General features: G+C 40.0%; 7 protein-coding genes and 1 pseudogene across 14 annotated transcripts in view; 4 read left to right on the forward strand and 4 right to left on the reverse strand.

The window, feature by feature from the left end:
* otud3 (OTU deubiquitinase 3) overlaps positions 1 to 9,352 on the forward strand; it is a 10,092-nt gene extending 740 nt beyond the window's left edge. The window contains exons 1-6 of one of the 4 annotated variants that reach the window (XM_088331524.1): positions 3,259 to 3,359; positions 3,923 to 4,129; positions 4,387 to 4,535; positions 6,350 to 6,462; positions 6,551 to 6,673; positions 8,898 to 9,352. In XM_088331524.1, the coding sequence (XP_088187650.1) occupies positions 3,930 to 4,129; positions 4,387 to 4,535; positions 6,350 to 6,462; positions 6,551 to 6,673; positions 8,898 to 9,056 (744 nt within the window). In that variant the 5' untranslated portion in view covers positions 3,259 to 3,359; positions 3,923 to 3,929 and the 3' untranslated portion in view covers positions 9,057 to 9,352. The other 3 variants (XM_088331525.1, XM_088331523.1, XM_088331522.1) reach the window with 3 other exon arrangements.
* A 12,329-nt stretch (positions 9,353 to 21,681) lies between these two features.
* Positions 21,682 to 25,002, reverse strand: bcas2 (BCAS2 pre-mRNA processing factor). Its single transcript, XM_088331527.1, has 7 exons — positions 24,807 to 25,002; positions 23,984 to 24,076; positions 23,852 to 23,922; positions 22,496 to 22,657; positions 22,357 to 22,407; positions 22,199 to 22,279; positions 21,682 to 22,105 (listed from the first exon to the last, which is right to left on the reverse strand). Exons 1-7 carry the CDS (start codon positions 24,897 to 24,899, stop codon positions 21,979 to 21,981), a joined length of 678 nt encoding a protein of 225 aa, XP_088187653.1. The 5' UTR covers positions 24,900 to 25,002; the 3' UTR covers positions 21,682 to 21,978.
* Positions 25,003 to 30,228: 5,226 nt separating this feature from the next.
* On the forward strand, positions 30,229 to 73,937 carry trim33 (tripartite motif containing 33). Of its 3 annotated transcripts, XM_088331528.1 has the most exons (21): positions 30,229 to 30,848; positions 39,967 to 40,085; positions 41,418 to 41,571; positions 43,131 to 43,263; positions 46,321 to 46,437; positions 46,536 to 46,650; positions 47,392 to 47,538; positions 52,927 to 53,044; positions 55,238 to 55,494; positions 57,185 to 57,379; positions 60,821 to 60,877; positions 61,093 to 61,293; positions 63,267 to 63,399; positions 63,563 to 63,626; positions 64,290 to 64,440; positions 68,056 to 68,324; positions 68,412 to 68,523; positions 68,590 to 68,664; positions 68,754 to 68,906; positions 70,127 to 70,177; positions 73,387 to 73,937. In XM_088331528.1, the coding sequence occupies exons 1-21, from the start codon at positions 30,278 to 30,280 to the stop codon at positions 73,612 to 73,614; spliced, it is 3,420 nt and encodes a 1,139-aa protein (XP_088187654.1). In that variant the 5' UTR covers positions 30,229 to 30,277; the 3' UTR covers positions 73,615 to 73,937. The 3 variants fall into 3 exon arrangements, with proteins under 3 accessions (XP_088187654.1, XP_088187655.1, XP_088187656.1); XM_088331529.1 differs by lacking the exon at positions 70,127 to 70,177 and having other exon boundaries at positions 30,230 to 30,848; XM_088331530.1 differs by lacking the exon at positions 60,821 to 60,877 and having other exon boundaries at positions 30,231 to 30,848.
* On the reverse strand, positions 34,672 to 38,255 carry LOC148369497 (uncharacterized; annotated as a pseudogene).
* On the reverse strand, positions 48,574 to 51,982 carry LOC148369498 (uncharacterized). The gene is made up of 2 exons (XM_088329657.1): positions 50,972 to 51,982; positions 48,574 to 50,455 (listed from the first exon to the last, which is right to left on the reverse strand). The coding sequence occupies exons 1-2, from the start codon at positions 51,980 to 51,982 to the stop codon at positions 48,650 to 48,652; spliced, it is 2,817 nt and encodes a 938-aa protein (XP_088185783.1). The 3' UTR covers positions 48,574 to 48,649.
* Positions 73,938 to 79,635: 5,698 nt separating the features above from the next.
* Positions 79,636 to 91,320, forward strand: slc66a1 (solute carrier family 66 member 1). The gene is made up of 8 exons (XM_088331531.1): positions 79,636 to 79,782; positions 80,907 to 81,100; positions 81,173 to 81,302; positions 81,853 to 81,940; positions 83,989 to 84,140; positions 85,932 to 86,024; positions 88,621 to 88,806; positions 90,631 to 91,320. The coding sequence occupies exons 2-8, from the start codon at positions 80,910 to 80,912 to the stop codon at positions 90,715 to 90,717; spliced, it is 927 nt and encodes a 308-aa protein (XP_088187657.1). The 5' UTR covers positions 79,636 to 79,782; positions 80,907 to 80,909; the 3' UTR covers positions 90,718 to 91,320.
* A 16,603-nt stretch (positions 91,321 to 107,923) lies between these two features.
* nr1h5 (nuclear receptor subfamily 1, group H, member 5) lies at positions 107,924 to 131,739 on the forward strand. 3 transcript variants are annotated; one of them, XM_088331533.1, is made up of 10 exons: positions 107,924 to 108,357; positions 111,655 to 112,038; positions 116,256 to 116,396; positions 122,423 to 122,517; positions 125,780 to 125,878; positions 125,953 to 126,049; positions 126,130 to 126,249; positions 127,496 to 127,564; positions 128,934 to 129,047; positions 130,606 to 131,739. In XM_088331533.1, the coding sequence occupies exons 1-10, from the start codon at positions 108,261 to 108,263 to the stop codon at positions 130,809 to 130,811; spliced, it is 1,422 nt and encodes a 473-aa protein (XP_088187659.1). In that variant the 5' UTR covers positions 107,924 to 108,260; the 3' UTR covers positions 130,812 to 131,739. The 3 variants fall into 3 exon arrangements, with proteins under 3 accessions (XP_088187659.1, XP_088187660.1, XP_088187662.1); XM_088331534.1 differs by lacking the exon at positions 127,496 to 127,564; XM_088331536.1 differs by lacking the exon at positions 116,256 to 116,396.
* Positions 131,740 to 132,241: 502 nt separating this feature from the next.
* brpf3b (bromodomain and PHD finger containing, 3b) overlaps positions 132,242 to 144,179 on the reverse strand; it is a 17,715-nt gene continuing 5,777 nt past the window's right edge. The window contains exons 5-13 of the mRNA XM_088331532.1: positions 143,565 to 143,693; positions 143,101 to 143,413; positions 141,915 to 142,190; positions 139,436 to 140,011; positions 135,689 to 135,770; positions 135,525 to 135,613; positions 135,352 to 135,446; positions 135,101 to 135,255; positions 132,242 to 133,314 (exon numbers count right to left, since the gene is read on the reverse strand). Of these exons, the coding sequence (XP_088187658.1) occupies positions 133,131 to 133,314; positions 135,101 to 135,255; positions 135,352 to 135,446; positions 135,525 to 135,613; positions 135,689 to 135,770; positions 139,436 to 140,011; positions 141,915 to 142,190; positions 143,101 to 143,413; positions 143,565 to 143,693 (1,899 nt within the window). The 3' untranslated portion in view covers positions 132,242 to 133,130. The remainder of the gene's footprint in view (positions 133,315 to 135,100; positions 135,256 to 135,351; positions 135,447 to 135,524; positions 135,614 to 135,688; positions 135,771 to 139,435; positions 140,012 to 141,914; positions 142,191 to 143,100; positions 143,414 to 143,564; positions 143,694 to 144,179) is intronic.

Genomic DNA, 144,179 nt, shown 5'->3' on the forward strand with positions numbered 1-144,179 from the left:
TTAGGGCGTAGGGACACCATTTCCTGTGGTGTGTCCTGGGCAAATACAGAAGGTCCAGAAAGCACACTCTAATATCAATTTCTACTGAGTATAAACTGTACACTGAACCTAAAGTTACATTTTCAGGATTGAATTTTACTCTGGTGTGAATTATTGTTTCACACTTCACTGTACAAAAGAGCGTAAGTCAAATTTTACACTAAGTGAAAAGGTACATCGTCTGTATCGATAAAATTTAACATTGAAGATTTCAGAGTTGATATGACTTTTGCAGTGTAAAGCATATTTAATACTATTTGTTTAGATAAGTCCAGTGTTTTTTTTTTAACTCACTGTTATCAGTGTTAAATGTGTTCAAGTGTATGATGACAAACCACAAAATTATGCATTGTTTAGTACAAATCTATTTAGAGTAAACATATTTCAATAACAGGCCCGCATAGTGGGAGGGTGGTTAGCATGTCAGTCCCATAGTGCAAAGGTCCAGAGTTCAATACCAGATAGCAGCCTTCCCATGCAGAGTTTGCATGTTCTCCGCTTGTCTGCGTGGGTTTCCTCCGGACACTCTAGTCTCCTCCCAGATTTCAAAAGCACGCATGTCAGGTTTATTGGTGGGTTCGAATTGTCTCTAAGTACGAATGGGTTGATTGTGTGTCTTTGTGTTCCCGGCGACTGGCTGACAAACAGTTCAGGGTGTCCCCTGCCCACAGCCTGAGGATGGCTGCCAAGGGCTCCATCACCCCAGACATCATAGTGAGGATAAGTGGTGCAGTGGATGGATAGATCGACGTTTCAATAACATGTAAAAAAACAGTTGAACAAAGAAGAGGAAAAAGCGGGTCCAACATTTTGAAATGATATGACATTTTCCACTCAAAAGAGTAAAATAATATGCTAAAAAAAATAATTTCACAGATTTAACTAAGATCTTCGGAAATTTGACAATGTCCACCGTGTGAGTCACTAGTTTAGCAGCCGAGCCATTTCCTCAAAAACGCATGGGCTCTCCTGGACTTGACCTATATCTACAGTATATTGTAAATGGTAGTCTGAATAAAGTTGTGTATGCTGCAGCAACTGGTTGTATGTTGTGCCTAAAAAAGCTCATCAAAAGCGCCCAAAGAACTAGTTGACTTGCATGGTTTGGCCTGGTTGTCCAAAACTCATGGACGGTGCTCCTCTTCATTCCCACAGTCAGATGAAACGGTTGAATGGCACATTTGATAGAATCCACGTGTTCTTGAATACTTGTTCCAGTCTGAAGATGAGGAATAAGCCTAATTGGGTTTAAACTCTCAAACTAATTGGGGATTTTGTTCCCCATTTTAGTAGGCAAACACACATACCTTCTTAAATGCTCTCAAGTTGATTCAGTAAACATTTGGTATATTTATTATTGTATGATACACCAGGAAATTTATTTTGATGTAGTTTAGTGAATCATGGAAATTGTTTATTTTTTAATTTGAAGTGATTCCAGCCCACGTTTGCTAACATATAAAACATTGGCACTGATGGTACCTCAATAATGCAGGTTTCCGTTATTTAATAGAGTGCTTCGAGGTCCTAAGATTGCCCACAATGCATTGCTGGCGCCCATTTTGGAAGTCCACAAAGCTTTTCACTTCATTGTTATTGTTCAGCGAACCAGTTAGATTCTACATTGTAATGCCGAATACGTGCGTTATTGTTGGCTGTTGTAGCCGAGGGGAAAAGGGTGGGAAGGGCTTCTTTAGACTTCCGAAGTGTGTTTACGATCAGGGGATTGAAGCTCAGGAGAAAAGTGAACGGCGAAAACGAATGTGGCTGGCAGCTATCAATCGATCGAATTTGCCAAAGCTTGACTGTATTCGTGTTTGTTCTGACCACTTTCTGACAGGTAAATTGAATTATTTATGATGTAGAAAGAAATTTTAAAAAGGTTATGGGACATGTGTACTTCATGACAACAGCCTGACGACCCCAAACTACTTTTATAACATATATGTGAGGTATTTCGCCGAAAACGACATTTAAAAACCGAACAAAACTTCGTTTCTCATTCGTACACTATTTTGGTGGGGAAATTCTACGCGGTTTCAGGGAAAGAGAGTCTCCTTTCCTCAGTCAACTCGCGTCAATAGAGGATTTAAAGCCCCCGAAAGCTAAGCTAACTTAGCCACCGGTGCGCCGTTCGGAGAAGCGTTGCCTTTCCCGGGTTGTTCAACATAGAACAAAAGGGAAGCAACATGAGAACAACATTCCCCTAAACCTGCAACACAGTTGCAATGGGCACACAGAATCGATGATGACTTGTCAACAATGATCCATGGTTGTAAACTTGGCTGAGACAAACTCTGAGAATGTAGAACTTTCCCTTTCACAGTCTTGTTTTCATCACCTTCGCTTCTGTGCACAGACACACCCCGAACCCAACCAGACACAAATCTGTCGTAGGCTTCCATACTTTTGTAATTTTGAAAATCCTTCAGTTCACAAAAGGGACTTGGGTGGAAAATAAGATAGTTAACAAGTTCGATGTAAGTCACACACGGCAACAAATCGGGATCAGACTTCCAGACCTTGTTTTTAATTTTGTAGGGATCCAATTTTCCAATAAAATGCAACTTCGCAGCGTACCGCTCGCGTGCTTGCTTGTCTAAACTCTCCACATAGTTTTCCATAGTGTTGATGGACAAAATCCGTACACAAACGAAGCTAGTTGAGTAAATAAATAGACAAACTGAGTAAATATTTGCTCCTTTCGCTATCACCGCTTGTAATCGACAGACTTCCAAGATGGCGGCACGAAGCCGTGTTACTATTTTTAGCACAAAGCGCGGAGCCCTTTATAGTGTAATGTAAATGGGATATTGTTTCATCAAGGACATTTGTCTTTTGTGCCTGTTGAAAATTAAACATTACTGACAGCGACGTATGTAAATATTGCTTTATTTTTATGACCATAATCTAATTTATTTGTTAGCTTTTTAGAAGTTTGGATTAGATTAGCTAGAATGAATGAGTCAGATTTCCCCCACAAAAAAAAAAAAAAAAGTTCGGTACAGGGCTTGTAGCTTATTTGGCCCTGTTTTATAGAGTAACTGTACGTTTTGAGTGTCTGGAAAAAATGAAAATCACTAATAAGCCAGAGACAATAAATTGTATTAAAAAATACAGGGTTATGCCCGTGGTAAACTATAAAATGTGTTTGTTGTTCGTCCGATCTTTTTTATACGTTAGCGAAAGCATATTGTATTTAATTGGCTTTACTTCCGGGATTGCGTATGCGGAAGCAAATCAGCGTTTGGAATGACGTAGGAAGACGCTCGTAATCGTATCCGTAACTACACGCATTTATCACCTAAAATCGAATTAAAGTGAGTAACCATGAAACCCGCGTGTGATGTTATATTTTTTTGTATATTATTACTAAATTTCCTTCACGGCGATGTACTGTGTATTCCATAGCCGTCTTGTGCTAGCTACTAGCATAGGTGTGAAAGTTGCTCTTTAATGCATAATTTAACCCAACATTACCAACGTGTTCCCTTATCAACACATATGACGTTATTACGTGATTGTCTTCTTAATTTTTCAAGAAAATCGACATGCTTTTCTTAATAATATTTCAGCCTCTTGTAAAAAATTATGTGAGTAAATAAGTACTGTATTTTCTGTATAAACAAATTAAATTTCCGTTTATTGTAATGACAGATAAAACGTATTGCAGAAATCATTCGTACCACATGCATTTACATTTATAAACGTAGCTTTGTTCATATGCAGTTTTTAAAAGACATGATCCTGTTGCTTTGATAATTTTTGCTGGGAGATTAAGATTCCTATCACACTTTTACCTTAGAAATCAGTTTTCAGTTAGTCTCTTTCCATTGCATGTCGCCACCCCTTGACTACGCTTATTCTGTGACTTGTTTTGCAGGGTTGAAATGTCAGCAAAACACACAACCAAGCGTAGCAGCAAAAAGATTGAGCTAGAACGAAAGCGAGACGAGCGGTCTGCGCGACGAGCCCTTGCCAAGGCCCGTAAGAATCTTTCTCAAGATGATGATGAACAAGCAGAGTTTATTAATTTTTCCAACCAACTGGAAGCAATGGGACTGAAGCTGAAAGAAGTCCCTGGTGATGGGTATGTCGCTGAATATTTAGAAGATTACTAATGATGTGCCCAAAGAAGTAGCCTTGGTATCTGTTGTTCCTTGCACTTGGACTAAAAAAACCCACCTGTGAGCATTGTTGCATATCTGTTTATCTTGGTGTCTGTCTTCAAATAGCCATTGATTGAAAGGTAATAACACTGTACTATTGTTCCTAATTTATTTAAATTTGTTTGTAAATGAACTTCACGCATACGCTGAACTTTTATTGCCAAAATGTTACTTGCAGGAACTGCTTATTTCGAGCCCTTGGTGACCAGTTGGAGGGTCACTCACGCTCTCACTTGGAACTACGTGAGGAGACAGTCCAGTATATGTTGTCCCACCGACAAGACTTCGAACCCTTTGTAGAAGATGATATTCCCTTCAAAGAGCATAGTAAGAACATATCCCCATCTTTGAAAATGTTGCATTTGATATTGAATCAGGTTTCCCGAACTAAAATTTTACCATGGACTGGTTTTCACTTAATAACAGGGTAAACTGAGACAAACACGATTTTACACTTACATTCACAACTGGAAGCTTTATTATTCATACACTATTTATCATAGGGAAAACTATTTTTGAACGATATCTGTTTGTGTAAAGGAGGGTTGCTTTCCCCTACTACTGCAGACCTCTGAATACTTGCTAATTCATTTAGATTCAGATTTGTTTTGAATGAAATAAATATGTATACATTTGGCTATTTTACTAAAACATAATGATTATACTGTATGTGAAATTTCTCTTTTTATGGCCTAGTCCTCTCTTTTGATTTGGAAAACATCGGAATTGTGTGTTCAGTGATTTTTTTTATAAACTTTCTGATTTTCCTTTGAATTGTAGTTGTAACTGTTTTATCGTGTGACTTTAAACCCTGACACAATTTAAGTTGAAACTAAAACCCAATCATAGTGCATGAGTGTATGTTAGATGATTTATAATAAGTTTATCAACCAAAATTGGAGTGAATTACCGGCCATCAAACAGAAATAGAAATAAAAAGGGTTGGTAAGCCGAGATAAACCAAACTTATGATTTCTCATCAAACACCTTAAACCATATAAGAGGGTAATTTTACTGTAATTTATGTTGAATAGTGTCTATTGTTTTGTCAATTGTTCATTATTGTATTTAAAATAAATTTGGCTCTGTTGTTTCCTCTATTAATTTCGACAACTCATCAAGCTAAAAGTAGTCCAGTAATTTTTCTTCAATTTATTTAACTTTTTTATTTTTTAAATAAAGAAATGTGTATCTATTTTACTAAAGATCCATTATCTGTCAATGTACCTTTTAGTGGCCTAATTCTGCCCTTTGCCAATAGCAGGTGTCAATTGTTTCTAACTGAAATATAAATCTTTGCAACTAGATGGTTGTGTGTGGATTTAAAAAAATATATTTTTTGTTAACCCTTTAACAATCCGCTGGCCCGCCGCCAGACAGTTGATAAACAAAGATGTGATTTCACGATGTCACCAGTCACTGAAAAATTTCATGACACATATCATTGGAAAGCTTAAAATTTTGAGGATTCAAGTTATGATTACATTTTCAAAATGTTCCCGACACAGAAACATAAGTCAAAAACAAGATACCAGAAAACTATGAAGCTGGCATAGCTCACCAATTACGTCCCCTGTTAGCCAGCTCATGAGACGATTCCCAGCAAATATGGACTCGTTACATCCAGGACTGTCTAGTAAATCCAACCATTTAAAATATTTACTCCAAAACACAAGATAATGCCGACAGATAAAAAAAAAAAAAATCTGCCTAAAAGCATTTCTGCATATTTGGACGTTCCTTGTTGCACTCATTATGTTTCACCCCATAATTCCTGCTTACAAATAAACAAACTCGTAAAATGATTTCCAATATGTAAAATTAGCCTCTGACCTTTTGATTGACACAACTTTCGGCCAATTGCAGGCTTTTTTCACAGTCCATAGCCCGCATTAGCTTATAAAGGCCTGTATTGATAAAACAGAGATTTCTTCCTTTTCTTCAGATATATTTAGCCAGTAGTAATTGATTCAAATGATGATTTACGGTCATTTCCAAATAGCCACTTTTGGAAACGCCTAAACCTTAAATATTAAGTCCCATACACGCGTGTATTCATGTATATGTACACATGTACATGTTTGTATGTGTGTGTACATATGTCCGTATGGACCTTTGTTACTTGTTCTTTCCACACACAGTATCCAATCTGGCGCAGCCTGGAACCTTTGCAGGAAATGACGCTATCGTGGCTTTTGCTCGCAGCCAGCAGGTAAAAGTGGTTATCCATCAGCTGAACGCACCACTTTGGGAGGTGAGGCCATTATCTTTTAGTTTTTACTAACTTATATGCCAAGATAACCTTAACTGTTTAGATGTTCCTTTTTTGTTCTGGCTGGCAGATAACCGGCACAGAGAAGCACGGGTGTAGAGAATTACACATTGCGTACCGCTACGGGGATCATTACGACAGCGTGAGGCGCATCGGGGAAAACGCAGAGAGCCGTAGTCAGCCAGGCATTCAGGTATAAATGGCATATTAAATGTATTAAGTTTATTAAGTTATTAAGTGTTTCATGCTTGTGGTGTTCCTTATCCTGACCAAGCACTAACTGTTGGATTTTCAATATTCTTCATTGAAAAATTCCTTTACTTAGACTTATAATCTGAAAAAAAAAAAACTAGTAGCAAATTTTTGTTTATTTATTTGTTAATTTTCTGTACTATTTTTATACATTAAAACACAAACTCAATTAGTTCAATAAAGACGAAACTTTACGTAGATTAATAGTATCCACATTGTTAAAAAATGAAAACAATTAATGTAAAATAATGTTCATAATTATAAAATTTACATATTTTTATTTGTCAACAGTTTAAAACAGCTTATCATTTAAAACAGTAGGGTATATCCATCCATTATTTGCACATCCCAGCCGTCTTCGGGCTGTGGGCACGGGACACCCTGAACTGGTTGCAAGCCAGTCGCAGGGCACACATGGGCAGACAACTCACTTGCTCATTCCCACCTAGGGACAATTTTGACCCGCCAATTAGCCTGACATGCATATTTTTGGAATGTGGCATGAAACCGTATTGCCCGGACGAAACCCACGCAAGCACAGAAAAGGCCCTTAGCTGGATTAGATCCCATGACCTCAGAACTGTGCCGAAGACGTGCTAACCACTCAGCCGCTGTGCTGCCCACAGTAGAGTATATTTAAGAGAAATGAATTGTTATTCAAAAAATAATAATGAAACCAGATATAAACTAACCAAATGTTGAACATTCATAAAACAGTAATAAATATGGTCTTAAAGAAATCTTATTTAGTCAGTATAAGACATTTTTTAGTCTTTTTATTTTCGATGCAGCACCATTTTAAGGTAACACAATACACATGGACAATATTGTTGACTAAGACCAATATTTATTTTTTAAAAACTAGAAAGATCAAAATTAGCCATTACTTTTGAGTTGTTCAAACAACTATTAATGGAAATTAATTAACAGATCTGTACAAAAATGATGATGCAGACAGTTTTAAATTTTGTTGCACAATTAGGCAATCAAAACATTTCTGTATCTGTGAATCTCATTTTGGCCCACTCCTCTTGCAAACAGCTTAGGTCTTCGATCTGGGTTCATTGAAGCACACTTAAGATTACTGTAGTCTGATATGTTCTAAGAGCTTTCTCGGGTTGCATGCTTTGGAAGACACGAGACTGAGCCCAAGCATCCTTGCTTGTGTGGTACACACAGTGTTAACTCAAAGAATGGTAACTATTTGTCACTTTTTAAATAGGTTGACTGAAACTTGTGATGCTGATTAAACAAACACGCCAGGGATAAACAATTCCTTCTAGTCAAATTTGTAATCTTTTAAATTACCATCATTTTCCTATACCTGTTTCATCATTATAATTTTTTAAAATAATTCTGTCAAGTGATACTACTAAAGTGCTAACAATTTTATCCACATCTGTATTTCACAATACTTACGTTTTAGATCATTATATCCGGAGAACTTAGAAAAAAAGTTCATTCCGAACGGTTGGTTTCACACAACCTTTAAGTGAATTATTTTGACTGTTTTTGATAGTTAAATATACTTTAATCAAGACACACACACTCAGATTTATAGTTTTCTTTTACTAATCTCCTACAGACAAAAAACATAACAAGAAAATAAAACGAATATCACAGTTGGGATCTTAACAAGGCACCATTTAGATGGAAAAAAAACGTTGGTTTAATTATTACATCATTGTACTTTGATGGAATTCCCCCATAACGTCAAACCGATACTTAGCACTACGAGATGGACTGTGGTCTAGGGAACGATTAAGGTGAAGGCCCAGTCTGGATGTTCTAGGCGGCAGAGCGGTGAGGAATCCTCAAGGCTGGAGATGGGATGCAATGTGTGTTGAAGCTGTGGTTGGGTGCTGACGGCTGGAGGTCGCTGGCTGGGTCCCACTGGATTGACCAATGGCTCGATCAGACTTGCAAGAAGACACATCTCACGCCCAGGCGTTGAAGCATAGTATTCGGTGCACATGTTCTGACATTGTTTCATCATTTTTTGACATTGCAAAGCAGAATTCTGACCCAACGTTGAATGTGCTACAATGGCGACTTTCCATACATTGCTTGAGGTCTTCATTGAATTCTTGCGAAACACATTCTATGTGCTGCGAGACAGATTTGTAACTTCAAAGCAATTGAACTTTGTTGTCTGCAATTCCCAGGTGTCCAATAAACAGAGAAAAGAGGGCAAGAGACACGAAAAGAAGCGACGTCAGGGGGAACGACACAGACTAAAAATTCTTAACAGCAAAGGGGACCAGAACCAGGCACGACCAGATGCTGTCACTTTAATAACAGCTATGAACACACTGAGCATATGAGAATACCACATGGACAGAAAATGAACTTCTGGTGAAAGATGCTTTCCCACAAGAGTTTGCACAGTACATTTTAACACAAGACAGGAGAACTTTTCTACAACTCTTCAAAGTGCCTGCTACCGTGACGTTTGGAAAAGACAGCAGGAATAAACCTCATTGTTGAGGATTCCTATGGTGGAATCAACACTTGATTCGTCAACATTTGGGTGAAGGTGTTGGATCAGAGTAAACAAGGGGATATATAATAAAGCTGCTATTTTGTTCGTTGCAGAGACTAAATAAATTTAGATTTTCTAGATCATTGTTCCATCTGACCTAAATGGACTTGTGATCGAGATGCACACTTTTCGACATACTTTAATAAGTCATACATCTTCTAAGCTCATTTGTAATAATACGCTACACACGAGTGAATAAAAACCCTAGCCATTTCCAAATAATAAAAATAAATAACGAGGGACAAATTACACTGTTATTTGCCCAGTAGTAAATGTTCTACAATGTAATTCTTAGAGGGGGTGGATGTTAAAAAGATCACAATTAGAGGAATGATAATTTTATTATGTAAGCATTCTCAAACCAGTTTTTATCAATATTCAGCAATCAGGAAATGAATTGAATTTGTTGACGCTGTAAAAAAATGTTATGCAGCCATCTATTTAATTTAGAATCCTATTTTGGTAAGCTCATTCAGATTTCAATTAAGGTGGTTGTGATGACGCTAACCATCGAAAAACAACAAAGACCAGACGATCAAGGCTCTGTATCTGCATCCGATCTAGAGGCTTCTCCTGCTACTGGTAACCATGGAAACCAGTCTTGTTTGTTTCACGTGGGGAAGCAAACCTTGATTCCAAACCGGGAGAGGGATTGTTTCCGCCAGGCTGTAACTGCCTGTGTTGCCCCTACTAAATGATTTGATTGATTGATTATTGCTTCAGCGAAGGTCGGGGGGTCCCGTCCCTGTGTGTTGAGCCGACCAGATGAACCAGGTTTTTCCAATGCTGGCGGTCTTGTGCCAGCTGTTCTGCATCCTCTACAGCAGGGGTCGGGAACCTTTTTGACTCAAAGAGCCATAAAAGCAAAAAAATATTAATTTTATTTTGGGAAAGAGCCACGCCATATATTATGAGACAAATGTACTAAATTGCTAAACCCGCGCTCCAGACAAAAGCTTAGTCTTCAGCACATTTATTTTTGATGATTTGATAAAAATTATGAAAAGAGAATAATGCCAGAGCCCCTGTCCCAAAATCAACAAACATACCACTTTAAACTTGTCTCTTTCTTGCAATTACTCAAGATCCTTTTGACCCTTGTTTTTCATATATATTGGTTTCAAAACCAGATGCAAGCAGTTATTGTGTAAAAACGTCACAACATTCTGCAAATAGGGAGCCTGATGAGCTCACTTTTGGCGCAGACAACGTAGGGCGAGAGATGGGAGAGGAGTGCTTGCACTTTTTGCATAGCTCCACCCATCCCTCCCACTCACCCAATCAAATGACTAAGTTCTCTTCCGGTGTTTTGGCGTATTTACAGTTCTGTGGATTCATCATAAGGTATCTGAACACTGAACACAGATTATATAGTGAACTTTTATATAAAGGATTCATTAGCGTTGTACAACCAAAACGAGTTTTTTTCCCCCTTTTTTTGTGTGACACCTAGACTGTAAATTGTAGTGAAAAACGTGCCCTATATATATATACTGCAAAGTAATGCCATGTTACTTAGCTTTGGTTTGGCTTTGCGTGTATCAGAATAGGATAGACATCTCAAGTTTTAAACATGATGGAGAAATTTTGCATGCAATCAAATTTGTCTCTGAGCCACAGATACTCATAGAAAGAGCCATATACAGGGAGTGCAGAATTATTAGGCAAGTTGTATTTTTGAGGATTAATTTTATTATTGAACAACAACCATGTTCTTAATGAACCCAAAAGTCTCATTAATATCAAAGCTGAATATTTTGGAAGTTGGAGTGGGGCTTTTTTAGTTTTAGCTATTTTAGGAGGATATCTGTGTGTGCAGGTGACTATTACTGTGCATAATTATTAGGCAACTTAACAAAAAACAATTGTATACCCATTTCAATTATTTATTTTCATCAGGGAAACCAATATAACAGCTCAACATTCACAAATATACATTTCTGACATTCAAAAACAAATCAGTGACCAATATAGCCACCTTTCTTTGCAAGGACACTCAAAAGCCTGCCATCCATGGATTCTGTCAGTGCTTTGATCTGTTCACGATCAACATTGCGTGCAGCAGCAACCACAGCCTCCCAGATACTGTTCAGAGAGGTGTACTGTTTTCCCTCCTTGTAAATCTCACATTTGATGAGGGACCACAGGTTCTCTATGGGGTTCGGATCAGGTGAACAAGGAGGCCATGTCATTAGTTTTTCTTCTTTTAGACCCTTTCTTGCCAGCCACGCTGTGGAGTACTTGGATGCGTGTGATGGAGCGTTGTCCTGCATGAAAATCATGTTTTTCTTGAAGGATGCGGACTTCTTCCTGTACCACTGCTTGAAGAAGGTGTCTTCCAGAAACTGGCAGTAGGACTGGGAGTTGAGCTTGAGTCCATCCTCAACCCGAAAAGGCCCCACAAGCTCATCTTTGATGATACCAGCCCATACCAGTACCCCACCTCCACCTTGCTGGCGTCTGAGGCGGACTGGAGCTCTCTGCCCTTTACCGATCCAGCCACGGGCCCATCCATCTGGCCCATCAAGACTGACTCTCATTTCATCAGTCCATAAAACCTTAGAAAAATCCGTCTTGAGATTTTTCTTGGCCCAGTCTTGACGTTTCAGCTTGTGTGTCTTGTTCAGTGGTGGTCGTTTTTCAGCCTTTCTTACCTTGGCCATGTCTCTGAGTATTGCACACCTTGTGCTTTTGGGCACTCCAGTGATGTTGCAGCTCTGAAATATGGCAAAACTGGTGGCAAGTGGCATCTTGGCAGCTGTACGCTTGACTTTTCTCAGTTCACGGGCAGTTATTTTGCGCCTTGGTTTTTCTACACGCTTCTTGCGACCCTGTTGACTATTTTGAATGTAACGCTTGATTGTTCGATGATCACGCTTCAGAAGCTTGGCAATTTTAAGAGTGCTGCATCCCTCTGCAAGATATCTCACTATTTTTGACTTTTCAGAGCCTGTCAAGTCCCTCTTCTGACCCATTTTGCCAAAAGAAAGGAAGTTGCTTAATAATTATGCACACCTGATATAGGGTGTTGATGTCATTAGACCACACCCCTTCTCATTACAGAGATGCACATCACCTGATATGCTTAATTGGTAGTAGGCTTTCGAGCCTATACAGCTTGGAGTAAGACAACATGCATAAAGAGGATGATGTGGTCAAAATACTCATTTGCCTAATAATTCTGTACTCCCTGTATGGCTCGCGAGCCATAGGTTCCCGACCCCTGCTCTACAGCAACTCCGTGTTGTTGGAGGTCGCCCGCAATGACGTCGAGCCATCGAGTGCAGGGTTTCCCTCGTGGTCGTCTCCAGCCTGCGGCCTTTGGGTCAAACTGGAGAATGGCTCGTGTCGGATGGTCTGGCGATAGACGAAGGACATGGCCAAACCAGCAGGTGCGGCGTTGTGCGACCAAGGAAGATGCTCGGGGCTGGCACGTGCGGGCTCTGAGCTCTTTATTGGACACTCGCTGGGGTCACCTGATGTTCTCGATGGCTCTGAGAGCCCTGCTATCAAAACCGTCGATTCTTGTGGACAGGGTGTCGTTCAGGGGCCATGTTTCTGAGCCATAAAGCAGGATAGAGAGTACGGCGAGGTTGTAAATGCGGAGCTTCGTCTTGCGTGCGATGGTCTGGTGCCGCCAGAGTGGTTTCCAGAGAGACTGCAGAGCAGATGCTGCCAGGGCTCTTCTGCGGAGAATCTCTGGTTTTAGGTCCCCATTGTCTGTCACCATGGACCCCAGATACACAAAGCTCTTGACAGGCTCTACGATGTCGCTACCAATTTGGATGGAAGGTGGCTCTGGTCCATCACCGACATACATGAACTTGGTTTTCGTCCAACTCACTTGGAGGCCAAGCCGCGCTGCTTCTTCCCTGTAAATGCTCAGAGCGTCTCTCAGCTGGCTGTAGGAAGTGCTGAGCATGATGGTGTCGTCAGCATACTCCAGGTCAGTCAGGTAGTAGTTGCCGAAAGACACTCCGGGGATGCGCTCACTAACCCTGAACATCAGATGGTCGATGATGCAATTAAAAAGGTCGGGAGCAGCCACGCAGCCTTGACGAACGCCGCTGGAGATAGTAAACCTGTCGGAGTCAATGCCGTTGATGCGGAGACAGCTCTCTGCGTTGCTGAAGAGCAGCTTAAACAGGGCTATGATCTTGGGTGGTGCTCCGAGAGCTTGGAGGATGTTCCACAGTGAAGAGTGGCAGACGGTGTCAAAGGCGGCCTTCAGATCAACGAATCCGATATACAGATGGCGATCTTTACGGAATTCACGGGTCTTCTCTATCAGCAAACGGACGGCAGAGATGGGGTCTGTTGTGAAGCGGTTGGGCATAAAGCCAGCCTGCTGGGGACGGCGGCAGCTTCTGATTGCTGGAAAGGCACGGCTGAGCAAGATCCTGGTAAAGACCTTGCCCGGGATGGAGAGTAAGGTTATACCTCTGTGGTTTCCACAGACAAGCCTGTCACCCTTGCATTTCCAGAAGGGCATGATGACTCCTCTGGTCCAGTCGGTGGGCAGCTGCTACGATTCCCACACCTGGTTGAATAGGCAGGTTAGCCACTCCACCATGCTATCACCGCCGGCCTTGAGCATCTCACCGGTAATGGCACAGATGCCGGGGGCTTTCTTGGTGTTCAGCTTCTTCAGAGCAGCTCTCACTTCCTCGGGTGTTACAGGGTCTGTGCAGCAGGCGTCGCTAGGAGGTGCCGTGTTTGCAGCCACTAGTAGGGTGGGATCAGCCGGGATGGTGCTGTGCTGCAAGAGGAGGCTAAAGTGCTCCTTGCAGCGTGCGAGGCAGTTGGCTTCTGTCATGATGAGGTTGCCGTCTGAGTCTTTTACCAGGGCTGTCTTCATGTTTGGGCCGCTACGGGCTTGGCGTAGTAGACTGAATACGCGGCTCATGTTGTTGTTGTTGGCCGCGGACTCAAGCTGTCGGGCTTCTGCCTGCCAAAATCTCTCCTTATCTTCAGCGATGGCCACATTGCGCAGGCGGTTCAGTCTCCGATACTCCGAGAGGTCGCCTCGAAACCGGGCCTCACGCCGCTGGTCTATGATGTTGAGTGTCCTCTCTGATATCCAGGGCTTTCTCGGGGAGGATCGCGGGCGTTCGAGGACATTGTGAGCAGACTGGAGGACACTTTCCTTGAAGGCCGCCCAGTCTGTCAGCTTGTCAGGAGCCAGGGCATCGAGAGTGCGGCGGATGGAGCAACTGAAGTCTCTGGCGATGTTGGGGTCGCTGAGTCGGGAGGAGTCGGGGCGAGGCAGAGTCTTGTGCTGGTTGGCTCGGAGCTTTAGCTTGAGCTGGGCCACCATCAGACGACGGTCTGTGTTGCCAAGCTGTGCTCCTCTAAACACCCTGCAGTTGGTTACAAACGACTTCCAGCGTCGTGATATCAGGATGTGGTCCAATGCCTTCCTGGTTCTGCCATCTGGGCTGTACCACGTCCAGTGATGGATGCGTTTCCGGGGAAACCAGGTGTCAGCAACACAGAGGTTGTTTTGGTGGCAGAGGAGGAGGAGGCGGTTGCCATTGTCGTTTGTTGTGCTGTCAACGAAGGTGGTGCCGACAGGTGAGCCGGGGGACCGATCATTGCTGGATAGAGTGGCGTTGGCATCAGTGAGGATGATGGTGACGTCGTGTGGTGAGGCTTGGTCGACAGCCTGGTGGAGTTGGTCAAAAAACGTGTCCTTCGCATCCTCATCAGCGACATTGGTGGGGGCGTACACGACAATCACTGTCATCTTGCCGTGATGGTGGAGGAAGCGAGCAGACAGTAGTCTGTCGCTTATGGGTGTCCAGCTGATGAGGGACCTCCGGAGGGCTTTTGGAATGGCAAGAGCCACACCATAAAGGCCGGTCCGACTCTCTGGGCCACTCCAGATGTAGCAATAGTTGCCAGCTGTTGTTTCACCATTGCCTTGCCATCGTACTTCACAGAGCCCTGCCAGGGTGATGTTATAGCGACAGAGCTCTCGGGACAGCAGGGTGGCAGCTCCGGGGCGAAGGAGTGTTTGGACATTCCAGGTGGCGACACGGGTCTTACGACGAAGGTCAATACGTACTCGTTGGTCGGGGGCAGGCTGGGGTCCGTTACCGTGTTAGTCAGTCCGGCTTCTTTCTCTGGTCAGTTTCATAACAAAGGGGGTTTCTCCTGGGTGAGTTGTTAGCCCTCCGCAGGATAGTCGGTTGGTGGGGCTGCCACCTCTCAGCGTACCGACACGCTGGGGTCTTTGTTTGTCTGGAACCTACCCTGGAGACCGGCCCGCCATGGGTGACCCTACCAGGAGCAAGCTCCCGACGGTATCGCTCTCTAGGGTCACTGGAACACGCAAGCCCCCTCGCCGCATCAAGGCCAAACCCATCCGAGGGGGCCTACTAAATGGTAAATTGTAAATGTTCTGCATTTATATAGCGCTTTTCAAGTCAATGAAGACCTTCCAAAGCGCTTTACAATGTGCTTCACACTACACAAGTGGTTAATGGTTATTCAACCCTTTTTGAACACTTTTATTTATAAAAAAGTTCAGAGGCACACCGTCCGTCGAAAATGTTTAAAATGAAGTTATGTCAAATATTTCACTGTACTACTTCATCACCAGATAATTAGTATATAAAAAGAAAATAATACTTAAAATAAAAAGGAATGATGTGCTTTATTTATGTTTCTATTTTTACAGTGCAAACTTAAACCACTTTGTTAAACAAATTAAGTTATTAAATGTACTGTGCTACCTCATGAGCAAATAATTAGTATATAGAAATTATATAAAAATATACTGCCACCTACTGATATGGATGACTATTCCAGTTCCTCGTCTGAAGATGGCAAAAATACTGAATAGATGGATAGATAGATAGATAGATAGATACTTTATTCATCCCCGAAGGGAAATTCACATTTCCAGCAGCATCCCTGAGCTGAGAACAGTACAATAATAAAGCCAAAAGAATACAATATACAAATACCCAGTGTGACGTGCAAATGCCCACTGTAGCGTGTTATATAGAATAACTAAATAGTGCTACACAGAATACATATTGCAGTAAGATTCGGTAATATCCAATGTAGGTGGTGTGGTTTAATGTGGGCCTTTACTCTGCCGGGTGGAGTTAAAGAGCCTCATGGCATGAGGAAGAAAAGATCTCTTCAGTCTGTCCGTAGTACAAGACAGTGACAGCAGTCTGTCGCTGAAACTGCTCTTCTGTCTGGAGATAATGCTATGTAGTGGATGCGATGGTTTGTCCATGATTGACCTCAATTTAGAAAGATAAAATTGGGCAAACTCTAGACAAGGTCTCATGGCACAATGGTTGAAAAACACTGGGTTAATGGACCAGAAACCCTGACTAAGTAGTTATTGAGTTTTGTCTTGTAAATTGTTTGGCCATGAAAATACTATGAATGCTACTACTTCCCTGCATTTGGACACAAAGTAACTTTTCAAAAAGTAACTTGTAAATTGTTTTTTTTTTTTGTCATTGATTTAAAAATTGTAAAACGTTGTATGTAATGAGATAAGACATCACTCAATGAATGACTCAAATGTTGTTTTTTTGCTAAACCACCCACCTGTCTCTCTACAATTCACCAGTTTAATGGTTTTTGTTTTGGGACAGTGACTGCTGTATTGAAATGCACTCTGTATCTAATGACCCTCTTCGGGTACTGTAATGTGTAATAGCACAGACAATTATGAGGTTGTGAGAGTCATCATGCAGTGTTTAAAGTACTACAATTATTTTATTTCCAGTTATATATTCTTATTGAGTTATTTCAGTGCTTAATTTACATGAAAAAAATTGATCCAAAATCACACTACTACTACTACAACCATTCAAGTCATGTTTATTTGTACAGCTCTCAATCACAAGGGGTCTCAAAGGACTGCACAGACCACACACTATTATTACACCTTCTGATCTAAAACCTACATGAGGTTAAGGAAAAACTCAAAAACCTAAGCATGAGATAAATTAAGAAATCTTGATAGATACTTTATTCATCCCCGAAGGGAAATTCACATTTCCAGCAGCATCCCTGAGCTGAGAACAGTACAATAATAAAGCCAAAAGAATACAATATACAAATACCCAGTGTGACATGCAAATGCCCACTGTAGCGTGTTATATAAGGGATAAGGGACCACGCATTAGGTAATCCCCCTTCCAGGATGACCAGGCTGCAATGGATGTTGCATTAAGAATAGAATTAAAAATAAAATACAATTAAAGTATGATATAAAATAAAAAGGTTGACCAGGTTTATTATAGGAATCGTATGAAATTACTTGTTTGCTTATCTGTCATGAGCACATCAGTTGTAGTTAAGGCAACTAAGGAGGCTGTAACAGCACAAGTGTAATGGACCGAAGGACAGAGTCCTCTTGATATGAAGCAGCATAACTCACTTAATTCATCCTACTGGAAACCTAACCTAATAGGACACGATAGACTCTTAGCGGAAACATGCCAGTTTCACGTCAACAGAGATGCGAGTCATTGGACTGGGAAGTGATGGTAATTCTTGTCACCTCACTCAGCTAATTGAATTGTACGCCAGCATGGAACACAGGTTAAATGCACTATTACACTACACAATTCGAACATATAAAGCATACTGTATAATGACATACAATTATTAACATTCTATACTGGTCCCCAAAAATTCTGAGAAATGTAATCATTTGACTGTCAATACTTGCAGCGTCATCGCTAATTATTTGCTTTGTCCACCTTCTTAAGTCATTGAATACCCCAAATTATGATAAAAATATCTATACATACACATGTTCATCAATCACCAAGAGCTTGAACCTGTCACCAAATGTAGTCATATTATAAAAGGGGTTAGGACCAGAAATCATTGCCAGATTAGCTTAAACCACATCTTAACTTTCCATTTTAAAAGCAATCTGAAGTGACATGAACATTTCAGTGAAATGAAAACATCGGACTCATGCATGCGCTGGCTACTTCCATCTTCATCTTTGCCCACAAGGAACGGAATTTCACAGCTGGAAATGAAAATTCGGGCCATGAAAATGCAATGCTACAGGAAACTTTTGCTACAATGTGACAAATGAAACGGTGCACCGCACCAACAAAGATTTCACTGGCCCCTATAAAAATCTATTGTCTACCAAGTGCAGACAAAATCTGCAGTGAGAAGGTCATGTCACAAGATCATCTCAACTGGCCAAAATCATTGCCCAGGGCAGTCCAAGGGGGCAAAAGGAGAGTCAGATAGAAAAAAAATAACTGTGCCGTCGACATTAAGGAATAAATCTATCTATCTACCCTGGTCATATCCCTCGAGAGGGGTGACCAACAGCAAAACCAACACATACAAAAACAAAGTAGCAAAAAACACACACAAATTTTTTGGACCATGGCCAACCCAAATGCCTAAACACCCAAACAAGTTAGGCATCTCGGCACCCAAGTTGGTCATGCTTTCGTCCCTCCAGATGAAACGGGACACAAGAAAGCGGCCTGTCACTCGGGTCAGGGTGACACAACACACTCTTCTGTTCAACAGCAGGGCCCGACAGCTTTCGCTGGTTTATCCCTGCCGCATCATATGGACAAAATAGGTGCCTATATTGCCACAACCAAACTTGGGCCAGAAACTGTAAGCAGTGGAGAGAGCTGTCTAGAGCAGTGTTTTTCAACGAGTGTGCTGGGGCACACTAGTGTGCTGTAACACCTTGTCTAGTGTGCCACAGGAAATTGCCCAATTTTATTAGTATTTAAAAAAAAAAAAAAAAAAAAAAGCTTTCTGCCATTGATCGCCCTGCTGTAACATTCATCTATACCGGTAGGTGGTAGGATTTACTTTCTCCCTTTTTATAAAGCAATTATCTGCTCATGAGACGGACAGGTACATATATTGATCACTTATTTTGTTTTTAATGAAGCTGTTTAACATTTTCCAACAGAAAATAATAAAATAAATAGGATAAAGTAAAAATCATAATTTAAATATCTTGATATTTTACAAAAAAAAAGACTGTAAGAGTTAGATATACATAATGAAACATGTTTGGTTCTACTAGAAAATCATTTTTGCTCATTTTTAGTTTGTTATTTTTCTAGAAAAACATAAATGACAGTAAAACTTGTAACATGATCCCAAATCACAGCAAAATTATTAACCAGAATGAATAACTTGGTTTACCTCCTTACCCACAGTGACCAAAAATGATGATGAAAATGTTAATGTAAAATGTAAAGTACTGTATTTACACAGCACTTTACAACAGTCCTCAAGGTGTTTATACTTATACTTTATACAGTCGTTTTGGCAACATGATAATTTAAGTAAAAAAAATCAACAACATGAAACTGATACTGTCAAGTCATCTTTAAACATTTCCTACGGGCAGTGTGGCTCAAATTTTCTCAAGAAAATAAGTGTACCTTGTGTCAAAAAAGGTTGAAAAACACTGGTTTCGAGTCACGTCCTCAGTGGTGCCTGATGACTCAAGCAGTGAATCAAATCATGAACAAATACTGTAGAATATCTTATATTGACAAAATGAAGTTACACTCATTTATCATGTTGGGATGGTATAGAGCCCATTTTTTTGGCTTTAACATTAATTACACCAGTAACTAATTTTTGATTAACAAATGGTAAAAACCTCTGAGACATTTTTTTGTTGTACGATACAACTTTTTTTTTTCTGATTTCTCGGAGTAAATTTGAAATTGTGTCAATAAATAGTCCTTTTAGTATGTTTAACAGGCAGTGTGGAGTGCAACCCAAAACAAGTTAAAAAAAGCACAAAGAAAAATACAAACGATGGCGACTCAAAGTGACCTAAGAACACCAGTCGTTTGTCCCTGCCTTTCATGAAGTTTTCTGTTTTTCAGGTACAGTTATGAAGCCATCTCTAGGTGAGGCTAATGTAAAATAAATTTATTTTTTTTTTCATTGCATGAGTATCTAGAAAAAAAAAGCATGTTTGTAACATAATTCGTGTATTTAGCTTGTCATCAAAATCCAGTTTTTTATTTCAATAGATCAAGTCTTTTTAGCAGTAGAAAGTACTAAGTAAAACACATTGTCCCTTTAAATGAATGCATTGATTTTCTTAAAAAAAGAAATACATTTTTAAGGATGGTTGTGAAAACCTTTTATATCCCATTTAAAAAAAAGCATGGGACAAAAACAATGGCACAAGTTGTATGTCTGATATAGAGCTGCAATGGGCCTGTAGAGGGGAAAAAACACTGTTACCTGATTATTACTTTGTTGTTGTGGAGTCCAACACACACACACACACACACACATTTTGTGTTTTAGAAAAGTGATTGTGTTTTGTTAACTGCTTCTATGAGTTCATTCTTTTGCACATTGAAAAAGGAAAAGTTTTTTTTACAGGTTTGCTGCTCCTAGTCCTGCCTCCAAGGGTTTATCCCCTGATCCGGATTCCGCATACGTGAAAACTGATCAATTGAGCATCCATAAAAAGAGGCCGTGGCCACCCCTTGAGATTTCCATCAGGTGTTCCCCACCCAACTTACTGTCTCTTTATTTGGTTCATTTTGTGCTACCCGTGTTTTTGCTCTTTCAAAAGTTTTTGGGTTTGTTACTTTGAGCTTTGGGCAAAACATCTGATCATTTGACTCTGCTTGGTCCCGTTTTGATTGGACACCTGCGAAGGAGATTTAGTAGAATGCCAGTATCTTGTTTTGATGATGACATCATTGTCACTATCAGCCAAGTATGCTGTTGTTCTTTGATTTCACACTGTATGTTCCGGTCCGGAGCCTACGCTCTGAAAATGCTGGTCGACTAGTGATCCCAAGAGCCAAGAAGAGATCCGCAGCTTCGAGAGCGTTCTATATTCGGGCCCCGGTGCTGTGGGATGCTCTTCCCCCTGAGATTCGATTTTCAACCTCAGTGGAAATGTTTAAATCCAAGCTTAAAACACACTTCTATTCTATAGCATATGAAAACCCTATATTTTAAGTTGACAATTTCTGTATTATTTGCCCTCATGTAGGTTTTAGATGAGTGGATGGTGTCATAATAGTCTGTGGTTTGCAATAATCTGTGGTCTGTGCAGCCCTTTGATACTCTTTGTGATTAAGGGCTATACAAATAAACATGACAAGACCCTTCAGGGTGGATCAGCTTTTTGTAACCAAGGTGGTTTGATTAAAAAGGGCTCAGGGGACGGCTTTTACAAGAGCTTGTAATTTAGCGGTGTTTTTTTTTTCCTGTAGTTTCTCCTTTATTTTCAGTGTCTACTAGACTAAAAGCTTTTTATCTAGATAAAACATTTTGGATCATTTGTCACCACCTGCCTGGTTCACATTTTTCTACCCTCTTGTAAAATCTTTCATGCCTCAATTGCATGTAACCTTCACAGTGTCTTTCAATAATAAGGCTACTTTTGTATAAAAAATTTAATTAAAATAAGCACAGTGAAATTGTTGAATACAGTTGGTTGAAAGCTGAAATGTTGACTATTAGATGTCATAAATCGGTTGGCTAATAAACTGTAGAGGAAAAAATCTATCAATCAGGTGCCATTCAGAGATTATGTCCATAGCTTATAAGCAAAGTCAAGTCATTCGGATTCAATAATTTCCCTACTTGATCTGTTTTCAAAGACTCACCTTCTCAAATTCTACTTTATTTTGCTATTGTGAAAAAAAAAATAAAAAATGACGTATTCTGCAAGGAATTCAGAAATCCTGCCTAATGTTCTCCTTGTTCTCATCCCCCTGCTGCTGTTTGAGCTGACCAATTTCGTTTTCCAGTTGTACAATGGCTCGCTCAATCTCGTAGTTCTTGCTCACCAGCGACACCCAGCTGTTTTGGACAAAACATTGAAAATCCAAGTTTTAAAAGATACAAAAAAATATATCTAATCAGTGAAATACATTTAGCTCAATAGCGGCATACTTTGACTCCAGCTCTCGCAGTTTGGCTCCTCCAGCTAGCTGGTCATTTTTACGCTGCCAATTCAAGTCTTGAATTTTTTTCCTGTGTAAGTGAATTTAAAAAAAAAGTTAAATATTTTTTAAGTTAAATGATAGGGACTTTTTCAAGCGAGTGTTTACCTGAATTTCTGAAGTTCTTTTTGAGCCATCTCGATCATGAAAGCCAAGGTACTGAGACAAGGCAAAAGAAAAAAAAAATTCTGGTTATCTCCATTTAGGTGAAAGTTGAAACAAGAAAGGGAAAGTAAGTTTTCAATACTCATTATAAACTTTCCACGCGTTGGTTCCATACTGCGACATGAGCTCTAGATTCTCAATACGAACTGCCTGATGCTCCAGCTGGGCCATTGAGTTGTTCACACATTCCTGCCAAGCTGTAATGTCATTCTTTTGACCTGAAGAAGGCGCTGGTAGCTCATACCTTCATAAAAATGACATAATCATAAGGTATGTTTTTACAAAGGAGCTTCAACCGCTAATATCAGTGTCAACCGGCCTTTCAAGGTGCGGCGTGGGAGCGATGGGTGACTGAAGGGTGCACAGTTTCACAGTGGGAGGCAGCGACAGGCGGATTACGCCACAATTTGTGAATTGATTGTGGACGAGGGGGCTAGCGTTTCTGCTCGAACACTCGTTTATTCGTCACAACAACCGGCACAATTCCCAAGGGGCCAGACGGCACGGAAAGCGACTCGGAGAATGAAGCTTTGCCGCAACGTTTCATGTCGAGGCGGAGGATTAAAAGTTCAAGGGCTTTGTGTAAAAATGTGAATATCAAACGTTTTGGTTTTTTTTACAATTTAGTTTTATTTGGGTGTTTTACTTTGTGATAATTACTTAATAAACCACAATCAATTGTTGTGGTATCAAAAGCGTTCACATGAGACTCGCGTCTAATAGGCGAGTGCGCCATATGAGCCGGCAAAAAATGTATTTCTAACAAGGAGATTGTGCCCTTTAAAACAGTGCTCCCAGGGTGCGAAAATACGGTAAATATGATTGCACGCGATGGTAAGTGGTGAGTGAAGCTCTTTCTTAACCAAAGTATTTGCTATTGTAACAGCGCTTTTTATCATTTGTGATTGGAAAATGAAGGTTTGCACCAGCATTTCTCACGCTTAAGCTTTATATTATGATAACCTACACTCTAAAAGTTACATTCAGAATGCAAAAAAACTTAGCTTAAGGTGCTGAAGTAGTTATTTGTACTTAATTTATTGTTCCTATGCTATTTTGTGAGTTTGCAGTTTGCATTAACTCTAATTGAAATTACAGTATTGGAATTCTAGTTTTTGCTTTGTTATACATAAAAAGTTATTAATAACTATACGTGTTTTAGTCTTGGTGATGGATAAAAATATTGAAAATAAAATGCTTCAATATTTGTTTTATAATCTTAAATAGTTTCCAAGAATCGTAATCAAAACGTGCAGTACCCAAAGATTCCCACCACAAGGTATGATAACATTGTCCCTAAAACTGGCCCGGTGACTAAGTCAAGCCTTAGAAGTCCATTCTCCATTGCGAATATGAATATGCGTGTAAATATTGTAATTATTTTTGTAAAATTACGAAGTTGTAAAAGAGTTTATTCTTTCTTTCTAGCAGAACTGACCTTTTCATGCTCAGAAGATCCATGGGTTGTCGTGCTGCCAGACGATCAAATTCATTCTTCATAGTTTTTGTCTGTAACAAGACGCAAACATTTTGTTTTTGCGTGACCTCTAAACACCCAGGAGTATCTCACCTCAAAAGCAGAAAAGTCAGGAGTGGGTAGGTAACTCAGGTAGTTCTTTGTTGGTCTATATCTTCTGGTCTCCTCCTCCACTAATGCTGCAGCCTAAGAAACACATCGAATATTTGTTACCTATAGATGAGTGAATTGGTGTTTTAAATCGACTGGTTCAATCCGGGAGACTTTGTTTATTTCCCAAATTTACACTTGAAGTTTTACGTGCTTGCCTGAAATTAAAAGCAATTCGCCGAGTATGTCCCAGCTTTACAATTATAAAGTGAATATCCATCCATTCATTCATTCATTCATTATCTTCAGCGCCTTTCCTCAGTAGGGTCGCGGGGGTGCTGGAGCCCATCGCAGCCATCTTTGGGCAGCGGGCAGGGGGACATCCTGCACTGGTTGCCAGCCAGTCGCAGGGCACACAAAGACAGATAACTCCCTTGCTCAATCACACCAAGGGACAAATTGGATCGGCCGATTAAGCTAAAATGCATGTTTTTGGAATGTGGGAGGAAACCGGAGTTCCCGGAGGAAACCCACACAAGCACGGGGAGAACATGCAAACTCCTCACAGGAGGTTCGATTTCATGACCTCAGAGCTGTGCCGAAGACGCGCTAACCACTGCCCCGCCGTGCTGTCATGCATTGAATAAACAATGGCTTGACCGATTGGAGATGCTAAAGGCTGAAAAACGCAAAGATGCCGGTTTTTGGCTACTGTAAAATAATCAGTTCACTTAACATAAGGTAATTGCCTTTTTTGAAACACGTTGCCAACCGATTTACATGCTAAAGTTTAGCATACTTGTCTCAAAGAAAACGATTTACTTACAGCTTCTCTGACCCCAGTGGCATCATATCCTTGGTCAAAATAAGGCAACGCATCAACAAATACTTCACCCGCAACCGATGCAGTCCCAGACATATTGATCAAGATAAAATTGCTCAATTATCAACATCAACCACTTGTTCACTTATGTCGCTTTTTGACCCGTGTGTGTGTTTATTTCCGGGTATTTCTTCTTCGTGTTGGAGCTAAGAGATTAGACGAACTATGGAGTTAGATCACTGTCATCTAGAGGCAGGAATATTTTTATTTATTTATCATAGTTTCAGATAATGCGATTAAGGAGCGAGGACAACATACAAACGAGTAGTTGCGTAAATTTAATTGCGCTCATTCCACTCAACTATCAACTTTTATTGTTATTTCAACGAAATACACACATTGTTTGTCTTTTAGGAGGGAACAATTCAAAATACTCAAAATAGCTGCAAATTAAATTCAAGAAGACTAATAAAGTTAATCTCTGACGAGCGGGATGAAGCTTTACACTTAAAAATAACGGAGACCAGATGATGAAGGTGCTGTACCTGGATCAGGACGTGGGGGACCAAACCCATACCCCCCCCCCCCCCCACCCCCACCCCCCCAAAAAAAACAAAAAAATAACGCCGTATGGAGGGTTGAGCGTTGTGCCCCGATGACCCTGGCGGTTATGGGATCTGTGAACCAGGAATTGTGTTACACAATTCGTCAATAATTCATCCAGTTATTTAATCCATTTTCAGATGCTCGTTCATCAGTATTAACATTTTCCTCGAAAATTGCAGGCACAATGCCGAACTTAAAGGTGGGGTTCGGAGTTTGGGATGTCCTCAAAACGTTTAAAATTAAATATTATCTCTAAGTATGTGTTAACAATACCCAACTGAGTTAAAAGAGCCTTTTTTTCACTGTGCCTATTTGGTTTTATCTTAATTTTATCATCAGTGTTCCGGCCTCAAATCGCATTGCGCTGAAGAGAAGGAGGCGGGGCGTTTGGGGGTTGGGGGTATCTCACAAAGTGACATAATGTGCGTGGTCGTGTTTTTTGTTTTCAAATTGTAGGATGAAAATGGTGAAAGTAAGAAATGGATTGTTTCAAATATAGTCCAAATGCTAACCCAAACCCCCATAAAGATAAAAAAAAGTTAATTCGAGTGCATCTAAGAATTTCGCATACTTGCGTGCGCAACAAAAGGAGCTGCAATGATTATTTCAGCCAGAATATTCAGTCAGCAAGTCGAATATTTTTGAAGTTATATACACCAACTTTACCAATAACAATTGTTTTTAATACAGCTAACCAAATTGAAGTACAAGTAGAAATCAGTCACGTGAGGTGAGGTTTGTGTATGGTGAGGCACAGTCAGATTTACAAAAAATAACCCTACAACATCAGACAACTAACAACCTGTAAAATGGTAACTTGCTTTTGGGCTTTCGAACTACCCATTGTGTTTAACAGAAATAGTCCCTGTGCAAAATTAGATTATTTTGTTTGTCCAAATTGTATGTCATTGTCATGAGCTTTCTCTCTACCGGTAACCAGCACCAATCATCTCCCTGCTCTGTCACTGCACCCGATCAGTTCCACGTGTCCATTCTTGTTTACCGCCAGCTGTTCTGAATTCCCGGCCAATCAAGCTCTGTATTTAAAGCCCTGCCTTACAGCCTACCTTTGTCAGATCGTCTGCAAAGCCTGCATCCGGAACCTGCTTGTCTGTGCTTCTGACTCTGAACCTGGACGTGTTTGACCCTTCTACCTTCTCTTCTGCCCCAGTCTTCCAGACCTGTGGTGAGTGAGCCTGGACTCATCTCCTCCTACTACCCCCAACACCACTCCGTCACTAGAGAACACACACACACACACACGGACATTCTCTCCCGTTTCCCCTCTTGTAGAATGTAGAATATAACTAATGATCAGGGAAGTTTAACCGGGAATTAACTTGAACATGCAGTATTGGAGCTAACAATAGTCTATCATGTGTAGACATCTGGCGGAAGTCATGGGAGGATGTTGTTTCAGGAAGTAACAAGCTGTTATGCTGAGTGAGCCGGGGCGGACGACCATCATGAGATATCACGAATCGTTTTGAGCACATTATAAAGGCCAGTGTGAGAAGACAAACGATGAACGTTCCTTGAACGTTTCGGGAAATCATGAACTTGTCTCGAATGTAATAAAGAGCGTTCCCTTTTTGCCATATCTCCTCTCTGCGTACATTTTGGGGCGACGCCCAACAACGTTCTCTCCAAAATCCCCATCCCTAAGTAAACCTACTTAACGTGACGCAATTGTGGTCCTCGTCTGTCTGACCCTTGACAGTCATCCTTGCATATTACCACTACCTTGCCTATAATCATCAAAGGTACTGACAACAAGTTAAGAACGAAAGCCGATCAACATAACAATACATGTAAAACTCTGAAAATAAAATTCAAAACGAGCATATCTTTTCATTTAATCGTGAATGAGGCCAAATGATTCTTCATCTGTTTGTTTGAATCTACATTTAGGTCACATGACAGGTAAATAGAAACTCTAGAGTGAGCAGCTTGAGTTTGATATTACATTAAAATAAAGACAGCAGAATTATAAGGCATTGTGAGTGGGAGACAAAGAGTGGGAGACAAAACAGTTTGGAACAAAAGTGACAAATAAAACTCTCATACAAACTTTTTCTTTTTTAGAGGTGCTCGTATAAAGAGGTACAACTGTACAGTATACGGAACATATAGTGCATTTGGATTGTTAGAATATTGAATTGTGACCTGAATGTAGATTCAAAGACACACAAAGAAATGAAATGAAAATGATCTGCATTTATATAGCGCTTTTCAAGTCAATGACTTCCCAAAGCGCTTTACATTGTGCTTCACATTTCCCAATAGCGGCCGTGATCTGTGCAGCCATGTAAGGCGCTAACCTGCTTATTGGGGGTATTGGGGTTTCAGTGTCTTACCCAAGGACACTTCGGCATGTAACACGGACAAGCCGGGATTCGAACTGGGATCCCTTAATCCTAAAACTATCGCTCTACCTCCTGAGCTACTGCCGCCCCAAAGAAAAATCTGGCCTCATTCGGCATTGCATGGAAATTATACTGTACGCACGCTTGAATTAATTTTAGTTTTACAGTTATGACTGTATTATGTTGAATATCTTTTGTTTTCAACTTCTTATTCCTAATTGTAGTCAGTCCAATTTTGAATAAGGACTGAAGATGTTAAACACAATGGGTAGTTCGAAAAACCAAAAACAACAGTTAACATTTTCACAGGTTGTTACTTGGCAGCTGTTGTTCTCTAATGCACATACATTTTAATGAATTGATTAAAAACAATTGTTCCAAATTCTATAAGTGGTCGGACCTAGAATGACAACAATGAAAAACCAAAGCACCTACCGGGAGGGATGGTTTCTGGCAGTCCTTGAGTACCCAGTGTTGTGTTTTTTCCCCCAAAATTATAAATATTATTAATACAATTAGTATGTAACGTATTACGGTGCAAAGCGTCTAGAGATGCAGCGTGAGGCACGCACATCTCTTGTCTCATGGCATAGGGCGAGAGGGAGACCAAGGATTCTGATTTGGCGCATACCTCAGCACCAAACACTCAAATAAAATATGAAAAATTGTGGTTCTCTTTGGGCTCGTCCCTCATATAGAGTTAATTGGTCAGACTCAGGGTTTTACCACTAGGGGGCCTGGTTTGGGTCAGGCTGTATTTTTTTTAGGCCCGATTTTATTTATACTCTGAAGCAAGTTCTCATAATAGACTTGCATTTTATTTCATTAATATCTTCTCATTTATTTTATTACTGTATTTTTTGTTTAATTACTAATATATATATATAATATATAGGGGCACTGGTCATGAGATCAAACCTTCCTGTGTGGAGTTTGCGTGTTCTCCCCGTGCTAGGGTTTCCTCCGGGCACTCTGGTTTCCTCCCACATTCCAAAAACATGCATGTCCAAATTGTCCCTAGGTGTGAATGAGCGAATGAGTTGTCTGTCTCTAAAGATAGCTGGGATGGGCTCCAGCACCTCTGCGACCCTACTGAGGATAAGCGGTACAGATAATGGATTGATATATATCAAGATGTATGTATGTGTATATGTATGTGTGTGTATATATATATATATATAGATATATATATATATATATATAAATTTCCAGGCACTGGATAATATCCGACGCAGTGTTATTCACGCTTTTGTTTAATTTTTTTTTTTTCATCTTAATTAAGTCCATCCTGTCATTTATTAAGGAAAAGACAATTTTGAAAATGGGCTGATTACGCTCATGGTTTTTAATAATCAGGAAGATGTGTTTCATAGCTATTTTGGGTTCACTTTGATGCTCTTGGGAAGTCGTGGACGGACAAATTAGTTCTTAATTATTTCATTTTGGGAAAGCTTGCTGTTAAATGAGCAATTCTAGCTACGAGCACGATCCTGGAACGAATTAAGTTCCTATGAAGAAGTACCACTGTTTGTGATGCCAAAACTGAAGCCCCATAAAGCAGTGAAGCTCTGCATGGAAATGCTCCGCACACACACACACTCACATAAGTCTTCAAGGTGATTAATTTCCTTGACTACGCCACCATGTTGACAAAAACGTGTTTAACATGCTTGGTGCATGCCATAATACAAAAAATCTATATATATATCATCTCATTAGCTGCACCGCTTATCCTCAGTAGGGTCGCAGGGGTGCTGGAGCCCATCCCAGCAATCATTGGGCAGGGGACAACCTGAACTGGTTGCCAGCCAGTCGCAAGGTACACAGTGACAGACAACTCGCTCGCTCATTCACACCTAGGGACAATTTAGACCGGCCAATCCACCTGAAATGCATGTCTGTGGAAAGTGGGAGGAAACCGGAGTGCCCGGAGGAAACCCAAGTGCTTATTCATTGCAATCAGGGGATGGTGTAATAGTAGTCTGTGGTTAGCAATAACCTTTGGTCTGTGCAGCCCTTTGAGACTTCTTGTGATAAAGGGCTGTACAATTGAACATCACTTGACTTGACTTGAATCCGTCAAGTTATAAACGTCACTGTTTACGTCATCAAGACACACACCTCGACTCGCGGTTCATGAACCACTCATCTAAAATACTCCGCACACGCTTCAGGGATTCGAGCCGAGGAGCACATCACTAACCACTGTACTTAAAAATTATAGTAGAAAGAAAACAGCACCATCTAGTGACTCAACAGTGTATAGCACTAGCTTTACTGTTACTATTATTTTCATTTGTTTGCATCATAATACGAACATGATGTCAATGAAATGGCGTTAGAAATTATTGAATACGCCAAATGTACGTGTATTTATCAGAAACGCTAAACATAGATAAGGAACGTTGGATATAAACGAAAACTCACGAGGCTGTCGCTCTGACGTCATGACGCACGCAGTCGTCACGCACGACGTCCAAAGCGGTTCAAAGAGGAAAGAAGATGGCGGATAACAAAGGCGTCGATGATAGGGAACCGTCACCAATCCCGGGGCCTCCTTCGTCGGCGCCGGAAAACGTGCAAGCGGAGACCTCACTTGAAACTACGCCAGCGGTCGTAGAACCCAAAACAGAGGAAGAGGAAGAGACGGAGCCGCGTGTTGGCCCTAACAAGGCGACTACAGCTACCGCCGAAGGAGGCGTTGAGGTTAGCATCAGCAATGTTAGTGGAGGCAGCGCCACCAGCCCAATGGATTCAAGCTCAACCAATGCCGAGCCGACTCCTGCGGAAGCTCAAGCGGGTGGCGATGCCGCTGTCAGCGGGCCGGCCTCGGAGATGTCCCCGCCATCCACGGCCCCACCGGCACCGCCGACCGCACCTCCTACACCGGTTCAGACTCCCATGAATTTATTGGATACCTGTGCAGTATGTAAACAAAGTCTTCAGAGTCGAGAATCCGACCCTAAACTTCTACCCTGCCTGCACTCGTTTTGCCTAAAATGTATCCCGCAAGCAGACAGGCAGCTCAGCATGCAGATTCCTTCATCACACGGGCTAACCATCACGCAGCTCGGTAAGTTTTGTAACATTATCCGCCGTGTGCCGAATGAAACTAGCTGTTGTTGTGCGTCTCTTGTGGCTTTGGTGTTTGACAACAAAAGTATGGCACTGATGTTCGATTGCAGTCCTGTCGAATTGTCTGTCGGAGAGGCACTGGAACTCTTTTGTGAGTCTTAATGCAAGACTGTCATTGCCTTATCAGAAATATATTTATGTGTGATTTTATCCCTTAGTGATGCATTTTTCAAAACCTAAAGCATCACTATATATACCATGTAACAATACCTTCTACTAGGAGTTCGTACAGATACTTGAAATACTGAAATGCTTGAATTATTTATTTGGAGGATAAAACAATGCTTGAATTTGCGTAATACATTTTTAAATGCTTGAAATGGTTGCAATTTTTCACAAAAGGTCTGCTTAAAAATGATGCTGACACTTCTCTCTGGTGGCTTCACTTTGCCATTCCATTTCTTCTTCACTCGTGATTAATGGCAGCTGGTATTAGTGTGTTCGGCATTGTCCTATCAAGTGTCATGGTCCCTGAGCGTCACGCCCAAGAGGACAAGTGCATGCTACATTCAAATGGGGAACTATGAGAGTCAAGTCACGTCATTGTATTGCCCTTAATCACAAATAATCTCAAAGGGCTGCACAGGTTATTGCACAGAATATTATTTCAGACTATTAGTACACCATCCCCTGATCTGGAAACAACATGAGGGCAAGGAAAAACTCAAAACAGGGATGTGATTTTTCCGCTAATTCGCGGAATTCCGCTTTTTTTATCTCCAAAAATAAAATTTTAAAATTTCCGGTGTTTTAATTGGTAAAAAAAAACGATTTCGTCTCGACAGCATGCCATTTGAGTGTTTCCGTAACTGAAATGAAACGTACTTGCGATTGGTTGAAGTCTCGTGTTGACCAATAAACGCGCTTGTTATAGGAGTGTGCCATTGTTCATTTCTCACACGTTTTTGCCGGGTGTTTAAAGAAAGATGTCCGTGATCGAACGCAAAGATGCTCCGCGAGCTAAAGAAATTGATAAGATTGTAAAAAACAAGTTTCGATGGGACTGGTTGGAGAAGGAATTATCTACGAATGTTGGAAAGAAGACTGTGACGAATTTGTTCAATGACTTTATTCGGAAGATCGATCGTGCCGGGAAAGCACTTTGCATTTGGTGTCATGATACCATCGACTATGGTGGGAGAGGTTTCAAAGCTCTTGAAAGTCACGCAAAGAGCAAAAAACACGTGAAAGAACTCCAGTCAAGAACGACAAATTATTCCATCGCTGGAAGTTTCGGTGCCCAAACGAAAACTCCAAAACTTTACGGCCTCCATCCCTTATTGACATCACAATCGGAAGCGGTAATAAAGAGACGTGATCCACCCCAACAACCTGTACCAGTTGCTGATAGAGTCGTGAATTTTGAGGTAGGTGGTAAACTTTTCAAATTTATTTGACAGTTTTCCCATTTTTTTCGAAAATATTATAACGTAATAAAAATGGCCATAAATATTTAACAATTACAATAATAGATTTTCATGTGTACATTACACCAACACTTTACTGTAGGGCCTATACTTATTGTACTTTCATTTATCAAATACTTGGATACGCTGCTATTAAAGAAATAAATTATTACATTTAAAATATGATTTAGGAAATTTAAAAATATTATTAAGCCTAATAGTAATCAAAACTATTGTCAGTATTTATATTTTTTAAATTAAGTACTTGTATGATATTCTACCATTGATTTTCTTAATGGCCACGATATTATTAGAGTCCAGACTAAGAGTGATCCCAAAAGCTGGTGGCGGCACGCTTTGAGGCGGTTTCCTACAGACCTGGATCCCGTTAGCCGCCTGCAGTTGTAGAAAGATGCCGGTCGTCTAGGGTCTCCCTTGCCACTGGAACCATCTTCTTTACAATTAAGATAGTGGCGTTGGGGAAATGTTTTTTAATGTGACTGATTTTGAGTTGACTTAAACTGTAATTTTATATGGGATAGTTCAATATACATTGAAAATTTATGCTGTTGTCTTGTCTATTTCTTTGTCATCTGAGTGCATTGAAAGTACTTAAAAAAACCCATGAGCTCCGGGGGGGGGCTTCGCCCCACTTTTCCCCCCACCAGGGCACTGCCCTGGTCCTACCTGGTTTCCCCCCCCCCCCCCCCCCAGCTAGCAATCACCCCCCCCCCCCCCCCCCCCGCTAATTTTCAGATAATTTCACTTTGGTCAAATCACATCCCTGTCAAAAACATGAGGAAAATGAAGAAACCTTGAGAAGGGACCGCACATGTGGTATCCCCCTTTCAGGATTACCAGGCAAAGAATGTTGTAAATTCAAATAATACGGAGATATTGTCCACAAAAAGTATAGGTTATTCATATTATTTAGAGTAGAAGTGTGTTTTAAGCTTGGATTTAAACATTTCCACTGAGGTTTCTGATCGGATCTCGGGGGAAGAGCATTCCACAGCACCGGTGCCCGGATGGAGAACGCTATCGAACCTGCGGAACACTTCTTGGCTCTTGGGATCACCAGTAGACCGGCGCTTTCAGAACGAAGGATTTGGACCGGAACATGGGGGGAAATCAGATCTGAAAGATATGAGGGAGCAAGTCCATGTATGATTTTGTATAATACTAAGAGAACCTTGAAATCACATCTTAGGCGAACAGGGAGCCAATGCAGGTTAGCCAAAATCGGCGTGATGTGATTGGACTTTTTTGTCCCAGTTAAAAGCCTTGCTGCAGCATTTTGTACCAGCTGAAGACTCTTGATTCTGGACTTCGGGAGACCGGAGAGCAGTGCATTACAGCAAATCGAGACGGGAGGTTACAAACGTGTGAATTATAATCTCCACATCCGACTGAGACAGCATAGGACGAATTTTAGCAATGTTGCGAAAATGGAACAAATCGGTTCTAGTAATTTTCTTCACATGTGTTTGAAATGACAGATCGGGGTCAAAGATCGAGGTCAAATATGACACCTAAAACTCTGTGTGATGTGACATTTGTCAATATTCACAGCAGTTTTTGAGAATAAGTCACGGCATTTAGATGGACCAATAACTAACATTTCAGTCTCTTCAAAGTTAAGACGCAATAAATTGAGTGACATCCACTCTTTTATCTCAGTGAGGCAGGCCTCCAAATTTCCCCAATTTAGTGTGGCAGATTCCTCCAACGGAAGATATAGTTGAGTGTCATCTGCGTAGCAGTGAAAACTGATATTATACTTGCGAATAATCTCACCCAATGGAAGCATGTAAATGCTGAAAAGAAGGGGGCCAAGCACTGAACCCTGCGGAACATCACAGGTAACACTGAAGGGCTCAGATGTCATTTCGCCATATTTAACACAGTGCGTCCTATCTGAGAGGTAGGATCTGAACCATAAGAGGACAGTTCCTGTGAGACCAATCCATTTTTCCAACCGTTCTAGTAAGATATTATGGTCCACTGTGTCAAAAGCAGAACTAAGGTCCAGAGTCCATTGCCAGTAGATCGTTATCTTAATCAGAGCTGTCTCAGTGGAGTGGTTAGCCCTGAATCCTGATTGCATTGATTCAAAAAGATTGTTCTCGGATATGTAATCATTTAGTTGCTGTGCCACTACTTTTTTAAGTACGTTAGAAAGAAACGGTAGGTTTGACACAGGTCTACAATTACATAAGCTTTCTGGATCAAGGTTGGGTCGTTTCAGTGTAGGTTTAATAACAGCGGACTTAAAAGCCACTGGGACTACACCTGACAAGAGTGATATGTTTATAATATTTAGAACTGAAGGTCCAGGGACCTCAAAAAGACCTTTTAATAAGCGAACCCGGAAGTGGGTCGATCAGGCAAGTCGTTGGTTTGGCCGTATTCACCACCTGTTTAAGATTATCGAGTGACAGTTCACTAAATTGGGACAAATTCCCTGGACAGCCACCCTGTCGTGCATCTATAGATTTCAACCCTTTAATATGTGATGTATTAACATTGTCTTTAGAAATTTTTTGCTGTATGCATTGAATCTTCTTATTATAGAAGACCATAAAGTCGTGGGCTGAATGGGCAGATCTATCTGGGATAATCTGTTGCCTTGTAAGCGATGCTACAGTGTCGAAGAGGATTTTGGGGTTGTTGTTTTGTGACGCAATTACTTTCGAAAGGTAGGCTGATTTTGCAGAGGCAAGGGCCGCTTTATACTTCAACAAGCTGTCACACCAGGTTTGATGGAAAACCTCAAGCTTGGTAGCGCGCCATTTTCTTTAAGATTTCCTGCATTCTTGTTTAAGGGATCTAGTTTCATCAGTAAACCAAGGCGTGCGTCTTTTAGGTCGTTATTTAAGGAGTATGGGCGCTACTGAATCCAGGACACTAGTCAGGGTAGCATTAAACTTATTCATGAGTGAGTCGATAAAACCTTTGTATGAAGGAAAGGACGCAACTGCTCCTGAAAGAAGATCAAAGAGCTCAGAAACTGTGCCAGTGCTTATATTGCGTCCGCTAAGTCCTTCAGCTTTTTTAGTACTACATTTAGCTAGCACCTCGATTGTGACTAAATAATGATCAGAAATAACCGTAGTACACGGTAACACCGTCATGTTTGAGGTTGAAACTCCTCGAGTCAGAACCAAGTCTAGTGTTTCCATCTTTATAAGTTGGCAAATCAACAAGTTCATTAAAACCAAATGTATCAATTAGAGACCGAAACGCATCAGTAAGTGAACTGAGTGGGGAGTTCATATGAATGTTAAAGTCCCCCATAATTATTATTTTTTCTGCAGAGGTTACTAGGTCAGACAAAAGTTCAGAAAATTCATCTAAGAAAGCTGAGTATGGCCCTGGTGCATGATAAACAGTTACTACATAAATTGACAATGGAGAGGACCGCATAATAAGAGCCTCGAACGCCTTCTAATGATTAGAGGTATGAGGAGTAGATTTGAGTGTGTTTTTTTTTTTTTCCCCAGAAATTAGCGCAACACCGCCGCCCTTCTTCAAAGAGCGTGCCACATGGCTGCTCACCTAGTCTTGAGGAGAAGCCTCATTTAACGGTAAAAACTCATTTGGTCTCAACCAAGTTTCACATAGACCAATCAAGTTAAGTTTGTAATCACTAATAATATTATCTACAAGTAAAGCTTTAGGAGCAAGCGATCTAATATTGCTGAATCGTTTAACTTAGCTGAAGTCTTTATAGAGATCGTCACAAGATGTCGCCGTTCGGGGGTGTTGATTTTCAGGCGTCGGTTGACCGGCAAGATCGATGAAGAAATAATTGTAGAATTAGGCACATCTTCGTGTCCTTCTCTGTCGTTTCGCCAATGTGGCTCCTTTGGCTTCGCACACTTCACACACTTCCCCGCACGACAACCCCGCTTCTGCTTTCTGTCCCCACGCCGTCCTCGTCGCTTCGTAAGTGGGGTTGCCGACCACGGAGATCCCGGGTCTCTTTGTAGCTTGTTCGGGATAGATACTTTATTCATCCCTGAAGGGAAATTCACATTTCCAGCAGCATCCCTGAGCTGAGAACAATACAATAATAAAGCAAAAATAATACAATATACAAATACCCAGTGTGACGTGCAAATGCCCACTGTAGCGTGTTATATAGAATAACTAAATAGTGCTACACAGAATACATATTGCAATAAGATTCGGTAATATGCAATGTAGGTGGTGTGGTTTACTGTGGGCTTTTACTCTGCCGGGTAGAGTTAAAGAGCCTCATGGCATGAGGAAGAAAAGATCTCTTCAGTCTGTCCGTAGTACAAGACAGTGACAGCAGTCTGTCGCTGAAACTGCTCTTCTGTCTGGAGATAATGCTGTGTAGTGGATGCGATGGATTGTCCATGATTGACCGCAGCTTTTCCAGTGCCCGTCTCTCAGCTACTGTTGTTAGGCTGTCCAGCTTTTTGCCCACAACAGAGCTCCCTTTCCTAGCCAGTTTATTGAGACGAGAGGCATCCTTCTTCTTGACGCTGCCTCCCCAACACGCTGTCGCACAGAAGAGGGCGCTTGCCACAACTGTCTCATAGAAAATTTTCAGGAGCTTTTTGCAGATTTTGAAGGAGGCCAGCCTTCTGAGGAAGTAAAGTCGGCTTTGCCCTTTCCTACATAGAGCTTCTGTGTTGGCAGTCCAGTCCAGTTTGTTGTCCAGCTGCACACCCAGGTATTTGTAGGTCTGGACAAATTCTACACATTCTCCTTTGATGGTTACAGGAACCGGGTGAGTTCTGGTTCTCCTGAAGTCCACCACCATCTCCCTGGTCTTGGTGGTGTTCAGGTATATCAAAAGTGGTATAAAAAGTGCCCGAAAAGTCGAAAAATTTAGACTCCCACCCAATTGAACAAGTTCCTCCCGACTATAAGTGTTATTGGCCACACATGTGTCCAAAAAAGAAAGCAAAAAAGACAAGAGAACGGTAATAAATAGAAGATTAGCCGGAGAGCAACGAGCCGCAGCGTCCATGTGCGCCGCCATCTTGCTCTCTTTCTTTCTCTGAAAGGTGTATTAGTGCAACAATTACGTAATAAACAATGGGCCATGTAAAAAATGAACGTAGTGTTTTTGAGCGGTAACTTCATGCAACTGAAAATGTAAGCTAAATGTTGCAGTGGTTTTACCTAACACTCATATGGGGAGAAATGTATTGAATATTTCCTATTTACTCAAGATCTAAAAATTATACGATTTGATAAATGCACTCAAGATTAAAAATCACAAAGGGTGGGGAAAATAATTGAGTCAACTTCTAATTGTCGAAGTTCTCCCACTTGAAAATATTACAGAGGCCTGTAATTGTCAACATGAGTAAACCTTAACCATGAGAGACAAGATGTGGAAATCCCCCCTCCCCAGAAAATTACAACATTGATTGTATAAGATTCATTTGCAAATTATGGTGGATGGAAAAAAGGATTTGATTCATACCAAAATATACATCTCAAATATTAATACTTAGGGTACAAAACAGTCTTCTTCTGGATCATCTTGAATGCTTAAACTGTTGGTGGGCCTGATCATGGACTGGCTTCAGCAGGGGTACCTGTCTGGCAGTGCAGGATTTGAGTCCCTGGTAGTGCAATGTGTTACAGACAGTAGCCTTTAATACTGTGTTCCCAGCTCTCTGTAGGTCATTCCCTAGGTCCTCCCGGGTGGTCCTGGGATATTTGCTCTCCATTCTTGTTATCATTTTGTTGCTACTGTGTGAGATCTTGCATGGAGCCCATATTGAGAGAGATTAGCAGTGCTCTTGTATGTCTTCCATTTTCTTTAAAATTACTCACACAGTCAAATTCTTTATACCTAGCATTTTCCCTATTAACGATTCAGTCTTCCCAGCGTAGTTCAAGTCTACAATTTTGTCTCTAGTGTCCTTTGACAGCTCTTTGGTCTTGGCCATAGTGGAGTTTGGAGGGTGACTGACAAGTCTTGGACAGGTGACTTTTAGACCAATAATGAGTTAAACAGGGGCCATTAATACAGGTAACGAGTAAAGCCTCGTTTGACCTCCTTAAAAGGAGTTGGACCTCTTTGACAGCCAGAAATCTTGTTTGTGTGTAGATGACGAAATACTTTTTTTCCTCTCCAATTTGGAAATAAATTCTTTAAAAATCAAACAATGTAACCGTTTTTTCCACATTCTGTTTCTCATGTTTGAGGTTTACCCATATTGACAATTACATGCCCACTAATCTTTTTAAGTGGGTGAACTAGCCCAATTGGTGATTTACTAAGTACGTATTTGCCTCACTAGTTGTAAATGCAGGTATATTAGTGGATCTAAAAAATGCGTAATTCACACTAGATTTATTCTTTTAATGGTACTGGAGGAATTGAAAAAAATATTTTGAAAGTCCTTCAAAAGTGCTGTAATTTGGCCGTGAAAAAGGTGTACAAATACAGTTAATCACTAGATAAAATTACATACCCTCCATATAAAATGGCTGGTATTGTAATGATTTGCCCATTGTCCTCACCTTTGCCCGCTCGTTTGGCTCCAGCTGCTGCTCGTTTCCTGATTGGTTCCCCTCCTATTTAAACTCAGTGCTCTCATTCACTCCTGGTCAGCCTGTCAGCGTACCTCCGCACTTGCAAGGCAAGCATTTTTTTTTTACTCTGGCTCACGTTCTGTTCCCAACCTGTTTTGTATCCTGTATCGATCCCCTGTCCCTGGCCTCCCGATCGTCTTCGATTATTTGACTTGTTCCGATCTCTGACCACGCTCCGATCTCCCGTCTCGGGGCCAGCCATATGAAACGTTACACTTTTGGGTCTACCGTCTGTTCTGGTTCTGACAGGTACTTTAAAAAGAATTATTTTTATCGCAATGTAACCAGTGGATTGTAGACCCTTTTTTTTGTGGATTGCGGGACTTTGCCATAACAAAATGATGCTTAAAAGACCAAAAAAACTGAGTAATTTACATTATTTAATGGTAGGTGATGATAATATTCTGCAGATGCAGAAGTTTAAACCCGCCATTTCACGAAATACAGCTGAAATTAGTTTACACCTGTTGAGCATGGCCAAGCTCAAGGTAGAACTGGGAAAGGGAGATAGGGATTTTATTATCTTGAAGATAAACATTTTAGATTTAATTCAAAATACAGTTAATTGAGCATTAACAGGAATATTATTACTTGAAGTGGTTTGTGTTTTACTGGTAATTTTGTTTTGGGGGAAAAGATGAATATAGTACTATCTGCATTAAACTGCACGATCGTTTCATTTGATAGTTGAGAAATGGAATATCTTTCTTGATTTGGGTCACAACTTTGTCATTAGAGTGGGATATTGGGTCCCCAGGGTTCCCCCAAAGTCTGAAACACTTGAAAAAGTCTTAAATTCTATGACCGCAAGTTAACGCCATGAAACGGTCTTGCATTTTGTCTGTCAACTTGAATTGGTTGGCTGATTGGATCCCTTAATTGGTTGGCTGATTGGATCCCCCAACCCTCTAGGGTTGTAGGGGCACACTTTCCTGTGGCCTGGTGGCACCTATCCCTCTCCAGGCCAACATGTTTCCACCTATCTCGAACCGGGAACCTTTCGCTTGTTTGCCGACTGTGCTAACCACTCTTCCACGCTTTTATTCTCTCTTCTGTCCTCAGTGAAAGTTATACGATGCCCAGTGTGCCACCAGGACTTCAAAGACTGTGATGTTGTTGACAACTATTTTGTTAAAGATACCTCAGAGGCGACCAACACGTCAGATGAAATGAATGCAAAGGTAAATTAGACTGGCTTTGCTTTGTCCACTCTATAATGTTAAAGGTGGAACGCAGACTGAGAGTATAAAATAATTGAAAATGTCATGGTAGATATCACACCTTTTCATAGTTGGAGGTTATTAATATTTTTTTAAAAACTACGCTGTTAAAATTAAACCAATTGTTCAAGTTTTTTGTTTTGGCCCCAAATTGTTATTCCGGTGCATCCCTAGTCTTAAATTTAGAATGTAAGCAAAGTAATTATTTACATGTGTTTGATTGTTTCAACTCTAATGGTGAAACCCAGTACATACCGGTGCCGCAAGGCTACTAAACAATCAAGCGCCTAGATTCACAGTCAAACCGAGGGACTCGCATATGTTATTGGCCTTTTGCTGATCGATATGAAAGACAAATCCACCAGTAAAAGCTCATCCTTAATCCGACAGGAATGCTACATCATATATATGATATTTAAATATTTCTTTTTTTGAATTAATAGCAGCAGTGAAAAACTCTGGTTATAGTTGACACCTTGGGCTGAACCAAAATTTCAGGTTATGTTTTTACGTCTTTCTGCATTCCCTTTTTAATTGTGTTGGGGGTGGAGTTTGTTTAGAGAGGAGGGGTACCATTGAATAATTGGGTCAAAATATAGAGCCCTTAGACTGGTATTAAAACAAAATCCAGATTAAATTAATCCATATTCCGAATCCCACTTTGCTGATAACGATATTATATGAAAGTATTTGAGAAATTGGATGTATTACGTCAGAATAATCCTGATTTCTGATCCTCTGAGATTAAGATTTTAAGATCCGTCTTGCCCTGAGGATCAATCTACCCTCAGGGTCACATACAGGAAGCAAAGTATGTTATGTAGATTTGAATTTTGATAATTCCATAAAACCGATCAAACATTCATTTAAAATATTTACCTATGTTTTAAGTCAGTGTTTTACTTAAATTACAACTAAAATACAAGTATATAAATGGAGATCAAGATGGAAGCTGAGAAAGTACAGAGGCAATTTTCACACACTTAAAACATGTAATGTCATTGGACAAAGTGTTGTTAAGTGGTTGCTACATGCAAAATAATCAGTGGTCCTGTTAACTACTCTATTGATAACTTGACCAGTTGTTCAAACCCTTTTCAACCTGACAACAATACGACATCTCTCAGAATTTTGTTTAATGAAGTTTATATATACTAACAATAAGCAGTTCAAAGTTAACCGAAAAATGAAAGTATTCTTCTTTTAGCCACTTAGTATTCCTGCAAATTAATTATTGGTTCTCTTAATTCTGCTTTCTAGCCATTGATATGACCTGACTTATGTCTTTTCAAGGTATGCACAAGTTGTGAGGACAATGCTGGAACCACAGGCTTTTGTGTGGACTGTGGTGAATGGCTGTGCAAGACCTGTGTGGAGGCCCACCAAAGGGTCAAAATAACCAAAGACCACAAGATTTGCACTAAAGAGGATCCTTATACCGCTTCTGGTAAGGACTTTGAACAAATGGTTGTTGTACAAAAGGTGTTTGCGCCAGAGGACATTCAAGGATCAAAGCTTCAGTATGTGTACAAAAGGGTAAAGGGCGCCTTCTATCAAACATATAATTGACTACTCTGATTTACAGTGGCCACTAAGTACAAAACGCATGAACGAAAAAAATTACAATGGTGATGCCTTGTTTCATAAAGTAAGTTACTTTTGAGGAGACTCTTACCTGGAGAAATGCAGAGTAGACAAAAATCAAGCCTCTGCCAGGCAAATAACCCACTTACATTCTGCATGGACTTGTGCTGCGTTCAAAGAAACGACACAACACTGAACTTAATAAATGCTAATTGTCTTACTATACTGCTAGTATGGCTGAGAAACTGCAGTTCAGGGTCCAACAGTTTGTGGGGGTCAATTTGGTACGTCCATTTTCACAAGATTGATGGGGGCTTGGATTCGAGTACAAGATTGTGTTAGCATCGTTAAAAAAGGGTTAGTAGAGCAAAACACAACTTTGAATGGGCATTTTAAATCTTTATTTTTAAAATTAAAACGTTGATTACGGTGATTTTTCTCCTTAAAAATAAAATGTATAACACATATAATATTGTATGATTTCTGTTATAGGTCTAGTAATCTGTTATTCTTTTATATGGCTTAAGCCTCACTTTCAAGAGGCTTGCATATTTGGCTACTATCTTTCCTTCTAAGGGTGACGGAACATCAATTCATTTTATCCAGGTTGTTGCTTTTTTTCTGCTTCTACAGATTAACTTCTCCTCTATGTCACTTGGCAGTGGCCGATGTCTCTTGAGTAACTCTCGCAAGCAGCTCTTCTTTTCCGCATAAATACAGCTTGCTTTGGTTTCTGTTTTTCTCTTTCCAGATTTGGGTAATCACTCTGTGATGAACTTTTTGATTTGCTTTTCCAAAATGTCAGTACTTGTTTAAAAAAATCTTCACATTTCTTGCCTTCAACTACCTTTGAAAATCACCAAGTAAAAAAATACTATTGTCCAATTTGTTAACCTTTTGAATTATACATTGTACGCATACTCTAATCAAGTTAAAGTAAAAAATTGGGCATAAATAAATCAGACCTGGTACTTAGGTTTTTTTTAAGGTTAATGAGCTTATACTATTACCATATTTGAGTTTTAGTAGACCTCGATTACCTTTTCTGTGTTCTGAATCAACTACGCATACCAAGTGTCTTTCCTCTGCTGTGATGCACGAGGACCACAGTGGAAGTGTGTATGGAGTCATGGTGCTTTGATAATAACGTGTACTGATTGACTGTTGTTTTGCAAGCGGTAGCTAATCCAATGTTTACTTGGGTGGGATAAAGCAGGGAAAAACATAGCAAAAATATAATGATAGAGACACACTTGGATGATTCAGCAGCAGTACTAAATCCCATTTTGGCCAATGTAGTTTTGCCTTATGATTACGCCAGAATATTCTGCACTTGGGGTTCAGAAAACATTGAAAAGTTCAGTATTGTTCACGTCTGCATCAAGAGATTATTCACCAATATATTCTCAACTGTGTTTACAGAGTCCGTGGGTGCATCTGGACAGAGGCCTGTTTTTTGTCCCATTCACAAGCAAGAGCCTCTCAAGCTTTTCTGTGAGACCTGTGACACTTTGACTTGCCGTGACTGCCAGCTGCTAGAACACAAGGAGCATAGGTAGTCCTTTACATTATATGTAAAAACGGGAGAGTTTGTCTGGTAACTGTTACATCTACCAGTAGAGATGCAATCCTTAGTTATTGTTTGTAAGCTTTGTTACACACATTTTTGGAGATTATCTCAAGATTCTATATTTCTGAGAAAGTGACTTCTGAACAGTTTAACAAGGAAGTACAGTAGTAGCATATTTTTTCCTTAGGATTATTTCATGTCAAAGGTCAGCATGACGATGGTATTTTTAGGTAGCTGCTGTTATGAAGCAGGCGGTTTTGGTTTGTTTTTTGCCTCGTTGGTGAACATACACCTGCCCGTCTTCATCAGAAGTAACTGTTTATATACTTCAACTTCATTACATCGAATCAATCATTGCAGGTTTGAGAGATGTCCGGACAAAAACGTAGCCTCCCAAACTATGCACAACACGATTATTTTTTTCAGCTGTTTGGGTCTGTCTTTAAGAAAATTGTGCATTTTTCTATATAAGGCTTTGCACCACAAATAAATCACTGTTTGTTATTTGCAGTTTTAACAATTATTCTTATTGACACGTTGAGTAATGTTGTTTGACAACCACTTAAATTTAGACTGGTTATATGCATATACTATAGGACTTTCATGACGAGAAATTTCTGGAGATTATTATTTTCACACTAATTGTCAGTATTGACAAATGTAATGTCAAAAAAATCCTCTCTGCTTTATATGCCACTATTATATAATATCAGCCTAATGTAATATATACTGTACACCTTGATATAGAGAAGCAAAGTGATGGTCAAGAAATAAAGTCATGAATTAAGAATAAATTATGAACTTAACATTCTGTTCCTTTTATTAAAGCAAATGGATCGGTGCAGCATTTCAGCCTGGTAGGTTAAAACCTTTTCAGAAACAATGCACAGGTTAGGTTAACAGGTTGTAAGGTATTTGACTCAACTTTTCAATAACAAGTGTAAACTTGAACAAATTTTTAAAATGAGGCGCACAGATGAGAAAATACTTGAAATCCAACACACATACTTAAAGTGAATACAGCAGTAGAGCAGAAAAATGTCACTCTTTGCTTCTCAAGTTTTAAGATTTCAACACATTTAAAGTGACTGGGTGATTGACTCCTCCAAATGTCGCTTGAGAATAGGTGTGTACGATCCTTTCACTGGCACCTTCTTGCAACAAAGTTTGGAGGCCTTTACTTTGGTATTTCAGGGCTTACCGTTGTCACATGGTGTAAACCCACTGTTCCCAGAGTCAGTGGGAGCATCTGGACAGAGGCCTGTTTTTTGTCCCATTCACAAGCAAGAGCCTCTCAAGCTTTTCTGTGAGACCTGTGAGACTTTGACTTGGTGTAAACCCAAAATGTGTACAAAATAATCAAGCGGTTCATGGCTTTGAAACTAAAAGTTGCGCCACCACGTTGACCACGAGTGCCGATGTTGTCTGCTTGAGCTTGTGCGTCGCTATGCGTTGACAACATTTCCTCGACATTTCAGTCAAGGGTAGTCACAAAGGGGGTGGAACGAAAAAAGACTGTATTTGCAAATGTGAAAACAATTTTGCAATTCTGAAAAATATTTGCGTTTAGACAAATATGTCATGTATGGCAGAGCCCATTTTTCCCACTGTCAACCCAAAATAATTCCCTAACAATTTGTTTTATAGGCTCCAAGCAGTCTAATCAATGTATTTTGTGTTTAGTTCTTAACACATATTCTGCAATGTCCACCTCTTTTTAATCCATATTTGGTAACTATTATTTTGAAAGTTATGGGGCTGTAGGCTCGAACTGGCAGCCATGCCTTTGTCCGTCTGACCTAGCTGTGGCTACATACATACGTACTTGATCTAGTTTCTATGAATGTGTTCAATGGAAGATTTTTCAGTTGTCATATTGACTTGTTACAGTTTTAAACGCAATATTCCAGTTCAAGTGCAATATCCTGGTTGAGTGTGGTTTTTATAAATACCTTTTTTTTTTAGAGGTAAACACTTTATATTTTTCTATTTATGAGTCTTCATATTGTATATTATTGCAAACTGGCATGTCAGAACCCGAAAAGACAGTAGACTCAAACGCGTAACGTTTCACACCAAGCTTTATTGCGAAAGCCGAGAAGTCAGGCGCGGGAAAAAAAAACACCAGCGATTCGCTGGGCAGGAGAAGCAGGAAGCTCACGAGATTGAAACGTGGTCGGAGAGCGGAAACAAGTTGAGCAGCCAAGATGGGAGATCGGAGCGTGGTCGGTGAGCAAAAACAAGTCGGACAATCGGAAAGGAAGGGACAGGGGATCGATACAGGACAGGACAGGTCGGGTCGGGACAGACGGGAGCCAGAGTCAAAAAGTGCTTGCCTGGCAAGTGTGGAGGTTCGCTGCCGGACTGACAAAGAGTGAATGAGAGTACTGAGTTTAAATAGGAGGGAAACCAGTCAGGAAACGAGCAGCAGCAAGAGCCAAACGAGCAGCCCCAGGTGAGTGCAATGGGCAAATCATGACATGGAGTGCAACCATAATCTTGTTGTAGCAAGACAATGATGATAAAGGTGATTTTGATTCTAGCTTATTGTCCACCAGAGTGTGAATATTTGAGTGAATAAATTGAGTCCTCTGTAAAGCGTCATTGAGTGGAAAATAAAGCACTATTTTTATATAATGCATTGTTATTATTACTAAACACAATAATCAAGAGTGAAGGCCCATACAACACATGATTGTCTCTCCATCTTTTTCAATTATATATTATTATTTATTGGCCCTCTAACACTGTGATTCTCAACCAGTGTGCAGTGAGAGATTGTCAGGTGTGCCGTGAGAAATTATTCAATGTCACTTTTTAAAATTTAAAAAAACATGAATCATTTTCTGCAAATATTATGTCATTGTCAATTATCTGTGCTGTAGAAGGGGTATTATAAATTATATTGTGATTAAACATACTGTTCAGTGTCACTTTATAACATTTTTGGTTAGTGGTGTGCCGCAAAATCTTTCCAATGTAAAAAACATGCCCTGGCTCTAAAGTTTGAAAAACACTGCTCTAACTCACTCCTCTTTTCAGGTATCAGTTTCTGGAAGAAGCGTTTCTTAAACACAAATGTCTCATTGAGTCAACCATGACCCAACTGCAAGAGAAGAAAAAACATGTCCATTATTCAGTAGGTCAATTACAAAACAGGTGAGTGAATATAATTAATAGTGCTTCCTCTTGACATGACTTGTCAATTCAAATGATAATTACATGAATTATCAATGTGTTTGAATTTTCAAATCCAGATTAAAAGAGCTGAGTGAATCCCACAAAAAGGTTGAACAGGATATTAAGATTGCAGTGTTTACTCTGATAAATGAGATTAACAAAAAGGGCAAGTCTTTACTACAGCAGTTAGAGGTAAGAATTTCTCTGATATTTATTTGTCTTCGTTTTTCCTAAATGGCCTTTTGTTTTTTGCGTGCGTGCGTGCGTGCGTGTGTGTGTGTGTGTGTGAGAGTAGTGTGGGCACTTTGCTTGTTTTGGATCAAAATTGGGGATTCTGGGTCTGTCTGCTCTAACGCTCCTCTGAAAGACCATTTGACCTGCAGAATTTTTTTTCTTCGCGTTTGTGTCTTTTTTTATTATGGTAAAGCATAAAAACATCATCAACAATTATTTAAAAACAAAATATTTGCACACAAAAATATAATACATACTGTAATCATGAGCCCACTAGGTTGAAGCTGAAGCTTTTAAGTGCCTACTTTATTACAATTTATCTTGCCCATGAATATATATTCTAAAATAGAAATAAGAGAAACAAAACATTACACCAACTTGCTTTATGTACCAGCAATAGACATTTAAGTTTAACGTTATGAAGTTTCAACATGTTTTCTTTTAAAATCAGGTTTTTATGTTTTTAGTACCCAGCATAACGCAGAATCCTAACAGCTTTCATCTGTAGTCAAACAAGTGTTTCTATATGTACAGTAGTTCCCCAAATCTTATTAAAAAACTTAAATAAGATAAGTGCAATATATGAAGGTGTTTTTGGCCAAATCTATATCTACATCTACTCATCACTGCAATGTTATTTGCTAATTTTGATCTTTTATTAATGTATATGTATCATGAAATATGTACATTTGTGTCCAGAGTCATACTAAAGATCGCAATGCAAGGCTGATAGCGCAGCATAAGGATACTGCCCAGCTTGCCCAGCAGATCCACCATGTGCTGAAATTCTGCCAATGCGCCATCTCGACTGGTAGTAGCACAGCGTTGCTTTATAGCAAGAGACCGGTATGTTGTTGATCAATATGTTGATAAATTTATAAAGTGTATTCGAAGCACTAGTTATTGTTAAGTAGTTTTCAAGGGAAAGTTAATTGAAAGAGTGGAGCTCACGAGGAAAGACTTGTTTGCTTAGGTCTTTTTTGTTTACATTTTACTTCCTGCACCAATTATGTTTTTTTTTTCTTTGAGCGTATTTTAAAAATCCATTCAATTCATGATCTAAGAGTTGAAAAGATAAATAATCAGAATATTGTAAACATATCACAACTGAAAAGATCCAAAAAAATAAACTTATATAGATGTTTTGTCATTTACCACAGAAAAATGTCCTTTTTTAAACATCTTATTCAAACAGGGCTTTAGAATATGATACAAATACAGAAGACTCTAAATATTAATACTTGGACTGATTTAGACTTATTATTTTATCCTACTTCCAATCTTATGAAACATTTGCTCTGATGCATCTTTTGTGTTACTGGGTCGCCACATGCAGCCTTCCTGATCTGTTTGTGTACCCATAACCTCAGTTGGAGAACATAATTACCATATTTTCACGACTATAAGGCGCACCGGGTTATAAAGTGCACTCCCCAAAACAATTGTTGTCCTATATTTTACATATATAAGGCGCTACAGTGGGAACATCAACAAAACAGTCAGATAGTTCAGTCAAACTTATTAACCCCTTAACATTCCGACAGGTCGCAAAGAAGCAAATGCGTGTCTCAGACACATACGGACATGGTGTCTGTACAATGGCACCAATCACTCAAATGCGTCAGTTCACATATCATTAGGAAGGTTAAACTCTTAGGATTCAAGAAATTACGACTATTTCTTAGTCTCTATTCTCTTTTTCGCTGGCAACTGTGTGGACAGCAAAGTAAGAATTTAATTGTGCAAGAGAAACGTGGTTTTTACTGTGCATATGACAATAAACACTTTGAATTAAATTGAATTTAAAAATAGACTCATCACAGAAACAACTAGATAAGTCTAAAACAAGTCAAGTCATTTTTATTTGTATAGCCCTAAATCACGAAGAGTCTCAAAGGGCTTCACAGATTGTTACACTATATTACACAAACTATTTTCAACCGACAAGAGGAGTAGGTTATTCGTATGCAATGGAGTAGAAGTGAGTTTTAAGTTTAGATTTAAACATTTCCACTGAGGTTGCAGATCGAATCTCAGGGGGAAGAGCATTCCACAGCACCGGTGCCCGGATGGAGAACGCTCTCGAACCAGCAGAAGACTTCTTTGCTCTCGGGATCATCAGAAGACCAGCACTCTCAGATCGTAGGCTTCGGACCGGGACATAGTGGCAGATCAGATCTGAAAGATAAGAGGGAGCAAGTCCATGTATGATTTTGTACAATACTAAGAGAACTTTGAAGTCACATCTTTGGCTAACTGGGAGCCAATGCAGGTTAGCCATAATCGGTGTTATGTGATCGTACTTTTTTGTCCTAGTTAAAAGCCTCGCTGCGGCATTTTGTACTAGCTGAAGAGACTTGATTCTGGACTTCGGGAGACCGGAGAATAGTGCATTGCAGTAATCGAGACGGGAGGTAACAAATGCATGAATTATTGTTTCCGCATCAGACTGAGACAGTATTGAACGGATTTTAGCAATGTTGCGAAGATGGAAGAAGGCAGTTCTAGTAATTTGCTTTACATGCATCTCAAAGGATAGATCAGGGTCAAATATGACACCTAAATTTTTAACTGAGTCACTCTGTGTGATGTGACATTTGTCAATGTTCACAGCAGTTTTTGCGAATAAGTCCCGGCATTTAGAAGGACCAATGACTAACATTTCGGTCTTTTCAGAGTTAAGACGCAAGAAATTGAGTGACATCCACTCTTTTATCTCAGTGAGACAGGCCTCCAAATTTCCACAGTTTAGTGTGGAAGATTCCTCCAACGGAAGATATAGTTGAGTGTCGTCTGCGTAGCAGTGGAAGCTGATATTGTACTTGCGAATAATATCACCTAATGGAAGCATGTAAATGTTGAAAAGTAGGGGGCCGAGCACTGAACCCTGCGGAACACCGCAGGTAACATTAAAGGGCTCAGATGTCGTTTCACCATATTTAACACAGTGCGTCCTATCTGAGAGGTAAGATTTGAACCACGAGAGGACGGCTCCTGAGAGACCAATCCATTTTTCCAACCGTTCTAGTAGGATATTGTGGCGCACTGTGTCAAAAGCAGCACTAAGATCCAGTAGCAGCAAAAGTGATGAAGCGCCAGAATCCATTGACATTAGGAGATCATTTGTTACCTTGATCAGAGCTGTCTCAGTAGAGTGGTTAGCCCTGAATCCAGATTGCATGGATTCAAAAAGGTTATTCTCCGATATGAAAGCATTCAGCTGCTGTGCCACTACTCTTTCGAGTACTTTAGAGAGGAAAGGTAGGTTTGACACAGGTCTGTAATTACTTAATATTTCTGGATCAAGGTTGGGTCGTTTCAGTGTGGGTTTAATAACGGCGGACTTAAAAGCTGCTGGAACTACACCTGAGGAGAGTGATGTATTTATAATATTTAGAACTGAAGGCCCAAGGACGCTAAAAAGACTTTTAATAAGTGAACCTGGGAGAGGGTCGAACTGGCAAGTTGTCGGTTTGGCCGCATTCACCACTTGTTTGAGATCATCAAGTGACAGTTCACTAAAACCGGCCATTTTCCCAGGGCAGCCACCCTGTCGTGCATCTGTAAATTTCAGTCCTTTAATACGTGTGGTACTAACAATATCTTTTGCAATTTCTTCCTGTATGCATTGAATCTTCTTAGTGAAGAAGACCATTAAGTCCTGAGCAGAGTGTGTCGAACTGTCTGCGATAGCCTGTTGCCTTGTAAGCGATGCTACAGTGTCAAAAAGGGCTTTGGGGTTGTTCTTTTGAGACGCAATCACCTTCGAAAGGTAGGCCGATTTTGCAGAGGCAAGGGCCGCTTTATACTTTAACAAGCTGTCACACCAGGTTTGATGGAAAACCTCAAGCTTGGTAGCGCGACATTTTCTCTCCCATTTCCTGCATTCTTTTTTAAGGGCTCTAGTTTCATCAGTAAACCAAGGTGTGCGTCTTTTAGGACGTGATTTTAGTTTTATGGGCGCTATTGAATCCAGCACACTAGTCAGGGTGGTATTGAACTCATTCATGAGTGAGTCAATCGAGCCATTGTATTTAGGAAAGGACGCAACTGCTCCAGGAAGGAGTTCAAAGAGCTCAGAAACTGTGCCAGTGCTTATATTGCGTCCGCTAAATCCCTCAGCTTTATTAAGTCTACATTTAGTTAGCACCTCAAATGTCACTAAATAATGATCAGAGATAACAGTAGTACACGGTAGAACCATAATGTTTGAGGTTAAAACTCCTCGAGTCAGAATCAAGTCTAGCGTGTTCCCATTTTTATGGGTTGGCAAGTCAACCAGTTGAGTAAAACCAAATGCATCAATTAGAGAACTAAACGCAATAGTAAGTGAACTGTGTGGGGAGTTCATATGAATGTTAAAGTCTCCCATAATTATAATTTTGTCTGCATAGGTTACTAGTTCAGACAAAAGTTCAGCAAATTCGTCTAAGAAAGTTGTGTATGGCCCGGGTGCACGATAGATAGTTATTACATCAATTGACAATTGAGGGGACCGCATCACAAGAGCCTCAAACGTTTTGTAATTATTAGAGGTACGTGTATTAAATTTGAGCGATTTTTCAGAGATTAGCGCAACACCACCACCTCTTTTCAGCGTGCGTGCTATATGACTACTCTCGTAGTCTGGGGGAGAGGCATAATTTAGCGCTAAGTGCTCATCCGGGCGTAACCACGTTTCACAAAGACCCATACAGTTAAGTTTATAATCACGAATAATGTTATCAACAAGTAAAGCTTTTGGAGCAAGCGATCTAATATTTAACAGACCAAATTTCAGCTTTGCTGAATCATTTGACTTAGCTGAACTCTTTGTAGTCTTTGTCGAGATCTTCAAAAGCTCCCGGCGTTGTGGCCGCTCGTGAGCGCTGAGTTTAAAGCGTCGGTTGTCCGGCGAGGAATGAATGGTGGAATTAGTTACATCCTCGCGTCCATCCTCGCGTCCATCTTGCTGCTTGGACTTCACACGCTTCACACATCTACCTGCACGGCAACCACGCTTCTGTGTCCTTTCTTTACGGCGCCGTCGGCGACGTTTATTAAGAGGAATAGCTGTCCACAAGGATGCCGGGTCTCTTTGAAGTTCGCTCGGTATATCATGGGCGGTATAAAAAGTGCCCGAAAAATCGAAATTTAGACGCCCACCCAACCGAATAAGTTCGTCCCTACTGTAAGTGTTTTTGGCCACACATGTGTCCAAAAGTGAAAGCAAAAAAGACAAGAGAACGGCAATAAATAGAAGATTAGCTGGAGAGCTAGCCGCAAGCATGTATCCATGCGCAGCCGCCATCTTGCAACCTGAAAACAAGACACTGGTAAAATATAAAGCTGGGGTAGCTCACCAAAGTCATCTGGCAGCTATCGCTTTTAACAATAATACGCAACCATGGTCCTCTTACATCTGTGAGTGTAGTAAATCCAACCGTGTAAAATATTTACACACTCCAAAACACCCAATAACGCCGACAAATAAAAGAAAAAATCTGCCGAGAAACATCTGCATCGATAGACGTCGCTTGCTTGTTGCTAGCTGTCTGTTTAGCCCCATAATTCCTTGTTACAAATACAGACTAGTAAAAAATGTTTTCTCCAGCTGTAGAATAACCTCGCGTGTGATTCACATTCTTTTTCGGCCAATTGCAGGTTTTGTTTTGCTCCCTTAGCCTATGCTTGCCTGTAAATGCTAAAAAGGACCCGCCTCCTTTACCACGAATAAGTTTAGCCAATAGCGACCGATTCAAATGATGATTGACACATTGGTTAGGAAATGAAACGCCAGTATTTATATCCCAGCATACACCGCAGACTATTTCGCCTTGGGGGAAAATCTATTCGGCGGCTGCTTGCCTTAGTCGCGAGACCTTGCGACTCAATATTGATCCATATATAAGGCGCACTGTATTATAAGGCGCACGGTCAGCTTTTGAAAAAAAAATAAAAGCTTTTAGGTGTGCCTTATAGTCGTGAAAATATGGTAACCTAATTAATAGGTCTGGGAGACATAAAGGTGGCCCATGGGTTTACGGGTTCTTGATTTTTTTTAAAAAAGTAACCTCGCAGGGCAATCCCCCAACCCCCACTTTCCAATTTTTTTGTCAAGTGCCAAAAAAGCAACTTCAAATATCATTTCCCCCCACTCCCAAAATATGGAAAGCTAAATATCATTTTCATTTTGCAGAAAAAGTTAAAATAATATTCGGAAAAAAAGTGATCATGATGACTTTGTCTTTTTAGATTCTCTTCCAGCTCCAGCAACTCTTTAGGGCAAGACTCGACCCGGTACCAGTATCCAATGAAGATGTGCGCTTTTTCTGTGACCCAACTTTCTGGGCCAAAAATGTGGTCAGCCTTGGTATGTAGCATATGCCACAGTATAGATTGTGGATGTTAATCGTATTTCTTACTTTTAAGCATAAATAATCGTCAGTTTTTTGTTTTGTTTGTTGCAAAAATATTCAACGACAATAACACTCATTCATGTCAACACCTTTCAATGTGGAGTGCACATAGCAAACTTTAGAAAGATGTTGGTGGCAGTTGTGAGCTCTCACATTTTGATCTTTGTGGGGTGGGGATCAGGGGGATCCAACCATGCAATGGGCATGCATTTTATTTGCTAAGTAGAAGCACGCCTGAAGCAGCATATCTCCAGTAATGGAATTCATCACAACATCGTACTGCGGTTTATTTAGACAACAAATGATTTGCAAATACTTAATTTGAAAAGTAAACATTGGATTCATTATTTGTATTTTTCCTCATTATTTGTTGTTTAAATAGTTGGAACAGATCAGTCCAACATTTTTGGGGGGAGATCAGGTGGTGAACTTGAAGGTGGTCGACTATAACACGCTCGTGGACTGCTCTACAATGTACTGTTTTTTTGTTTTGTTTTTTTTAATATCCCATTCGTCACATCATTACTACATATAGCATAATATGAATCCTCAGCAATTGTCAAAGATAAAAGGCAACCAGATATTAGGCAAGGAATATTGTTTTGGTGGCACGTTTAAGTGCATGTTCAATCACTTATCGTGTGACATCACAGGTTGTGTTGAACCCAAGATGACAATTAAGGCCTACTTTTTTCTAAATGTTTTTAATTGTTTGCAAATGCATTGTTTTATTTATATATTTAGTTTTAAAAAATAGTTTTAAAAATGCATTTGATTGTGTGTTCAACATAATACCCATCAAGTTTTGGATTCAGGTAATACGGATATATGGGTCAACTGAATGAAGAAATGAAAAATTATTCTCATTACATATTAAAACAAAGACATACCAGTAATCGAAACACAGCACAGACTAAAAAGGCATTGGCTGAAGCTCGCGCCAATTCTCTCCCAAAGTATTTCACCGAAACATAATGAAAGCTATTTTTTTTTTTAGATATCTTTATAAATTATATTTATAATGAATATTATGACATCTATATTTTCTGTATATTTCTAAGTTTTACCCCCCCCAAAAAACGAGTATCAATAGCTCTTCTCTATTGGCCTCCGTAGGTTTCTGGGGAGAAACTAGCATTCGTATGTGAACACTTTTTAAAACAACTTCAAGGTTACAAAAAGCAGATCTGCCCCAGGGGGTGTGGAAATCCAATTACAGTACATGATTGGACAATAGTTAAATAGCCCATATTAAACAAAACAATAAACCATAGACAAATTTATGAACAGTAAATAGACAAAATAATATACAGCCTGGGCAACCGCTGTCTAGGTTAAAACTTGTTGTATTAAAAATTAAGAAACTCTTTCAGGTAAAGACAGAAACACCCTCTGAGTCTAAGATGAGTTGGGTAGCCCTTTCATCGGAGGCGCATCCCTGAGCTGTCCCTCAGATCTGCTTCCAAGATCAGCCCACAAAGGAATCACACACATCCCATTACTACTTGACCATTTATTCAAAACACAGGCATAAAACGACTCATCTGATTGGTTTAAACAAGATCACATGATTACATGAAACAATATAATGTTGGTCGCTAGGTGTCACACCATCATAATAAATGAGAAATGATAGTTAAAGTATCCGGCCAGCTGCCCAACTGACCTTGGAAGATGAAGATTAGCCTCTGTTGAAACAAGAGCTACGGTGAGCTTAAACAAAGATGCAGTGTATTTCTAAGGAAGCATAGATAGGGAGGAGAGGCACATTTTAGGGAGTTGAAAAAGCCAGGCGCCATCTCTGAAGGACTTCTTTTGATTAAAGACTGTGGGGTGCCATCTCTGTGTCAGAAGGGGAAAATTATCTACCTATTTTGACACAATTGTAACAAAAGACAAACAACACCTGGAGATATTTTTTGGCTTTGTTAAGGTAATTTTGAGGATAAAGTCATACAAAGGCACATTCAAACTATAATCAAACTATATTTTTCTCATAACCACCTTCTTTTTTAAATGTAGTAAAAACATTACCGCTCAGTGGTATAGAACTGAAGAAACATAAAGATGACAACTGTTCTAATATGTAAATGATCCTGACTCCAGCCCACTGTTTCTATGAGTGATCTTTTTTCTTTTCCTTTTAGGCAATCTGGTGATTGAAAAGTCAACGTCAGCATCACATCCACCTATTTCACCAGGCCATGGTCAGCAGGGCAAAAATCAAGGACAGATCTCTTTAGCCCAGCTCCGTCTGCAGCACATGCAGCAAACAGCCATGGCACAGAAGCACTCTCATCTCCAGCAACAGCAGCAACAGCAAATGTCCCAACAGATGCGCCTCCCTCCCCAAATGACGCAGCAACATAGCAGACATCCAGTCCCACCCATTGTTCAGCCACAGGTAATTCTAAATAACACTGTAATTAACAGCCACAATAATATGATATTGGAATACTGCACACCTTCGAGAGACGCCCGAGTTTGGAAAAAATACCCCATTGTGATTTTTTTAATTTATTTTTTTAAGACCATTATTGCAATTTTGATGTGATTTACGATTTTACAAAAAAGGGCATTTTCTGTGGTGTTGTTTTTTTGTGAGTACATAATATTAGTGACATGTTTTCACCTTAAGAAAACAGTGCCCTTTTCTGGGGAGCTTTTATAGAGTTGCATTCTGCTGACACATAATGGGTGTGTGGCATAGAGTGCAGCTTGCAAACTTTGTCTCCCCTTTATTAGCTAGTGCCGTCAAAGGGACTCCTTCATTCAATTTTAAAACATACAATATGTGAAATAGAACATGTCTTTTGCATTGTGTGTGTCATAGCTATATTACAACTATTTTCCGAGAAAATGCATTTTGAAGTCTGTCTCGTCTTTTACTTCCTGAGCTCTGACTTCATGTGAAGCACACCAGCCCCCTAGCAAGCCAGTCATCCTATTGGCTTACATGGTAATTAATCGTAAAGGTTTTGAGTGTCGTTTTTGTGGAGAATGGCTAAGCGTTGTCCAGATGGGTGCAGAAATGGTACAAATGGCAAACAGACACAATGGGGTAAAATGGAAAAAAATAACAGATCTAACATGGGCTAAACCAGCTGGGACACGATAGGCCAGCCAACTGCCATAGAGAAAGAATTGGGACAGATTGGCCAAAAACAAGAGGCCGGCTGACCGAAAACGTGCAGTAAGCAGCAGCCAGGATAACCGCGAGCCAACAACAAAACACTTGCGGCAACCAACATGAACCCAGCCAGAAGAAAAAAATGATCGCGGCAGGCTGGCCAGCTAGTCGACTGCTAACGGGGCTAACCTAGACCAAACAAAACTGAAAGCCTTTGGAAGACCGCACGCTCACAGGGAGCTATTTGGACAATATTTTATTAATTGCAAGTCAAGCGGCAAAAACCCAACAGGAAAAGTCACAATCACATACCTGAAATTAGGCGAGGTCAAGAAGGGATCGCACACTGTACACGACGGCGGGTAAATTTACCCTTTGATGATCAACTGAAAAAACCCAACAACACGGCAAGCAAAGTTCCAATTACTCCTAGCTTAAATGAGCGCTCTGCTTTTGCTGATCACTATAATCGCTGTCTGTTTTTCAACAAGACGCGTCATTTATTTTGCTTCTCAATTTTATCCGGTGACGTCACAGCTCTAGGGGATATGAGGTCAAATTCTCTACTTTAAAAAATGAATTTCTCGAGATCCATGACGCGTGGAATATTTTGAAGCATATCTGCATGACTGTTGGGAGGAACACTACACATTCCTTGCCAAATTGAAATTTTTTTATAGTTTGTTTAAACTTTCCTTATACTGTGACAATTCTGGTTGGCTAAACAATTATTTACTCAGATAACAAAGGGGGATCAACAGTATAAAAACCTATAAAAGGAAATGGAAAAAAGGCTGTGTTTTGCGATTACACAAACGCACTACCTCACATCGCAATATCAATTAGATTTTAAAGAATCGTGCAGCCCTAATACCTTTTGTGCACAAGAATGCTGCTGTGAACCACATGTTATTCGCAAGCTTGAATTTCCAACCTTGGGTTTTTTTCCTTACTATCTGACAAGCCTCCCAGGCTTATCAGCCTGCAGCAGCACACACGAGGGCAAATGGTCCCGAATGGTGGGCATGCCCCACCCATGTACCCTTCCTCCCACCATATGCGTCTACCCGGGCCACCACAGGGAAGGATTTCCACAGCTCAGCCAAGACACAACGGGCAGCAGTATCCCACCATGATGCAGCCTCATCTACAGCGGCAGGTCAGTGCACGTATGGACACATATGCATACTCAAGCACTCACTAACTTTTTCTCACATTCTCTATCGCTTTATCACCCTGTCGCTAACACCATCAATGGTTTTCCATATATATATATATATATATATATATATATATATATATATATATATTATTTTTATTTATTTATTTTTTTTTTTTTTTACTTATTTTTTTTTTATCTGCACCACATATTGTGTGACCATCGTTTGTGCGAAAACTCATTTTTTCTTTTTTTAATGACTATTTTTGTGGGCTTAGTTGAACACAGTACACAAATCTCCTCTTAGAGCAATACTTTTTGCTTTCGAAAAGTCACTAGTCAGAGCTATAGTGATATGTGGGCCAAATTTCTGATAAGCATCATTATTATTATATAATAATTACTATGAGGTAGAGTTCTTTGCTGTCCATACCAAATATTTTCAAAAATGATTATCCAGTCAGCAATTCTATCAGATTGATTTGAATCCATGTCCCATGAAGTTAGTTTTTTTAACATAATAAAATCTCAAAAATATTGGCCAAATACACCCTTTCACGCAGTAAATAAGACTTCCATTCGCCTCCTAAAATTGCTGGGAGGCAACATTTTTATTTAATTCTATTCCTTGATTTATAGATTAAGTACTAACCCAGTCTTCACCTCGGTGCTGTTAACATTGTGGAATGTAGTCATTTATTTTTTGCACTTTTATCACCTAATCCCTTAAACCTGCATTTGATCTGTGTTGATAAAAATGTTGATAAAAGGCATGGCTCTTTAAGGCTGAAAAGAATTCCAATTCCCAGTGGCCAGTTTGCCCCTGAGTTGGGACGTGCTGAACTGTAGCACTTAGTCAATGTCATCAACAATCATTTTTTGGGCACCTGATAGACCTCCTTGTTGATTATTGTGAAGAACACCTCTCAATCTATACAAATCAATACACATCCAACACTTAACCTTTAACTCCCCTAGGAAAATCTGTGTACATCACTTCAACGGCTTCTTAAGGGTCCTTGGTCATCCATAAAATTTTACGTACTTTGTCTCAGACTTCTTTTGTTAAGTTCAAAGCACTATTTTTTTATTATTAATACTGATGTTTCCTGACACGTATATTTGAATTTATTTATGGTGTGAGAGGATTGCAGAATAAGTAGTACATTTATATTTATGTTTTTTCTCTTTTACATCAATGGTCATGCTAATGTGAATGGCTTAAATTTGCTATGTAAAATAAACTTTTTTTGTTTGTTGATCATTTGACAGATGAGTAGCGTCATAATGTCGTTGCCTCCTCCTCCTCCCTCTTTAGACAATGAATCCATATCACATGCGACATAATATCAGCGTTTTCATCATGAGTGCATCTAGCTCACGATAAGAAGTCTTTCTAATCGAGTCTAAAAGATCACCACTGCCAAGGATTTGACACTTGATGGCACTTCATTAAAACATCAGTACTTTGAATACCGAACCATAGTGGCACCCAACAAACCTGTCTTCCTTGATGATGGCAGTTTGGTGCTACTCATAGGAGTACTCGATAGTCTTGGCTACGGTCCACGCTATTCCCAAATGTATGAGCACAGCTCTGCCTTTTGTGCACCTAAATATGATAAAATTACAGTACCCATTCACAATGTCGCCCTACCTCAACAAATGCAGACATATCCCAACCCTGCGTTTTGTGTAACTATTGGTTTTGTTACACTGACAAAAAGAAATGGTTATACAACAGATGCTTAAGTAGACCAGCCTTGTCGTAAGAGTGTGTTAGTTTTGCACAGTCGTCGCATACCTTTGCTGCATTGGTTGAATTAACTGAACATGTATGAAAAAAGAAGCCATTTGCTGCGTATAATGTGTGCCCAATCACAAAGTCATCACATGGTAAGGTTTATTTCTTGTGGATTTATTTTTAATCGGAGAAGTTTGATCAACTAAAATGAACTCATGCCACTAAGCTGGTTAAAATATAAATTACAATAAGCAAATTACCGTAAATTCCGGACTATAAGCCGCTACTTTTTTCCCAAACTTTCAACCCTGCGGCTTATTCAGTGATGCGGCCAATTTATGTAATTTTTCTAACGGCCGCCAGCTGCGCTCAAGTGCAAAAGGTAAGATTTAGACTGCAACTTCTTAGCTTGTGCACAAATTAAATTAGTGTAGACATATCCTCATCATGCAAATTGCAAAAAGAAAGGCACATGATGCAACTTTTAAGCTAAACACAATCGAGGAGAAAACAGAGCTGCCGCGCGTAAATTTTACTTTGCGAGCGTGATGTTAGCGTTTTTATTTATAAGGGAGAGCGTGGGACGAAGCCTATATGGCAAAGTTCCTAATGTTGGGGAAGAAGATTTTGATGACGTCAGTCATAGGGAGGAAGATGAGGACGTTTTACCCTGCTTACTACAAGCACGGTATGATTCTTTTAACAGAGCTGTTGACTGTGTTGCGAGCGTGTTGCTAGTAGCGTTTTGCTACCCTTCACAGGCACAGTTTGGGATGAAAGTTATAATATTATTATTAAAGCTTTGAAAACTCTCGGTGTACCGTCTTTCTTTGTAAATATGTGTAACCATGTATAATATGTATTTGCAACTGTATATTTTTGTTATGTATTTATTTTAGAAACTTATTCTGATATAATTTGAACGAGCAAATGAGAAAGAAGGGCCGGGGCAAACCCGGGCTGACGGGAATTGGAGTAAGGGTGAGACTTGTTTGTGGACGCGGCCGACAATAGTGGATATATATTTTTCCCACCCTTTGGAAATATACACTTTTTTCCTTGGATTACTTTCAAGGGGCACACGGACTCTGCAGGTCTGCATTAAATTTTAAGTACCGGTAACATTTTCCGTTCATTTTGCCGGCTGTGTTTTTTGGACTGTATCGGGTATGGGTTAATTTCGTGTTTGTATTGCATTTTTTCAATGTGGGCGCATGCCGCTAATATACAGGTGCGGTTTGTGTATGTACAAAATCGGATTTCCTCCCGAAATGTGGTAGGTGCGGCTTATAATCAGGTGTGCTCTATAGTCCGGAATTTACGGTATATTTTTACATGTAGTTTTTTTTTTCAACTTAATCATCCTGACCTAAGCATGCAGCAGAAAAAAGATCATTAAAGATCATTTCATACCCATTTCTTTGTTATTCACCCATGGTACCTTTTTCTCCCTGTTGTTTTACTACATAATTAACGCATGCGATACAATATACTAGTGCCAGTATATCATAAAAAATCAAGTATGATACATTTTTTTATGCAATGCATAAATTATTTCTATCACCCTTAAACTTTATTGCTGATCACTTTACATTGCAGCATTTAGTATAAATTAATAAAATGTGCACTTATTCCTGCATGTAAACTACGTTAGCAAAACCTCCACTATACCCCGCCATGTTTGTTTCTGTGTCCAGATGTGGTTAAAATCTGAGATGAACAACCAAAGGTTTCGTTTGTTACTGCAATCTGGGGTTTGGTACCTTTTTCCTACTTTGTCATTTGTGCATTCTGTGGAGCATGTATGTCACCCAAATGCATGATTGGCAACCATCATTACACAGCAAAGTTTTTATTTGATTTTACGGTTTGACGACACTCACCAAGTGACCTATTTTCTTGTTTTCCCAACATTCTTTTCTCCTTCGTCTCATTTTTTGATCCTGAATCCTTCCTGGGTTTCATCTAGCATTCCAACCCTGGCCATGCAGGCCCTTTCCCAGTTGCGTCGGGCCACAATGCCAACCCCACAAGTCCCACCAGCGCCAGCATGGCAGGAGCACACGCTCATCGAGGCCCTGCCAACCCCGTCATTGGGCCAATTGAGCTCATCCCTTCTGTCACCAACCCAGAGAACTTGCCTTGTCTACCAGAGATTCCACCCATTCAGGTGTGCACATTAGAACATTTTTACTAGCAAGGTGCGCTTGACCAGGGCCAAATGTTTTTGTAAAACTTTTTTGGATTTATTATTTTTAACTGCCGTGGCAATGATTGAACTCATTCTTCAATGTTTTTCATAGTGTAGATTGGATCAAACAAGAATATAACATTTAGATCTATTGAATTGTAGGTAAGGGTTAGTAAGTTTACTCTACCGTTCACAAGTTTGGGGTTGCTTAGGAATGTCCTTATTTTTGAAGCAAAGCAGTGTATTTTGTTTTTTAATGACACAAAACTAAGCAGGGATTCACACATACATTGTGACTCTGTTAAATGACAATTTTAGTTGAAATCCGTTTTTAATGCATTGTTTATAGAGGCCCATTTCTGGAAACCAGCTCTCCAGTGTCCAAATGGTAAATCGTGTTTGCTAATTGCATTAAAAGGGTAATGGATTATTAGAAATTCCTTTTGCTATGATGTTAGCCTGAAACATTTTTTTGCTGGTTAAAGAAGGTATAAAACGGACATTCCTTTGAGCTAGTCAAGTATTACATTTGTGGGTGTGATTAAATGTTCGTAATGGCCAAAAACGGAGATCTTTCATGTGAAAATCAACAGTTTAAGAAATGAAGGCTATTCCATGCAAAAAATTGCCAAGAAACTGAAAATCTTCTACAGCGGTGTGTTTTACTACCTTCAGAGAACTGCACAAACAGACTCTAAGGGAAAGAAATGTGAGGCACAACAAAGCAAGGGCACAAGTAAATTAGTCTCTCTAGTTTGATAAATAAATGCCTTACAGGTCCTCAACTAGCAGTTTGGTTAAGTAGTATCCGCAAAACACCAGGGTCAAACATCTACAGTGAAGCAACGACTCGGAGATGCTCGTCTTCAAGGCAGAATGGCAAAGAAGAAACCATAGTTTTATCGACTTGCCACCAAAAGGAAAAGATTCATATGGGCTAAATAACACAGACATTGGACAATTCCTTTTGATAAATAAAATTACTCTTTTGGGGAAAATAGAAAATTGTTTGGTTGACCCCAAACTTTTAAGCGGTCGTGTAACTCGTTAAATGGATGACATAATATGTATTTAATTGAACTGAATGGCACACATGCCTTGGCAAACACCTATATATTACTCTTTCATCTCAGATGACATTATCCGACACATTAGTTGCTATTATAATCAAATATAAGAATGCAAATGTTAAAACATAAATTGAGCAAAAATGGCGTTTGGCCAATGACTGCCATAGAGGTCTCTCATAAATGACCACTTGAAGCAAATTTATGGAAACGAGGATTTGCTAAAGGAGTTCAAAACATTAAAATATGTAGACTTTGTGAATGCCTTGTACAGAAAACCCCATGTTGTGATTTAGACAAAAACTGTCGATCTTAATCAACGAGTACAGCCAAGTTGTCAATCGTCAAGCACAAACACATGCAGGAGTGAGACAGGAAAAAACAAGGCAAACATCGAATGAACATTACAAAATTAACCGTACTCACAAAAGTTTAGAAACCTGTACAGTCACAAAAGCCTGTACAGTAAGTTGCCATGCAACCTATCTAGTTGAGCTCTCTAGCGCTTCACGCACATTATGTAGAAAGAGAGAAATTGTGCTACAACTTCCATTGAAAATCATTAAATTAGAATTAAGAACATATGCTTAGAATCTTTCGAACAAGAAGTGCTGGCTGATTATTTTTGCGATGCTCTTAATCACCAATGATGGTATTTTTATTTATTTATTTATTTCAGGTCTCATTTTTGGTAACATACCTTTCGGCCCGAGAAGTATCCTGGCTTCTTACATTCAATTACACTGTTAACTTTGTGTAGCGGGCTTATTGCTGCAATTTGTTTGACGTTACTAAAGTTAGGAATTCTGATTTTAATGCTTTAACTTTTTTTCTTGATTGGTTACACAATTAGACACAGTTGGGTTTTTTTGTTTTTTTTTAAAGCTAGAGGATGCGGGATCGAGCAACCTTGGCCACCTCCTGTCTCGCTTCATTGCAGCCACCACACAACAGCAGTCTGGTTCTGTGGACAAGAACCCCTCCCCCGGACTGTCTCTACACTCGCCTGGATCTTCAGGTACCTGTATTTCAAAACGCTCAACCTCCATTAATGCTATAGTATTGCAATGAGTCATCATCACTTCAATTACACTTTTATTATTGTTTTATTATATGAACCTCTGTCTTGCATTACTAAGTATTTTACAATATTTTCCATAACATGCCATTTGTGTCCGCAGGACTTTCCAATTCACACACACCAGCACGACCCTCCAGCACATCCAGCACAGGCAGCAGGGGCAGGTAAGGCGTCAGTGTTGCTTGTTACTTGATTTCGCAAGTCTAGGAAAAGTATTGTTTGTAGGCCATTATTTCCCTCCACAACATCCCAGACTAGCTCTCGCAAAGTTTGCAACTGAGTTAATGAGTAAAAAGTTGGTCCGCTCAATGGTTTAATGGGAAAAATGTGTTTTCACCTAGAATTGTCTTTACCATCATTATAACAATAGATTAAACCTAGTTTACAACTAGTTTAGACATGGCACACCAGAAAAAAACATGTAATAAAATGCTTAAAACATAACAAAATGAATGTTAGGATAAACAGGCAAATATTTACAAGGTAGTGTTTGGAGACTGACCTAAGTTGTAGGTGCATCTGAACGTCAGTGCAATGAAAAATAGTGCAATGACATTAACAGCAATTAATGTAATTTTGATATTTGTACGTTATTGGAAGCTTTTTTTCTATCGCTTTAACAACTTGTACGGATATGCTAAAGCCATTCATTAGTGCTTGCTTCAAGGATGTTAGGATAAAATGCTAATTTGTGGTGCACAATTGCTCGGAAGGCCTGTGATGATCAACCAAATGTTAAAAGTCCGATTCAAAATAAGTGATGTGCTTGATTAGTTTCTTATCCAGGAATTTCTATTTAAGACACTTTTGTCATCTTTCTTTTCAAGTTGTAGCTCTTCTGGGAGAACAGCAGCTGGTGGAGCTGGTGTGGAATCTTTTCGGGTCAAAAACGAGCCTGATGCAGATGACAGTTATGGGTGTTCAGGGTCTTCCACAAAGTTGGAGCAATCTAAAGATTCTGGAAGAAGTGCTTGCATGGTAAGGACAATGAGTGAAGTTGGTGGGATGCTCATCTGTTTTCTGAGTTTAAGGCACCCTTGAACAATGCACTGACTGACACTACCCCCATAGCTTGAGAGCGATACATACAGGACTGTTAGTATGTGCCCTTTAACAAGCATCTCTCCTGGTATCCATGCTTCTATAGTCGTTTGAAAATCTATTCATGCACCCTGAATTACATCACATTCTCACCGCACAATGGCCATACATATTCCGTATTTGCCACACTGTAAGGTGCACTGGATTATAAGGCACACCACCAAAAATTAGTCTCTTGTGATATTTTTTTTCATACAGGTCCTTCTAAAAAATAGGATACAGTATTGTGATAGTTAATTATTTTCTGCAAAGAACTTATAAACATTAGACATTCAAATATTTTAGATTCATTACACACAACTGAAGTAGTTTAAGCTTTTTATTGTTTTATATTGATGATTTTGGCAAAATTTGTGGTGGGGGGGCAATCGAAAGAAAGTTCTTTAAAGCTCAATAATGTATTTAATATAACAATGTCATAGAAAACCCTCATAGTATTCTTTTCAATCTTTGATACAATAAGAAACAAAACATTTATTTTTTTATCATTGAGGTAATATTATTCAGTGTTGGTTTTCAGTTTAATTTGGAAACTTTTTATTTGAGATATTCCAATATATTTGTGAGTTAATAATTATATAATTGATTTTGATCAGTTTCGATATGAAATAATAATAGTTTTGAATAAATTGCATAGTCAATTACCTGCGATATATGCTGATGGAGATTTTTCGTTTTCCGGAGTTCCGTCTAGCGGAGTGAATGACGTCACACGCTAAGCCGGGAATCGGAGAGGTTAGCTCCGGTAGCTACCGGTAGCTCCACGTTAGCGTCTGAGATGCTAGACGTGAGCCACGTTTCCGTAAAACACAGCAAACTGCACTCCCTGTACGCTTTGACGTTTATCACCTGCACAGCCAGTTCGTCTGTCTTATTTGTGTATGGACGGCACCGAAGACTTATAAAAAAAAAAACGTAGTTTTTTGTGACCCAACCATAACACCGTAGTGGGTTCAAGGAAACCGTACTCATTACGGCAAAACCGTAGTACTTGGAAGGTATGTTGATGATAAAACTGTGCATCAACACCAGCAGCTCACATAGCGCCCGGGCCATCACTGACCGGGTATTTGACACTGGACTTCAGGCATTTTGGTATTTCCTTCTCCCCATTCTTCCTCTAGACTCTTAGCACCTTGATTTCCGAAGGACATGCAAAATTTGATTTCATCCGCAAAAACTGCTTCACTCCACCGAGCAATGGTCCAGTGTTGCTTGTCTGTCGTCCAGGTCAGCCGTTTCTGCCACTGTTTCTAGTTCAAAAGTGGCTTGACCTGGGGAATACGGCAAGTGTAGCCCATTTCCTGCACACGCCTGTGCACTGTGGCTCTAGATTCTTCTACTAAAGACTCAGTCTACTGCCTCCTCAGGTCCCCCAACATCTGGAATCGTCTGTTCTCCACAATTTTCCTCAGTATCCGGTAACCTCTTCTCGTTGTGCAGCGTTTTCTGCCACATTTTTTTTATTCCCACATACTTCCTACTGAGGTGCTGTTGGGTAAATAAAACTCTAAATGTGTGTATTTTTATGTTATCAATTCAGATTCGCTGAGGGTGACGTGACCTTATATTCAACCCATAAGAACAATGTATGGTCCCACTGCACTTCTGCTGATAAAACCCAATGTCCCAAATATCCTGCTGTCTTCAATGATTGATTGTCTAGTTAAATCTCTTTACGATGGCAAAACAGCATCTGGCTATTTGTGCTTGAGTTTAAATGAGCTGGGTTGTTCTCAAACAGATATATCTTTTTTTGTCGTACCCTTTTGCTTGAGAGTGTCAATGATGGCTTTCTGGACAGCAATCAGGTCAGCATTCCAACCCATGATTGCAGTTTTGAGTAATGAATCAGGCTGGGAGTTTTTAACAGCCTCAGGAATCATTTGCAGGTGTGTAGAATTAACTCATTGACTTAGGTTATTATGTCAGTAGCCTGTTTAGACAACCTTTTCATGATATGCTAATTTTTCGAGATAGGAATTTAGTTTAATAGTTCATTTGGTGTGCAATGAATCGAAAATATACGAAAGTTTCTTTTTTATCATTACTCTTTGGAAAATAATGAACTTAATTACAATATGCACTTTTCTTTAGAAGGACCTGTATATAAGGCACGCCTGTTTTTAAGGCGCATAGAATTAAAACTACAGAAAGGGCTACAGTTTCACATAAAAAAAAAGAAGAACATATTTGTGAGTTGATCTTCGATCACGCCGGATCTTGTCCACCAGCTATTGGGCAACAGACAAAAAGGCATTAGGTTTTATGTCATCATCACACTATTTTTAGTCACAATGTGAAGTTGTTAATGTTGGTGGCATTAGCTCAGGAGGTAGAGCGCTCGTCTTAGGATCAAGAGGTCACAGGTTCGATTCCCGGCTCCTCCGGGTGGTCAAGGGATCTAACAAACCATGACTAAAAATAGTGGAATAATGAGATAAGACCTATTGCCTTTTCCTTCATCATCTATGCCTCCAGTGTATTTGGTGGTCCAGAATTTGAGGCAGACATTCGAGTTTATGGCCAATTTGAGGTTTTTGGGTGGCGCATATAGTCCGGAAAATTCGTTTTATTAGGATATATATATACTATATAACATTAAATGGTATTTTGTTCAGTTAAATCATACCAAGTAGAACATTTTGCCTTTTGTTGGCAAGTGGATACAGAACAGTATAGTGAGACCTCGCTACTTCGCGGTTCGACGTTTTGCGGGAATCCCCCTCGGCCGACAACCCGAGCATGGCGCGCCGTTCTTGTTTCCCGGTGTTGTGCCCAAATCCGACTCCCTTACAGAATCCTCCCCCCCTCGCGTGAACGCGCATTCTGCTGCGCTTCCGACAAAAGCGATCGTATTCTATATAATACGCTTATTGAAACCATGAAGCAAGCTAATTAAAATAATTGGACGATCGTAGTCTATATAATGCGTTTATTTAAATAATAAAGCGCGATCGTATTCTACAAAATGCGTTTGTTAACGCGGATGAAAAAGTCACCAACGTCACGTCAAATTCAACTCCCGTACAAAATCCTCCCCCCTCGCGTGAACGCGCATTCTGCTGCGCTTCCGACAGGCCGTCGCCGTGTCGTGCGTATGGCGCCCGAAAGTACCCGCACCGCGGTTTAGGGGCTCGCTCGCGAATAATAAGGACAAGCGGTGCAGATAATGGGATGAGATGAGATTTTTCTTTTTCTTTTTGAAGGGGCGTCGCTACTTCGCAAATTTTCACTTTTTGCGGGTGGCTTTGCTCCCCATTAAACGGGTCTAAAAAGTAATAATTTAAACCCAATTTTTTTTTTTTTTTTTAAAGGTGCGCCGCTACTTTGCGGATTTTCACTTATCGCGGGTGGTTTTGGTCCCCATTAACCGCAACAACCGAGGTCTTACTGTACCTTCTTTTGAGAAAACATTAGATACTGTACAATGTAGCATCATTAAATAGTGAGTCCAAATGAAAACCTTGCTTTCTTTTTTTTTTTTTACAGATGGGTCCGGTAAATAACTCAAGGGAAAATATTAAATCGGAGCTTCAGTCCGAAATCTCTTGCTCAGGACTCAACGGCTCTCGTATGCAGCTAATAAACGGTTACCTGCCTAAAGAGCAGGGGGCTTCGATTGTGGCGGGTAAGGAAGATGACCCTAATGAAGATTGGTGTGCTGTTTGCATCAATGGTGGCGACTTGCTGTGCTGTGACCGCTGTCCCAAAGTGTTCCACATGAAGTGTCATGTGCCGACCATCAAAATTTTCCCCAAGTGAGTAGTCTATTGCAAAGAATGGTGTGTCATATGGTGTGTTCTGCACTCTAAAACTTAAATTGCTTTTTGATGAACATTTCTCAGGGGGGATTTTCTCTGCACATTTTGCCGAAGTATATCAAGTCCTGAGATAGACTACTGTGACGACAACAGGACTGTCGGTGGTGAGAATGTCCTTAAACCTGAGGACCAGAGGGTAAGGACAGCTAGCGAGCACATCTTCACTGTCCTTGATTTTGATCAATCTGTTACTTTTTTTCAGAAATGCGAGCGCCTGCTACTGTATATATTCTGTCATGAGCTCAGTGTTGGTTTCCGAGAGCCTGTCCCGAGCTCTGTGAGTTGCCTTGCATGACACAAGCACGCACACAGAACAGTTGCCCTATTTTTTCATGTGTAACACGCACTCTTGTTTTTCTATTTTAGGTGCCAAACTACTACAAAATTATCAAGCGCCCTATGGACCTGAAGAAGGTGAAAAAAAAGCTGCAGCTACGGAACCCTCAATACTACAAGTCCATCCAGGAATTTGTGTGTGACATGCGGATGATCTTCCTAAACTGTGCAAAATACAACGAGGTGCGCTGCATGATTTGTTTATGAATTGTATTTAAAAGTTTGGGCTCCTTTTGCAATGACATCTCGTGTTTGAGTGTGCATGCACATCTTTATCCGAATGATGGCAAAAGGTTAAATGAGTAACACTCAGTGGAAAGTGCAGTTATCCTGTTACAAAATGATGACTTTGCTGACTTTGTTACCTTTCTGGGGCTGCTGATAGGAAGAAAAAAAACATTTGAGCATTCAACAAATAATGAAGTAGCAGAGGGAGAGAACTGCACCACATCAATATGATAGAAGGCAGTATGAAAGTGTTTATGCTAATTATTTTTATCATGTGCAAACCTGAAGTGCATTCTAGGACACAAGTTAACTCCTGATTTGTCCTAATATTTTGGAAAAAAATCCCTTAAGGAACATTGCATTCTCAGATTGTTAATTTGATCTGTGACTGTTCGATTCTTAGAAAACCATATTGTCCATAGAATAAGTTCAACTTTAAGTAGAAATCGCTTGAGTTATTATTAAAACACACACACAACAGTTGTTCAAGCAATGTTTTAAGCTTTTAAACAGGAAGTCAACTTGAATGAAATTCTGTTACACTAATTGGTATGTTTTATGATGACTCGCTGTCAACTGAAAATGATCATCAGTTTCTACAAGCTCTGGTAACAACCCGACATGACTCGCATGTCTTCTGAGTTTGGTCATCTGATGTTCAAAATATAGAAATACGGGGGTAATGGTAATTTATAAAAAAATTACTAACTTGTCACTTTTGGCCTATGATAACAGATTTGTGTATTTTCGATCTTATGTGAAGTTTTATTTCATGGAAAAAAAATTTCACCTAATTTACCATATAAGGCCATGAAAAAGATAACATTTGTCGGTTATCCTTGAATGATTGGTGAGCTGATGTTTTGCCAAACGACTTAGTTCCACCATATTTCTGCCATTCTTTGCGATAAAGTCATAATTCCTCGTTATTGCTCTCTCAAATTTAGCTTTTAAAACAAAACTGCACCTAAAAGGACGTTTCATTTCTTCTTTTCTTTTTTAAAATCTGTTAATACCAGGGAATGTTTCTATTTTGAACGGGATGATTGGATAGCCTGCAATTGTTCACACATAGTCATCAGGTCTTCTGTTCTTACTGTATCTGCCTATTCTGTAAACACTTTTCTCCCCCTGCTACTTGACTGCTTGTGTTGTAATGTTATTGCCCCTTTTAGATGTCTCGAATAATCCAAGTTTATGCTGAGGAGAAAGCGATTGATACACAGGTAAGATGTCCAAAAAAAAAGCACAGATATCCTCCCTCTCCCACTGAGGCCTTAAGAAATCATTTAGCCTTTTGTAATTTGGTTTGTTTGTTTTATCTCAGGAGTATGACTTCATTTTAATTCATTGAGCACATCTACTGAGTAGTTCTCAAGTGGACCGAAACCAATGTATAGTAACTAGCAGCTGTTTTGGGGGGTAAATGTGCATTTGGAAAATATTCACATTTTTTTAGTTTTGACATTTCTGAATAGAATGCAATTTTCCATGTACCCCATATGTTTCACAATATTTTCACAATTTGCGTTGCTAACTAATGTAGACTATAAGGTGACCAATGTTAATTGGTGTTTGAGTTTCGTGAAAAGTGTTTTTTTTTTGTTTTTTTGGGGGAAAAATAGCACTTCTTTCATTACCCCACTTTCAAATCCCTGCGGCACAAATATTTAATTGTAGTCTAAGTTTACAACATTAGTAATTTTTTAACAATGTGTCATTATTGCATTATTGGGAACAAGTTTTCTCTCAGGATTTCAACATTACATTCTCAAACACTAGGGACGTCAATATTTTAAATACTGTATTGTACGTCTTTGTATTACATATTTCATCATCGGATTAGACATGCACAAGAAATGGACAACAAACTCTGTACTGTCAAGAACTCATATGCTCCATGGAAAACATTTAATATGCTCTTTGTTATTATTGTGTATTCCGCACTAAAGGGGCAACTCCCAAAAATAGTTTGTCATATATTGTTCATACGTAAGGCACAACAAACTATAAAGCGCATAAATTGGGACTACAGTAAGGGCTACTCTGTTTATTTGTGTATAACCATTGGGCTCTTAATACACTTAATACACTATAATAGTTCAAGGTTTATTCAGTCAATAAGTATTGCGGAATAAAAAAGCAAAACATTGTTTGCAACTGTAATCAAACCCGGATCACGGCAGTGAACGCGCCGACACTTTACCACTTGTGGTACAAGTGACATATTAAAAGGCATTATTCAAGATTCTCATTATTGTCTTTGACAAGAAATGCCAATGAAATTTTCCTAGACGCCACGGGGTATAGTGTTTAAGTAACGCAGGAAGCTTAAATTTACCAAGGGATTTCAATACAGGATATAATGAAATCATATATATTACACTATTTTTACTAGCGGTGCCAGAAATACCTATTTGCATAGCACACTCTGATAGGTTAAACCAGGGGTCGGGAACCTTTTTGATTCAAAGATCCATGAAAGCAATATATTTTAAATATTTATATTCTTTTTTCTTTTTAAGACAAAATTCGACAAAACTGCTAAACCCTCCCAACAATCAAAAGCTTATTCTTCAGCGCATTGTGTGATGTTTGATTATTTGAACAAATTTATTAACAATGCCAGAACCTTTGTCCCAAATCAATCTCAAAATATCACTTAAAATGTGTCTCCCTCCCGCAGTTACTTAAGAGTGTTGACCGTCATTTGTGTCATAAATAATGGTTTGAACGTGTATGAAAATTTCTTTTGTAAAAATGTAAACAGATGTAAAACAGATTAGTGCAAACAAGGATACTGATGCAAGAAACTAGAGCGTGCGCTGTGTGCTGACCAAATTAAATTGCTCTGGGTGCTTTGCTGGCGTTTTTTGGTGTTTACAGTTTGTTTTGTGGGTTTTCATTATAAAGTGTCTCAAAAGTGAACATACATTGTTTTATGAGCTTCCTTATAAAAAAAATCATTCACAGTCAAAACATGGTCTGTTGGCGTGACGTCTTGACTGTAAACTATACCGAAAATGTGTCTCATATACACTGTACCAAAGCATCCGGAATTAGTATTTCGGCTTTGATTGTTTTACAATTAGCTTCACTCCTGCTATTGATAAAAGGTAGGAACACCATTGAGGAACGTTTCGGGCAGCCAAGATTTAAGCCGATTGGCTATTCAATTAAAAAAAAACGTTTTTTTTTTTTTTTAAAACCCAACAATGAATGCTCTTTACACAGACACGGCACTGCTCTCGCAAAATCACACTGTGTCTGCTTGTCTGTTCAATAGCTGAGAGAGGGTGGGGGAGGAGGGTCTGTGGGGGTAGCCAAGATTCATGCCGATTGGCCAATACCCCTTGACTTGAGATCTCCAATCCCAATTCAAATCAGTATACTGAATTGTGTGTGAGCGTACACCTGCTTTGTCTTCATGCTGCATCTCGCTGAGAATGTGTGTCGCGCGCCTTCGTCGTGCCGCCAAAGAGATGCATCTCTCGCCCTTCCTAGCTCTCTCAGCCAGCCAACCTTTCAGCAGAGCTCTAAACATTTAGTGGGTGGTTCTAATCTCCATTAAACGCAAAAAAACGAGTGAGCTCTGTATATCATAAAGCCTAAGGTAGTAGCGCTCACGTATAAATACTGTATTCTTTTCTCATTTTATCGACCATATTCTGCGGCACAAGGTGCACTTTTGAATTCCTGGCCAAATTTGAGTTTTTTGGAGCGCCTTATAGTATGTAAATATATGGTATTTCTTTTTGGATTGGGAGGTCAGAAAGAGTTGTCATTCATCTTATATGATCCTGGTGAGTCAACTGGACATAACACCTGCATAACGGCAAATTTTTTGAAGTCCACGAAATGTGGTTCTCTAACGAACCTAAAGTTGCCTTATAACAAATTAATTTAATTGCTGTAAGTGAAAGGATAGTGGGATTGTGGACGCGTTCTAAAAGATGGGCTGGGCACCCGTATGAAGCGGCAGGGGTAAACCAGTGAAAGCTGTCAGGCCCTGCTGTTGAACAAAAGTGTGTTGTGTCACCCTGACCCGAGTGACATGGCCGCTTTCTGGTGTCCTGTTTCATCTGGAGGGACGAAAGCATGACCAACTTAGGTGCCGAGGTGCCTAACTTGTTTGGGTGGTTGGGCATTTGGGTTGGCCATGGTCCAAAAACGTTTGTGTGTTCTGGGGTTTTTTTTTTTCTTTATTTTTGTATGTCTTGCTGTTGGTCACCCCTCTTGAGGGATATGACCAAGGTAGATAGAAAGATAAAGTGTTTCCTGGAGTCTCAATGGGTTGGGATGTGGTGACCTGAAGTGGCAAGAAATCAGTACTCTGTACAGCAAGGTTCAAGCACAGCCAACAGATCAGTGTAACTTTTCCCCCCACATCTAATTTGTCTCCTCTTCGACCCCGCCCTTTGTCTTTCTCTGGCAGGACGGATCCGAGATGGCCGTTTCTGGGAAGGCAGTGAGTGTCTACTTTGAGGAGAAGCTGCAGGAGGTCTTTCCGGGGCAGATCTTCCCTGAACCTCCTCACCTGGAAGCTGTGGAGGCTGAGGGTGAGCAAACGGACAAGGAGGAAATGGTGACCTCTGACGACGAATATGTTCAGCCCCGGCGGAAACGGTTAAAAACAGATGACAAGATTGTTCATATCAAGTGAAAAGAAAAGCTGCATTATCGTTTCATAAACACTTCACAACTTGCCTCTTCAGATTTACCGAATGGATTTGTCTGACAATTGTCAAGTACTTTTTTAGATTGAGCATATTCATTTGTATATACGCTGTGACATTTTCTTTACAAAGCAACCTTCCGTGACCTTGAGAATAAAAAATAAGTATCCGTATTTTTTGTTTTTTACCTTGAGTCTGTCAATTTGTGTATAAGAATCTAGCCCAATGAATGAAATGTTCTTCCTGCAGTATTCCATGATTGGGTGCATCATCAACTGAAATATATTAAAGGATATCTATGTTGTGCAAATGAGTTTGGAAAGTGTTCTTGTCCTTTTCAGGGGATTTTGTCTTCATGCGAGTAGATATTATCGGCAGACTGGGAACATGCTTAATTTAGGCCAAAGAAAGCATCCACTTGACTATTTCTATGGTGAGCGGAAGCCAAGTGAGTCAAGAAATGGACCCAAGATAAATTTTGGCCTGGGATTTGGTACTTGAGCCTTGAGTGAGGGTTTGATCAAAATTAATTTGCTACTATTTTTATGTCAGTTTTTTTTGTTGAAACACATGGCTGGGGAGAACAAAATCTTGGTGCTGTACGGTTTAGCTCAACCTGAATGTGCAAATTAAAGATTGGCGATTGAGAACTATACAGCATTACAGTTCACTATATCTGAAACCGGGAAATGTGCACTGACACGTCTAATTGAAACACCTTTGTGTACCCATGTTTGTTATGTGTGAAATTATACGTAAAATAAGCGTGTGACTTGTTGCTGCATACATTTTGCAAGATGGGCAACAACGGAATACATGTGCTGCAGCCTATGCAAAACATCCAATGCTGAGTTTGCAGTAAGCCGAAAGTTCGTGTTGGCGGATTGTTTATGATGTACGTGAGCAAGACTGCTCAAATTCTTGGAATGAAATATACATTGTTAAACATGTCAAAATATCAATTTCTTAGTTATACAGATCAATTTAAATTTTGGTGTAACAATTAACATTGTTAAAGATTAAAACGTAGCCCAAAAAAGTAGAAAAATCTTAAAGGGACAGTGTGTTATATATGACCACTAGATATGTGTAGTAGGGGTGGCCAACCCAGTCCTCAAGAGCAGCATGTCCTGCATGTTTTTGGAGTTTCTCCACTTGAACACAGGTGTTTCCAATTGCTAAGATCAACAAGTTCCTGCAAAGCTTGCAAACAAGCTCATGACTTATTTTACCTGGGTTTCAGACATGGGGCCTTTGAGGACCGAGTAAGATTACAAATTATAGGGACTATTAGGTGCTCAAACCACTTTTTTTTGTTCAGCATTTTGTGGAAGTGGAGCTTGAGAAAAGGCTAAGAAAAAAGGAAAAAAAGTAAGAGTTTTTGTTGCCCAGCTTTTCACAAGTTCCCCCCGTAGCAGCAAGATGATGGCGAACATCAACTTCCTTCTTGGTGAGCCTCATGGTATGTAAAGTAAATGCTAACTTTTCGACCTACAAATATTCAATAACATGAATGTTTATACGATGGTTCATGTACAATTTGCTTATTATTTAAATCACTATTTTGTAACCACTGGGAGCCCCTAAATAATGTGTCACTTTAACTCAGGGGTCGCAAACTCAATTGAGTTTGGGGCTGCTAAAGCCAGGATCCGGGTGATGTTGGGCCAAATGGGGTATTCCACCTAAACAGCTGCTAAAAACTTTCTGCTGTTCTTAAAGGGGCAGTCTTATATTTTTCCACTAGATGTCGCTCTAATGTGTATGAGTCCAAAGAAAACTACAAACTTCTGAGACTGGAAGTTGGCAAAAGCACCCCTTTTTCTTCCAATTGTCACCCAGGCTTTCTAATAAAAAGGCTAAAAGGAGGGAAAATCATGTTTTTAAAAGAATAAAAAATGGGGAAGAGGAAATAAAAATGAGGCAAAAAAAGAAAAAGTAGGTGGAAAAAAGGGAAATGGAGAAAAAAATGAATTAAAGGTGTGTGGCATTTGAAAACTTAAGGTTGCAATCATGACTTCAAGCAGCACAGTAATTGACGTGCATTTCTTTGACAGGCTCGAATAGACATTCTTTTTCATATGGCATTGCTAACACATACTTCAAAGATTAAACGTTTAATTTTCAACTTTTTAAGGACTCCTCAAACTACGCACCCCACCTTTAAAGAGAAAAAAGAAAAATGCAATTTTCCCGCTTTTCTTCATTCTATTTTTCATTTTTATTTTTTCTTGAGTTTTACTTTTTTGTCTTATTTCTTTTTTCACTTTTTCCTTTTTTTTGTCTTTTCCCTCTATTTCTTTTCTTATTTCTCTTGTTTTTAAAAAAAGGTGCGTTTCGATTACTTTGAATCTCCATATCTTGCCTTCTTCCGTTGTGTTTCTAGCACTCGTTGGCGTTGGCACACATCTAGTGGAAAACTAATACATACTGCCCCTTTAACTTTCTTAGAAGGCTGGGGCCTCAATCTATCATCCCGCGAATTTGAGACTTCTGGTTTAGCTAATGTGTAAAATAGTGTAATCAATTAAAACGATCCTATTGAAACGTTTCACAATGTAGAAAATGCACAATTAGGCAATACTTAGTTAAGTGTTTATTTGACCTCGATAACAAATGAGTTCCTGATTTAACACGTTATGAACACTAGGTAAATCAGATCCACCCCAGCCATTTATCTGTGCACAGGATAGCACATTGCTACCGCTGTCCCTTTTCACGACTGTGTTCCAAAAATATTGAGAAGGTGACAATGTTCACCGATGACCAAATCAGCACGAGGAGACGCGCCACGTTTTTGTCAAGTTTTGTGGATATGTGATAAGGTCGTGCGAAATGTTTGTGCGCTGGTACACGACATCAGCAACGACAATTCTCCGCAGAGTGGAATTTACCTGGAAAGCATAACGTAGGCTTGTTATCCAGCCCGCACGAATTGTCACCGTCCGAATCGGACACGATAATACAAAATGCATCCATAGATATTACAGTTGCACCATGACAGAACGCAACAGAAATACGTATTTCAACATCAACTCAATTCCAAATTTAGAAGTGGCCCTTTTGGATTCACAGAAAAAAAGGCAGAATTGTGCAGTTTCCTCATTTTCCTCATGTTGAGGTTTTTGAGTTTTTCCTTGCCCACATGTGGGTTTTGGATCAGAGGATGGTGTAATAGCAGTCTATGGTTTGCAATCTTCTTTGGTCTGTGCAGCCCTTTGAGGCTCCTTGTGATTAAGGGCGTAACAAATAAACCTGACTTGACTAGAAGTGCATAGAGCAAGGCATTGGTTTTCCCCCCAAAAATACACTTTATTTGTTTATCCAAGTGTTTGAAAACCAAGGATGGGCAAACCTTTTGATTCGCGGGCCACATTGGGTTAAAATTGTTGACCTAGAGACCTATCCGCTTTTTCCTCATTTATGAATAAATATGAAAACATCTACACGTTCTATATGGTTTTCAATTCAATTTGTTTTATCAAGTTGGTATTGAAACGCTCACTGGGTAAAATAATACTGTATATCAGGTCGCTGTTTGAAGCACTTCATTTGTGATGTTTTGTAGTACATTGCTGTAGTAGTATTTTACTTTGCAGCCATTTTCTGTAGTAGCGTTCTTGGAGTAGTCTGTAGTCTTCTTTTCTGAATGAAAGCAAAACAATATTTAAGGTCACTGTTTTAAGCTCTTAATTTGATATTTCGTTTTGCAGTATTGCTCTTCACAGTTGTATTTTTTGCAGTTTTACTGTAGTTGTATCTTTGTAGGATAGCTGTAGTTGTATTTTTCTAGAATAGCTGTAGTTGTATTACTGTAGTTGTATATTTCTAGTATTCCGTATTTTTATAGTTTTTCCATATTATTTTGTAGTATTTTGGATTTGTATTTATGAAGTAGTATTTCTGTAGTAGTCTTCTTTTAGTATTTCTGTAGTTTTAATGAATGCACAATTATGAATTAAGTCCCTATTTTAGCACTATGTGTAAAATTTAGGTTTGTAATATTTGTAGTGTTTTTGTAGTATTCATGTAACAATATTTTTGTAGTAATATTTCTGTATTAACGTACAGTACAGTATTGCGGTAGTAGTATTCTTGTTGTATTTCTGTTGCATTTTTTTATTTTTAGAATGAAAACAAAATAATATATAAGGTCCCCATTTTCAAGCACTATATGTGATATTTAGGTTGGTAGTATTTCTGTAACAGTATTTTTGTAGTACACACACAAAGGGGCAATGAGGACAAAGCTGGCACCCCACAAAAAGCAACATTTTGTCATTAGTAGTACCCTTTTTACTATTTTGTTCATATATATATATACACATACATATATGTATATATTTTTTTTGGGTGGGCCGGGTTAAAAAGCCTGCCGGGCTGCATGTCGCCTGTCAGTTTGACCACCACATTTTTGAAGTATTTCCATATCAAATTATGGCTGTGGTAGTATTCTTTTAGTATTTCTGTAGTATTTTGTTTTATTCTCAGAATTAAAGTAAAATGACATATAAGGTCCATATTTTAAGTACTCTATATGGTATTTAGGTTTGTGGTAATTTTGTTGTATTTTTGTAGTATTTATGGAATAGTTTTTATCCATCCAATTATTACAGTAGTAGTATTCTTGTAGTATTTCTTTTCAGAAAGAAAGCAACATGATGTATAAAGTCCCTATTTTTAAGCAATAGATACAATATTTAGGTTTGTAGTAATTTCGTGAGTCATACCTAAGACATTGGTACACATTGCCTCCCTGCTTGGTGCGCGGGATTAAGGGTGGTAATTTGGGGTTGGGTCACCCAATGACTCCCTATAGAGTGCTTCGAGGTCCTAAAATTTACCCACAATGCATTGCTGGCGGCCGTTTTGGAAGTCCACAAAGCTTTTCACTTCATTGTTATTGTTCAGCGAACCAGTTAGATTCTACATTGTAATGCCGAATACGTGCGTTATTGTTGGCTGTTGTAGCCGAGGGGGAAAGGGTGGGAAGGGCTTCTTTAGACCTCTGAAGTGTGTTTACAATCAGGGGATTGAAGCTCAGGAGAAAAGTGAACGGCGAAGACAAATGTGGCTGGCAGCTATCAACCGGTCGAATTTGCCAAAGCTTGACTGTGTTAGTGTTTGTTCTGACCACTTTCTGGCAGGTAAATTGAATTATTTATGATGTAGAAATAAATTTTGAAAAGGTTATGGGACATGTGTACTTCATGTACATCTGTCGACACCATTCAAGTATGGCTAAGTTAAATACTGTGTGCACAGACACATCCCGAACCCAACCAGACACAGGCTTCCATACTTTTGTAATTTTGAAAATCCTTCAGTTCACAAAAGGGACTTGGGTGGAAAATAAGACAAGTTCGATGTAAGTCACACACGGCAACAAATCGGGATCCGACTTCCAGTCCTTGTTTTTAATTTTGTAGGGATCCAATTTTCCAATAAAATGCAACTTCGCAGCGTACCGCTCGCGTGCTTTCTTGTCTAAACTCTCCACGTAGTTTTCCATAGTGTTGATGGACAAAATCCGTACACAAACGAAGCTAGTTGAGTAAATAAATAGACAAACTGAGTAAATATTTGCTCCTCTCGCTATCACCGCTTGTAATCGACAGACTTCCAAGATGGCGGCACGAAGCCGTGTTACTATTTTTAGCACAAAGCGCGGAGCCCTCTATACATCAGTTGGGATGAGCTAGGGGGCTGGGAATCCCCTCCTCTGTATCAATCTCCCAGAAAGTGTCAGGAATGTTAATGAGGTCTTGACTCTAGCCACCTCCCACTAGGGGGATATGTCTCTGGTATACAGTATATACAATTTCCTTACACTGCTTATTTTTAAGCCATAAAAATATATATGTGTATATTATATGATCAACAGGGCAATTTAGAGCTCAAATAATTAAATTGATAAAGAAAAAAACAGATTTCTTTAAAAATCAAAAATCGAACTTCTTCGTGACGATTTCCTGTTTTCGTCCTTGCAATAGGTCCACTTTACTTCACATGATATCAACGTTCTTAACCAATCAGCTGGCAGCTAGCTTGTTTAGTAGTCATCTACTTCCTTGTTTTTAACCATAGCTTCGCAAGGCAGTAAACGAAGTCGTCTGTGGGCTTTTCTTGTATTCGCCGTCGAAGCTACCTCAAAGGTAAGACACTGCCTCATTGTTTTGTTTCTTTCTACTTGTTTTGAGAAGGAGACAGTCGAACGAAAGTTAGTTATTTGTTAATTGCTAACTAAGAAGCTAATATTTGATTCTTCTATTTGTTGTTTCTTTTTGACTTGCTGACTGTAAGCATTCGAGCATTATGTTTCCAAATGTATTCAGGCTTGACGATTTAATTCATCTTGAGGGGTGTCGTGTTAATCACCTAATAATAAATGCTAGCCTAAGTTTTAGTAAATACTTTAATAGTGATTTCAACAGAATGTACTCTGAAAACGTAAACTTGGCTAAACATATGGCTCATGACGTGCGCTCGGACAATTTTGAGACACTAGAAGCTCCCGGGTAGGCCAGCGATTAATGTTTGGAAAACCCTGATAATGGACGCTATAGCTTGTGAAACAAATGCTATGGGGATTTAAAGGGTTGATTGTGACTAATAAACTAATGGCTCCCTGTCTCACATCGTCCCGGTACTAAATACTTTTCCGAGTATCCTTTTTCCATTACAGTCGTACTGCATGGTACGGTTTACCGACGTCATCACTCATCCCCCTCTTTTGGTCAAATTCGTGACATACACTACACCAAATTGGCTTATTTTCCATCCAAACTTGTGACCATAAATATTTTAGTTGTCACATGCGGCGTACACAAGTTAAAATGATATAGAAACAATAAAATAGGGGGGAAACATTTTTGCAGGGGCCTAATGTAATTACTGTTGTGTCTCTGGGGCCATGGAATCGATTTAAAATAAGAATATGTGGTTATGAATGCATTTATTATTCTACAAACTGTATTAAATTATTTTCCAAACAGGGTTTAAAAAGAAACCAAAAACATTCTTGACCATACTTATGGTTCTATACATGTACTTTGGTTTTCAAAACAATTTGGCCAATAGAAGTATTTTATTTGAAGAAGTGTTTTTACTTTATTTTCGTACTGTTAAATGTTTTTACTTTGTACCATAGTGTGGAGGTCCAGGGTTCAATTCCAGCTACTGCAGTCTCCCTGTGCGGAGTTTGAAAGTTCTCCCCATGCTTGCATGGGGTTTAATCATTTTGTAAGCCATTGATTGGCACAGTCTTTGTTGTCCGTAGAATATGTTGAAGAACGGAGTTCTCACAAAAGTACCTTTTGGATGGTCGGCGGGTGGAAACATGACTACGTTGTGTCCCAACGGCTCCAAATGGGTATGGGAAGGGCTTGGAGAATGCGCCCAGGATGAGAGGGACATGGCCAGTATTTACCTGGGCCTGCTGTCCATACTCTGCTTCATGATGTCATCACTGCCGTAAGTTTTTTTTCCCACTTCTGGCTTTAAAAAAAACTGAACAAAGCTTAACACGTTTTTTAATGTTCAAAGGCAATACTACAGCTCGTGTAAAACGGGGAACATGGACAAGGCGCTCTCCATTTGGTTCCTGTTGCTGTGGTTGGGAGGGGACACTTGCAATTTGGTGGGCTCTTTTTTGGCGGATCAGCTTCCACTTCAGGTGAGAAAGCTATTCTTCCCTTTTTGGTGACGAGTGAGTTAACTTGGGTTTCATTGCAAAGTCTGTGATGTTTTCCAACCATTGACACTTTTAATCATCCTATTGTGATCTTCATCTTTGTTTTGATTAGTGACAATTACTTTGTTAATGTCATTCAAATTGGATTTCACACACAATGTCAATACAACTTTGAGGGGTTTGCACCAAAAGCCTCATTTGATTAAATTAAAAGCGAGGAAAAGTCCGTGTTTATATTTATGAAATGTATTATTTTGTATCCTTTGTTGAATTTTGCGATTGAAAAAAAATAAAGCAGTTATTTTTTTTTAAACTTAAACTAAAATTGTATTTGCTGCTTTTTATTAAGAAGGGTGTAAAGTACATTTACAAAAAAAAATCTTTTATTTGAACCAGCAACTCAAAATCTTAGTCGTGTATTAGATTGAGTATGACTGTATGTCGTAGCTTTTTTGGCTAACAAGGCTAACTGATAATATAATTTTCTGCGTTCATTTTTTTTTTTTTTACCACACCTGTTTTCTTCTTACAGATATACACTGCAGTTTATTACGTTTTGGCGGATATGTTGATGTTGGCCATGTATTTATACTACAAAACGAAGAACAGAATGGCTGCAAGTAAGTGTTCAGTTGGATTTTTTTTTTTATGTGGCTAATTTCAAAGTGGAAGTTAACGCAATCAATTTCCTGACAAATATATACTACAGAGAGCCCTCAGTTCTCGTGGTTAGTAGCAAAGTAGCATTCCACCTTCATAAAATCTCAACGCTTAAACTTACTTTGAGATGACGTTATTACCAACGGAGAATATATGACTCTAACCCCGAGTTGTAGCTCCAGGTCATCAATATACATGGCTAATCTGGAATTGGCAAGGTACAGGGTCCACAATTTAGGAGCGTTGTCAGCCTAGCCCTAGCAGTACGCCGGATTAGCGTGCAATCTTGCCTTCTCTCCGACGCTGCCTTAGTAGTTTCTGGAACTCGACAATAATCCACAGATTGCGCTTTTCTGACTTTCCTCAGAGTCCGATTTAATTGATTAATTTATTTTCAATGTGACGAGCTGCTAAAAGCTATCTTGTGCTATGATGCAGGTTGTTTTGTAAGGCAGCCTTTTTTGCACCCGCTCGCTGTTTTTGACTGACAGCACACACCAGCCTATAACAGTTTCGCACACACAAACAGTCACACTCACCTAACACAGAACACCCTCCCTAATATGTCCCCTGTGTCTGCTGTCTATCAGATCACAGTGGACGATACAATGATATAAATGACAATAAAGACAAAATCAATTTATTTCAAAATCCATGAACGTGTGAACCAGCGATGACCGAAGTGCAAAGTAGGGAGGCGTCTCTGTAAAAGAGCAACCACAAGGATTTGTATTAGATACTGTATTTATAGAATATGAGTTAAAAAATAAAATCATCTTCTAGAGGCGGCAATAAAAATTGTTGTCGAGGGATCATGACATTAGGTTCCAGCTAACAACCAATCATGATTCACCTGCTTTCTGAAGAGGACCAAAGTTTGAGCTATATCTATGTCATTTTCCCTTAAGACGAATATTTCCGATATCGAAAAATGGTCAACATCATATTTTACCTCGTTCTACAAAAACGAATGCCATGTTTAGTCTATAAGGGTCAACTAAAAATAATATTTTAGGGCATCTTTTTGTATTAAAATACATAAAGCTAATCACTTTTATCTATATTAAATATATTTAAATGTAGTAACTAAATGTTCTGTTTTCATTTAGAGAAGTGCTTCTCACTTATTCTGTCATGTCCCCACCTCCCGAGGAAGAAGGAAACTTATTTTGTTTTCCTATTTATCCCCGTCCATCTTTGATGTCCTGATCTGTTAAATATTTTTTTTACTGTGTCTCAAAGGGTCTGCTACACATTGTGTGTACTTTTCATACTCAGGCCATGTGCATTGCGCAAAGCTTGGACTCTAAATGCAAAAAAAAAATCATTGTCAGTCAGGGTGCAACTGCCCCCTAGTGGAGTGGAGATGGAATCACATTTGTTTCTTGGACAGTTGGGGAAAAAAGTTCCCAGAGGTCAAATGTTCCTCTCGGGATCAAACATGCTCCCCTTGACGGAAACACGTGCCCCACCATTTGAGAAAATACTTGACTAAGGTCATGCATTCCAGGATTATCCTTGCCCTCATGTAGGTTTTAAATCAGGAGATGGTGTAATCATTAGTCTGTGGTTTGCAATAATCTGTGGTCTGTGCAGCCCTTTGAGACTCTTTGTGATTAAGGGCTATACAAATAAACATGACTTGACTTGACTTCATTATTTTGAAGAGGGGCCTTTTTCGAAGAAAATAGTCTTGATTTGCCTGTATATGAATAGTTTTTGGTGCAGATTATTTGTGAAATAAGACAAACATTTCTGTCTTTTTCTGAGCAATTTTATAACACTGCAAACATGAATGGTTTTGAAAAGTAAGAATCATCCGTTGACATCATGGACACATTTTTAGGGAACTTATTTCTGCAAAGTTTAGTCTTTCTGTACACCTCGGAAATTGATGTGCCGGCACATTGCTGCTGTTCCCTTTATTACTGCTCGCTTCACTCTTTCCTGCCAGGATGTGCTAAATTGTCTCTCGCCTCACTCAGCTGTTCTTCTCCTGTGTCACCAGACAGGATGGTTTTGCGCGTGACGGGTGTAGCATGCATTCTGGGCTTCACGACAAATTTGGTCAACCTCCCGGGGTGCCTCATCAACCCACAGGATGCCCTCCCCTCGGCACACATGGGACGTACGCTGCTTTCAACTTCAGATCTTGCTGCAGTCAGTATTAGGCTTCTTTATTTGTACTCTAATATGTCCTTGGTTTTTACTAACAATTTGGACTCCTATATATATATGGTATTTTTCATTAACCTCATATGGTTTCCCTTTTTATTGGCCAATTTTTGTTAGTGTTCAGCACAATACATTTGAAATCAGCTTTAAGTACCTCACTATTTGTTGTGATTGTGAATCAGACGCCTACAGTTTAATTTGATTCCAATTTGGAGGTTTTTGATTGGATCATATTTCAATTGGTTGATAATGTATGTGTTTGGATTAATTACATTGTTGCTTTCAAAGAGAATGGCACCACTTCTGAAGTTGTGTTGTGTCAATTTCTCACTAATTAAATTTAGCACAGACGTCTGACATACTAATTTCCTGCAGGCCCTTGCATATGAACTTGTTTAGGTGGACTGATAGCAGGCTTGTATTTATTTTTTAATATAAATATTAAATGTTTAATACCTCTCAATTGATACCGCATTGTTTAAAAGGACCATTATCTTTTGATTCTACGCAGTTTTAAACTAAACTAAAGGCATTACAAGGTTTTTTTTTTTTTTTTTTTTTTTTTTTTGCTCACCTTTAAAGCAATGGCAAAGCCTTTTTGTACAAGTTATTTTGGTTCAGGCGATTCTGGGCTGCAATTAAGACACTGTTGATGAAAACAATGCCTCTCTCAAACAGTCGCATTATGCGCTGGACCAGATTCGTTTTGAGATCTTTCTAATTTGTGGTACCTCATTTTTATAATTGACCCATCTTACAAATGTTTAGTCCGACTAAAATCTTGCTCTTTGGTAAAGGTTCAGTATCCGAAGTCAATGACAATACCACTAAAGGTTCCCGCAGGTACGCACCATGAGCATCCTGCATCGTTTATCAGCTAGGTGAGACCGGTATTAAATTGCCAAATGGTTTCGTCTGTTGATTCAATTGCTGCAGCTACTAGGGCTCCGTTCATTTCCGCCATTGCACATGTTTTCTATTTCCAGCTATGGGTCCTGCGAAAAGAGGAGAGAAAAAGAGCCAGGGCGCTACTCACAATCAAAAAGAAGCAAGATATTATCCCTTAAGTCTGAGACAGTGGGGACGGGTATTACTGTTTTATCCAGTTGGAGGGCGTCAATTTGAATATGAGAAAAAGCTGGGGAAATGATCACGTTATCGACGGCAGAAATTAAGGAAGCTTTTATCACAAAAAGACATCTCAAGAAATCCAAATGGGGACGGTCAATGGAGATATTTGATTAAACTGTACATTGGCCTTTCCTGTATTCATGTGATGTGTGCACAGAAAAATGTTTACGCTCTGGTGTGTTGGGGACGGCGCTTCTGCCAGTTGCGCTGATCGCTGACTGCACCTCGTCTGTGGGGGGTTTAATGCTTCAAAAAGATGATTGAGCTGATTATGCCTCTTCTATAGGAATGGTGAATGCATCAAAAACAACAAATACCTCTCCTATCTCTAGCTCTGGGTCGAATTGTGTTAAATCCTAGTGGGACTCTGAGTACATAATTGATCATATAAAAAATGATTTAGAGATACAGATGATATATTTTTTTAAATCGACTCAATATCATCCACTTTGATAATTAAGGTTGGACGTCGAAATCCATCATTAGGTTAAAAGAATGGCCACGTATGATCCAGAGCCTGCATTTCTTCAGAATGGGGTGGGGGAAATGCACATCGAGTCAAATTGTTTTGTAATGTAGATGACTTTGATTTTAAGTTTCTGACTGTAAAAAACTTCTCCCTTTTTTCCTTTTCAATTTCCATAGTCTTTTACCCCCAAAGAGATCATAGGGTTCTCCATTGGCTCTGTATCATCAGTGCTTTACCTGTGTTCCAGACTTCCTCAGATCTACACGAATGTGAGTTGAACAGTGATACACATTGATATTTTTACGTCACATGCTTTTTTAAACAGATGTGAGCCTGTGCTTTTGAGATTATCAGTTTTGGTTTTGTCGGTCACTAGCTTCTGCGTGATGTTGCGGAACTATCCTGTAAGTACCATTTATATACCCGCTTGATGATTACATCGTGTGTTTTTTTTACTCTACCAACTGTACCCCACATAAAGCTTAATTTGGACAGGGGTATTCCTGCCCTTGCTGAACTAGGGTCCGGGTTATGTGACGTCCCGTATGATGCACTTTGAACCCTGAGGGTCATGTGTGGCTACAAGCTGTGTGGCTCTTGGATTGTAGAGCAGAGGTGTCAAACTTGTTAATATTTTCCTCCACATCGCAGTTCTGGTTTACCCTCAGGTCAACACTTCATTTCAGATTCTCTTTGCTGAAGCGGAAAAAAAAAATGCAAAACAGAGTTTCAGCTTATCTTTTGTGTAAACAGAAGCATATTTTAGGAACTTTGCAAGTGAATTGTCAATATGTTATTTTTAGGAACGTTCAGTCAATTGAGACTGCAGACAAGTGTTCCTTCTGAACAGCATTAATCCTGTTTCAATTGTCAACTAGACATTTAGGAATCGACTCGGATGCTTTTGTCTATAGAGGATGTGGCATCATTCTGCCTAACATGTTGCTCAACATGGCGACCGATTAAGAAAAGTTACTATTAATGTTTTACGAATTACAGGCTATTCTACACTTTTCGATTTGCTGTCTAAGCGCGAGCAGACGTCGATATGGGGGCAAGTACCCCCTTGTTTATTGCAAACAAAAATTACAGTATATTGTTTTTGGATTGTAAAGAATGATTATACTTTGAACGACTTAAAGTTCAAACGGATGTTGACGATTTGCAGAGCAGTACCAGGGTAATTAGCGAAACATGTGCCCTTGTAAACATTATTCTATTGTTGACCACTTCAAATGTCATGATCACGATTTGCAGTCAGAAACATGTACTAAGTTAAATTATGATTGCTAGCTGTAAGATTTTGTGACAAAACATTTTTGTGATTGTTACGACTCGTAAACCTAGGTGTTACCAGGTTTTAAATGGCGAATAAAAGAATTAACTTAAAACAGGAAAATGGGAGTCTGATTGCGCTGGAGCAAAAAAGGACAAAAGCACAAGGTAACAGTTTAACAAAAGAATTGCTGCAGTGAATAGGATTATTGAATAATAGTCAACAGTATATAGGAATGTCAACAAAATAGGTCAACTCAGGACCAGGTCAAGGCACTGGTGGAAGTATACCCAAGTAAATAACTTAATAAAAGAGCTGAGAAGAAAGATAATCTAACTAACTAAAGTTTAACGCTTGTTTAGGGTTTGATGAATATGAACCGTAAGTAAGCATCTTATTAAAATAAATGTACCGTATTTTCTGCAATATGAGGTGCACTCTATGTAACACCCCAAAAATATATGATTTTGCCATATTGCACTTCAAGGCAAAGTCAGTTAAAACGGCAGTAAGAGCTCCCGTATGTATTCCTGTGTAACTCACTTATGTTATGTATTAGTGTAATTATTAATCGGTCAAAAACTGTTGCTGACCAAAATCGCAAAGCATTGTATGCAGCAGGAAACTAACCCGGGTCGTGGCAGAGAGAGTGCCGAAACTTACCCACTATACCGCTAGTAATACAAATGACTTCCGAGAAGGCATTCGATTTGATTTCATTTTCTCATCATTTCCACTGGTAGATAGATAGATCATTTTTACTTACGGTGCCAAAAGCAAATGTAGGAAATTGAGAAAATAAAAAGTTGTCCTGAAAGGTATGAATAAAAGCACGACAAGGGAAATGACTCTTGATGTATCTTATGAGTGATTGTGGAGAAAAATCCCACTGGTCATCATATATTAAGGTTACAAAAGGTTGAAAATCAACAGCTTAGATAAACGATTTACAAAACAGAAACGAAAAAAGGGCAGACAGGAAAAGCCAGAGCTTGTCTTGGTCCCTGTCCCCTTGACAACAACAATTTTTTTCACATTATTCTTGATGATTCGGACTTTGCGTTTATTTATACACTTTGTTTTTTCCCAATCTCTAACTTTCGTTTCCGGCACCGTGAGTAAAAATATGTGATAATGAAATAAAATCAAACGCCTTTTTGTAGCTAATTAGTATCACTGGTTGTCTAGTGGTGAAGTGTCCGCACTCTTAACGCCGGGACCGGTGTTTGATTCCTGTTGCATACAATGTTTTGCGGTTTTGGTCAACGATGCTTTTTGATTGATTATAATTGCACGAATACGGTAGTACACCATAAAACCTTGTGATTTAATGCATTTCCAACCTTATCCACCGTATTTAGCGATATATGAGGAGCACTGGATTATAAATCACACTTTTGAATTTTAGGCAATTTTGGTGTTTCAAGGTGTGCCTTTTGTCCTGAAAATATTGTAAAATACCGAATCTTAACTCAACACAGGACTGACAAGCTCAAGATACTCTTGTAAGACATCTTTGATGGGATAGACTCTCATTTGTTCTTGCGTGCGAATAATTGAATATGTTCAACTCTGACTTCTTCCCCCAGTTCAAGAGGAAGTCAACCGAGGGGGTGTCTTTCTTCCTCTTTGCCCTGGTCATCCTTGGAAACACGACATACGGCCTGAGCGTGCTGCTCAAGAACCCTGATCAGGGTCAAGGAGAAAATAGCTACGTGATCCATCATCTGCCCTGGCTCATCGGAAGCCTCGGAACTCTCGTCCTGGACCTCTTTGTATCCTTTGGTTGCCTCCATTATACGACGGCTCATGTGTACCTGCTGTATTGCAGTGTGCCTCTTGACTAGTGCGCAAACAATAACAAATCACAAATGCTCATTCACCTTGACTGTGCACACATTTGAAAGCTACAGCGCCCATTTGAGGACATTACAGTAATTGCTCGTTTATCACTTGGTTGCGTTCCTTTATTTATTAAATGCTCTATTCTACTTTGAAAGCAAATAACAATCCCAATTTACAGGCTCGAGTATGTTTAGCAAAAAAAAGTATTGTACTTTACAAACGTCTACTTTTATTATATATATAAATATATATATATATATATAATGTTCTACAAATAACTCCTGTACTAATTATAATAATCCTGTGGCTAAATTGCACCTAGAGGTAACGTCGGGCCTTAAAAATCCAGCCCGGGCCCAACAAATTGACTTGCTTTGAGGGACTAAGTCCGAAGCAAACACAATTTTTTATCAATAATTTATGTGGACTCAGGAGGAGGAGGAGTGCTTCTGGGGGGATATTTTTTTTTAAAATTCAAACCCGAATTGACATTTCAGGCATCACCTGAATTTCCGGCCAGGCTCGGGCTCTACATCGTACCTCTGATTGCACTACTGTATTGATTCAGGACACAATCCACTTTCCTTCAGATGATATTTGGTCGTCATCATGTGGACGTTATTGGAAAACAAAAATGTGGCATAAAAAGAACAAAAATAAAAATAAAATAAAAGTGCTGTAGTTTTTAAAAAATAATAATTACAAACTACATCCGTACTGTCAAACTATAATTTTTTTGCTATATTGCACTGTTGAGTGTTTGACAGACTTGGGCACTTGTGCAGATGGAGCAGTTTTCTTTTGTGACATGATTTAGGTTAAAATCTGAATAAAATATCTAAGATTTTGACCAAGAATACCTATTATGCACTATTTTTATGTGGGGGCAGGCCGTATTAAAAAAAAAAAAAAAAGAATAATTCTGAATGATCCAAAACTATCTAGTTTAAGATTATATTCGTCCCCCATCGGGGCGGCAGTAGCTCAGGAGGTAGAGCGATCGTTTTAGGATTAAGGGATCCCAGTTCGAATCCCGGCTTGTCCGTGTTACTTGTCGAAGTGTCCTTGGGTAAGACACTAAACCCCCCAATACCCCCAATAAGCAGGTTAGCGCCTTACATGGCTGCACAGATCACGGCCGCTATTGGGAAATGTGAAGCACAATGTAAAGCGCTTTGGGAAGTCATTGACTTGAAAAGTGCTATATAAATGCAGATCATTTCATTTCATTTCATCATGTGGACATTATTGGGAAAACAGTCTGGCATAAAAATGCGTTTAGCTTCCTTAAGCACAGTGAGAAGTCCAATTTTCTGGGCGATAGAAAGCATCTTCCTCAGCCTTAAGGTGCTTTTGCAGGTCCAGATCATTTTGCTGACATGATGGCTTTTAGAGAAACCTTACATTGAAAAGTATTTACGTGTTGGTTGATCAAGCTGTTTTACGCAAGTGTACAACTTGAGCCACAACGTTATTGACGCACAGGCAGACCCAGGCCCAAAAGGGGCTTGAGGTACTGTTTATCCATTCAGAATGCAGAACACAATGCACGAAGAAAATCAGCAAAGTATTGAAATAGCGAAAAGTTAACCGCAATACAGAGAGGGATGACTGTATTGTGGTTACATCTCAGGTAACAGGGGGACCAAGTTCTCACCGCTGTAATATATATATATATACAATTTTTTTTTTAATAGATCAGATTTTGTGTTCTACTTATCTCTTCTCAGTTCATCTTTAACATCGCGTTTCAGATCTCTGTGCAGTTCTTCATATACGGCAAAGCTGCAGACCAGCTTGAGGCTGGCCCCTATGAGAGAGCGCCCCTCCTAACAAGCTAGAACTGATTGGTTTTCAGCAATTTTTTCTTTCTGGAATCTCCATATCAGGACAAACACATCTACTTTTTTTTAATTGTAAAAATGTATTTATTTCACTTTTTCAGGTAAATGTTTTTTAGTGATGATGATGTTGCCTTGGATGGTGACATGCCGTCGTAGTTTTAAAGGGAATGACGATGACTTTTTTTCATTGGAACTTCTAGTTTTTCTTGCCAATGAGTTGCCAAACGCTGCTGGTGTATCAAGAGCTCTGGTTTCAGCTATAGCCAGAATCTTGACTTATGTTTTTCCTGCTCTGAAACGTAGAAATTCTATGTTTTTTGGGAAATCTGAAAAAAAAAAAATGGTTCTTTAGTTTTTAAACACATTGTGATTTCATTATCAAGTTTTAACTTCACTATGTACTTAGTTCCCTTTTAAAAACAGACACATGGCCAATTTTACTTGCACAGGTGATGAGGCATGGCGCAAAAACTGCGTTTACACTTACATGCACATTTAATTTACAGTTTCATTTAGCATTTGCACATTTTTTTGTATTTATGGGAAAATTTAATTGTGTCAGTGTTCTGTAAAAGATGAATAAATTGGAAACAATTTGAACCTGCTTACTCTTCATTTTTTGGTGTGTTTTTATGATTAATTCAATTCATAGGTGCTCTACGTAATTTGGAACTTTTTACTGGCTAATGCCATCTTCTGTCTTAGGATATCATTGCAGCCTCTGTCAAGCTCCTTATGTTTAGTGTGTAAGTATGTGTAATTCTTCCATCCATTATCTGCACCGCTTATCCTCAATAGGGGTGCTGGAGCCCATCCCAGCTATCTTTGGGCAATGGGCAGGGGAAACCCTGAACTGGTTGCCAGCCATTCGAAGGGCACACCAAGACAGACAACTCACTCGCTCATTCACTCCTAGGGACGATTCAGACCGGCCAATTAACCTGACATGCATATTTTTGGAATGTGGGAGAAACCCGGAGTACCTGGAAAAACACACGCAAGCACGGGGAGAACATGCAGCCTCCACACAGGAGGTTCGATCTCATGACCTCAGAACTGTGCCGCACACGTGCTAACCACTGCGCCGCTGTGCAGTGTAATTCTTATACAACTCAAATAAACTTTTTTTCATCTTTTGTAAGGTTTTGATTAGCATTTGTACTGTACTTGAAACGGATCTCTTTCACAATTTTCATGCTACTCTAACAAAAAAAGCGGGGACAAGCGTAATGTTACTCTATAACCCTCCCCCTTCTCCTCCAAGGGCTCTTTGAACTCTGTTAGGTATTGTTAACACATACTGTACTTAATATAGAACATTTTCTTTCATATTTTAAAAGACACCTCAAAATACATCAGCCGCCACTCTGTGTTTTCTTCAAACTTGCACTTCGTCCTTGCGCAGCCGCACATGCAAAAACAGTGTCAGAGCCCACCCGCTTAGGTTCTAAGGTCAGTGTAAAAAAGAGGCTTTAGGAGTGTGAGTCCTTGTGATACGGCAGCAGTTTGTGATGACGGACTTTTGGGAGTCTGTGAAAGGAAGAGTCCATCCATCACTAGTAATGAGCGGAGGCAATTTATAAACACGATCTCTGGGAATTTTGTAATGAGGCATTTAGAGCCAATACAAACTGGTTTGACATATTTTGAAGTAAAAAGCCATGTTTCTCACGTTGAGAAAGGTACCGTATTTTCCGCACTATAGGGCGCACCGGGTTATAGGGCGCACCCCCAAAAAATAGTTGTTGGTCCTATATGTTCCATAGATAAGGCGCACCGGATTATAAGGCGCTACAATGGGAACGTCGACAAAACAGTCAGATGATTCAGTCAAACTGATTACCCCCTTAACATTTCCAAAGCTTGCAAAGAAACAAATACGTGTCGTAAACACGTGCGGATGCGGTGTCCGTACGATGCCACCTAAATGCGTCATTTCACATATCATTCGGAAGGTTAAAGTCTTGGAATTCAATAAATGCCAACCATTCCTTAGTTTCTATTTTCTTTTTCGCTTGCAACTTTACTGTGCATATGACAATAAACACTTGGAATTAAGTTTAATTCACTCAACTCATCACAGCAACATCAAGATCGTTCTAAAACAAGATACCGGGAAAATATAAAGCCGCATAACTCACCTAAGTTCTCACGTTCAATAATGATACGCAATCATGGTCTTCTTACAACCGTGAGTGTAGTAAATCCAGGAGAGTAAAATATTTACAAATACAGACTAATGAATCATGTTTTATTATGGCGTAGTTTAGCAAGCTTGCTAATTCAGTCATCTTTTTCGGCCAATTGCAGGGTTTGTTTTGGCCCTCTAGCCAATCCGAGGCTCCGAATAACTTTAGCCAATAGCGATCGATTCAAATGATGATCGACACATTGGTTAGCCAATGAAACGCCGGAATATAAATCCCAGCATACACCGCGGACTACTCCACGTTCGGGGGAAAATCGAGTCGGCGGCTGTTGCGTAAGTTGCGAGACCTTGCGAATTTAATATTGAGCCATATATAAGGCGCACTGTATTATAAGGCGCATGGTCAGCTTTTGAAAAAAATTAAGACTTTTAGGTGCGCCTTATAGTGCAGAAAATACGGTAATCTTTTCCCTGTGGAATATTCTGTCAACAGATCATTCGACTCATTTTAAGGATTATTTTTCCTTTGCTTGCATTTCCACACTGTAAAAAAATCTATTCTATCTATCTACCCTGGTCATATCCCTCAACAGGGGTGACAAACACATACAAAAACACTCTGAGCACTCCGATTTCCTCCCACATTCCGCAAAACATGCATGTCAGGTTAATTGGCCAGTTCAAATTTTCCCTAGGTATGAATTAGCTAGTGTGATGTCTGTCTTTGTGTACCTTGCGACTGGCTGGCAACCAGTTCAGGTTGTCCCCTGCCCACTGCCTGAAGATGACTGGGATGTGCTCCAGAACCCCCGCGACCCTAGTGAGGATAAGCGCTGCAGATAAAGGATGGATGGATATATATACTGTACATGTATTTAATTGGCATGCGCTTAGTTATTGTCCTGCTGATAGGACAAAGTAGCCTAATTTATATATATATATATATATATATATATATATATATATATATATATATATATATATATATATATATATATATATATATATATATATATATATATATATATATGTAACGGGTGTAATAATAACTTTTATTTTATTGAAATTCCTGCTAAAATATGTGTATAGTTTTTGGTAAATGTCCTGCAATGCTGAGTCCAACAGTGCCATCTGCTGGTATGGGGTGGGGTTTGGTTTTGGCTTCTAACATGTGACCAGGAGGCGGGGTTTTGTCAGTTTAACCAGAGTACTACAAAGGTAAGACATATCTTTTGGTGCTCCACAAAATAAGTTAATTTTAAACATTATAACCCCAGCTGACAAATCTCTCACCATGCATAGTAATGTGATTGATATTGTCAAGCTGTTTTGATTTATTTTCGTTTTGTTTCTGTTTTACTAAATATTAATTCCCCTTGTAGAGATCAAAGAGATCAAACCCAGCAGAAAAAGCTAATGTTGTGACTCATCCATTTGCAGGTAAATTGTACCCATTTTTATACTCATTATTGTTTTTATTCCTATTTTTTCATATACATTAAAAAAAGGATGATGTTGGTTAAAATTCAGAGTAAAGAAAAACATGTTGAATTCATTGTAAACGTTAAAAATCCACTATACGATCTCTTGTTAAAAGTATCTTGTTAAAATGCAAAGATTTATAAATGTATTGTGATATTCTAAAATGTATTTTCTGTAAAGTGAAAAGACAGCTCTTTGATATGCTTTGTTGTCAGTTTAACCAGAGTACTACAAAGAGATCAAAGAGATCAAACCCAGCAGAAAAAGCTAATGTTGTGACTCATCCATTTGCAGAACTGTAATAATAAAAACCTCATCATCCAGTCCAGCGTGAATGTGGATCTTTGGTGGGACACGTACGACGCGGTTACATTGGTGCCGTGACCCGTGACTTCTATCAAACTCGCCGAACCGAGGACTGTCCTACCTGCCACATGAGCTCACAGTATTTGAAATTTTAGTTACATGAGCGATATTGTTTAGCTCATTACAGTGCAGTGTCACAGTGATACGAAGGCTGCTGATTTATTTTGTGATTTTGACTTATTTACATTTTTTTCTGTTAATCTTTGAAACATGTTTAATCAGAGCAATGTGTTAGCTCCACAATTTGACACACCTATTCACTTTGGCAGGGGCAGGGGCATGTTTACCCCCATCCCCTCTGATAATAGTTCTACCCCAGGTGGTGCGACACATAGAGTAGAGGCAAGTTCCAGTGTGAGCACCCATAATGCAGCTGACCAACATGCTAGCCTACCTTCACCTCAGGTCAGACCCACATCTACGCCAAATTCCGCGAGTGAAATTTCTGAGGGTTTAGCTGATCACATGACAAATATTATTCAGGAGATAGGACATAAATTGGCTGATAGCATATTCTCAAATATACAGTCACATAATATAGTAGCTCCTAACGCTGCTGCCACACAAGATGAAGCAAACAGATTGAGTCAGGTGGTAACGCAGAGAAAGGTTAAGGAACCGCCGTCATTTATTGGGGATGGCTCAGACTCAATAACAATACATGAGTGGGAAGATCTAATGAGGACATTTATAAAAAGGAGTGATGTGAAACTTGAAGAGCAAGCAGAGGAAATCCTTATACATTTGAGAGGAAAAGCTAAAGATGTAGTTAGGTTTAGCATTAGAAACAGTAATATAGACGTCTATACCCGCCCTGACATGATTTATAGTCTTCTCAGGAAATACTTTAGCTGTACCAAGTACTCTGCTGTCCCTTTAGCTGACTTTTATTCAACTTTGCCCAAAGACCAGGAAGACCCCTATGACTACTGGCTGAGACTAAACAGAGCAGCTGACCTTGCCTCTGAGTGCTTGAGAGAGCAGGGCAAAACATTTGACAACCCTGAAATAGAGGTTACTCGCATATTTATTAGGAACTGCCCATGCAAGGAACTGGCACTCACTTACAGATCAAAAACCATCGAAAAGTGGTCAGCATGTGAGGTACTAGAGGTGCTGAATGAATACCACGCTGAGAAGAGCTACAAAGCAGATTCCCTACAACAACCTGCGAATAGAGCGGAAATTGCCGTACACAAAGCTGAGGTGAACCATGGTCCAACCCTCGTGCACGAGCCACCTCAGACTTCGAGCCCACAGTATGTCTCTCTAACGGACGTTATTAGTATGTTGGAGAAAGTTCTGATACGTGTTACCTCGAACCAGTTTCAAGAGAGAGGGGGAGCTCCAACCAGGCGACCTGGAGCCAGAATAAATGGTTTCACTGCCAAGCCATGTATCATTTGCAAAGAAGTCGAACACAGTGCTCTCTCTCATTGCCGAGACAAAAACCTTTGCTTTCACTGCCATGCCCCAGGGCATTCTCGACGTGATTGTCCAGTGACGAAAGTTGTCCCGCTGCCTCAGGGAAACTAACTGATCTGCGCTTAGGGGAGAACAGTGCAGATCAACTGAGTATACCTCCCACCACTAATGTGAAGCCTGACATGCAAGACAATAAATCAATTTATGAGTTGTATAGCAACAAGATACCTCCATCGAAGAAGCTGATCTTTCAGGGGTTTCAGAGAATAGCGGAGACTGACGAACTGTTTTACACACCTGTACTTGTGCAAGAAGGCCCCACTTTCAGAGCGCTGTTGGACAGCGGGTCGATGGCTTGTACAGTAAGTGAGGACACAGCTAAGTACCTCCTGCAGCAATTCCCTGATATGATGAGTTACACGGCCGATGATTATGTCATTGTAGGCTGCGGTGGACACCAAGTTTCTCCCAGAGATATGTACGACATTCACGTCACAGTTTACGGGTGCCAAATGATAATACCAGTAATGGTGGTGCCAGGCCAGACAGAACAGATGATCCTTGGCAGCAATGCCATCAAATATATTTTGACTCAATTGAAAAGTACTGATGGCTATTGGAGATTAGTTTCCACTCCTGACAACGGTCTGTCCGATAACCACAGTCAATTCCTGTCAATGCTTTCCAACACAGAGAGATGGAGAGGTGATTGCATTCCAGACAAGGTAGGGACAGTAAAGATCAAGAGTTGCGTGACGCTGAATCCACGGACCGAGTACGTTATTTGGGGCAAGTTACCTGAGTTGGCCGGGGCATCAGCGGGCAGCACAGTGGTCGTTGAGCCAACCCAATCTAAGGCTGCGCCCAGACAAGTCCTTGTCGGACGAGTTGTTACTCCACTCTGGGGAGATGGATGGGTGCCTGTTAAAGTCTTTAATCCCACGGACAGAGTTGTGGTGCTGAGAAGAAACAGGAAAATTGCAGATGTGTCTCCTTGTATCGCAGCGGAAGACCTGCCCAATGCAGAGGAGGTCAAGTGCAACGTGCAGAGTGTACAGAGCAAAGAGGTCCGACCCAGGTCAGAAGAGGACATGATGCGTGCATTGGAAGCTCTGGGACTGCAAGACATTGACCTGAAGTCATGTGAGGTTTCGCTGCAGTGTAAAGACAAGCTCCTTCATATCATCGAACAATTCGAGTCAATCTTTTCTCGCCATAAGATGGACTGTGGAGAGGCCAAAGAGTTTGTACATCGTATCCACCTTGTTGATGATAAGCCGTTCCGTCTACCCTACAGACGTATACCACCAAGTCAGTATGAAAAACTGAGGACGACTCTGAACGAGATGGAAGAGAAAGGAATTATTCAGAAGTCGACTAGCGACTATGCATCTGCGCTTGTTCTCATATGGAAGCGGAATGGAGAACTAAGGGTATGTACTGATTTCAGAAGGCTTAATGCAAGAACCATAAAGGATGCCTACCCACTACCGCATCAAGCTGATGCTTTGGCCGCACTTGGGGGAAATGCCTTTTTCTCCACAATGGATCTGACGTCAGGCTACTACAATGTCCCCTTGCACCCTGACGACAAAAAGTACACGGCATTCTCCTCACCATTCGGCCTTCACGAGTACAACCGGCTCCCTCAGGGACTTTGCAACAGCCCAGCAACATTTATGAGGATGATGATGTCAATATTTGGTGATCAGAATTTCATGAGCCTATTATGTTACCTCGACGATCTGATGGTGTTTGCCCCCACAGAGGAAGTTGCACTCCAACGCCTGCAGATGGTGTTTACTCGCCTTAAGGAACACAACCTCAAGCTCGCACCCAAAAAGTGTTTTTTCCTCAGACGGACTGTGAAATTTCTTGGGCATGTCATCAGTGAGGATGGAATTCGGACTGACCCCGAGAAAGTGAGAGCGATAAATGACGTACAAGTCACTGATCTAATGGAGTCGGATGGCAAGACGCCATGCCCTAGTAAAATCAGATCTTTTCTAGGCATGGTGATGTATTTCCAAAGCTTCATTGAAGCATGTTCTGCGAAGGCAAAACCTCTGTTCAGGCTCACATCTGAATCTGGTGACAAGCATAAGCGCAAGAGAGCCCGCAAGAAAGGTCAAGTGAAGCTGACGCCTGCAGATTGGTCCGATGCATGCCAGAACGCCTTTGAAACACTGAAGCACGACCTCGTGACAGGTGTCACTCTGGCCCACCCAGATTTTGATGCGCCGTTTATTCTGGCTGTCGACGCATCCTTTGATGGGATTGGAGCAGTCCTGTCACAGCTGCCACCTGGTGGAAAAGTAGCCAGACCAGTCGCCTTTGCAAGTAAGACGCTCTCTCGCTCCCAGCTCAACTACCCTGCACACAGGCTCGAATTTCTTGTCTTGAAATGGGCGGTATGTGATAAATTCAGCCATTGGTTGAAAGGAAGACACTTTACCACGTGGACCGACAATAACCCACTTACATACATTTTGACCAAACCAAGACTTGATGCGTGTGAACAGCGGTGGGTAGCGAAGCTAGCTGCATACAATTTTGACCTGAAGTACATTCCCGGACCAAAGAACATCGTAGCCGACGCTCTGAGCCGTGAGCCATTTGTACGGTCATGTGTGGGTCATCGCCTTGTTACCGAGCCCTATACTTCGCTCTTGGACCAAGTCAACAGGGTGAACAACAGTACTGTGCAAGAGGTGTTCAGAGTATCCAACAATTGTCACGCTGTTGTAGACGAGAGTGCTGGGACATCAGACGAGTCAGTAAAAAGGGCAATTCCATCAGGCTCCAATGGTTCTGTGACATCAGAAGAGGTTGCTGCTGTCTTCAGTGCTCAGTCCACTGGTGGCGTGGGTCAAGTGATGGGAACAGACGCCAACTTCAATCTTCTGCAGAAGGGAGATCAGTCAACGGCACTCCCACAGAGTCAGCTTGTTGGTTTACAAGAACAGGACAACACAATAAGCAGGACCATGTACTTTGTGCATAGACACAAGAGACCTACCAGGCGTGAGAGAGCTGTCGAGTCGCCTAGTGTGATGAAACTACTGAAGCATTGGAGCAGACTCACCATACAGAATGGCATGCTCTACAAAATAAGGAAAGATCCTCACATGGCCAAGAAAATCTTCCAGTTTGTGGTGCCTGATTCATTGAAACAGAAAGTCCTTCAAGGTTTACATGACTCAGCAGGTCACCAAGGCCAGAACCGTACTTTGTCTCTGGTGCGGCAACGATTCTTCTGGAATGGCATGGAACGTGATGTTGTGAATTATGTCAAATCCTGTCAGCGCTGTGTAGTAGGGAAAACACCGGAACCACACAACCGTGCACCACTCAAGAACATAGTCACCTCTGAGCCTATGGAGTTGGTCTGTATAGACTTTTGGACTGCTGAGCAAGAGAACAAGTCTGTAGATGTCCTGGTCGTAACTGATCATTTCTCCAAGATGGCGCACGCCTTCCCTTGCAGAAATCCAACCGCCAAACAAGTTGCTCGCCGTCTCTGGCAGGATTTCTTCCTTGTCTATGGTTTCCCACGGCGTATCCACTCTGATCAGGGAGCTAATTTTGAGAGCAAACTGATCAAAGAGCTTCTAGAGATGGCAGGGGTGCAGAAATCCCATACCACTCCGTACCACCCCATGGGAAATGGCATCGCAGAACGATTCAACCGAACATTGGGAGATATGATCAGAACCCTTCCCCCTCAGCCCAAAGCAAAGTGGCCACAAATGCTGCAGCAGCTCACATTCTGCTATAACTGCACAGAGCATGAGACAACAGGGTTTGCACCGTTTTACCTAGTGTTTGGTAGGATCCCTCGTCTCCCTGTCGATGTCATGTTTCAACATGCTAATACCAATGATGCTGTTGTCAGCTACTCTGACTTTGTACGCCATCTGAAGAAAGATCTACATGAAGCTGCTCAGATTGTACAGAGGAATACTCTCAGAGAACAGACTCGTCATGCCAAGCTGTACAACCGTAGGGCCAAAGGATCACCTCTCGTCGTGGGAGACCGGGTGTTGATCGCCAACAGAGGTGTCCCGGGGAAACGCAAAGTTGCAGACAAGTGGGAGTCAACCCCGTATGAAGTCATATCAGTCAAGCCTGATCTCAATGTCTACAGAGTCAAGGATTGTCTGACGGGCAAAGAGAAGGTAGTTCACAGGAATTTGCTGCTCTCTGTTAGCTTCTTGCCCTGTGAGGATGATCTGGCCAGCGAATCTGAACACTCAGAGTCTGACGCTGCTATGCATGGAAGTGATGTATGCCCTGATTTACCTGACGCGGTTGAAGACAGTGATGTCCGTACAGTAAACTGGGTGATACAGGCAGGTGAAGAGCAAGTTCATCCAGAGGTAGAGGATAACTCACTAGACAGCAGATCTGATGCCCAGTCCGACTCTCGCAGTGTTGATACATCCAGCCGAGGAAGTCAGCACATCCCCGAACAAGATGTTGACCATACTTCAAGTGACAATACGGAAAGCCCATCACAGTGCTCTGAAAACATGATCCCTTTGGGTATGGGTCTCCCAGACGAGACCCCATTGAACACTGACCATCTGGACGCAGACTCCCCTGATACTGACTGTTTAGACTTGACTGCCCCAGACCTTCAAGCTCAGGTTATTTGTGCTCAACCTAACCGTTATGGTCTTAGGGTCCGCCAGTCCATCAGGCCTCCTAGTCGTCTTATTTGTCAGATGAATGACCATGTGGTAGGTGACAATCATCTGTCCGCAATATCTGCAAGTTCCTAGTTTAAGTTCAGTAGAGATGCACTTTCAGTTTGAGTAACAAAGCTTGAGTAAGAAACAAGAATTGTGCCTATGTGAGCACTTACAACTACAGGAACAATGTTTGATATTTCAGAGATGTAACAGGCATCTTTGAGTCTGTGCTTAGTTAGGAGTTTGCTCGCCTCCTTTCTTTTCACACTCCTTTTTGGGAGAGTTTTAGAACTGACATGCACTTCAGTTTGTTCCTTGTAATACTGTACCAGTTTTCGTGTCCTCTTTTTCATCAGTATTTGCCTTTTTGGCATGTGATTTTTTTTCTTTTTAGTGTAGCACTCCCATATTTAGCAGAATTTCAGGGGGGTGTATGTAACGGGTGTAATAATAACTTTTATTTTATTGAAATTCCTGCTAAAATATGTGTATAGTTTTTGGTAAATGTCCTGCAATGCTGAGTCCAACAGTGCCATCTGCTGGTATGGGGTGGGGTTTGGTTTTGGCTTCTAACATGTGACCAGGAGGCGGGGTTTTGTCAGTTTAACCAGAGTACTACAAAGGTAAGACATATCTTTTGGTGCTCCACAAAATAAGTTAATTTTAAACATTATAACCCCAGCTGACAAATCTCTCACCATGCATAGTAATGTGATTGATATTGTCAAGCTGTTTTGATTTATTTTCGTTTTGTTTCTGTTTTACTAAATATTAATTCCCCTTGTAGAGATCAAAGAGATCAAACCCAGCAGAAAAAGCTAATGTTGTGACTCATCCATTTGCAGGTAAATTGTACCCATTTTTATACTCATTATTGTTTTTATTCCTATTTTTTTCATATACATTAAAAAAAGGATGATGTTGGTTAAAATTCAGAGTAAAGAAAAACATGTTGAATTCATTGTAAACGTTAAAAATCCACTATACGATCTCTTGCTAAAAGTATCTTGTTAAAATGCAAAGATTTATACATGTATTGTGATATTCTAAAATGTATTTTCTGTAAAGTGAAAAGACAGCTCTTTGATATGCTTTGTTGTCAGTTTAACCAGAGTACTACAAAGAGATCAAAGAGATCAAACCCAGCAGAAAAAGCTAATGTTGTGACTCATCCATTTGCAGAACTGTAATAATAAAAACCTCATCATCCAGTCCAGCGTGAATGTGGATCTTTGGTGGGACACGTACAACGCGGTTACATATATATATATATATATATACACCGGAGCCATATCCACCTAGTGGGAGGTGGCTAGAGTCATTTCTGACTCTTTCTGGGAGATTGATATGGAGGAGGGGATTCCCAGCCCCCTCGCTCAACCCAACTGATGTGTTGGGAGTCATTAGGTGACCAAACCCTCCAATTCCAACCCCTAATGCCGAGCGCCAAGCAGGGAGGCAATGAGTACCAATGTTATAAGTCTTAGGTATGACCCGGCCGAGGCTTGAACCAGCAACCCCAAGGCCACTGAGCCTAATTTAAACATGTCCTTTTTGCTTACCATTGATAACACAGACTGGACAGATATCTCCACGGAAATAAAAAGGTTTCCTATGTTTTATTTCATCAAAAGCAGCTGCTGAAAAAACAATGTAGACCGAAAGGTCCACAAAATCAAATCATTTGGTACACTGTGTGACATTTATTGGGAAAAGGCTATTATTACCAGTCCAAGATTAACTTACTGAATCATAACTACGATCCTTGGTAGTTAATTGAGTTCGATGTGAAATACATACCAAGAAAATGTCCTCTGGCGGACAAACTCCTTCTGGATAATCGTTTGTTTACATTCCTCTTTGTGATAAGCAAATCGATGTGTTCTTAAATCTGTGTTGGACTTAGCTCGCTGATTGTGGGTGGCAACGATAAATTACAATTAAAAAAACAAAAACAATTGATTGTGTGTTGCATTTATCCGAGTTTCTGTTGTGTGTAAGAATGACTGACGCTCACACGACTCCTGAGCAGACTGCGATTTGTGGGATCAATGTTGGTCTCAGGAGTAACTGAGCATCCTCCTCTCATTCAGCAATTCCCAGAAAGCAAGTGCTTAAAGGGACACTGCAATTTTTAACCACTTGATATGGCTGTATTGTGTTGTGCAACCGATACGTGTGATGCATACTCAAGCACAAGGGTATTGATTGTAACTTTGTTCCTGAGATGAAAGGGCAGAGGAAAGAATAAAATGGCAACAACACATGTTTATACAAAGTTCACTTATCATTACTGTTTTTGTTTTAACCAACGGCTATTTAGCCATCAAAATACATGTTTTGGGTGTTGTTTGAAATGATCAATGGCAGAAATGCTAAAAATATCAAATTATGCAAACATTCTGGTTGAAATAGGTTATTAAATATTTTCTCCTTTTCTAGCATTATCACAAAACAGTACTCAACTACAATTTACTCACTGGTAAATGCTGAAATGACCTTTCTGGTGAAAAAAGTGGGTTAGATCTTCCATTTGGTGAGTTCCAAGCTTGTTTAGTTAAAAAGTCAAGTCATGTAATGTTTATCTCATCTCATCTCATCAGCTGCACCGCTTATCCTCAGTAGGGCCGCGGGAATGCTGGAGCTCATCCCAGCAATTTTATCAAAATAAAAAAAATAATAAAAAAAAACTAAGTAATGTTTATATTGTATATTAATCACAAAGAGTCTCAAAGGGCTGCACAGATTAAAGACTTGCAAACTACAGACCATTATGACACCATCCCCTCATCTAAAACCTACATGAGGGCAAATAATACACATATTATCAACATAAAATAGAGGCTATTCATATGCTATAGAGTAGAAGTGTGTTTTAAGCTTAGATTTAAACATTTCCACCAAGGTTGCAGATCGAATCTCAGGGGAAATAGCATTCCACAGCACCGGGGCCCGGTTGGAGAACGCTCTCGAACCTGCGGATCTCTTCTTGGCTCTTGGGATCACTAGTAGACCAGTGTTTTCAGAGCGAAGGCTCCGGACCGGTACATAGGGAAATTAAAAAACATTTTTTATGGGACTTCAAAATAGAGCTGACACACAGCTCTCCAGTTTGAGTCCATATGCTGGCATTAAATGAGTTAATTTCAGGGTGGGGTTCAAACAATGCGCCATCTCCAGAATCCAAGATGGCAATACATTACATTACTTTTTTTTTTTTTTTGCAAGTCCGATTATCGCTAGGGTGTCGGTAGTGACTTCGGACGCACGCTTAGTGCTTCCTGTGGATAGCCCCAGCTTCGATGACTGTCGGGGCACTTCTTGCCCCATCCGGTGGTACTACATTTTGCTGCGATTAAGACACTTGTTTGGGTCCTGAGTCTACACCACTTAAATTTATGTATTTAGCAACGATAGGTTTCTTTTCTATCACTTTGTCATGTGCGCAAAGGATGGGAGAACTTAAGCTATGCATGTCTACAGGCTGCTGTGATTGTACAGGCTTTTGAAATGTGATCAGTTGAGTCTTATTTTTCGCACTCCTGCAAACATTCTAATTCCAAATTAATTAAAATATTTACAGCTGGGCTAATCCTTTAAGATCGACAGCTGCAGACTTGATCTGCAAAAGAATATTTCAATCAAGGCACAATGTGTTACTTTTCGGTACTAGATATTTCCCCGCTGATTTGTTTAAAATGTAAGAAATGGACGTGAGTGTGTTCATTTTTATGCTTCTTCAAGACTGTGGCCTAAAATACAGTGTGGCTTGTACAAAAACAGTTTCTCCCTTAGAATTGCACATGTGGCTTTTGAACAGGTGTGTTCTGAAGTGCAGAATTTACGGTAGACATTTGAAAGAAAGAACACCAGCATAGCCAGTGGCCTGAAGAGGCAATGGCTATCACTGAACGTGACTCAAACTTCTGCCGTGATTTATTTGTGATTCACAACAGTCCTGCGTAGTTTTGTGTTTGCCCAGTGATGTCAACGTGGAGCAAACTTTAACGCACTCTGGGCGCTCTTCAAAATGGCTGGTGACGCCATGAATGGCCGTGCTGCCTGTCCTGTCTGCAGTCAAACTTCTTGTGGCCAGTGTTGGGCGCGTTACTGGAAAATATTAATTAGTTACAGTTACTTGTTACTTCATTTCAAAAGTAATTCCGTTACACCGACCCCTGGTGTTGGGTAGGGGTTTGCGCCCCAACATGAAAAAGACAGTACTGGTTTCCATAGTTACCAGTAGCAGGAAAAAACTCTTAATCTAACTCTAAGATGGTGTCACTGTATCCGTATTCAATCGTACTTTGTAAGTAAATACAAACATACCCACAGCTGTTTTATTTTTCAAGTTGGCTGGCAGATTGAGGGTTAATACAGTTAGCAACCAGAGAACATTGTAATTTATGATCTTCTCTTGATAGGGAAACGGAGTAATGCACTTTGTTGTAAGGACAGTCGAGTTACATAATTTGATTAATAACACCTTACAGAATTTGTTATCCCAGCACTGTTCGTGGGTATATCGAGTAGGGTTTGGTGGGTCTTCCCCGCCCAACATTGCCCTCCACCCATTGCCAAGGCCAGGAGAAGAGAAGGATGTCTCCTGGCCTTTTTCCAAATCCTGCATCTGTCTAATATTAACTGCAGCACAAACAGATGAGTGATAAACAAAAGACAAAGTAAACACTCACCCAAGGTTTTGTCACAACAGACACACACACACACACACGTGCACTCGCACAGTAAATAATTAATTAGCCTTGCTTATGTGTAAAAGCCCCAAAAGGCCAACTGCTCATGTATCTTTATAACTGATTTCAAATACATATATTAGAGCTCTCATAACTTCTAAATTCCTTATCACTGAAGTTTCTTTGGTTTCCATACAGTAGATTTAAATATGTGAAACATAACGCTTCTACTTTTGAAGGACTGTGTGAAACATTTGGCCACTAGATGTCACTGTATGGTGTAGTACAACTGAAAATAAGTGCTAAACAGCACAATGAAGAGTACAAACTACAAAGACTCAAAGTGACCCAACCACACCAATTTTCTTCTTTTTTGCCGAGCCTTAGAAAGTCTCTGGGACCTGTAAACCGTAATAATGTCAGCTCCCTTTTTGGTGAGGATGGTATGTAAAATAGTAACTAATTTCTCGCCCTTTGAGTTTTAAAAATAATTCACAGTTATATGATGGTTCATTTATATATGCTCATTATTGAAATCAATATTGTTTTTTGTTTTTTTTTCAACAAAAGTTTGTATATTTTGATGGATCTCGTGTAATTAAGCCTAAAGTGGGCTCTACACTGGGAGTGTGGTATCTGAGTGAATCCTGAATATATTTTCATTTTTAACCACTAAAACCTTCCAAAGAATCAGATGTAAAATACATATTTTAGTGTTCTGTTCGTTTTTATGCTCTTTGTGGACTTCTGTTGAACAGATAAACACCAAGGGGGTTGATATATTTTATGTTGACAGTATCTGTGTATTATTTGTTATTGCAACATCCATTGCTGCCTGGTCATCCTGGAAGGGGAAATTACCTCATGTGTGGTCCCTTCTCAAGGTTTCTTCATTTTCCTCATGTTGAGGTTTTTGAGTTTTTCCTTGCCCTCATGTAGGTTTTAGATCAGGAGATGGTGTCATAGCAGTCTATGGTTTGTAATCATCTGTGGTCTGTGCAGCCCTTTGAGACTCTTTGTGATTAAGGGCTATACAAATAAACATGAATTGACTTGACTTTGACCCCTGCCCATCCGTATTCGATCAAAATGAGCCCAATTGCAAACCCAACAATAAAATTGTTTTATACGTTAGACTACAACTTCTTTCCATTTAAAAAAGCCTACATATTTTATTCAATCTACCTGAATCAGCCCTTTGAGACTCTTTCTGATTAAGGACTATACAAATAAAAATGACTTGACTTGACCTTTTATTAAGAAAAAGAAAATAATTTATTTTTCATTTTTGTTGACATTAAAAAAATCATTCCGGAGCATTTGCCAGAGTTGTGTAATAATTCAGATTTTTATCATTTCACCCTGCCGTCCTTTCTGAAACCAAACAAAAGCAGAATGCAAATACATAGCCTCCTGTTTTTGCAGCATAGACTACTATTGTAAATCTTAATATTTCTAAACCCAGTGTGTTAAATCATAAAACATGCTTTCAAATATAGAATTATTGAATAATAAATTGATTTCTATAGACCAGGGGTCAGGAACCTTTTTGACTTAAAGAGCCATGAAAGCAATATTTTCACATTTTTATCAGTTTGACAGCCACCAAAACTTTTTATACAAAATTCAAGAAAACCGCCAAACCCACTCTCCTGATAAAAACTAATTCATCAGCACATTTTGTTTTACTGTGTGACCTTTGATAATTTTATCAAATCTATAAAATAATAATAATGTCAAAGCTTGTGTCCCACATCAACAAAACACACCACTTATTCTTGAGGTTTATTTTGACCATCATTTTTTTCTGTTTTTAAAATTTCACAAAGTACTGCAAACGAAAAAGATACGGTAGTACTTAGTGGAGAGCACAATGTGTGCAGCGATCCACAACCCCCGTGCCCCCTCCCCAATCAAATTGCTCTGGGTTGGCTGGCGTTTTCCGGTGTTTGCAGTTTGTATTGTGGGTTTTCATCATAAAGTGTCTCAACAGGGAAAGGAGATTGTTTAATGTGCTGCCATTTAAAGGATATCTTAGAGACATACAGTCAAAACGGGGCTTGTGGGTGTATCAACGTAAGTGTTAATGGTAGTTAAAACTTTGCCCTATTTATTTGTTGTTATTTGTTGCTTCGGCTTCGCGAACACTCGGGTTCAGAAAGTCAAATTACTCAGCCCCTTATTTTATCTCTGATCCAGATGTACTCAGGAAAAGAGCCATATCTGGCTCGCGAGCCATACGTCCCTGACCCCTAATATAGACACTTTACCCTGTGGAGAACACATACACACGCATGCAAACACACACATAGCTAGCAAGTGTTGACCATGACGTTGCCAAGAAGGTGAAAGGTCACCACGTTTCCCTCCAATGTGGATATTTTCTGATCTGTGAGGTCCCAGTCGGTCACTTCCAGCTGTTTGTATCTCGGTCACATCCCAAGTCCTTCCTGGGTGTCCCCTCTATCCATTTGGGTCCTAACCTCTGGGGGGAGGCTGCATTCGGACCTCCTCCAGCACATCATCCATCACGGAAAACAAGCAAGCCTCAGCTGGACTTTTCCTTCTGCTCTTAAAGGACCATTAAGAGACCTGCTCCTGGGAGCTCGTGGAATGTTTTTATCTTTTGCCTCGACTTCTTTACATACTTGATGAAAGTTGACGTGTTTGTCAATAATCTCCTGAGTTGTCAAACTTTTGACCTGAACACTAAGACTCATTTGTGTTCCGATGAGAGACTGGATGGACGTGGACATGAACTTCTCAGCGGGGGGGTTTCTCGCTTCTTCAGACGCTTACTGTTTATCTGAGCCGCTACAGCACTTCGGTGAGGCTTCATCTTCAGCATCATAAATGTTCGATTTTTCTTTCATAATCTCCCGTTTGTTATAAGAACTTAAATTGTCTTGATATTTATTGATAAAAATATATTGAAACATTGTATGAAACGAGATTAGACACTCCAAGGTAATACGTAATAAAGACTGTTACGATAAATGGGCAAAAATATCTACAACGTAGTGCCGAGAGACGAGCACAAGTTGTAATAATAGTGCAATGAAAAAATAGTGCATTAAAATTTAGCAGTCGCAGGTAATATTTCTTTCACAGTTTGGCATGCTTGTTCAGAGTGGTGATGTCCCTGGGAAAGAAAGGCCTTGTTTTAAGGGACTTGTTGCACCTACCAGAGCTATTATTAATGATCAAATTATTTCAGTGAACTTCATGGAAATCAGTGCAACAGGCTATCAATGTGTAATATCTGGTATCTCCCTCAGGTGAGGTTGCATCATTTTGTGAATTGTGGTCATTGGCTACCTCTAAAATGAAGGAGGCAACGATTTGTTGGCGTCCTGCCTTCCCTTAAGGTCGAAGGTGTGTGTGTTTGTGTGCATGTGTGTATTTACCCCAACCCACCCACAGATAAGTGATTAAGGGGGCCAGCCGGGAGGCAGAAGGCAGTTCCGAGATATTGTTGTTGGCTCCCAAACGTGTGGGATGGAAGGGATTCCGAGGGGTGTTTAGAGAGTTTACTAATGGTTTATAAACATTATGGTCACATGATATGACTGCCCCATCCCCAAATTCCGAAATTCACATAAACAAGTCTGATAAAGACAAAAAACATCTGGTAAGAAACTAAAAGTGACAGAAGAAGACTACTGTAGCTGTTAATTTTTCAACATGTCAAATACCCTTGACTGAAATAAACACATCATTTGTTTTCCTTCCACCCATCTCTCCCAACGTCCCTCCTTCGCCCGCTCCTCCCTAACTTCCTCCATCCATCCTTACATCCAGCTATCCATCCATCCATCCATCCATCCATCCATTCAGTCTCCATTATTCACCCAAATTCATAACAAATGCAACGTTTTATACGTGACTTGTCTTTCCAATTATTCCCCTCGACCTATCGACCAATCCCAGTCGAGAATTCCCAGCTGCAGTTTTGGAGGCTGCCAACAGACACAGATCTGTTCCCAATGGACGCAGCAGTTAAAGAATGCTTCAAGGGCACGTCGAGCACAGAGACTAAATGACAAACGCAGACCCTAAAATCGGGTCGACGTCACAGGAACGTCCTTAGCTACATCCTGTTTCGGTTCTGTTGTCCACATTTCGTTACCGAAGCAACCCTATTCACTTATGGAAACAAATTCTTATGCAGACACGTCACAATTTCCCTACTTAATTTAAAACCTACCCTACTTAGAACCAAATGTTTGTTGTTTTCTAAGTTTAGTGTTATGGTAAACAGCACTAATGGTGTGAAGAGAGGTATAGCTCTGGTGAGGCACAGTCAAATTAAAAATAAATTAATCCACATCGTATTCAAGTCAAGTCAAGTCAAGTCATTTTTATTTGTATAGCCCTTAATCACAATTAGTCTCTAAGGGTATTCATTATTTAAGACAACAAGAAAACAATATATAAACTGTAACATAGGAACATAATGTTTTATTGTCTTTCCTTAAAAGTGGGGTGTGCCGTTTGAGGTGTCATTAATTGATAGTAGAATATTTCCTCTATCATGTATGGATAACAATGCCTATATGGGTTCAAAGAGCCTAATTATCTTTATTTGTTACTGTAGCATGGACATGGTGTAAGTAAGAAATGGACTGGTATAAGTAAGATGAAAAAGGAAGACAAAAGGGAAGACAAAAGCCAGAGGTGGCAGCCGCAGGTAAAAAAAAGTTCTTAATTCCGTACAGCTACTTTTAAATGAAGGATATATGCTGCCCCTTTTAAATAAAAGCATCTAAAAAATAGGTAATCCTCCATTATAAAAAAGGCCATGTAATGATAAAAGAAAAAAAATTACGGGTTAGCTAAATTTGCTGTTAGCTTGCTAAAACTATCACTAATACGTTCATTATTTCCATTTGTTGGGACGGAGGCTTGTGCTAAATCAGAATCCTTGGTGTCACTATCGCTTTCTGAAGCAAGAGAATCCCGTGCCTCACTCTGCATCTGCAGATGCTAAGCACAGTAATACATATCATATTAATTGCATTAATTATATACATAATATAACGTGAAAATTCGAAAATGTGAAAAAGAAAACCCTTTCAATCGTGAACTTCACCTTCCCCCACTCACTGCACATCACTAACCGTTATGAGTATTCATCTCTCCAATTTTGTACCCAAGTTTGTAACCCCCCGTAATGCTCAGACAACCAGTATTGAAGTTATGATAAAGAGTATTATTAGCTGATTACTTTTTTTCCCCCATTAGTTTGATAAACAACGTCGCATTTTGAATTCAATCTATGTCATCTACCGAAATAAATGCTATCCATTTAAACTACTTCCCAATTTACGTGTGTGTGTGTGTGTATGTGTGTTTGTATGTGTGTTTGTATGTAACTTATAGCTCCAAAACTGCTGAAGCGATTCTTTAAAATTTACACAGTTGTATTCTGGGCCTCCACGAGTATCTCCAGCTAGGTTTTGAATGAAGGCACCCGCAATAAAATCAAATTCAAAGTGTTTATTGTCATATGCAAAGTAAAGAACCACATTTCCCTGCACAATGAAATTCTCACTTTGCTGTCCACAAAATTACCAGCAAAAAAAAATACAGACTAGGAAACCATGTACACATATACATAAAATAATATAACGAATACTAAAAGATAAAAATACATGATTAACTCAAAATGAGTTAAGGCAATTCGATAAAAATAAAGATAAAACACAAGATTAACTCATGTGTGCATGACTAGTAAAGTGTAAATACCAACAACATCAATATGAATATGGAAACGCTGGGCATTCTACTTGTACGAGGTTGTAGGAGCCTTGTTTTGTTGAAACGTGTGTGTTACAATGAGCCAGTGCGAGGATAGGTGGCGCTCATTGCTGGTGGGAGTTAAGCATTATTTGTTTTTGTAGTCATTCACTCCGGTGGCTCTTATTTCTTGGGTGGATTGGGAAGACGTACTGTAGCAAACTGTTACGACTCGTGAGTTTGTTATGCTGGGTCCTTTTACGGACACGTGATAGGCCGCATATGCCTGCAACCTTTCTGCTTGTCATTCATGTGACATTATTACAAGTGACGCACATGGAGTACACGATAATACATTATAATTTGAATATTCTCTGTCAATCAGACATGCTGGCTGACCCTATGTGCTACCCACTGCCGGACCCTGACCCCCAGCTGTTCCCTTATAGCCAACAGCAGTACAACACAGCCAGTCATTCCTTCCCTCTGTACAGCTCACCATCGTCCTCAACGTCTTCATCTTCCTCTCAGCCTTGCCAAACTCTCTATCATTATGGTACTGACTTCCTGGAAGGTCCCTGCGATCCCGTCCCTGTCGAGTCCCACTTTGCCGGTTTTCCTCAGGGCTACGGACTGGCGGGCACTCCTGTGGTACGGAGACCCCGTGTGGGGTCTGTCGGGAGGCTCCGAAGCCAGGAGCTGTGTGTGGTGTGTGGAGACAAAGCTTCGGGGTATCACTACAATGCTCTCACCTGTGAAGGCTGCAAAGGTGATGGCTCTCATGTTACGTCACCATTGATTTTAACCCTCCTCTTGTTTTAGTTTTCAGGGAACACTCCCCATGCTGGTGGGTCTTAAAAGAAAATACACTATAAACAATATGACATCATCCAATTTCTTAGTTAACTACTTTTTAAGGCTTCCTTATCCATAAACATATGATTTCTTTCTATTTCTGTTGTGGGTCTCTGGACATTTTCTCTGCCAGTATATCCCTCAATTTCAATTAAAAAAATTTTGAGATCAACCTAAAAAGAATAAAAAGAAAATTAAAAAACATTCTTTTGTTACCAATTACTTAGGGATATTATAACACCCCTGCTAAATAGTTTTTTCATTTTAACATTATAAATTATAATAACATCTGTAGCAGGATTTGGGAACCTTTTTGACCCAAGGAGCCATAAAAGCAAAATATTTAAACACATTTTCTGAGAGAGTCACACCATATATTTTAAGACAAAATTCAACAAAACCGCCAAACCCGCTCTCCATATAAAATGTCATTCTTTAGCACACTTTATTTCGTTGTGTGTTATTTGATGATTTGATCAAATATTTGAAATAATAATAATGCCGTAGCCTGTGTCCCATATCAATGTATACACCAGTTAAATTACTTAAGTGTCACAAGGTGGAAGGGGTGACCGGACCAGAACGGAGGCAGGAGGCAGGAAGGGAGAACTCAATTGCGTACGATCAAAGCTTTTATTTACCAAAATAAAAGTTGTCCAAAAACTCCGGGAAAAACAGAACAAAAACGTTCTTACACTCAGAATGGTCAGGTACAGGTTTCCTCCGACTTAAACTAAACAGGACAAGGCATAACAGAACAGAAAAGGTATAATGAGCCAACCACCGCAATACCCACAACCCAACCTTAAATAGCACCCACGCAATTAGCTGATCTGCTTCAGCTGGTGCCCAGGGGGCGGGGCAGACCGGTCGCCACGGCGACCATGACACTTAAGAGTGTTAACCTCATTTTGACTTTCATTTTTGTCTTAAATAATAGTTTCAAAACAAGGTTTGGTTTGAACAGTTTTATTGTCACTATTAACAGCAAATAAACAATGTGGGGTTTGAACAATTTTTCTCAACAATTTTAACAGCACTTAAGCATATTCACAATTTCGTTATATCTGACAATATGACGTTTTAACAATTTTTTTCGACATTTTTAACACAATTTCACTACTGTAAATTCCGTACTATAGAGCGCACCTGATTATAAGCCGCAGCCACCACATTTTAAGAGGAAAACCGATTTTGTACATACACAAGCCGCACCTGTATATAAGCCGCATGCGCCCACATTTAAACATGTAACACAACTCAAAATTAACCCAAAGTCCCACGATTTAAACAAAATGTCCTTCATTAAAGTCCACAGTCCAATAATCACAGCCGGCAAAATGAACGGAAAATGATACCGGTACTTAAGGTTTGATGCAGACCTGCAGAGTCCGGGTCCCGTTGAAAGTAAGCCAAGGAAAAAAGTGTATATTTCCAAAGGTAAGGGTGGGAAAAATATATCAGATGAACACATTTACTCACGCAACTCCTTTTTCTTTAACCAACTTTTTAGCCCCTCTTCTTTCCTTGTCTGTCCCTCACCTTTAGCGGTCCCCACTTAAACTCGGCACCCCGCGTTTGTTCCGCCCCTCATTTTTTGTTCACCCGTGCAAAACATATCAGAATAAGTGTCTAAAATAAATACAAATAAATACATTCCAAAAATATACAGTTGCAAATACATATTATACATGGGCTACACATATTTACAAAGAAAGACGGTACACCGAGAGAATTTTCAAAGCTTTAATAATAATAATGTAGCTTTCATCCCAAACGGTGACTGTGGCAGGGCAGTTAATGGTAGCAACACTCGAGCGCTGCTGGGGGCCGTTAGCAAAATTACATAAATTGGCCACATCACTGAATAAGTCGCAGGGTTGAAAGTTAGGGAAAAAAGTAGCGGCTTATAGTCCGGAATTTACGGTATATCATATCCCAACAATGAGTTTTTATTGACACTTTTAACAGCAATTAGAATAGAATAGAATTTTACTTTTATTGTCATTCTTTGTAACAATGCACACAGAACGAAATGTCGATACACCTGACCCGTACAGTTAAACTGTAGCGAGCCGATGCAGCCGCAGCCAAACAGGGCGCAGCCATTTTAGTCATTAGGTGACCAAACCCCCCAATTCCAACCTTAATGCTGAGCGCCAAGCAGGGAGGCAATGAGTTAGGTATGACTCGGCCGAGGCTCGAACCAGCGACCTGCCAGTCTCAGAGCGGGCGCCCTACCATCTAGGCTACCGGGCTGGTTAACTTAATTAAATACATTCACAATTTCATTAGCCTAGATGGTAGGGTGCCCGCTTTGAGACTGGGAGGTCGCTGGTTTATACCTAATTGGTATAATGGCGGCGCCCTCTGGCTGCGGCTGCATCGACTCGCTACAACGGGTCAGGTGTATCGACATTTCGTTCTGTGTACATTGTTACAAAGAATGACAATACAAAGGAAATTATTATTATTATTATTATTATTATATCATATTCCAACAATATGAGGTTTGAACAATTTTTATCGACCTTTTTAACAGCAGTTAACCAATGTGGAAAGGGCGCAAACAAAGTTCCTTTGTAAAAATTAAAAAAAAAATACTGCAAACGAGAAGGAAATGGTCGTATTTACCTTGAGCGCAGGCAGCACTGAGCGAGGGGAACAAAGGGAGTGCCTTGCCCCGCCCACCTCCACTGCTCGCCCAATCAAATTGCTCTGAGTGCTTTGATGGCGTTTTGGGCTTTTTTTCTGTGGTTTTAATCATAAAGTATCTCAACACTGAACATATATACAGTGAAGAAAATAAGTATTTGAATACCCCCCACTTAAAATTATTGAGTGGTCTGAAATGTTTTTATCGTAGGTGCATGTCCACTGTGAGAGAGATAAACTAAAAAGAAAAATCCAGAAATCACAATTCATTATTTTTTTAACGAGTTATTTGTGTGATATAGCTGCAAATAAGTATTTGAACACCTGAGAAAATGAATGTTAATATTTGGCACAGAACCCTTTGTTTGCTATTACAGAGGTCAAACGTTTCCCGTAGTCTTCACCAGGTTTGCATACACTGCAGGAGGGATCTTGGCCCACTCCTCCACACAGATCTTTCCTAGATCAGTGATGTTTCTGGGCTGTCGCTGAGAAACACGGAGTTTGAGGTCCCACCAAAGATTTTCGATTGGGTTCAGAAAATTTCAGACCCCTCGATGAGTTCTAAGTGAGAGAAATAGAAAAATAGCAGGATGTTCAAATACTTTTCTTCACTGTATTTATATGAGTTTCCATTCAAAGGAATTATTAGCATAGCATTCAGTAACTACCAAAGCGGCGTACTTCGGTGTAAATTGTAGGTAAAAATGTGCCCTAAATATACTGGAACCAAGGTTTTAGGGGTCACCTTCACATGTAATATAATGGGGATCTAATTATCTAACCTTGAAATGTCACAGAGAAAAGATTAATGGTCAAATTTCATCCCCGAGCCATATCTACTTATTAAAAGAGCCATACTGTATATGGCTGGTGGGCCATAGGCACCCGACTCATAAATATTAACTTAATCAAAAAGGCTAAAAATATGTTTCTCATCAATAAAACTTTAATACAAATACAGATAAAAAGCACAACAGGTCAAAAGAGAAAATATAAACTTGGAGGACCAAACAAACAACAGCCAAGAAGGACCAAGATTGATTACTCGTTCGGAAACAAATAAATAACCAAATTGGAGTAAAAGTTTGTGTCAAAGAACTTGCTTGTCAATGCAAGTACGTGTTAAAATGCATGTTTGGCAAAAAAGTATCACTTTTAGTGTATATTTTGCAGAGAGTTTTCTTGCATTTTATGAACAATACGTCCAGTCTATGTATTAGTTCGGTTGTGTCTGTAGCTTATTTTTTACCGCTGGGTCGAAATCTACCATAACAATACAAATGTTCCAATTCAAATAGAGCATTTTATAATGTAGTGATTTTTTCTCTTTTACTTGATTTTGTTAAAAAATACATTCGTGACAAAGTCAAGAAGCCTTAATGCAATAAAAAAATGTTTGTTGTTTTTGTGTGCGTTTAAAACAGAGGAGGGTTCAGTGATGGAGATTTTCTTTCCTTCGCCTAAATTTTTCAGGCTTCTTTCGGCGCAGTGTGACCAAAAAAGCTGTTTATCACTGTAAGAGAGGCGGCTCCTGCGAGATGGACATGTACATGCGGAGGAAGTGTCAAGACTGTCGCCTCAGAAAATGTCGCGCTGTGGGAATGCTGGCTGAGTGTGAGTAGGGACGGTAACAGGATCACGCCACTGATGCCACACATTGCAAAACCAGAACAAAACAAAACAAAAAGGGCAATAAAACCAATATGCGTTGCCAATGGAGCTTGCTGATTCTCTGTTTGGAGCAACATTCAATGTCTGCATCTTACTTTTAACCTGATTTTTCTCTAAAATCTGCAAAATTTTAATAAAAAAGTATTTTAGTTATTCACTTTAAGTGTTTGCAATCATTGAACTCTAAATGTGATGCCTTTCAAATATTATTTTGTATTTTAGATTACTTTTTGGTGACACATGTGCGCAATTATATTGTGTTCGCAGTGCAATGTAATCAACTTCCTCATGTGTTGTAGGCCTTAAAATTATATAACCATTTATTTCCTTTATTGATTTGTTAAACTACACTAAAAGTAATTTCATTCTGCCATTAAAATTATGAATTTATTTTTCTACCTGTTATTTAGATCAAATTTCCAATATCCCACTAGTAATTATCCACCCTGTTAAAATGTGCACAATTGTCCCCCCAAAAAGAATATATTTCCATAAACACCATTTACAGAAAGTGACATCATTTGATTTTGGTGGGAGTTCAAAAGTGGAAAAAGACGGAAGGTTCAACTTTTATTCCCCTTACTTTTGTATTTTATTTTAAATGCGTTGTACGAGTCACTCTTAATATTCTACCCTGTTATGGCAAATTATAGAAAATGTTTATCGAGTACATATATTTTTAAAAAATACATCAGATTTAGTTATTAAGGTTTTGTTACTCTGTTCAAATGGATCAGCTAAAGAGCTACAGCTAGATTAGCTTAAATGAATTCCAGCCTGTTAGGTCTATTAACCTAACAGGTTGGATTGGGGGTGATCAGTGGGCGTGGTTTGGGGGGCGAATCAGTCGGGAGTTATAATAATAATAAGTAGAAAATCAACGTTTTAACTTCATACGGTAAATATGTTTGTGTTTATGAACAAGACATTTTTTAAATAAGTTTTGCTGGTAAAATGTTTGTTAGGAAATGGCAGGGTGAAAAACATTCACAGACACTGTTTAAGAAAGTGAGCTATAATTATGATTGTATCCATCTTTGAGCTTGACCATCATAATTCTTAGTGTTTAAATATTAGTGTTGTAATAAAATAATAAAAAAAATCATAAAAACATAACGTGGGATATGTTTTTCTAAAAAATTATGACACCAGAATGTTGCGGCGAAAAACAATATCCTGCTTCATTGTGACCAAAATTGTGAGCTTACTGCGTCACCTAATCAACCATGATGTCAGTAGACCAGGAGTAAGGAACATTTGGCTCATGAGACAGTTATGGCTGTTTTCGTGGGTACCTTGGCCTCTGGAATAAAATATGGGTCATTATTATCTTATCTGTAATCTTCCAACTTTAGCATATGCAGTGCTAAAGCAACACACTGACTTGTTAGTTTGGTCTGAACTAAATAGGGTAAACAATATATGTTCACCATTGAGACATTTTATCATGAAACCCACAGAATAAACTGTAAATGTCAAAGAACGCAAGTCAAGCACCCAGAGCAACATGATTGGGTGAGCGGTAAAGATGATTGGATCTCTGCACACAATGCCCACTCCCCTAAATACATCCGTATCCTTCTTGTTTGTGGTATTGTGTGACATTTTTACAAAAGACCTCTGCTTGCACCTTGTTTTGAAACCAAATGAGACTCAATGATCTTAGCTAACCGCAGGAGAGAACATTCTATTTTTTTATATGGTACACAGCCTCGGGCATTATTTTTTTTTTTTTCATAGATTTGATTAAATGATCAAATGTGACACAGTAAAATAAAATGTGATGAATAATTCTTTTTTATCTGGAGAGTGAGTTTGGCGGTTTTGATGAATTTTGTTTTTAAATATGGTGTGGCTCTCCCTAAAAAATAAACAAAAATATTATGCTTTCTTGGCTCTTTGAGTCAAAAACGTGCCCGACCCCTGTGCTAGACCATCGGTGCCATTAGTTAATCAGGGATGTACTGAGTCTAAAATTAAGTCTTTGTTTTCTGAACAAATTTTCAGCCACACTGTAAAAATTAAAGTCAAGTCAAGTCATGTTTATTTGTATAGCCCCTAATCACAAAGAGTCTCAAAGGGCTGCACAGACCACAGATTATTGCAAACCACAAACTATAATGACACCATCCCCTCATCTAAAACCTACATGAGGGCAAATAATACACATACTATCAACATAAAATATAGGTTATTCATATGCTATAGAAGTGTTTTTCAAGCTTAGATTTAAACATTTCCACTGAAGTTGCAGATCGAATCTCAGGGGGAAGAGCATTCCACAGCACCGGGCCCCGGATGGAGAACGCTCTCGAACCTGCGGATTTCTTCTTTTGACTCTTGGGATCACTAGTAGCATTTTCAGAGCGAAGGCTCCGGACTGGGACGTAGGGGGAAATTAAATCTGAAAGATATGAGGGAGCAAGTCCATGCATGATTTTGTATACTACAAACAAAACCTTAAAATCACATCTTAAGCTAACAGGGAGCCAATGCAGGTTAGCTAAAATCGGCGTAATGTGATCAAACTTTCTTGTCTTAGTTAAAAGCCTCGCTGCAAAATTTTGTACCAGCTGAAAGCTCTTGATTTTGGACTTCGGGAGACCGCAGAGTAGTGCATTACAGTAATCAAGACGGGATATAACAAACGCATGAATTATAATATATAGGGCAAATTTTAGCAACATTGCGAAGATGGAAGAAAGCTGTTCTGGTAATATAATAATTCAATAATATCACCTAATCGAAGCATGTAAATGCTGAAAAGAAGGGGGCCAAGTACTGAACCCTGCGGAACACCACAGGTAACACAAAAGGGCTCAGATGTCATTTTAAAAATACAATTATAAAAAATACCTTCTGTCGTCAAATGAATTCACATTTTGTTTTTTCTTATTAAACTTAATAAAACACATTTTTTTGAAAATGAAATAAATTGTGTTTAGTATTTAACTGATGTACAAGCAAAAATCAAACTTTCATATTATTTTTCTTATATTACAGCATTCTAAATAGTGTGGTAATAATGTACAGAGAAGAGCCAGCCAGTCATATTGCAGGGCAGACATATTTTGATTTCCAGGATTTGCTTTCTCCATGTCTCTCACTTTTGTGTACGCATGCTGATGTGCTCACTATTTTGCTCCGTTTTGCTTTCAACTGGAGCTATTGCCCAAATGCACTGACATTCAAACTGCGTTTACATCACTCTGCAGACTAAAATTCGCGTTTTCCCACTCGTGTTTTTGAGTGAATTGTCCCAATTTCAAACTGTGCTTGAATTTTCAAAGAAAGTAGCATCCTCATCAAACTTAGGGCCCGGTCACACAGCCTTTCACGGGCGTATCGAGGCTGAATCACGGCCGGAAATTTCTGCCTGTGAAGCAGACGCTGTTGGACGCTTTGATATTGCGATACAGACGAGATACAGCAGTGCTTTACACGTGGTAAGAAATTCACACGCGGTTGGCCGCGCGAAAACGTTTTGCGCTGCTCAAAACTTTAGACCACGGGTAACCGCGGGCGGCACTCGTGGTACACACGAGGTAAAGACACGGTAAAGAACGTGCTGGGACGTGCTACGGCCAAGACGTGGTTACACGCGGGTAGGACGCAAAATTTTAGCGGGTAATTGCGGGTGGAGCACGTTCATAGCACGTTTGTTCTGCGCCTGTATCGCGGTGTTATCACGTGCATTAGCGTGTGTAACGCGTGTGACGGTCAAAGGCCTTTCTCCGCGTATATACAGCGCGATTTGCCGAGCACACGTCAGTTGTGCTCGAGACGTCGAGGGGTGAACATGGATCCCCGTCACCGTAGTGACCTCGTCTTAATCCATTTTTATTTCTTGACATTTCTTTTCATTTCATAACAAGATTATAGAATAAAAATGAAAAACTATTACAAAAATTCAGATTCAGATTCAGATTCAGATTCAGATCTACTTTATTGTCATTCTAGTACACGTGTATACAGAACGAAATGTCGATGGATCTGACTCCCACAGTTTCCCTCAGTGTCCTTCAGTGTACAGATATAAATAAAGCTGTATTGTGTTATTTACCATAGTGCCGATAGTGCAAGAAGAGACGCTAACCAGATGTGCAAGATGGGCAGTCAGGTTAACAAGTCAGGTACACAGTACCATTATATTGTAACAATAACACTGTAAGTAATAACACTGTAAGTAACAATAGTGCAGAGATCAAATGTGCAAGGAGTGGCAAGCTATAAAAAAAACTGCCACTAGTGCAAAAGTCAAATTAGCAGCCGTTTAGATTTAAGTTAACTATATGTTAGATTGACCATTTAACAGTCTAATGGCCAGGGGGACTAGACTATTGCGGAGCCTGGTGGTCCTGCACCGCACACTGCAGTACCTCTTCCCAGAGGCTAGCAGAGTGAATAGTCCATGATGGGGGTGAGAGGGGTCCCCGGTAATGTTCTTAGCATGGGATAAGCAGCGCTTCTGGCCAATGTCCTGAATGGAGGGAAGTGTAGTCCCGATTATTTTCTCCGCTGTCCTCGTTACCCTCCTCACACTACCCCAGTCGGTAGCGCTGCAGCCTCCACACCACACAGAGATACAGCTGGTCAGGATACTCTCTATGGTGCCCCTGTAGAATGTGATGAGGGATGGTGGGGGCAGGTGGGCTCTCCTCATCCTCCGCAGGAAGTACAGGCGCTGCTGTGCCCTCTTAACCAGAGATGCAGTGTTCACGGACCAGGTGAGTTTGTTTGTGATGTGCACCCCTAGGAACTTGATACTGCTGACAACCTCCACAGCCTTGTTGTTGATGCAAAGTGGGGCATGGTTGGGCTGGTTTTTCCTAAAGTCGACAATGATCTCTTTAGTCTTGTCAACATTCAGGACCAGGCTGTTGTCCTTGCACCAGCCCACCAACTGCTCCACTTCCTCTCTGTAGGCCAGGTCGTTGTCATCCCTGATGAGGCCCACCACCGTTGTGTCGTCAGCATACTTCACGATGTGGTTTGTGGCGGACCTAGGGACGCAGTCGTGTGTCATCAAGGTGAACAGCAAGGGGCTTAGGACGCAGCCTTGGGGGGAGCCCGTGCTGAGGTAGATGACATCTGAACTGTTCTGACCTATCCGCACAGATTGGGGTCTGTCACAGAGGAAGTCCAGCAGCCAGTTCCGCAGGGGGGTGTTGAAACCCAGAAGCCCCATTTTGTCTACCAGATGTTGTGGGATGATGGTGTTGAATGCTGAACTGAAGTCCAGGAACAGCATCCGCACATGGGTGTTCTTCTCCTCTAGGTGTGTCAGGCTCAGGTGAAGCGCAGAGGAGATGGCATCCCTGGTGGAGCGGTTTGTCCTGTAGGCAAACTGAAAGGGGTCGAATGAAGAGGGGAGACTGGAGGTGATGTGCTCTTTAACCAGTCTCTCGAAGCACTTCATTATGATAGTTAAAAATAACATATTGGCTTCTTCTTCGGTGCCATAGCTTGAAATCTTTATCTTCACGGGACTGTGTCTTGAGCGGTTATGATTTCTACAGCCCGGCTCGGCAGCTTTTATACCCGTGGTCCACACGCGAATATGACGTGGAACTGACGCGATGAGGAAGCGGAACAGTCGCCGGCGTCTGTTTTGCGGGCATACCACGGATGAACAGCGGGTTGGACAATTTTGCGCATTTTCTACCGCGGGCGACCACGGGCAAAAAAAAAAATCGCAAAATTTTACCCGCGATACAGACGCAAAAGGCTGTGTGACCGGGCCCTTATGCAGGTCACATAACATTAAACCTTTATAATAAGGCAGGGGCTCGTAGGGCTATTTGGCTTTTGGTTTATTTTGATTTGCTAGCTCCTCTGATTCAGTACTTTTGGATGTTGAAACCTCGGGAATTTCTTGTTCTACCGGCAAAAAAATGGCTTCTACAACAAACGGGAATATGGCGGTAGTGATCTGCAGACTCCTCAAAAGTCATTGTTCTCACCCGCAGGCCTCCTGACGGAAGTTCAATGTCAGTCCAAACGGATGAGAAAAGGAGGAAAAAGAATGAGACAAGATAAAGAGGAAATTGCTGACAGCAAGCAGGTACACTCAAACCGAAGACTTAAAAGACAGGTACCATTCAGTCCCGCGCTTGTTTGTCCCCACCACACAGCTAACGTTATAGGCCTGCTTACATACGCTAGCTAGGAGCGGGGTGGTAAAAAAATCTGGGGGGCAGTAAGAATGGGGCGGTGGGGGGTTAGTAGTCCAAAGTCAGAACTTTAAACGTAGTGCGATTGTGAAACAGTTTTGTAGTGAGTGATGGAGTTTTGGCCAACCACAATTGTTATTGTTCGAGTTTTAAAAGCGCCGACCAATCAGAGACAAGTTTTAATAATAGCACAAGCCAATCAACGTGATTAAGTTTGCAAGCACCACACAAGTTTGGGAACCATTGACGTAAAGTATGGCATCGGTGGGTACCAAATCACGAAAATGCACCAGTTTCACGTGAAATATGGGAACGGCGCCCCCAATACACGTGTCCTATGTGCCACAGCTTCAGGAGAGAACGTGTTGTAACCCTTTGGCTCTTCAGAATTTAAAAAAAAACTCAAGAGTCTCAATGTGATTAGGGCTTAATGTCTTTAAACAGAAGCCACATTTTTTTTCTCTCCCTTCTTTCCACTGCCAAAAATTTTGGACACAGTAAGACAACAAACTTTTCCTCGTCCATGTATTTCCTCGGGTTCCGGGGTATTTTAGTTTGTCTCTCTATCGCCATTTATTTCCACCTGTCTTCTTATCCCTGTTAAATATTGTTTTCAAGGTTTAACTTTTGCGTCTGCTATACTTTGTCAACACTTCACACTCAGTGCAGAGCGTGATAACTCTCTACAGGCCTCCAATTAGGAGGGCAGCTTGAAAAAGAAATTCTCAGACGTGGGTGTTTAAAACCATTCGTGGTAATAAAATACAGTAATCCCTCACTGTTTCACGGATTTACTTATCGTGGTGTCGCTACTTAGCGGATTTTCATCGTGCATTGAGTTTTACACTATGATCGGCTAAACATAGGACGATGCTTTCTATCACCAACACATTTGGACTCTGTACTACCTAGGTGCTCCCTGGCGCTCTTTAAAGTGTTTGATAATAAAAAATATATGGTTTCTGTAGGACAGAACGAGACAGTAAATGCAGTTTTTTTTAAAGTCCGCATGATAACAGCAAAATATCATGTAGAGTGGATCATGTTCTAAATCCATACAGTTGTGCAATAAAACAGCAAGATTATTATTAAAATTATAATTCAACAGTGCAGGAGTATGTTGTAAAACAAAGTTTATAAAGAAAAGTACTTTAATTTGTTCAACAAACACCTCAGCCTTTAAATCGGGTTTGTTCTTAAGAATTAAATAAATATTTAAATGAATCAATAAGGGTTTGTACCTTGTGAATTTTGACTATCGCGGGTTGATTTTGGAACAAATTCCAAATGAAAAAGGAGGGATTACTGTGTACAAAAATAATTGTAAGGCATTTAAGCTTTTATTGGATGAGAAAGGTAAACAGGAGACTAATGGAACCGATAATGACAATGCGACTCTACGGTGCAGTGTAATGCAACGGAGGAATCCCAATTTTGTGAGTTACTTCTGGAGCATTAGAATGTTAACAAAGCCCAATTTGGCTAGTGGTTACCAAAAATATGTAATCGTGGAGCCAAAAATATGATAGCCCTGCATCTGAGCGTACAAAATACATCACGTTACCATGTAACATATGATACTTTGGATCTATTTTGGATCTTTAGTAGGTCTTATACTCCTTTGTCTCGCGGCTTCAAACCACTGAAACTGACTCCATTTTTGTGTACTGTACTGTTTTTCGTATGTTAGGCTTTAGTTGCAATAATGTTTCCTTTTTTTGTTTGTCTGACATTGTTTTCATCTACACCAAACGTTTTTGCTGTTTCCAGTTCGCTTGATTCTTCAGCGGGCTTCGTTCCTTTTGGCTTGAAGTCAGCAGTAGCTATAGGACAGGCATTTTCCTTTTTCTCAAGGCATTGTGCCTTGCAACTTTTTTTACAGATAAAATGATCCAGTTCAGCTCATTATTTCCACGAATTTTCACGTTTTCCCAATTGGTTTCCTGTCTGTTTGTCGTTTCTCTAAAGGCAAACAAATATGCGCATATAAGCCGACCAAGCAACCAAACATAAGTCTCACTTGAAAATACGGGAAAGGCACAGGTTGGTCATATGCGTCCTCGCTTCACCAGGGAACGTCATTTAAACCGTTCTGCGCTGCTAGCTCAACAAGACATTGATCGATCTTTTTTATTAGGTGGGGACAAAACAAAGATTGCTTGATATTGGTGTGGGACACTATGCCCTTGCTTTAACATGTGACTTTGATTTAGTACTTAACACTTAAAGCCCCAGTGTGTCACATTTGACCATCAGATGACATTATTGTCAAATGCGAAAGAAAACCACAGAGCACAGCGTAGCAGCAAGATGCCAGACAAACATGGCGGACACTTCTAGGTAGCGATTCCACTCTAAAATACAAACTAAAAATTAACATTGGTATGATAGTTCATATGGGCGGCACGGCGGGTGAGTGGTTAGTGCGTCCAGGGCACAGCTCTGAGGTAATGGGATCAAAACTAGCTAGCTACGAGCCTTCCTGTGCAGAGTTTGCATGTTCTACCTGTGCTTGCGTGTGTTTCTTCCAGGCACTGCAGTTTCCTCCCACATTCCAAAAGAATGCATGTCAGGTGATTTGGCCGGTTCAAATTGTGCCTAGGTGTGAATGAGCGAGTGACTTGTCTGTTTCTGTGTGCACAACCAGTTCAGGGTGTACCCTGTACACTGCCAGGTAGCTGTGATGGGCTCTAGCACCCCCGCGGCCCTACTGAGGATAAGCGGTGCAGATAATGGATGGATGGATGATAGTTCATGGTTTTTTGCCAAGTACAGTAATCCCTCAGTTATCGTGGTTAATGGGGACCAAAACCACCCGAGAAAAGTAAAAATCCACGAAGCAGCGACGCCCCTTCAAAAATGCTTAAACAAAATAAATAAATAGATATATTTTTTAAAATTATTATTTTATTTTATTATTATTATTTTTTAGACTTGCAAAGCTCTGAACCCGCGAACGTGGAACCGCGAAGTAGCGAGGTAACACTGTATTCAAATTAATGTTTTTTTATACTGAATGAAAGTTTTTGTACCACTAGGAGGCAATAAATATGACACAATGTCCCTTTAAAGGCCAGGACTCACGCGATCTGAATTAGAACACTTTGGCATCTCACTGTTCTCGAATGTACAGTAAAGATCTTTTGTCTTTAGGTGTTTGCATGCACCTTAAGCCGAGAGCAGAAACAGACAGTGGACAAGATGATGGAGGCTCAGCGGGTATGTGGAGCTCAGTTCAACGAGCGCTGCAGGGTGAGACAACAAGACGTCCAGGTTTAATTTCCCTTGTTTCATCCGGTTGCTTATAACAATCTATCTGTTGCTAGATGTTTGAGTGGCCGTGTGCAGAAGAACAGGAGTTGCATTCGGAAGTTTCGTCTCTTCATTTGCAAAGAATGTTGCAATTTGCAAAGACGGTGCCTGGTAAGGTGTTGTCAGACACGCGCTTTGGAGTCCCAATGAGTATGTGATCAATTAGCTGGAAAAGTTATTTTGGTTGACAGGTTTCGACTTGTTAGATGTGTCCGACCAGCACTGTCTCTTGTCCGGGTCTTCACTAGACCTCATGTTCTTGCTGACTGCTCAAAACTTTGCCAATGACCCGACTGCTAAACCTGCTGCAGGTAAGAACACAAGATGACAGGATTGAGTTGAGCAAGTCGTTTTGAACATCTGCAACACAAAATTATAGTAGGGTTGATTTGAAAGAGTCCTCCGGGCACTCCGGTCTCCTCCCACATTTCAAAAACATGCATGTCAGGTTAATTGGCCCTAGGTGTGAATGAGCGAGTGAGTTGTCTGTCCCTGTGTGCCCTGCGACTGGCTGGCAACCAGTTTAGGGTGTCCCCTGCCCTCTGCCTGAAGATAGCTAGGATGGGCTCCAGCACCCCCCGCAACTCTATTAAGGATAAGCGGTGCAGATAATGGATGGATGGACAATGTGTGGTGATGTTCATGTCTGTTTATTGTCCTACTTCAACCTATGAATTAAGTTTGTGAACTACTCACTTTGATAAAAGTACCAGAATCATTAGAAAGGTAATTCTCCATATTGATGAAAAGTCCTAGCAATAAGAAAAAAAGATTGGTTGGCTTGCTAATAGCATCACTAATTTTATTGCTTGGGGCTGAGGTGAGTGCCAAGTCAGAATCCCTGTTCTCACTTTTGCCCTCTGCCGTGAAACAAGAGAATTGCGTGCCTCACTCTGCATCTGCAGACACTCAGCACAGTAATACGTTACATACTAGTTCTATGAATGATTTTTTTAATGTAAAGTTAAAAATCAGCAATTTTGAAAAAGGAAATCGGGAAAATTACATTTAACATTGAATAAATATTACCAGTATATATACTGTATATATATATATATATATATATATATATATATATATATATATATATATATATATATATATATTTATATATATACATGTTTTAATTTATTTTAATTCATTATATCTTTCCTCCCTTGACTGCACGTCATTGTAATGCGTCATTACAGTGTAACATATTATAACATTTCAATTAAGGTTAGCGGAAATGGAGACCGGTAATGGCATATATCTGAATGACAGTATCTTAGCCAATGACAGCATGTGAGAAACACTCTGTTCACTATTATTATTGTTTTATAGCCATCCGTCACTATTTGGCTGAATGGATGCCTATCCTTCTTTACACCTATTGGTTGCTTGATTTGCATACTTTGCATGATATCCAATGCATGTGCAGCTATTTTCTCTTCAATCGTGTCACTTATTTTGTTCATGCATATTTTAAGATATGTGCAAAACATGTGGGGTTAATACTGTATTGTGATGTTGGGTAGCATGACTTCATAATTATTATTCTGAGGTTGTCTTTTTCAGCACTGCAGATTTTCAGCATCTCAACTAACAACTGTCTAAAATTCGGATGCTCAGAGGACAATTTCCAAAGTGAGTTGTAGTGTGAACATTAGTTCATTCATAAAGGAAGGAGACATGTATGATTTGGTTGGGACTCTCACAATTGGCATATATCAATTTAATGCACAACTGTTGAGAACAGTTAATAGTGTAGAATGTTCTAAAGATGTCCTAAACAAAATATTTTTCTCATCTCATTTACAACAGATTAAAAATTGCGAGACCGTGTTACAAAAATTATAGGTTTTCCAAGTTGTGGCCAAAATGGCGGGCTGACATATTGAACATCAATCTATGCAACTCTGGAAGATTTCAGTTTTTTTTAATTGTATGGGAAAAAAACATTTTGCACTATTTAATGCTGCAGTGTGAATTATATAGCGCTTTCTATTGGAATAAAACTCTAATTAAAAGTAAAAATTGATTTAAAAAAATGAAAGAAAACACACATACAGTCATGAACATTTTTTAATGTATATTCTAGACATTTACTTGTATTACATGGCTACGGGTGTCAGAACCCGAACAGACGGTGGACCCAGACGTGTAACGTTTTATCATAAGCTTTATTTTACGGGAATGGGGCAGTCATGCGCGGGAACACAAACACCAGTGATTCGGCGATTGCTGGGTAGAGGAAGTGAGACAGATAAGTCAGGCGCGGGAAAACAGGAAGCCAGAGGCAGACAAGATTGAAACCGGACAGGACAGACGGGATCGATACCTGATACTAGATACACGAGCAAGATACCGGACTTGACAGGACAGACGGGATCAATACCGGATACTGGATACACGAGCAGATACCGGACAGGACAGGACATACGGGATCAATACTGGATACTGGATACATGAGCAGGATACCGAAATGCAAGTCAAAATGCAAGTCTGGTGAGTGCAGAGGTTCGTTGATGGACTGACAAGGAGTGAATGGGTTTAATTAAGAGGGGAGCCAATCAGGCAACGAGCAGCAGCTGGCGCCAAAGGAGCGGACCCAGGTGAGGGCAATGGGCAATCGTGACAACGGGTGCCTCCTGAAGAGGCTGACATACTTCAATTCCAACTTCCTACTACAGATTCCAAAATGACAGTTTTAAAAAGTAAACTTATCCCCCGGTGGCGATCATAGCTTACTTTCGACATTTCGGTCCTGCATGTGATTGTCGCTCATACCCGTTTTCATTCCTGGTCTTCTCCCCAAAATGCTTCTTCGTTCACTAATTGAAAGTAGACTTGTACATTTTTCTGAGTATTTCAAATGCACTTTTCGTTTAGTAATAACAATAGCAAGTAAAAAAAATCCAAGAATTGCACATTTTTATGTCAATGAGGCAAGGTCTCTTGCACCACCTACTGTGTATTGGTGCACACTCCTGGTCATCTTTGTGTGTGTTGACAGGACACAGTGACGATCTGCTGAGCCCTATCCTCAACTTCTTTCACAGTATGGTGGAGCTGCAGGTCACCGAGGCTGAATACACGTTGCTTGCTGCCACTGCACTGCTCTGCTCAGGTAAAGAAATCTACTATATCAGGGGTGGCGAACATGTGGCTCTAGAGGCTCTTGGCCAATAAGAATGTGACTCTTTGCCTCATCATATTTTCTATATACTGTGGCTCTTTGCCTTGTTTCATGATTATTTTTTTTTTGTGTATTGAGGGTGGACACTTTCCTTGAAATCAACACAAGAACAATACTTGTTGTATTGAAAGGAGAAAATAGGAAAATAACATGTTTTTAATTGTGTGTGTTTGTCTGTCATGGCCAGGGTTGGGTAGGGTTACTTTAACTGGATTACTTTCAATTACTTTTAGATTACTCCAATACCAAATATGCTAATAAAAGACAAAAGAAACTAAATATGAATAAAATTACTAAATTTTGTGCAGGCTTGGGGAGTAACGGAATACATGGAACGGCAAAAATGATGTTGGCAAGCTGTTTGGATTTATTTTCATTTTGTTTCTGTCGCATTTTATGTTACTTTTGCCGGAGATCAAAGAGATCAAAGCCAGGAGAGAAAGCTTACCACGTGTTGTGAGTCATCATTTTATTCATATTTAGTTTCTTTTGTCTTTTATTAGCATATTTGGTATTGGAGTAATCCAAAAGTAATTGAAAGTAATCCAGTTAAAGTTACCCTACCCAACCCTGGTCATGGCAGGTCAGTGCGTGGTGTGGCTCTTTGACTTTCAGTTAAAAATTTCGGCTCTTTGTGTCAAACTTGTTCCCTACCCCTGTACTATATCATCAGCCCCTAAAAAATTACGAAATTCAGTATTGTTAGTTAAACTCCGTGTGGAGTTTGCATGTTCTCCCCTTACCTGCGTGGGTTTCCTCCGGACATTAAACCTTCCTCCAACATTACAAAAACAAGCTTGTCAGGTTAATTGGCTGGTTCAAATTGTCCCTAGGTGTAATTGAGCAAGCGAATGGTTGTCCGTCTTTGTGTACATTGCAACTGGCTGGCAACCAGTTCAGGGTGTCCCCTGCCCACTGCCCGAAGATAGATGGCATGGGCTCCAGCACCCCCGCGACCCTACTGAGGATAAGCGGTACAGATAATGGATGGATATATATATATATATATATATATATATATATATATAAGAAAGAGATACAGAGACACAGGCAGACACGCACGCACCCTATCCATTCATCATCACACAATTTTAGACACGGTGCCAATGTTGTAATGGATCAGCCAAAATAGCGTTGTGCATCGTGGTACAGTGACAAAAAAATAGTAAGACAAAAAAAAACCACTAATGTATTTTCTTTTGACATATATAATCCTATTGGATTAGTGATTACTTAGGGGGTTTTGGCTAATTAATATGCTTACTAATGTTTTTGGGCCAGGCCGCAAGAATATAGTCAGATATTAAACTGGTACGTGGTACAGAAAGGGTTGCCGACCACTGTCTTAAAAAAGTGTCATAAAGGAATACTTTATTATTGATGTCTACCTGTATGGAATGTCAATTAACTTAATTTAAATAATTATTAGAATTAGAAGTGTCCCCTATGCATGTGGTTCAGATGTGCTTGTTCTGCGTCAATCCTTCAGACAGTGCATCATTGTTGGCCACCAACTATGTGGAAAAAATGCAAGAGCTGATCCTGGATCTACTATCTCGAATCTGCGGGCCCAAAACTGCAGCGGCGGGAAGCGGGCCACAGAGATTGGGTCGTCTCCTGGGCCGGCTGACTGAGTTGCGGACCCTCCGACATAACTACCTCCTCCTTACCCGAACAAATCGTGGACTCAGATGAGCGCAAGGTCATGTGTGCTTCAACGCAGGCAGTGTTTTGGTCAGCACTCACATCTGTTGTGTTTGCAGTTGAAATACAAAATTTTGCATGATCTTGCTCCTTTCACCTTTTTCATGGCCAAATTCAAGCACTATTTAAGGAATTTGAAAGCCAATTTTCCAATTTCTCCAGGATCATTAAAAGGAGAAATCCAGCGGGAATAATATATTTTGCAGATCCAGTAATATGTCTGTGATTTGCGTGTGAGATTTTTAATCCTGCGTGTGCATTTATGACATAATTTTTAGAGTTTGAGTAAATCATGAATATATTTGTGTCTGAACAATATTAGTGTCATTTTTTTGGAGACAAATTTCTCCCCATATAATATAAGTTAATATGTTGCTTACATTTCCAGTTGCAGACTGTTCTACCCATTAAAATTGCCCACTGGGAAACGCTACCTTAATTTTTTTGCATGGCCTGTAATAAATATAATTGATACACAATCCTTACAATAAAAATCCAGATTTTACAGTGCCGAGTTTAGATGTAGGATAAGACTGTCCGGTGTGGGCGATGATGCTTCATAGGTTAATGCCATGCAAACTAATGCCAGCTGCCGTTAATCACGGGGAAGAAGGAATGCAATGGCTAAGCCACCAGAGCTGTGTTAGCATCATTTGTAAGCAGACTTGTTGTCACACATGGCAAAAAAAGCATTTACAAGCACTTCCCCCAAAATTAAAGCACTATTCAACCCTTGAAAACACAACATTAAATTCAAGAAATTTTAGCGAACTGACATTGACGCCGATGATACGAAGAGAGGTCAAGCGGTTTTGATAGAAAACTTTCCCCTGCTGTTGAATTCGGATGTACAAAATAAGGTGAAAAAGTTGAAATATCTTGAGCACATTGTAAATATTGAATAAAGTGCTGCAAAACATCCTTTTTACTCCTTTTCTGTATTTTATGGCTAATGTTGTCAAAAAACAATCTCTTGAAGGGCGTCACAAGTGTTTCCAGATGTCACCGCCATGTTTTGTATTAGAGTGCATGCGTTGTGGAAAAGAACAGCCTGCTGTTTTCCTTAGTACTGCCACCAAAAAAAAAGAAGCCAGTGTTTGAAATGAAACGAAAAGTAGTGGCTTCCAGTTCGGGATTTACCTTAAACACATTTGAATAGAGCCAGTTGCCAGACAGCAACCATATAAAACACATAATAAAGGCCTCTAAATAAACAATATAATTTGACAGTATGTCACGGGCGTTTAGTAGACTTTTTCCAGATTATTGTGTCCTCTACTAAATGGACTCCCAATTTCGAATGGAGCTCATTTATTATGGTAATGATATTACAATCAATACACATTTTCTTTGTCCTTTAGTATTGTTACCCAATTTAAAAAACTTTCCTTACTGCACAATCAAAAAGACAAGAGTCGGTCTGATATCCAAGAAGGTTTTAATAGAGGTTTTTCTTCCCAAAAGAGAAGGTAAAGGTTTAAACAAAGTATTTGGTGGTCAAAGAAAATATGCACCATTTGATAACAATAAATATTTGGGTTGGTTTGCGTCAATCATGAGGAAAATATTCAAAATCTGCATGTCACTGATGACAGTCTGAAATCTACCTCACTATATGGTGAATTGACATTTTTTACTCTGCAAATCTGTCCATATTTGACCGTTTTTGTTGACAAACAATAGAAAGTGTAAAATGCTTACTCAGTGAACAGTTTAGCAATCATGAATTTGCAGTCTGCTTAACAGTGACACTTTGCAATTTAAAGAATACAACTGTACTAAAGTGATATTTACCATCTAAAAAGTTTGTTGAACCTCAAATTTTAAATACATTTCTTGGTTTTACCAATATCGTTTTATCTCTTTAATTGTGTTTTACATAAATAAATAATTTCTCTTGTATCAAAATAAGAGATTTTGAAAAACTATGAAACAATAATTGTGTTCACGGACACAAAATACGGGCGCACACATACTACGCAGCAAGTCCACAAATTATCTTAGTTGCTCCCTCGCGCCTAAATCTAGAAGAGCAACGCAAAGTGCAGAGACTTCATCTTACACACATAATGCATACAAATTGTACATTTGATATGCACAGCTAAATTTCATAAAAGATAAAAGTTAAGAAAAGCTATTGTATAAAAGATGGCAGTGATCCATTCATAGGTCCTCCGTGGTTTAAATATTGCTTCAGAGTTCATTGTCGCACAAAATTGCGCTCTGGCTGATTTGCAGGATGTACAACACGAGCAAATGAAGCGAGCGGAGAAAGGAGCGAAGGCGCCCGGGCTCGGATGCGAACGTGCGCTAGAGGAAGTAGGAGGTGACGAAACCTTGATTGTGGCTAACTCTGCTCTGGTGGAGCATGGCGCGGTCGTAAGCAACCTGCACCGACTTGCGCAGGCTGGGCTTGCGGCCTTCCATAATGCGCAGCTTATCTGCCGTGCTGTCCACTCCGAGCGGGGTCACTTTGTCACGAGACAGCCACTGCCTGCGGCATATAAGGACAGACGCGTAAGACGAAATAATATATAGAAGCTAAACTGAGCTTAATTGAAAGACATCGGTGTGCATGACAAGTCTATCTACCCCGGTCATATCTCTCGAGAGGGGTAACCGACTGCAAGACAAACACATACAAAACAAAGAACATTAAAAAAAAGGGAAAAAGTAGAAAAAAAAAACACACACAAAAGTTTTTGGACCATGGCCAACCCAAATGCCCAAACACCCACAAGTTAAGCACCTCGGCACCCAAGTTGGTCATGCTTTTGTCCCTCTAGATGAACCGGGACAAATGAAAGCGGCCATGTCACTCGGGTCAGGGTGACACAAGACACTCTTCTGTTCAACAGCAGGGCCCGACAGCTTTCAGTGGTTTACCCCTGCCGCATCATACGGGTGCCCTGCGCATCCCTTAGAACGCGTCCACAATCCCACTATCCTTTCACACCTAGTCACTCATTCCAATCACCAACAAGAGCTCTGACTTACACTACATTTAGACCTCTTTCCTGCAGTGCACTCATAACACCATCCATCCACATCAATCGCAGCCTTCCTCTTGGTCTCCTTCCATTGACTTCTGCTCTGTAGATCCTCTTCAACATTTGCTCCTCATCTATCCTCTCCAAGTCCAAACCAACCAAAACATGACCAACTTGGGTGCCGAGGTGCTTAACTTGTTTAGGTGTTTGGGCATTTGAGTTGGCCATGGTCCAAAAAATGTGTGTGTTTTTTTTGCTACTTTTTCCATTTTATATTTTCTTTGTTTTTTGTGTGTGCTTGTCTTGCTGTCGGTCACCCCTCTCGAGGGATATGACCTGGGTAGATGTTGATAGAATTATGCACTTTTTGGGTGGAGCGACTTATAGTCCAGAAAATACTGTTTTGACAAAACTTCTTTATATCTGTAATGCCATTGAAAAACAACATCGTAAGTTCAGGATTTATTACAAAACCACTGAGAACTTTATCATTTTAATATTGCTAATTAGTTAAATAGGGGGTCACCAATGCATATATTTATGTTGGGAATTTCATGGGCTAACCAATGTTTCAATCATTATTGGAATCAGTCACTACTGAGAAATGAAATTACAAATAGCAATGGAAAAACCAAGATAAAGAATTAGTGTCATGGTAACCATTGTGTGATTCAATTCTGCTGCAGCGGTTAGCATAGGGTGGCTTGATACTAATAAAGAAAGTGAGTCATTTAAAAAGGAAAAATAGATGTGTTTTCCATAATTCAGAGGACAAATTGTTTTATATACCACCTGGATTATCTGTAGGTCATGTTGTGTCCTTGACAGCATTTGGAGTATCATACTAGCTGGTAGGGAGTAAAAATATATTGTACTCAGTGCTCTACTAGTATTTATTTTAAAATGTTATTTCATTCATTCATTATCTGCACCGCATATCCTCAGTAAGGTGGCGTGGGTGCCAGAGCCCATCCCAGCTGTCTTCGGGCAGTGGGCAGGGGACACCCTGAACTTGTTGCCAGCCAGTCGCAGTGCACACAGAAACAGACAAGTCACTCGCTCATTCACACCTAGGCACAATTTGAACCGGCCAAATCACCTGACATGCATGTTTTTTTGGATTGTGGGTGGAAAAAAAAGTACCCGGAGGAAACACACGCACAGGGAGAACATGCAAACTCCACATTGGAAGGTTCGATCTCATGACCTAAGAACTGTGCCACACATGCTCTAACCACTGCTCCGCCGTGCTGCCCATGCTATTCACGTAGACCAGAATTTGCGTCTCACCACGTTCGCTTGTTATCGAAAAAGAGGACCAAATAGAGCCTCTGGATGCTCTCCTCCTGCCTTTCTTCACCTAATCGGAGGACATCATTGGGGGGGACTGGAATGGGGACCCCATTGAGCAGCAAGCCTTCTTTTGGCATCTCCGGGTCGATGATCTATAAAAGACTTGGGTTCAGCCATACTGACAACGCTAGAGGAGGTTTGACAGAGTGCAGGGAGAATATGGGTTAAGTCATGCAAATCTTGAATACCAAGGCTGGGTAGGAAGGATATCCACGACACTTGGCCCAAACCAAATCTAGAGGCTCTAGCTCAGTCTCATCCTCAGATGTTTGGCTTCCATTACCTGTAAATAAGAATATAGGACTTGCATTTTACGTCACAGTGATGGGGGAAAAATAAGTAAAAACAAACACACACACACCAGTGTAATCAGCGTCTCCGTTGACGATCCCCAGGAATTGAACTTTGGAAAGGGCAGGTTTACCCAAGCTTCGCTTTGGTGGCGAGGTGCTACAACACGATAAATACATCATGCAATTACCGCTGAGTCAAAAAAACAGAAAAGTGGGACAGAGTGGTAGTTACATTTCTTTGTGCAGGACGGGAATGGGGTTGTATTCAGAATCAGACCCGTCATCATTGTGCTTGTCAAAGCCATTGGTCAGCCCTGAAAGCACAGATGCAAGCAGATGGATAGGCTGATGATGATCATGACGAAAATCAAGGAAAAACTAGATTGGATTTACTTTACTCAGGTTTTTAAAAATACCAAACACTAAATAAAAAAATACAAAGAAAACTACCACGTGATCAATGGGAAATGATCATTTATGAAAACAATTACCTTATTTTCCGCACTATAAGGCGCACCGGGTTATAGGGCGCACCTCGAAAAAATAGTTTTTGGTCCTATTTTTGACATACATAAGGCGCACCGGATTATAAGGCGCTACAATGGGAACGTGGACAAAACCGTCAGATAGTTCAGTCCAACTTATTACCCCCTTAACATTCCGAAAGCTTGCAAAGACGCAAATACGTGTCGAGAACACGTACGGATGCGGTGTCCGTACGATGTCACTCAAATGCATCGTTCCATCATTCGGAAGGTTAAAGTCTTGGGATTCAAGAAATACCAACCATTCCTTAGTTTCTATTTTCTTTTTCGCTCGCAACTTTACTGTGCATATGACAATAAACACTTGGAATTGAGTTTAATTTAAAAATAGACACTCCATTCCATCCATTATCTGCACCGCTTATCACAGAAACATCGAGTTCAGTCTGAAACAAGATACAGGGATAATATATAGCCGGAGTAGCTCACCGAAGTCGTTGTGTTCATAATAATGTGCAGCCAATGTCCTCATATCCGTGAGTGTAGTAAATCCAGAATAAAATATTTACAAATACAGTATAGTAAAAAATGCTTTCTGTATGCCGTCAACCACGTGCTATACACATTCATCTTTTTCGGCCAATTGCAGGCTTTGTTTTGCCGTTTAAGCCAATGCCAGCCTGTAAATGGATAGATAGATAGATACTTTATTCATCCCCGTAGGGAAATTCACACTTCCAGCAGTCTACCCCGTTGTTTATTAACAGATGAACATGATGCCCTAGGGGTGCTTGTAGCGAAGTGGATGACGTCACGCCAGTCCAAAAATTCGACATCCCTGCGGCAGATGGAAAACTTTTCTTTGTGAAAATCCAGGATACACCACCTCGTGTTAGCAAGTCCGCCTCCTCTCCGATTCCCCCCAGCTTTCGTGTCTCTGTTTAGCGACGTTGAAGCCGGATTGCTCCGGGTAGCTACACGTTAGCGTCCGGAATGCTAAACGTGAGCCACGTTTCCGCAAAACACAGCAACTGCGCTCCCTGTGCGCTTCGATGTTTTCCACCAGCACTCGATGATCTTATTTGGTCGTGAGTTCGCATTTACCATGATTACGGATGGTACCGAAGACTTATAACGCCGCTAGCCGCTTCGCTAGCTCCGGCTTTTCTTCCACGATAGGCCCCTTCATCACGCCGGCACGAGAATTTTTCAGGGCAAGGAGTTGAAATTCCTTGAATACACGCATTTCTTGTGCGTTAAAACCCATGTCCATAGGATAGAAGTAATCCATAGTGTAGTTGTCAAAACGGGAAGATAGGAGCAGACAATAAAACAATAGGGCAGCTGCTGGAAAAGGCAGCCGCTCGTGGCAGCGCCGCTTTGATTTATATATATATATATATATATATATATATATATATATATAAATGATAAAAAGGATCCGCCCCTTGACCTCCGAATAACTTTAGCCAATAGCGATCGATTCAACTGATGATTGACACATCTTTTTTGGCCAATTGCAGGCTTTGCTTTGCCGTTTAAGCCAATGCCAGCCTGTAAATGATAAAAAGGATCCGCCCCTTGACCTCCGAATAACTTTAGCCAATAGTGATCGATTCAAATGATGATTGACACATTGGTTAGCCAATGAAACGCCGGTAAATAAATCCCAGCATACACCGTGGACTACTTGGCGTTCGGGGGAAAATCTAGTGGGCGGCTGCAAGTTAGTTGCAAGACTTTGCGACTTAATGTTGATCCATAAATAAGGCGCACTGTATTATAAGGCGCATGGTCAGCTTTTGAAAAAAATAAAGGCTTTTAGGTGCGCCTTATTGTGCGGAAAATACGGTATGTTACCATGGTTATGCAATAAGGGAAACAAAATTGCAATGCATTTCCAGGATTTGGCAGCTATTTTAGTTATGCTGTATCCATGGTGAACTCAAACAAGTCTTCAGATTCAAATGATTCAGAACACATGTTTATCACACTATTACTTGCAAGAAATCATTGGGTGGCCCTGGCGGAAGCTGATAGGTTTCTTGGCTAGCCTATGTTTCAACAAACGGGGAGGTTTTTTTGATCTACTTGTATGTTTGTATGCACCTTTGTTTTGGGGTATTAGAACAAAGAACCCAAGAAATTGATTTATATTATTCTATTCTAAATGGAAGATCTTAACCAATGTGCACTGAGATCACAAGGATGACCATGATTGTCAGGTTGAGCTAGCTTTAATTGTACTGGAAGACTTCCTGAAGATAAAATGGAGCAAAACAGTGTTCCTAAAGCTAGTTGAATTCAATAACTTTTAAGAGTTTTTTAATGCTTTTTGAAATCAAATTTAAGAGCAAGTTGACAAAAAACACAATTTAAACAAAATGTGTATCGTATTTTCACGACCATAAGGCGCACAGAAATTTCTTAGATTTTCTTCAAATGTGCCCTATTGCGCAGTGCACCTCGAGTTTCCTGTAAATCAGCGGACAGATTTTGGAGTCTGGGAGGGCACAGGTTCGAGCCTTGGCCGAGTTAAAACTCAAAATACTTTGGGGTAAAATTCGATGTTTTTCTGAGATTGTTTCCATTTCTAACTTGTATGGCATCTCCTGTGACTTTTATGCATTCTCTCCTGTTCGCTACGGGTTTGCAAAGAGCAGAAGAGGACACGTGAGGTCAGGCATTGTTTACGGAAGAACCCAGAGATGCTAACGCTGCAATTTGAAAGTTATCGTTATCATCTTGGTGCTTTCGTTTTATGAAAGCGTCAAAGCTGTTCTGGTGTGAAACAGAACACGAGGATTTTGACGGTTGTTTTCTTCCTTAACAAGTAAAATGTGAATTTCCCTGCGGGGATGAATAAAGTATCTATCTATCTATCCATCTATCTAAAACTAGCAAAACTGAAACTCAGAACGAGGGTTGGCATTTATACAGTGCGTGATTACCGTAGTCAACAAACACCATGCTGAAAAGCTACCAGCCTGGCCCAAAAGCTATGCCATAAACAGTATTTTAAAGCAGTGAAAGTCAAATAAGACAAAATCAACACTAAAAATTTAAGAACTCTCTGTAGGAAATCGCATTCAGCCTTCTGCCCATGTGCACTAGGCATTGACAAGATGTCTCGGCAAGGTAGATCGTTTCGGCAGAACACTGGTAAACTCGTAAAGGCCAAACTGTTTTGCACCAGCTCTTGAAAAAAATGTTTTTATCCGTGTGTTTTACTTTATAAATCAATTCTTAAACAAAGCACAATGATGTATTTTTAAATACACACACTTGTATGCTTGTCTGTGTTGTTGTATGGCGGACGCAAGCAGAAAGCTCCCACATCCTATAATGGGGTGCGTCTTGTGTATGTGTTAAATACATTTTGTAACCAGCAAAGGAGACTGCACCCTTTCACATGGTGCGTCCTAGTGTCGGTATTGTCAAAAATAGAATAGTTACAAACAAAAAAAAGACAAAACAGTTATTAAGCTTCTTACCACTTTGCAGGCTATGATCAACCATTTTTTCTAGTTCTCCATCTGAGCTCATATCTCGCACGGGAGTCCATGGATCATTCAGGCACAGGGGTCCTATGGCTTTCTGAGGAGTTTTGGTAGGGGAGGATAAAGGCGTAGTCGAAGGGGTGCTGGGTGTGGAGGGTGAAGTGCTTATACTGTCGTCCTGCGACGTCTTCCCATTGAGCAATGTACTGTCTCTAAACAATTTCGCCCCATTTTTGGCCTTTTTGAACAAAACAGAAGTCCGTCGCCCAACACCGCCATTGAGGGGCCTTGTGGAGGCGCTAAGGTCAGGGAACCCGTTGGCCACCACCTCCTCCTTGTGCAAAAATGGTGGTGGCGACTTCTCCCGGGACTCACTGCAAAAGACGCCTTTTGCGTCACAGTCTGCCAGGCCACGAGCGAGCTTTCGCCGTTTGCAGCGCCAGTTGGAGAGCGAAGGTTCCTTGGTGATTGGTCGCAGCGTAGGAGGTTCCAAGGGTGCGTCTCCGAGGCGTGGAGGAGGAGCCGGTTCAGTCGGTTCCAGTGTTGGCGGCGATGTGGATTTGAGGTCCTCTGGAAGAGGGGAAGAAATGCAAAATTTGTTTTTAATCTTCATTACCTGCCATAACATGAGCACTGAGTATGTAGTGTGATGCGGTGAGGTTGCAGTCACGCTGGAGAATGGTGTCATGGCTGTGGACTAGAATTCCACCCAACTTTGTATCCACAGCGCTAAGAAACTTGGGCTTCGGTGGAACCTCTAAAGCGTAACAAAACTAACTAACTAACTAACTAATCCTAGAATGTAATTACCATAATAGGTAAAAAAGTTTTCAAGAAAATAATTTTGTGGGTAAAACTGTCATTATTTTATTATCTCAGTATAAAATATCTAACTACTTACAGCTGTTTATCATAATGATAAAATAATCATTTAGTGTAAACAAACATACATGCTCTTGAACTGCCATCAACATCCATAGCAGTGGTGGCGAACACGTGGCTCTAGAGCCGAATGTGGCTCTTCCTCATCCTATTTTCTATATACTGTGGCTCTTTGCCTTGTTTCGTGTTTAGTTTTTTTTTGTGTGTATTGAGGGGTGGACACATTCCTTGAAATCAACGAAAGAACAATACTTGTTGTATTGTAAGGAGAGGAGTGTGTTATGGGAAATAATATGTTTTTAATTGTGTGTGTGTCTGTCATGGCAGGTCAGTGTGTGGTGTGGCTCTCCCAATTAAAAATTTCGGCTCTTTGTTTCAAACTTGTTCACCACCCCTGATCTATAGACACCAAATCTGTGAGTATAACGCACGCTTGTGTATGACGCACACCCCTAATTTTTTATAAAAATTCGGTATAAGTTTGTTGAACTTTTTCTCAGCTCAAACTAAGCATTGCAAGTGACAATCATTCTTGACTATGAACAGCCATGATTAAAATCATTTATTGCCAACGCAAACTATAAACACAATACCAAGATACATTTCATAATGTATTTATTTAATGTCCTTCAAGGTCTGATTAATCATCAGATACACCAAAAAATTGTTTCCCTAGTCATTCATTTTTCTATTTATCTCTCAGAACGACCTTGTTTTCCCTCTAACATTCGTCTTTGGTACCGTATATAAAAATAGTGTGATAATGACATACAATATAATGCCTTTCCGTACGTCACTGGTGGTCTTGTGGTTAGGATTCAGCACTCTCATCGCTGGGACCCGAGATTTATTCCCATTGCATCCAATGCTATGCGACATAATACATTATGTATAATGCACATCCAAAACTTCGAGTTCTTTTTTAGGTAGAAAAAAGTGTGATATACAAATAAGTACATTACATCACAGTTCAAGTTTACTGTAACTGGGATGGCCATTAATTAAATGAAAAAAATAAAAAAAAATAATTGCATAACGCATAAGAAGGATTGAAGTGCAGCTCAGTGCTGGATAGGCAGACAATATGGCTCAATTAGTTGCATTGTGTCATACCTGCTTTGTCACAAATTTCAGCCTGTACAGCCACATGTACACCAGCGCCTTGGTATCAGGGCTGGCCTTTAACGGTTTCACTCAAAAGATAAGTTTCTCCTTGTCCTTCTACTTTAGGAAACATGTCTGCCTCAAACTGAAGTGGGATGATATGGCATGATTGAAAAATATGTGGCCAATGGAGAGTGGTAAGTCCAATGAGAGTGATGTGTTGAAGAAGAGCAGAGTGCACTTGGAGAGAGTTGTGAGACAGCCGAGGCTAACGAGACTTGGTGGGCCCCTACTTACTAGACTGGAGACAGTGGGGTGGTTGGGGTTGGTGCGTAGGGGAGACCCTGGCTCAATTACCTGAGGACAATGTGCCATTAGCTCAAGTTCACAACTGGTCTAATCGAAACAAAAGCGGCTTTAAAGGGAGAGGAAAATAACATGCGCCTGCACGTTTTTTTCTTTCGGGCGCTGGATTTCATTCACTAACCTTTGTCTGACAGTGGAAGGCTGTTTTCTGCCTTGATGTAATCTGCATCATCTTCATCATCGCTGTGTTCCTTTAGATGGCCGTTGGTAAGGCTATGGCGATGTGGACCCTGACGGAACCGAAGGATGTTAATCTCACGGCGGAGCAGCCGCACACGTCGCGTTCGGGCGCTGCTAAATCGTGCCGAGTTGACAAAGTCCAGTTTGTCAAGAAGCTCTTTCAGCTGATTTTCCACAGTCATATGAAGACGGTTGTCTGGGTCCAACACACTGTCCACTGTAACAAAACAAGCAAAATAAGTAAGTGCATGCAGGTTAATTTTATTTGAATATGTCCCTTTTGTGGGCACTGTGGGACACTCAATAGAGCACAGCAGTGTTGGACACAAGCCACAAAAAGTGTAAGAAACTTGATAAAAGTTGGTGCTGCTTAAAGTGAAAGAGCACTGCATGTCAGTGTGCTATAGGAGAATTCGCTTTTCACACTCGTTATTAACTAACTGGCAAGGGAGTGGACAGTTGCTGTTTTCTTAATAATTCTAAAATTTGACTGATTTACCTTATTGAAAACCATAGTGAATGGGTCTTTTTTGTTTCTTATTTAACTGATGAAGTTACAGTAAGATGTAATTGTAAATGATAATTTAAAAAAAAAGTAACATTCAATCATGTCCTATTGCAACCTTCATGACTGCTTTTTTGGACTGATTTAGTTTTGTAATTTGTGAGAACAACACATATTAAAATAATTTAATGTCAATAACGGTTATCCCTGTTAAACTCAGTTTTTAAGCCAATAAATGTCTCGCTGCTTCACGGATTTTCATCATGCATTGTGCTCTGCATTCTGATTGTCTAACTAGTCCCTACTCTCTTGGTGAAAAATGTTTTTACAGATTAAAGTACTATACAGTATAGTTTAAAAAATGATTGGGCCTGTAAAAATGGTTTGTTATTTATTTACAGTGAATAATAAAGTATTAAATTGCATCATAATTGTAGAAATGTGTTATACATCTTGGGTTTTACCAAGCAAAGGTTCTTTTGGAAATTAACCCCCGCAATAAACAAGGGTTCATTGTACTTTTACCGCAACATATCAGATTCTGACCATTGTCACCGAATTATTGTCATTTTTCAGGCATACAGTGAGTGTATCGAAATCAGAAAAACTACAGGCATCCTACCATCCTCCCATGTATAGTTGAAAAATTCTCGCTTTTGTGGTGACTCAAGTAGGTGCATGCCAGTATCCAGTTCCAGGCCCAAGTTGATGACTTGCCGTTGGGCGTGGCGCAATACGGCTCCCCCAAGGTCCCGAAGACGTAGTGCAGCGTGGTGAAAGACTGTGTCTTTACTGTTATACAGTAGGCAATTTGACACCATCAAGTTGAAGTCAACCTCCAGGTCAGCCACAGAGTGGTAGATATGATTTTCAAGCTTAGAGCGCATCGTTAAAAAATCCATTGGATGGCTTATGAATTCAGTGTAGTCTGGTACCTAAGACGATAAGCAAGGTGTGAGTTGGATGCACCTCATAACCAGTTAACAAGATTAAGTTGTTACACATACATCACAATCCTTAATTTCACTATCACATGTAGGATAAAGTATGTATTTCTTTTAGATGAAAATATTTAAAATGTCTAACCTCCTTGATATCGACTGGTTCTGCAAAAATCTTAGCTGGGTCCTTCTCTTGTAGTTGGTCCAAAGTTGAGCGTAGTAACAACAACATTGGGGTCAATTGCAGCTCTAGAGTTGCCTGATGGACTTTGATCTGAAATTGTTCAACGGGCGTAAATAATATTGGTAGAAGAAACTGTACATCTGCCGAGTAACTTTTCTATTAAAAGAGGTAAGAAAAAAAAACAAAAAAAAAAACGATAAAAATAATCTAGATAACCACAAACACATTCGGGAAAAAGAACCTGAGCATCAAAATCATAAACTGTTTTAAGGGATGCCCAAGTGCTAAAACGTACGAAATGTGAGAAAATATTACATGTTTTTCGCATAATTATTTATATATATATATATATATATATATATATATATATATATATAATGTGTGTGTGTGTGTGTTTCATTGGAATATTCCAACTATTTTCCGAGAAAGCACATTGAAAACGGTCTCTTCCTGAGCTCTGACGTCGTGTGAAGAAAACCAGTACCCTAGCAAGCCAGCCACCATATTGATTTAGCTTTAACTAGTTGAAAAGGTTTTGAGTGTTTTAGGCAAAGTTTTGGTAGTTTTTGTGGAAAA

This window comes from Urocampus carinirostris, chromosome 3 (assembly GCF_059441175.1).
Source record: "Urocampus carinirostris isolate Australia breed hairy pipefish chromosome 3, RoL_Ucar_1.0, whole genome shotgun sequence".
Classification (NCBI taxonomy): domain Eukaryota; kingdom Metazoa; phylum Chordata; class Actinopteri; order Syngnathiformes; family Syngnathidae; genus Urocampus; species Urocampus carinirostris.

Bases quoted from the DNA above. Each gene is read 5' to 3' on its own strand.
- bcas2 (XM_088331527.1), bottom strand. From the start codon at position 24,899: ATGTCTGGGACTGCATCGGTTGCGGGTGAAGTATTTGTTGATGCGTTG. The intron at 24,077-24,806 runs GTAAGTAAATCG...TGTGTTTCTTAG, and splicing joins CCACTGGGGTCAGAGAAGCT to GCTGCAGCATTAGTGGAGGA. The intron at 22,106-22,198 runs GTATGCCGCTAT...TGTCCAAAACAG, and splicing joins CTGCGAGAGCTGGAGTCAAA to CTGGGTGTCGCTGGTGAGCA.
- trim33 (XM_088331528.1), top strand. From the start codon at position 30,278: ATGGCGGATAACAAAGGCGTCGATGATAGGGAACCGTCACCAATCCCG. The intron at 30,849-39,966 runs GTAAGTTTTGTA...TTCTGTCCTCAG, and splicing joins GCTAACCATCACGCAGCTCG to TGAAAGTTATACGATGCCCA. The intron at 40,086-41,417 runs GTAAATTAGACT...TGTCTTTTCAAG, and splicing joins CAGATGAAATGAATGCAAAG to GTATGCACAAGTTGTGAGGA.
- LOC148369498 (XM_088329657.1), bottom strand. From the start codon at position 51,982: ATGGCGGCTGCGCATGGATACATGCTTGCGGCTAGCTCTCCAGCTAAT. The intron at 50,456-50,971 runs GTTGACTTGCCA...TACCTTTCGAAG, and splicing joins CATTTGGTTTTACTCAACTG to GTGATTGCGTCTCAAAAGAA.
- slc66a1 (XM_088331531.1), top strand. From the start codon at position 80,910: ATGTTGAAGAACGGAGTTCTCACAAAAGTACCTTTTGGATGGTCGGCG. The intron at 84,141-85,931 runs GTCAGTATTAGG...CAATTTCCATAG, and splicing joins CAACTTCAGATCTTGCTGCA to TCTTTTACCCCCAAAGAGAT. The intron at 88,807-90,630 runs GTATCCTTTGGT...ATCGCGTTTCAG, and splicing joins CTCTCGTCCTGGACCTCTTT to ATCTCTGTGCAGTTCTTCAT.
- nr1h5 (XM_088331533.1), top strand. From the start codon at position 108,261: ATGAGAGACTGGATGGACGTGGACATGAACTTCTCAGCGGGGGGGTTT. The intron at 112,039-116,255 runs GTGATGGCTCTC...TAAATTTTTCAG, and splicing joins CACCTGTGAAGGCTGCAAAG to GCTTCTTTCGGCGCAGTGTG. The intron at 126,250-127,495 runs GTAAGAACACAA...TGTCTTTTTCAG, and splicing joins GACTGCTAAACCTGCTGCAG to CACTGCAGATTTTCAGCATC.